This window comes from Chlorocebus sabaeus, chromosome 10 (assembly GCF_047675955.1).
Source record: "Chlorocebus sabaeus isolate Y175 chromosome 10, mChlSab1.0.hap1, whole genome shotgun sequence".
Taxonomy (NCBI): domain Eukaryota; kingdom Metazoa; phylum Chordata; class Mammalia; order Primates; family Cercopithecidae; genus Chlorocebus; species Chlorocebus sabaeus.
The window spans coordinates 109,700,295-109,844,473 of NC_132913.1; the positions used below are offsets into that span (position 1 = coordinate 109,700,295).

Here is a 144,179-nt window from a genome sequence, read left to right on the forward strand (position 1 = left end):
TTAGCCTTCCTCCAGCAGTGTCCTTGTACATTGCATCATCTCTCCTCAGCTTGGGCATGGATCCTTCCCTGAATTCCTTAGGATGATGGTTAAGGCTGTCCAAGGCTTTTTAAGGGGTTGGGGATAACTGAAAGGGACTGTGTTATAGTTCATTCAGGCTAATAAAACAGACTACCATAAACTGGGTGGCTTATGAACCACAGAAGTTTATTTATCACAGTTCTGGAGGCTGGGAAGTCTCAGATCAAGGCGCTGGCAGATTTAGTGTCTAAGGAGAGCCTGCTTCCTGTTTCATAGATGGCACCTTCTCACTGTGTCCTCAGATGGCAGAGAAGAAGCAGCAAACTCTCTTGGGACTCTTATTGACAAGGACACTAATCCCATTCATGAGGGCTTCACCTTCCCAACCTCATCTAATCCTAATTATCTTCCGAAGATCCCACCTTATAACACCATTACCCTGAGGATTAGGATTTCAGCATAAAAATTTGGGGGCAGGGTGGGGAGGGGACACAAACATTCAGACCATAGCAGACTGCAAAACAGAAAACCCAAGCCTAGGCATAAGCTGCAGACTCTCCCAGATCCTTCTCCGCCTTTCCCTACCTGGCTCTCTCTCTCTCTCTCTGCAGGGGATTGGTGGATGGAGCACAAGCTTGACTCCTGTGCCCTCTGGTTCTAACTGGGTTCAGTCCATGGGACCCCCAGCAGGAGTTGGAAGATGAGAAGAAAATTAGACCAGGACATTTGTCCCCTGGATCCCTCCCTTTGAGGTTTCCTCTGGATGTCTGCATTGTTCTTCAGAGGTCACTGTCAGAACCACTTGTTCTACACAGCTCTTTATTTCCAGGTTTCAGTAAGCGCACCCTCCCCACTCCATAGCTGCCCAACTATCCTCAGGTTTCTACATCATCCTTTGTGATTTCCCTCCACCACTTCATTTGTAAATAGTCTCTTATTAAAAATACTTCTCTAAATTTCCAATTCAAGTATAGCGGCTGTTTTCTGTTGGGAGCCTGACTCAGCCATGATTGCCTGAGAGGACAGCAGCTCTCCCAGACCCACATTCTTCTCCTGGGGCCCTCAGCCTGCCCCCTTTGTTTCTGGGGGTAGTTTCCTTCCCTTGAGTAGGCCTCTACTCTTCCAAGACAGAAAGCAGGAGTTGGTTTCCTACAACTAAGTATAATCTGCAAACATAAAACTCTACCTACAAATTGAGCTTTTGACATGCTTGTACAAAGCTACTTAGCTTCTCGTCATCTCTATGTGCATCTACGTGTAGTCTACCCTCCATCTCAGAGTCAGATGTTTGCTTTTCCTTTACACAACCAAGAGACCCACTAGTGTGCTTGCAAAGGGGAAAAGGGTAAAGTTTGCCCCAAAGAAGAATTTAAACTTGGAGCTCAAGTAGAAGAGAGAAAGCAACAGTTTTTCTCATTTTGACCCATCAAAGTTGAGCAAAGAGATCTTGGGGCCTGTCCTCAGCAAAGCATCCAGTTAGGTAAGAATGGATCATCCCAGTAAGCCTGGAACAATCTATAGAAGTATTGAGGAGCATCGTAGCTTCCCAGGCAAATGCCAGGGACAAGCATGGAGCAGATTCCAGACTTCCAACAAAGAGTCGTCCATCTATAAAAATGCAGCTGGGCCACTAAGAGTGAGCATTACCCTCCTACCAAACTTTGGGGGATCAGCTTAGGAAGAGGATAATGATAGTAGACATATGTTCCTTCACCCATGAGTTTCTTTCTTTCTCTTTCTTTCTTTCCTTCCTTCCTTTCTTTCTTTCTTTCTTTCTTTCTTTCTTTCTTTCTTTCTTTCTTTCTTTCTTTCTTTCTTTCTTTCTTTCTTTCTTTCTTTCCTTCCTTCCTTCCTTCCTTCCTTCCTTCCTTCCTTCCTTCCTTCCTTTCTTCCTTTCTTTTCTTTTTTTTCGAGATGGATTTTCACAGTGTCACCCAGGCTGGAGTGCAGTGGCATGATCTCGGCTCATTGCAACTTCTGCCTCCTGGGTTCAAGCAATTCTCGTGCCTCAGCCTCCCAAGTAGTTGGGATTACAGTGCCCACCACCACTGCCAGCCGATTTTTGTACTTTTTTAGTAGAAACGAGGTTTCACTATGTTGGCCAGGCTGGTCTTGAATTCCTTACCTCAAGTGATCTGCCTGCCTCAGCCTCCCAAAGTGCTGGGATTACAGGCTCACCTATGAGTTTCTTAACTGGCCCTTGAGATTGAGACTCTCTGAATCTGTTTTTAGGAAAGAAAGAATTGCCCCACTGTACCTCATCTCAGACCTTCTGGACCCTATCAACTAGGGTTTCCCAGAAGGCTCTGCCTGTGGACCCTTCTGACTAGAGAATCGGTGGGGGACAGCCCCTGTCTGATCTCCTGGCTCCTTTAATTTGATAATCTAACAGGTGGCATCATGTAAAAATGAACTGGCATGCCCTTTGCCACTGTATCTAACCAATAAATTTCCACTTATCCTTAGAGATTCAGCCCCAGGGTCACTTCCTCTGAAAAGTGCTCCAACGTCAGGCAGAGTCATACCCTCTCTTTGGTTCTTATACTAACTTTTGCTTACATGTTATTTGTGTTCCAACTCTTTCCTGAGTTATCCAGCTCATTCCTCTGCCCTGGGGTCTTTCAACAACAGAAACTGTGTTTTATTCACCATTATAGTCCCACTGTTCCTACTTGCACAATAGGAGCTTGGTTAGTATCCAATGCATTAAGCAATTAATTAGGAAATAACAATCACTGCCCATCTCCCTCAACTCTGCAAGCAGTGAAGAGTCGGGATTGGGGGGATTGTTTTTGAGACTCGGCAGCTCTATGTATGTTCAGCGGCATGGAATGGGGGATGCCAGACAAGCAGAATGGAAAGGCAATTAGGCTTTCAGCTCCGTGCTTTACACCCTCCCAAATGCCACAGGATCACATGAGCCTGGGGAATAAGATGTCGCCGCACCTCTTGGGGAAGAGCTCAAGCATTCCTCATTTTTGCATGGTGGGGCTTTGTAGGCCTCCAGCTGGGAAAATGATGGGATCATAACACAATATCAACCAACTTGGCATGACTCATCCTCCTAATTCCACCCGTCTTCCTCATGCACCATGGCCGGAACTCCTGCCTTTCTATATCTCACCGTCTGGCTTGAGAGCAGGTAGTCAGGTTTGTTGGGAGATAAGGCTAAGCTGTGTCCATACTTCCTGTCTCAGGTGGGCTGTGGTGAACAGCCCTGACCACCGCTTCAAGCCCCAGAAAACTTATCTAATCAGGTGTGGCCACGGTTGCAGTGCAGCCAGAGGACTCTCCCAGAGCTCCTGCTTTGTCAACATTCCTGGCATTTGTCTTCGTGGATTCTGAGTTCAGTGATCTGAATGTTCTCTCTTTTTCTCCTCTCTCTCTCTTTCTCTCTCTTTGTTTTTAATGTGCAGATTACTGAACAGCCAGGGCTAATAGCTACTTTTCTAAGCAATAAAGCAACTGGCTATTTCCCTTTTCTGTTCTAATCCTTCCAGTGGTGAATCCCACAAATCACCACCTTGTATCCTCTGCTACAGTCAAAATCATCAGAAACATGGTTTTTGAGTGACTTGTTAGGCCAGCTGCCTCTCACTCCTTTCCTAAGACTTCGTGCCAATCTAACCTTGGGGCAATCTGCGTACCTCTGGTCATACAATTATCTCCCTGCTCAGAAGATCATGTAGGGACAGTATAAGAAAATCGTTTTTCATCTATTTATTTATTCATTTATTCAACAGGCATGTTCTGAGTACCTGTAATGGGTCAGACATGGTGCTAGGCACGTGGGACGCCATGGTCAGCAATTTCAAAGCGGGGTCTATGGAAAAAGAAGAACTAGCTCATATCACTGGCATCTGGTGAGAAGTCCTGTATCCAGCTTTGTTTTCTTCCTTTTCTCTCATGTATCATCTACCACTGACTTAAAGCTCCATGAGTACTTATCTGAGGCTGAGGCTGGCCATGTGGAACTTTTTGCACAAATACTGCCAGTCGTCACTTACTGTGCCCACCATGTTTGACATCAGCTTTCCTTATCCGTGAATGACTTAACACCAAGACTTATTCCATCAGAATGGTTGAGGCTCAGGTAAATAGATTTCCTTCTTACAGATACTTTGGTTCTGGTCCTGTGTATTAATTTTAACTCTTAATTATGTAGTTTTCAGATAGATTCTTCCATGCCATATTCAGATAAAAGGCATTAATGAATCCATCTCCTTCTCCATTTAAGACTTCCTAAACTTATAGCCACGAGCCAGTGATCTTGTCTCTTACTCTGGCTCTATACACCAGCACCAATGCAGATCCCTTCTAACCTAGGATGTTTCTCAAGCATCCAAGTGTATATGAAAATACATTTCCAGACTGGGCTAAATCAAAGGCATAAAACAATATGCTTGCTTCTGTCATAGATGTGAAATGTATGATACCTATTCCTAGAAAAATTGCTGCCAAGGAATGGCTCAGCAGCTGACAATGTTACATCCACAATTTAATATTTGAGTTTTAGTTTTCAGCTTTTACTTTTAATTTTTCAAATGAAATTAAATAACTACATGGACAAGGGGGAATCCCCCACATAAAATCAGGTTCAAGTTCTGTTGAATGTCAAAAGGTCAAAGTTCTTAAGGCTACTTGTCCCAGCAAATGAGGGTAGGAACTCTGACTGAAAGAAATCAGATGGCATTTCCCCAGAGATTTATTAGATATTTTAAGAGTCTGGAGAAAAAAGATTTACAGGGACTTTCAACATGAGAAGTAATAGCAGAGAAATAGATTTCAAAGACATGCAGAAACAAGAAAAGGACACAAAGAAATATATCAAAATAAGATATAAGCCATTCATGGCAAGTTCTGATATCAGGAGACAGAAAGGAAAACCGATCATGTAAAATGAGTTTCTCTTGTGTAATCTGAATCCTGGCAGCATTGCTCTCACGTATTGGGAGTGAATGATTTTTAAAATGCCTGTTTGCAACTTGAGTTTGGCATGAAGATAGACTGATATAATTAAGTGGGTATTGCAAGCAGCATTTGGAGAGGCAAATAAAACAAACAGGTTCTGCCACATGGTTGCATAGAAGCCAAAGTCTTTTTTTTTTTTTTTTTTTTTTTTTTTTGCCATTTCTGGCTATATGTAATGTTGGCCCAGCTGCTTAACAGCTTTGGCCTCAGTGCATTTATCTATAAATTGGGGTTAATAATGCCCACCTTATGGGACATTGTGAGGATTAAACAAGACAACAAAAGTAAGTGTGCTGTAAAGATTATCTTTGTTTCCTCTTAAATTATTTTTGGAATAATTGTCAGAAGAAGAGCAACACATTTGATCAGAAAGATGACTGTGTGAACTAAAAAAGCCTAAAGCATTTTACAACTCTGGAAAGTGTTACCTACTGCATTTCAAGTTTTTGATATTGTTAAACTATGAACTCACATGTGTTCAATCAGCTGACCAGTGGAACTTTCCTGTGCTGTGGAATGTTCCACAGCAACGATTCCCAGTATGGCAGCTTCTGGCCCCATGTGGCTATTGCACACTTGAAATGTGGCTAGTGCAACTTAGGAACTAATTTTGTCATTTTATGCACTTTCGTTTGCTTTCAATTTAAATAGGGATACATGGCTAGTAGCTTCTAATTGGACAGCACCCTTTTGGATCTTCCTGACTGTAAGGTTTTCTCACACCAGTCTTGAGGAAGCAGAAGAGCATGAGTTTAAACACCTTGGGCAATGAGATTGCACTAGGTTCAAATCCTAGCTCTGCCACTGAGTGATTCATGTAAGTTCCTTAAGCCTCAGTTTTTTCATCTGTACAAAAGAAATGGTAATGACATCACTTGCTGCATGTGACATGTGGAGAGTAATAAATAAGTTAATACAAGTAAGAGCTTCAAAAGGTATTATGATTATTCCTTCTAAAATAACAGTCCTCACACTTTATTGAAATTGTGCATTTACTCCTCTGCCTTCTCCACTAGGCTACAAGCACTGCTATAACACAAGTGCCAATCACCATGCCTAGCACATTTGGACTCTCATTAAATACTTTCAGGAAGAAGGGAGGGAGGGAGAGAAGAAAGGATCAGGAGAGGAAGGGAAGGAGAAGGAAGAAAGGAAGAATGAATGAAGTAGGCAGTAATATCTTTCATATAGAATAAAGTAGGCTGCTAAAATAAAATAAATAAAATATGAGAGTTTTAATTACAAATTTCAGTGGAGATGACTTAGAGATGAAGATGGAGCCTGGTACTCCAGGGAAAACGTCTATCTAAGTGACAGTTAAGGGACTGGATAACTCTGAGAGAACCAAAGGAAGATGAAGGAAGCTAAACTGAAGGGTTTTTCTAGATGCTACGCTGATAAAAACATAAACTTCAATCCTTAAAAGTGTGTTCAACAAGCTTCTTCAAGAGAGTACAACTGTGGGTTGTGTAACCTTATTTGTCTACAGTATATTCTCATAGAAAGGTTCCACTAGAAGTGAAGTACATGTATATTGGGCTCCCCATTGCCAAGTTTTCATTTATACTACATTCACCAGTTCCCCCAAAAAAGCAGTAGTGGGCAAGTTTTCATAACTGTTTATTCATTATAAATAGTAAATATTTACTGCACTTTTTACATGAAAGACATTTTTACAACACATTGTTGTTGGTTGAGGCTGCAACACAAAGATAGTACTTCTCTTGTTCCATCACCCTCTAAGACCAATGCATGAACTAAACTCGGTACTATGTCTAGTCTCACTAACTCGCTACGTCATAGTTCTTAACTCTAAAAGGAATGTATTTGTGCCTACCTCATTCATGGTTCCAAGAATAGAAAGAAATAAATAACACTGTCTTCCACCTTCTTGTTCCTCTCAACAATTCAAAAAACAAATTTATTGACATTCTAAAATGTCACCACACAAACGTATGTAAACCTCAGTTCCTATAATCTTTTAATATTGGATATCAATGTATAATTTAAAAGTACATGAGAGCCATGTGAACATTTCTGTTCTTGCCCTGCCTTTCATAGAAAAGAGAAGAATGTAAACGTAATTGGTTTAAAAGCATAATTATCTGATCTGATCTCTAATCAAAGGAGCAACACGGGTGTTGGTTGTCCAGCAAATGGCAAACATCACTGCACTCTATAACTATGAATTATGGGCTGTGAAAATAAAAGCACCTGCAAAAATATAGTTCTGATTTTGTTTATATCGCCTTGGGCATTGCCAAAGCATCCATGAGGTACACAGTATTGCACACTGATAAGCAGATATGTGAATGCATGTCACTTTCTCTCCACCGTGCCCTTCCTCCAACCCAGGTGGGCTACCAAATAAATGTGAACTAGAAAAACATCACACACCTCTCCCCACACCGGAAAAGGAAACAAGTCCTTTTTCCTGGTAGCCCATATCCTGTTAGCAAGACGTATCCGGGACATTTATTGACAACTAGATTACAAATGAGGATACAGTAACAAATAATTTATTTAGGAGGTCCTTTACAGCTAGTCTAGCTTCCTAAAAAATGGTGGCATTTATTTTTACATCAATTTCCAGTGTGTAAGAGTCAAGGATTCCTCCATTCTTGCTTCATGAAGTGAGCAGTTTTAAAGTTGTACAAGTATCAGCATCGAACATCAACATGTTATACTTTAGAGTATTGAGTATTCTATTATATTTTAAAATAGCCTGCTTGCCCAAACCAGTCCAGGTAAATCTCAATACACATACACACACACACACACACACACGTGCACGCACACAAGCAAATGGAATGTTCTAGCTCCTCGATGATCAGCACTAAAGAACTGGGATATTTTGATATGTAACCATGTGAAACCATTGCCTTAAAATGTTGCATTTGTTCTTTATTGCTCCAGGTCTTCTTCTTCTCCACCACTTTTGTCAAACATGTTCAAAAAATTTGAAACCAACTATTGGAGGAAGAAAATCAATCGCTCTCCTTTGTCTCCTATTGGGACCTCCCCGCCCCAAACAAAAGGGTAATTTTTTTGTTTGTTTTCTGAGCAGATTCTTCATGTCTAGGCTGCGAAGACCAGAAACAGGGCCAGTTTTAGCTCCAAGTGGACAGTTCACTTATGCGATATCTGGCTTGAGATAATGAAAGGCACCTGTAAGGAAACACACGCAGCTTCTTAGGTCATGCTGGGACAATTCACAGTCAGGGGCAAGATCGGCTACAGGCTGACAATGTCATATTTAATACCGTGGTATCAAAGGCTTGAGACTAATATTTTTATTCCTGAGACAAGTTTGACACAACTCTGTGTCCCTGGGATTATCCCCCATATGATCCTGGAGCTGACCTCATTAAGAACATGTGTTTCTAATGTCAGGGATTATTTCATTTTGGCCAACCCTTGTGTTTTACCTAGTGGCAATCAGGTTTCACGTCTCAACAATTAATAATCGCAAGATGTTGTTGACATCGGTTAAGAAAATAATTACACAAGGAAGCCCTTGCTGGAACAGTCAGCTGGTTTTGCAAAAAAAAAAAAAAAAAAAAAAAAAAAAAAAAAAAATCGATACCGGCATGTGAGGCTTAATCATGCCTCTAATTGACCTTTCTTAAGCAAGAGTTGAGTTTATCTCCCTTCCAGGAGTAATTGCCCCCTAAAAAGTCCAAGGCTTACTTTGTCCATATTGCCCATATTGGTAGCCCGTGACAGGGTCCATACTGTAGCCTGTGGTGCTATAGGTGGGTGGACAGTAGGACTGAGATGTTGGCAGACTGTCCAAGCTCTTCATATGGTCTAATCTCTGACTGCAGCTGGCCGACACTGTGGTGGTAGGTTCCAGACCCCCGGTGAGAGGGGAGAGCGCGTAATCAGTCTGGGGCTGATGAGGTACCCCACCGTGGTTGGTCAGGAGTCCCATTACCTAAAAAAACAGCCAGATTGGGAAGAAGTTAAAATGCAGAGAGAACCAGATTGCAGCCTACAGCTGAAAGAAGAACTTGACGGTTCAGTTTTTATTTCTTTGGAAATCTGTTAAAGAGCTGTCCTGGAGACTAGGACCCCAATTCTAAGTGGCAGAGATATTACATCATGCCCGACGATAACATCTGACTGCAGTTTCAGAAGAAGGAAAGGGGGAGGGAGAAGAAGGGAGAAGAGGGGGAAAGGAAAAGAAGGAAGGAGAAGAGGAAAGCGAGAAATTACACCATGTCTCCAGTGATAAAATCAGACTAGAATTTCAAAGAAGAGGAAAAAAAGGATGAAAAGAGGGAGAAATTGTATCTGTTCATACAGAAAGATGTCTATTCATACATTATATCTGGAAGTTTCACATGTGGTTTTTAAACAGTCATTTGCTTATATTTTTAAAAGATAAATGAATCCAAATCAAGTTATTTTTCATGACTTTGAGATCTCTGTGCCTTTTTTTTTTTAAATAGTGTTCCCTCTCAAGAAAGCCCCTTTCCTTATCTTGGCCATCCTCTGGTAATTAGAAATATTTACTCCCCTCCTGATGGTCTAGGTACTTTACTTACCCCTTCCACTGTATATTCATTAGTTCAGTCACCTGCTTTGACTGGTGAGAGCTTTGAGAGGAGCAACCTACCCATCTTTATATCCCAGCACCTAAAGCAGTGAGTGCTTGACACATATTAAGTGCCAAATGAATGAAATGTAAATGATTCTCCAAGTAAAAGCCTCCATTACCTACTATTTTATTTCTTCTCTAAACCACCATTTCATATATATATAGTGTTAAAAGGAAAGACAAGCCTGAAATGCAAACATGCTCTTAAAAAGTTCAGTTTTGTAAATAACCTGGAGAGTAAGACAACTTGGGAAAAAAAAATATCCTGTGAAAGAACAACTTTCAGATCAACATGGTGAAACAAACTCAAGATCCCTGACCCTTACAGCACCTCGTGGTGAAAGTAAGTGGATAATTAATTTTGCAGCTGGAAAACTGCCACACGAGAGGGGAAGTGATTTTTCTAAACTGTGTACCCTTCTGTGGCAGGGTTCAAAAGCAATTGCAAAAGAAATCTAACACCAGGTAAAGAGCCCCCAAAGACACATCTACTTACAAAGTATTTAAATGCAGTATCCAACAATTCCACAAGATTTCCACAACAGTCCTGTCTTATTTTTGGAAGTCTGAAGCCTATAGAGATTAAAGTGTGCAACTAAGAGAAAGAGGAGAGGGCAGAAATGACAACCAAGCCCTTACTATAAGCCCTCATGCTCACTGCAAAATAGCTCTCATAATTCAGGCAATAGAACCCTGGATCTAGGAGTTCCAGCAAGGCAGGAATCTGAGAGGCAGGTCGGGCATGGGGCAGGTCTAGTTTTGCTTCCCAGAAAGCATCTCAAGTCAGATTCCAAAAACAAGGATCCCATAATTTCCTTTGGGAAGGGTTTGCGTAATCCTTACGATTAAGCCAAATCTTCTTGAACTATAGCTCTGAGCTGATCCATCTTCAGTTAGCCCCAACAGACAGAGAAAAAGAGATCCACCTTCTGTGGGTTACCAGTTATCCACTCTTCCTCTATTTGAACAGATCATTTGGATGGATGTCCCTGCCTTCCCCAGAAATCCTGTTTTTCATTTTGCTGTCTCTCTTTCATTTGAGTTATTGTCTATGCATGCACATGGGAAGGTGGGCCCGTGTGGGCAAAGCAACACAGCAATGCCCACATTTTGAAAGACATCCTAGGAATCTAAAATTTCTTGAGATATGTGGTAAAACGTCTTTTTTTTTACAATTTTAAAAAATGTTATATTCTTTAAAAAAAAAAAAACCATCATTTGTGGCAGAGCTTAGTTTTGTTTTAATGGGGATTTGGAGAAAGTGAAAGTCAAAAAATAAAGTAAGCATCAATAGGACTGACAATTCCAGGAAGATGGAAAATCACTAGAATGTGGGCTCTTTTAGGGCCCTACCCAGCATTGTTCATAGCAAGTTAATTTCTTCATTTCTCTATTTTAAAAAACTTGAACATAACTAAGAATGGATTTAAATTAGTTCCTGGATATGTTTTCCATCTACATGGGTTCTTTTTGCGTTTCTTTGAGCTTTACAGATGATTTCACAGGGTATACCTGGAAAATGCATGAATTTCAGTTGATACACTAATTTATTAATTATGAAATTTCAGCCCAAATTAGACATCTCTTTTAGAAGGAAAGATTCTTTAAGTTAGAGGTTGTTTGGTGCCGGTCACACTCCTTTCAAATCAGGAGTACATTTTTGTGTGCGATCCTGATGGGTGAGATTGGACATGAACATAAAAACATTTTAAAATGTGATTTTTTTAATGAAAGGGAATAAATCGCACAGGCCAAATATTTTACCAGGAATAAGTTGTGTTAAGGAAAATTCAAAAACTTAGAAAAAGCAATTTTGTAACTATATTAGTCCAGAGAAGAAAGATATCCAGTGGCACTAAATAAAAGGAAAATAAACTTTAAATTAATAGTGTCCTTCATGAAGATACTTACTTGAAATTCAGTCAATGGCATGTTGCTTTAAGGGAGAAATGGAATGCTCTATCTACAGTTATACTTGATGAGCTCAGAGCAGAATTTTATTCAAAACATGCACACTTTCCCATGAGCTATATGTACATTTTTGTGATAAACTTTTTAAAAAATCCCCTGCCATACATTTTTTGTTTGCAAAACTTTGAAGGCAGCAATAAGCAATTACAGGGGACAGGCGGACCCAAGAAGGCCCTAAAAGAGAAGAAACAAGTCCCTCCTATAAGCAAAAATCAGCTTATGATGTTGTACATGAAGCAGTTTTTGGCAGTCACTGCATTAGAAAATTCCTTAGGACAGGATTTAACTCTAAGACCTTGAAGTTTATCTATTGAAGGATGCAGAAGGTACCCTGTCTGCAGGACCATATTAGGGTAATAGAAAGATAGTTCCTCAACGATTCCAGGCCTGAGTAGCTTTAAGACATCCCGAAACATGACTCAAATAGGAAGGACACCTGCAGGGTCTTCCTGTGTGTCACTATCGTCACACACAGGAAACTAGTGAGGGCGTCTCCTTTAGCCACAGCACTCAGCACAGCAAACCAATACTTGCAGGGGCTGATGTGAGGGCACAGAGGGGACCAGAGACCAGTTATCTTTTGTTCCTTTGACTTCCCTGATAGAGCCCCTAAGACAGTCATTCACAAGTTCTTATTTGCACTGTGATGGTCACATATTATAATCATAATCTCAAGAATCTTATAAGGATGGGGAATACTGCACTAACATTTTCCTACATTTGGCCTGAAACTGAGATTAATGAATAACTATAATGTGATTTATTTCAATATTTCACAATGAGAAAACTTGAGAAATATACACCATTTTACAAACCTACTCTTTTACATTTTTTAAAATTATATGTTGGCAGGGGAAGTGAGGACATCAATAGAAAATGCATTACTCTCCCCTCACATAATGTAAAACCTCAAATCTCTGTAGAAGGTTCCGTTACACTTTCATGTATGTTTCTTTAAAAGCTACTTTGTGTTTCACAGGGTTCAAGGGAAGCTACGGAAATTTCTTTCTGTGCACAAACAAGTTGGTAAATGAACTTCTTAGAACTTATCCAATATGGTTATGGAATGCCTTCCAGTCACATTTTCTTTTTAAGAATAGTGTCAGAATTTCTTTTATGCATGCTTTTCCAACAAACTCCTTCGAATTTGTAATTCAAAGCCTAAAATAAAACCTTCATTTGTTGTAAAGTGGATTTTTTTGCCTTCCCCTTAAACCATTAGTAAGCTATTTCTACTACAGGGCTGGCATTTTGTACCTGATATTTTTGTTGTTGTTTTAATTTGGGGTATTAGAGAAGCTTGATTGCCTAGTTTTGACAAACAATTTCAAAGAAAAAGAAACAAATTCAAGGCTACTCAGTTCTGTCTCCTGAACACTGATCACACTCATTGAATGCCAGGTAAATCCAGGAGATGCAATGCCCAGAAAGAGTTTTTCTTTAACAAAGATCTCTGTTCTGTCTCGTTAGAACAGGAAGTAAGGAGAACTCTTTCTTTTTACTTTTAGTTGTGAAACATCTAAAAACAAAATCTATTAAGCAGATTTCTAAATTGTTACCTCCAAAATGTGTCCCACATACTGTTCCTAAACTGTTTTTTGAACAGCCTTTAAAAACAAATTCAAAGCTTCCGAATTTACGTCCACATTTCTTCTACCAGCTCCTCCATCTTTTGCATTATTGGAGAGACATTTTGTGAAGATCTCTTTAAACTCATTCTCAAGTTTCAGAATTCCAAATAGGTTGTTTATATCTTGATTGGAAGATTATATGGTTCAGGAAAAACTAAGTCTTTACAATTGCTCCATGCCATATTTCTCTTGAATTAATTTTCCTATTGTAAGATTAAATAAAAGAGATAAAAACTGTGGGCCAAATGAAGATTTACCTTTAAAACCATGTCTGGAAAATATTTGTCTTGGCACAAGCATTATGGTTTTCCCATCAGTTGAAAGTGCCTGAAGCTTATCAGAAATCTAAAATGATTTAGTAAATTATGGTGTACATCCAGGCGCTTCTTTTTTCTTTAGTAGGAATTCTTGGTTCACGTCTTTATTTTCTTTCTTGTTCTTAAGAAATCAGATGTTCTGATTTAACATTTAACATACACATTTAGTTTGTTTTTTTTTAAAAAAATGTTGTGAATTACAGCTTTGTACGACATAAAGAGTTTTTTCAGCCTTCTATCCTTTCCTCCAAAAATCTACTGACTATATTTTTTATTTAGATATAATTTATTTTCAGAACCAAACAAAAATGTTCAAATATTTATCCAAAAAAAAATTTTTTTACCAATATGGGTGTTACTGGAGTCATCTAATGGTTAAATTTCAGTAACTGTATCTTTGAGGTTAAAAACCTAAATTTAAAGAGCAGAGACTTTCCTGAAAATGTTGTCCTCAGATTCAAATGCCTTAGGAATTATCCTGCAGTTGATTAGCAACTAAATAATTAGATTTTGGGTCCTGTCTGTTTGAAAGCTGCAAGAGGGAAGTTGCCTGAAGGCAGAAGTTTCTCTTAAGGTATGTGTGGTGACCTTCTCACCCATCCTGAGAGTTAGGGAAAGGCCAAGACCGACCTTTACCTAACCAGATAGAAAACCTGTGCATGTAAAATGCCCAGCTAAGTATGTCTTTATCTGTTTTATTTTAATCCTTAGCCTACATTTTACAAGTAGCTGTGCTTAGTGCATGATGAAGAAGTATGAGTGCCAGACAAGTGTGCTTCATATGCAGCATACATTTCCAAGTTTTCATTGTAAAGAGTACAGTAAGTATTGTCTCAGTTAAACTCCAAGGGGTTATGTATGTTTCATCTCCAGCCCTGTGACCAATCACAGAAATAGCTTATTTTTTACCAATTATTTTGAATACGTATTGCTCAATAGAGCTAAAGTGCTAAATTTAGTAGCAATATTCTTTAGGGACTGATGACTAAAATACAAATCTAGACAGAGAATTAGCACAGAAATGAGTTGCATAACCATAGGTACTTGTTCTTAACAAGGCAGATGTTCTTCTAATTTAACATTTTATATGCACATTTAGTTGTTTTATAAAAAACCATTGTGGATTATGATTTTGTATGATATAAAGGATTTTTCAGCCTTCTAGTCTTCCCTCTAAAGTGTATATATGTATAACTTCTAGTTTACTTCCAGCCAGTGATGAATAACCATATCATATCCATCTATTATCAATAAAGCCCATTAAGGAAAAGCTCATTCCACCTAAATGAAAAAGCATGCCAGTTAATACCACTGGTATTTGACTATGTTAGACCCACCATGGGCATAATAAAATTCTCATATGTTTTAATTCATTTACGCATGCCTGCATTTAATATGCTTTGTGACCATGTCTACAATTAATATGATTTATGGGAAAAGAACATGTGCAATATCGGGGGAGTATAGCAAATATTTTTTTCTTCTATGAATGAAAAATATAACAAAACGGCTCAAGGAAAATTGTTGGCCCTTAGCATATTAAGAGGGACTGACAGAGCCCTGAGTAAACTTGGGGGAGTTAATGATATCCTCTTATCTGACCCTGACACATTTGCAACATGTAATTTACAGAAGCTCTGTCCAGGGAATCTTGACAACTGCTCCTGAGGATGTCAGGGCAATGTTCCATTCTAATGTAAAACAGATGTGGGTCAGATACCCTCATTCATCACTTAACACAGAGAGCCTCAAACTCTTTCTGGGAGGAATGACATTACCTGCTGTTAACGCTTCTCATTTCAGGAAATTTCTCACAACCACAGTAGCCCTCTAAAGCGTGTGTGCTCAAACCTATCACCGTTTCAAAATTCAGTCTGAGAACATGACTGTGGAAAATCAAACGTGTATCTTGGTTTCATTTCATGACTACTCTAGGATACTTTTGCTAAATATTAATTGACCCTTTGAGACTTGGGATTCTAAATATAGAAAGAGAAAAGCTCTATGTTTGGGCATCTCACAATACTTCAGTGATATGGCATTCAAAATTTTCTCTCTAATTGCCTGTAAACCAAACTTCCATGTAAGGAAATGCAGAGCTGATTCACCCTAATAACCATTCATAAATGCAAATCTTGCTGACCTTTAACTTCACAGTCCCATTTGAGACTCACAGATCACTTATAATAAACTAGAAACACTGCCTTTTAGCAAAAAGAGCTTCAACTCTGCCTATCCCAAGCAGAGGAATGTTGGTCTATATATACTGTATTCCCATTTCCCTAAAAGTTTTCCCTCCACCTACCACTCTAACAACATGTAAGGCAGACATTCTGATCTGCTAAAAGAAGAAAATGGTTGTCCAGCTCAACAAAGAAATGTCTTCTTTCTTCCAAACTATGTAGGATGTAAGCAAATATTTATGTGGCTGCCCAAAGTCAATAGCATAAGGTTCCATCTATGAAATGTCTGAAGACTACAGAAAAGAAACTTCCCTACGCTTCTCTTCATGTGAAGGAAAGTACATCCTTAAGATAAAGAAAAGAACTAACTGAAAATACCTGGTGATACTGATTTACCTGTGATACTGATGAGTAGATGTCAGGAAACGTATTTCTGTTAATCATGGGGAAATGGAGAACAGGCTTGCAAAAGTCTAAGCATGAGCATACTCTAGAAAACACTTTCTGGTCTGTTTCATAGGCTCTGTGGTAAGGCAGAATAAGCGTTCATTTAAAATTCATGGAATTTGGCCAGATGCGGTGGCTCATGCCTGTAATCTCAGCACTTCGGGAGGCTGAGGCCAGAGGATTGCTTGAGCCCGGGAGTTCAAGACCAACCTAGTCAATACAGCAAAACTCTATCTCTACAAAAAAAAAAAAAAAAAAAAAAATAGCTGGGTGTGGTGGCATGCACCTGTAGTCCCAGCTACTGGGGGGCTAAGGTAAGAGAATCACCTGAGCCCAGGAAGTCAAGGCTGCAATGAGCCATGTTTGCACCACTGTACTCCAGCCTGGGTGACAGAGTGACACTCTGTCTCAAAAAAATATTAAATTTAATCAAATTAATGAAATTTGTACCAACTCTACAAATGTGAGACAACATCTGAGAACACAGTCTTCCAAAAGCTAGAAACTACTACACCATTAAGCTAAAATTGTATTTACCTTAATTCTCTCCCATACCTAACTCCAGGGATGCTGAACCAATAATGCTGCTGTGTTCTCTTTTCTACCTTACGACTTATACTTATGGTCATAATCTGGGCAGTGGTTATGTCTCCTACTGCACAGGTAACTTGGTGTAGACTGGAAACATACAGAACCTACTTCGATCTACAGAAACTAATTCTGCTCCCGCAGATCCTAGCAAAATAAAATCTTTGTAATCTAGTGATTTTTAAAAATGCTCCCAAAATCACTTAGTTTGCCCCTTATGTTCCAAAACCCTTTTTTTTTTTTTTTTTTTTTTTTTTTTTTTTGAGACAGCGTCTCGCTCTGTCGCCCAGGCTGGAGTGCAGTGGTGCGATCTCGGCTCACTGCAAGCTCCGCCTCCTGGGTTCGCACCATTCTCCTGCCTCAGACTCCCGAGTGGCTGGGACTACAGGCGCCCGCCACCACGCCCAGCTAATTTTTTGTATTTTCAGTAGAGACGGGGTTTCACTGTGTTAGCCAGGATGGTCTCGATCTCCTGACCTCCTGATCCGCCCGCCTCCCAAAGTGCTGGCATTACAGGCATAAGCCACCGCGCCTGGCCGTTCCAAAACCTTCTGATGGTACCTGATGTTTTAGCGACCCTTATCCTTGGCTGATGAGAGAGAAGCATCACTGCATATCAGATTCCCCTGCCTTTGAGGCAAGTATCATGCTTCTAATTTACCCATTATCTATTGTTATAGAAGATGGACTGTATATTTTCAAAAATACATTCATGTCAATATTACATTTCAATAAGTCAAAACTAGAATACAAAAAGAAAAACAGCAAGACGACCCTCTCCCCTCCCTGCTCCTAGCCCCATGGAATGAAGGATGGTTGACTTTAGTTTTCATTATAGTGGGTTCTCATGTTATTGTAATCTGAATTTCTCAAATAAATTGATATTAGTACATTATATTTCTGGAGACTATCTTATCCAGCCACTTTAGAGTTACTGCATTCTGAGTGGACATCAATATGAATCCTTAGATCTTTGAAATGTCTAAGTGGAATATTTGAAAATATTCAAGTGGTAAGTTTACCAACATACCGCCTTTCCTTTGATGTCACTCAGTTTCCATGTTTGCTTTATTTTTCATTGACAAGCAAAAGGATATCTTCTGTCAGAGATTCACATAATTTTTTTTTCTGACTCTGTCACCCAGGCTGAGTGCAATGGTGCAATCATGGCTCACTGCAGTCTCACCCTCCCGGGCTTAAGCTGTCCTCTCACCTCAGCCTCCTGAGTAGTTGGGACTACAGGTGCAGGCCACCATTCCAAGCTAATTTTTGTATCTTTTGTAGAGAGGAGGTCTCACTATGTTGCCTAGGCTGGTCTCAAACTCCTAGACACAAGCGATCCCACCTTAGCCTGCCAAAGTCCTGAGATTACAGGTGTGAGCCACCACACTTGGCCATACGTGGTATTTTTAAGTCAACAATAATGAAGCCCTGTTGCAACAGCATTAGCTTTATCAAAAAGCATTTAATGTTCCTCAGCCTAAGTCTACAAGACAATTTTTTTTAGTATCGTCTAAGTTGAACAAGAAGGCACAGCAGAAGCTGAGACAGTTTAAACAGTTTATGTGAAAATGTGCAGCTAGTAAGCGACTGATAAGTTTGAACGCTATTGGGGCTGTCTTTAAATTAATGAGTTATACCTACACTGCAATCAATTCACTAGATAGGAATTCTTTCTTCTCCTTTACCTCCTTATTTGCCTCATCCTAAATATTATTAGGCAGTTTATAGTCTCTTCTTTAAAATTAGTCTCCCCCTACTCTAAGTTCTTACACAAACGGCTGACACTGTTTTAAGGTAGAAGGCACTATCAGACATTAATTAGAGAAAAACATTCACCCAGGGAAAAAATCAAGAAGCCATTTTAGAAACAAAGGAATCAAGAGTTGGGTCTCCACCTGGTTTTCCATCACTCAGTACATCCCAGGAGATGTTCCTCAAAACTTGATAGCTCAGTATTCCACAAAAGGGCGCCACAATCAGATTAGAATACACTGAATTAAACAAAGTTAAACATGTTTTCATACTGCAAGACTTGTCAGGGCCTTTAGTAGGCTAATGCGCACTCATACACTGAAAGGTAAAGGGATGTAATTTCTGAGTTTTACCAAATTTTACCTTCAGAATGCTTTTCTATCACACCACTGTTCTACAGAGCCTGCTTTGGGGAACAAGTCTTTATCATGATACTTGGTTTGGTTTCAGAGTGTTCAAATAGTATCATTCCTCTGGAAGCTTATAATCAAAGGCAGTGGGGGTATGGATACACTATAATAGAATAGAGTCTGATATGTGTTTTAACAAGGTGTAAATATAATAATGTGGCATCAATAGAGGCTGAAAAAGAAATTTTGCCTGGAAGAGTCATGGAACGGTTGACATTGAGCTAGAAGCACAGAGCGACACAAATAGAGGATCATCTCTACAGCAGGTATTTTGAAATCTCAGGACAGATGCAAGAGTTTGACAGATGCAAGAGTTTAATTAGATTTTTTTTTAATACAAGCTGCCCAAAATGAGACACTAGTATTTTCGTGAGAAAAAAAAAGAAGAGTTACTTCTTTAAGTAATGCTTGCTTCTTTCATTAGTTCAGTGCTAAAGGTTACCCGAACAGTCATCTTACAGTTAAGAAATATTCCCTTCAATGTAGACACACTACCCCATGATTCTGCAAAATGCACTCTCCTCAAATGTCTCCCAATTTGCCATCTGTTCCATTGATCAGCAGGGGCAATGCAATCGCTAATCTCAGAAACTCTAGTTTACTGAATTCGAGCTACATGTCAAGAGCAATTTTTAAATACTATACTATACATTGAAAAATATATAACTCTGATGAAACCCAGACTGTTTTACAGAGACAGATTCTTTGGAAAAACAAACACACACATACACACACAAATAGTATACAACTAATGACTGAATCAAGTCTTCTATGCCTGTAATACAAAGCACACATTCATCCCCTAATTGAATAAGTATGCAAGTATTCAGATTTCTGAAGATATTGCCATTTTGCAAATGCAATAATAAATTAAAAGCTTTACATTGCATTCCAACCACATATAAAAGGTTGATTCAGGCCATTGGCCCCACATAGTATCTAGCACGGCTGTGTATTGCCGACTACAAAGAGAAACTTTTTATCCTAGTTGCTTTGTTATAGACAAAGCAATAATGCTCATTTTTTTTTCTACTCAATAGCTAGAGGAATTCAAATGGGACTAAAAGAGAAAACACAAGGTTGTTGCATTCGATTTGCCCAATGTACAGGAGAACATGGCTGACAGAATTTCTATTTAAATCAGTTCGGCAGACACAAAAATAATTAATGCAGCAAGGAAGGTTTTCCTGTGGCTCATTTCAGTGACATGATGTAAGATTCAGTCACTGGTTGCTACATTCTCCCTTTCTTTAAAAAGGAGATGTGGGCCAAGTCGTCGTCTCTCTCACAATTCGCCAAATTTAACTAACTCAAGAGGCTATGACTGGAGCTGACATAAACCAGGGCTCTCCTCATACTCTTTAAGTGTAGCAGCCACAGCCTTAGAGAAAAACCAAAAGTACCAGGTCAATTACAGGCTGCATTGATTCAACAAATGGATTAACAGCCATGTTTTCATCCAGGAGCAGAACATCTCGAAAACCTGATATGGCAGAATGGAAACCTCCAAATGGCCAGTGGTTACTCTGGTGTAGCTGAAATGGGCTCGTTTATGATCATAAACATTCTTGAGCCTTCATAAACATGGAGGCTTCTGAAGTCCTGGCAATCAGCTCACAAACTGCTTTAGAAAAGAAACAGACAGAGGCTCAAGTCTTTGAGAGGCTGCCACTTTTGTAAAAAAAATATCTCTCTGCCCCCAGCTTTGTTTGACACCTAACAAATTTCTTACACCCAACAAATTTCTTTAATCAAAATCACTCCTTTTTCTTCTACAGATGAATTCCTGGAATGTGTAAAGGGAAGAAAGCCCCTCCATTGGGAAATAGGATGGTGGCAGGTTATCTGCTTGTCTGATTCTTCACAATGATAAAGGCAGGTCGAGGGCACAGAATTTGCAACCAGTGTGTGAAATGGACAAAATGAATGGCTTGTCAACAAGACTAGCATCAAGTAGCTTCTGGATGTGCACCCAAAAATGTCCCAAAAAAGTATCTATCTTGAAACAGAAGCTGGCTGTACCGCCAGGGTGAACCTTATTGCTTTGCGCTATATCAACAGCAAAAGAAAAAGGCAAGGAATTACCAAGCCACGGTGGGAAAGATTTTCACAGCAACAAATGAAACAGAGAAGTACCTACTGCAACTATTTTTAATGACTATATCCCATCCACATAACAGGTCCTTACCCCTTGGATGAGCAAACAACCATCATTTTGCCTTGGCCGCTAAAGAATTTGAGATCATTGTTAGCACTGTTGTCCCAAAAATGACAAGTGAAATCAAAAACAGTCTTGGGCTTTGAGTACACATATTAACACTTAAATGCTTCTTCCCAATAAGTTTCAGGATTAACAAATGTTTGTCAAAAGGAACTGTGCTGAGCAATTGAAATCTAATTTGAAATGGAACCGTGATAGTCTAATACATATATGCATGAAACGAAGAAGCTTCCTAATAGGCGTAGCCGACACCAAATATGCAATTTACATACATTACACACTAATAATCTCAATTTTAATATTATTCTTTAAAAGCAACTGGATGGGTGGTCGAGTTAAAGGTTTGCTTTTGTAATATGTGAATAAGAACAAAAAGTTGATCCTGGCATTTTATGCCATTAACCACAGTCGTCTTAGTGTAAAGAGCTATCTGCTCTTTCTGAGTCTATTTCAGAGATGGTATCTCATCACCATAAGTCTGTGATGATTCAGCCAGACTTACTAGATGAATGGTGGATAAACTGCAGATGAGATCTGCAGACCTCCTCTTTGTTCCTGAGTGGTGCTGAGTGGTGGGCAAACATTCAGGCATTTTCAAGCCCAGTACACAAATCTTTATGAGAATTTTTTCTTTCCTCAGTAGATTATCCATGAAATAGGACAGGTGTACTGGTTATTCAATTACATCTTAACCAAGACCTGAACAAAATTTGAAACGAGGACTCACAGCATAGTTCTTACCATGGGGATTTATTAATAACAGTTAAAGGTTCTCTAAAACAAAACTTTTTTGTAATTTAAGCCTATTTTCTTATTTTGTCATTGGTTTCACTCATAAACCAGAAACTAAAATCTGCCCATCTGCTCTAAACATAAAACATGTTCATAATAATCAAGATTTATACCAAATGTATTTGTAAGTATTGCTGAATTGAGAGGAACTCAAAATTTATGGGCTCTGAGGCTGCAAACAGAACTTCCTCTTTTTAGGGAGGAAAATGCTTAAAATGAATGTAGGAAAAGCTCAGAAAGCTTCTTGGATATCAAATGGCTTCATAGGGGAAAAAATGTCAGTGATATAAGAGTAAATGAATCAAAACCATATGGATCAAATTTTCCCTAAAATACACAGTTTGAAAAATTAAGGAGGAAAAGTGCTTGGCAAAAATGTGTTTTAGGTTTTACCAAACCCAAAACATTTGAAGAATCATTTGCAATGGTTGATGAACCCTAAATGCAGCCAAGTTGGCCCATTTTGTATACTACAAAACAATAGGAAAGCTTCCTAGAAACCGTGTAACCCACTGATACTGTATTTCACTCAGGAAATCTTTAGAAACTGTTACCGAAGAACTGTGGAGTTTGTAGAAGTGGGGTGGGGGTGAGGCATGAAATGATAAAAGTTTGTTAATTTAATTGGTCTTGTTTTGGGGGTTTGGCTATGTGTGTCTTGGGGGTGGGGGAGAAGTGAGGGTTGTATTTCTTGCAAAGAAAAGTTAATTAGAAGAACATGGGCCAAATGTTAATTAGCCTCACATCTTGAGCATATGGTAGTACTTCCTCAGCACTCTGTATTCCAAAGCAGCATTCCTTTTTTTTCCCACATGTGTAGGAAGGTGCTGGTAATGTACTCTCCGGGGATGCAGGGGAAATAAATGGTCTGTATTACCCCCTGTACTACATTGTCCTCACATCCACAGAACAGAAACTTTCAGAAGGATGGTACTACAGAAGAAAGCCTGTGTTGCAGTGAGTTAAACGCTTTCCTTCCCAGAGGGTATTTTGTCATTCATTATAAGCCCCATCTCCAAACAGGTTATGCAGTTCAAACAGCAATCCAGAGATGACAGAAAATTTTGAGGTCATTAGCCTGTCTCCACCCTCTCACGCATCACCGAGAATCTCGCCTCAAGTTCCCTGACACATCCAGCCTTCAATGGAATGAAAAACCAAGCCCACCATTTGTGAAGACATTTCACCCTGACTGCAAGAAAATTCAGTCACATATCAGTGGGGCAGCCCTTGGAAAATTTCTTAGGACATTATGCTTCCTCTGGTGGCGACCAGCCACTAAAATGTGTAATTTGTGTTCATAGAAGAACTACTAAGAACTGGACAAGACAGAGAGTTGGCTCTTACCCCTGCCACTAGCTCACTCCATCAATTAGGTGATTGTGTTGCCTTGGCCTCAGTTTTCCAATAAGTAAAATGAAAATATTCCCCAGATATTGTTGCTGATTCCCTCAGAACAAGAAAATCTTGCCAATGATTAAGTAATGCACAGACCCTTTCAGCAACTTGAGGAGGAATAACATCAGAGTTTCTAAAGGTTGCTATTGGTATTCTGAGATTTAGGCTGTTACAAATACAGATCAGTCCATTGTCAAGCTCTGACCATCTGGACAGGTGTGACCTCCCTGAGACACTGTTTCACGCCAGCCCCTCATGAAGCTGAGACCTTCTCTGAGGAACAGACTGAGGGCATCTATGATGCGCCATTTGGCAAATGGCTCTAATTCCCAGCCTTTGCTTGGGAGAACAGATACGTTAGAGATGCAAAACAAAAACCAGCTGTTGTATACATACATACACACACACACACACACACACACAGAGAGAGAGAGAGAGAGAAAGAGAGAGAGAGAGAGAGAAATGCTTTGGCTATCCTTATAGTGTCTATTAACTCCTTGATGAGAAACTAGAAAGCCCATTCTACAATGGTTCACACGAATTCTAGCTCACAATTTCTAACTGTGGATGGCAAACAATACATCAATGTCAATGGCTCTAGGGGAAAAGTTGAATAAAATGCAGAAATATTTTTAACATATCAAATAGCTCCACCAGAGAGATATACAGTGAGCTGACCACAGTGACTCAAAAAACTATATCCAATTCCGTGTAAATTGACAGGTGGCAAAAGGCCTATGATGACACGTAAATACAGAGAAAAGGCAAGATACAAAGTTGTATACACTACTTTCTACTTTCTCAATTATGTTTCTAAAGGAGGCATAAGAACCTAAAAAGGCTAGAAGGCAATATGCAAAGATATTCATGGTAGTTACCCTGGGGGATTCTTTTTTCTACTTTACAGACACTTTTTAAGCAATTTAAGCAATTTTTTTTATTTCTCTACAATGAACATCCAGTGCTTTTATTCTGGGGATAAGATAAAAGACCAATGGAAATTAAACTTAGCAAAAAAGAGCATAAATTAACCTGAACAGAAAAGTTTAAAAAACTAATCTCTACTAAATTATTTTATAATATGACTAAAACCCCCTGCATTTGTTTTTTCCTGAAACCTGTTTTCTCTTCATTCAGCTATGGGCTATAATAGACAAGATCCTAGACCAGGAACCAAAAATCCTAGATTCTAGTCTCAATTCCCTCCCTGTCAGTCCTTTGGCTGGCAGAAGGTGACAATCATTTTGGGCCTCAGTTGGTTTTTCTGCGTATTAGATAACCAGACAGAGGTAGAGGAAGTAGGAGAGTAAGTAACAAGGAAGAAGAGAAATGGTAATCATAATGCTATTAGTTATCATCAGTTAGCATAACATTGTCTGTGTTACATGATCCAATATATTAATAAGTACTCTATAATAAGCAGTGACTTATTAGAGGTCACCAGCCTTTCTCTAGTCTCTTCTTTAGTTAACAAGCAAACTAGGGTGCTAGACAAGAGCTCTTTGCTCCACATTTTTCTTTAAAATATTTTTAAGAAAGCCAGACAAGCACTTCTTGTTTAAATAGAGTCATCATAGAGAAGTGATACAGCCCAAAGTCTACAGAAATCTAAGTTCGAATCCAATTCTCCTACTCCATTGTTACATAAACATGTTTGGCAAGATACTGATTTACTCATTGTCCTTTGTTCTTTAACTTTGCCTGAGGAAATAAGGAAGAACTTCATATTATGTGTCTCTTTTCTAACTCAGTGGGGTTGCCACAAAAACTAAGAGAACATAAATTCCTAGTGGTGGTTTGAGGTGGAAATGTATGGCAGAAATGCAAAATACCTTGCATATTGCCATGTAATCAGGAATTAACATAATTATGTAAGATACAGTAAAGAAATACAGGAAAAAATGCCTATGAAATTTTCCATTGCTTAGTATTAGAATGATTTCGCTCTAACATCAACTCCAGAATCATAGCCAGGCTTCTTGAAGTCAAGGATTAATAGGTAGGAGATCACATTCTAGCAATTCTACTTATGTGATACTTGTATAATACAAAAGAATACACATCATAACATACAAGGTAATACACTTATACAAGAAACTACCAGTTTCACTTATAGAATACAGGTTCTTGTTGGTTTTATTGCTATTGAATAAAATAAGGTACTAAGAAATGCCAGTGGAATCTGGGATCTCACTTTTCAGAAGCAGCTAGGGCGGGAGTTTACTTTTATTAAAAGTTTCAACCAAATCATGTTCATAAAAAGCTTTTCTATGGCCCCCAAAACTACAAATGTTGAAAAAGTCGCAGAGATAAGTACTTTTGATGTTACTTCTAAGTTGTGGAAGAAGCTTATATGCTATGAATCTGGGTATTTTAAGGATGACTTTATGAAAATAAGTCCATTATTCTCATGCAGAAATCACATTCACAAATGCCAGCACTTGGAAATAAAATGTATTAAAGTCCTGTAGGAAGCACTTTCATTGTTTTCATGTTGTTATTTTTCAGCTGAGGTTTAAAGCCACTTCATAATTTTTTTTTTATCCCAGGATGTGCTATAGGAATCTATGAAACTTAATTACATTTACTGTTACAAAAAAGGATTTATGAACTTTTGCCTTTAGGCGGAAATGTTTATTTCATTGCCTTTGCTATCCATTCTTTTCAACTCCTCCGGCTTTGAACTTTTCAGCTGCTCACAGTTATCACCGTCGTGCAGAGCCCAGGAACTCCACTCCCAAGACACACACCACAAGTTGAAGAAAACGAAGAAGGCAAATATATACGAGTCGTTATTTTGGCCACCCTTTGTGCCATTAAAATCTCATTTTCTGCCTATTAGAATGCCCTCTTGGTGCTTAGGCAGCGGTGATAGTCAGTGATTAGTGTGTAATTGAGTATAATTGTCTTTTCACTTTTCATTTGTGTCATTCTGAGCTTCTCTCTGTTTTTCTAACCACCAAGAGGAAAAAGGGGGTTGAAAACAGATAAAGCTGTTCAAACTCTCTGAAGAGCTTCTCGATTGCAATTATAGATTGCAACCCCTTGTGACATTTCTCCAAATTTAGTGGGCAGCTATCCTCGCCACCTGGGCCAAGCACTCTCTAATAAAATCAAGGGATCTGTATTTAAACAACTGCTAATAATGTCAACCTCGGACAGATGCCACATGTAGGAAATTTAACCAACCCTCTCACATGCAATTATCAAGGCAATTTATTAATATGATCTCCCAAGAAAAGCTCATAGTCCAATGCAAATTAGAAAAACAATTACAACATTCAAATATTTATATAGTCCCAAAGAGCAGTAATTCCCCTAATTTGTGCATTTATAACTCATTTATTCCAGAGTTCGTAGTCATCAGCTGGGTCTCTCTCCACAGGACTCGTTTGCTTCCTCTCTGATTGTTTTGTCAAAGCTTTAGTGTTTTCTTACGAGGTGCTTTTGATCGAAACTTCATCAGCTGACCAAATACAATTTAAAACAAAAAACAAAACAAAAAGCCTGCCACTGTTTGCAAGTTTCTTAACCAAAGCCCAGAACTAGGATGGAGAAGACAAAACATAGCAAACACTTTCACAACTAAATACGAACACAAAGTCTCCAAGATTATATCAAAAATCACTTGAATTTTAAGTCTAAGCTACAACTTTTGATGAAGCCAGTAGGAAGGGTGGAGAGAAAGGAAACTAGAAAACTGAAATCATGTGGCTTGTATAAAGAATACATTATGGTTTAAATTTGGCAATTCATTACACCACTGCCTCAGGGAATTGAGTATTTGGTTCTGGTATACAGCAAATCGTCTGTCTAGAAACACGGGACTGACCTGAGGTGAGAGGCCATTGCCAATGGTGGGGTTCATGGGGTTGGAGGGCCCGGACGGAGGCACAAAGCTGTCTGTATAGCTGGAAAATCCATGCCTGGTGCTGGGGAGGCAGTAGGCAGAGCTGCTGTCTGGGTTGGAAGGAATCGTGCTTTGGTGTACAGTGCTTGGAGGAAGCGGTTGAGGTCTGTGAACGGTACTGCTGGGATCTGACACAGCTGAAATGAAAAAGACTGTCAACCATCATGTTTTCTTTTAGGCCAGCAGAGAAAGTTCCGTGCAAAAGTTCATCAGCCACCAGGCCATCAGGAGCATCTATTGATCAAATCAAATATTCACTTCAAATTGCATTTCTTAACATGCAGGTGTAGAATCATCCATAACAGATACAGTCACACCCATCTCTGCACATATTTGTAAGTAACATATATACTCTCATGGCAGGCTCACCCAGAATACAAATGTAGAAATCATATTAGCAATGCTAACAAGCATATTTTGGTAGTGAATGTTATTCATCAATATGAGAATTAACCGATGTAAGGACTGCAAGTCTCAAATTTCTTATCAAATATAAGAAATGTAAGGACTGCAAGTATCAAATTTCTTATCAAATATACTTTTAAAGCACCTAAATATTTGTGTAATAATATAGTTTCAAATGCCTGGAATGCTATTTCATAATCCAAAATAATTGGGTCTTACAATTTAACTTTATCCCATTCACCTACGTGTACTAACAAATAATGACTTTGTCAAAGCTTACCTTCCCTCTATTATTCCTACAGTTAGTAAGCATCATCGAATTCCAGTTAGTTGCAAACTGGAGTGAAATGTAGAGGTAAAATTTTAACAAAAGAAAAGCAAATCCCATGGTTATTTAGGAAGGTTGTTTTGTTTTAAAATGCTGCATTGGAATTCTATTACAGCACAGTTTATCTAGAGATATTCAGATACATCACAGAACAAACTATGTTCTGAAATGTGACAGGTACGTCCAGGACAACCCGATGTATTATAATTACAAACAACTTGGGTGTCAGCACTGCAGAAGGATTCACTTGTATAAAATAACCACCATAGAAATCGCCTGGAAGCTACTTTTTAATCTCCTTGACTCTTCCTCGATACCTTGTGGAATAGATGTGGGCTGGTAAGAGGTCTCCGACAGCTGGTACGTTGGCAGGGTCGGCATGGCAGTGGGAGGGAACCCCCCCGGAATGAGATGGTTGAAAGCCATCAGTTGATTGGCCCCAGCTTGCTTCCTCCATCTTGCGCGGCGGTTGCTAAACCAGACCTATGGATTTAATTTAAAAGTTAAGGATTTCACTGATGAAATAATAGTACATTCTTAATGAATTTTTCATGCTAAAACAGATTAAAGGCCCCTGATTGACAGGGAAATAGATGCAAGAGTTCTCCGCCTTCTGTGTTGTTTGGGCGAATTGTCAGGACTGAAAGATTTTAGCGTCAAAGGTCAGTAGAGTGGCTTCAGGGACCCTCCATGGTCTTGCAACAGCAGCCCCCATGAACCTTGTGAGGACTATGGGCAGGAATCACTGAGCAGGAGTAGGAACAACAGGAACTCCCCTCCCTTCCCTCAACACCAACCCACCTGCATGTGGAGAACCTTCTGGGGAGGATACGTGAGCCTCTGTGACCCTGCGTGGCACATGTCCTAAATATGGCCTTGCCTATTACACCAAGCCTTGTATTTATATTCTTATTAGTCTGTCTCTGTATTTCTCTGGTCACTATGGGTATAGCTTCTGGATGGTCATATAAATCGAACAGAGGATAGGTGGAGCCATTTTTTCATCTCTTCCAAAATATGAGACATTGCTCTGATCTCGGTGGAAATAAATGCCAAAGAGGTAAGTGTTTCAAAAAATGAAAGCCTTTTTTTTTTAATCTAAAATAATTCATTTGTGTCTTATTTCTTTCAACAACAGCTTTCAGCTCCTAGAATACGCTGTGTCAAGCCCTTCGCTAACCAGGTACATTCAGAAAAGCCAGATACAATATAATAAAATGCCCTCAAAGAATTCAAAGCCCAAGTATTTTGTATGAGTCAATGGAGAGAAAGGGCAATCATGACAGCAAGAAATGTAACTGAATATCTAAAATGTTGAGAAATTGTGATATAAGGCCTTTAATGGGTCCCGTGCTCCTGCCCAACTCTTACATGTGCAGAGTTTAAATGTAGAACTTGGGTTGATTTTTCCACGGACCACACATGATGTTTCCCTCAAAATGAGAGAGAATTTCTACCAACTAAAGATATTCTAATTCCTACATCAAAAGTTCATTGAAACTTTTTTTTTTTTTTTTTCTGAAACAGTCTCTTGCTCTGTCGCCCAGGCTGGAGTGCAATGGCAAGATCTCAGCTCACCCCAACCTCCACCTCCCGGGTTCAAGCGATTCTCTTGCCTCAGCCTCCTGAGTAGCTGTGATTACAGGTGCCCACCACCATGCCCAGCTAATTTTTGTATTTTTAGTAAAGACAGGGTTTCACCATGTTGGTCTTGAACTCCTGACCTCAGGTGATCCACCCACCTCAGCCTCCCAAAGTGTGGGGATTACAGGTGTGAGCCACCCATTGAAACTGAATATGGAGGAAAGCACTGTGCTTGGGGATGGAAGGATATAAAGGGAATAAAGTAGGATCTCTGCACTCTGGTAGTTTGCCGCCTTGTCCTCATGGGATTCCCAGAGCAGTCAAGGAGACCAAAATAATTGCTCACTAGAGGTAGAAACTCCATATTTGGAAGCACAGAGAATTAGGAAAACTCTAAAGTTGGAAGCAAAAAGTTTCAGTTTATTTTAAAGTTTGATTCTAATTTCGACGAGCGATCGCTCGAGATGGAAGTGACATCTCCTTCCTGTCGTACAGGGCAGGCAGATGCAGCTTGTTCCAGCAGGTCAGCTGGTCTAAGAGAAGATGAGAATTGATTTCCTTCCAGAGCAATGTTAACAATTTTGCAACTCAATTGTAATTTTTAAAGTCAGATCCATTTAAGAGGGAAGGAAAAGATTTTTCTGGAGCAGGAAAGCTCAATTTAGTAAATCCTTGGCTGAGGGATGTGCTCAAACTTTTGGTATTCACCCAAGCATTTGTCTGAAAAGAGTTTTGTCTTCTCTCGCCATTGTTGCAAGATACTGGTAAGGAAAGCTGTTTGAACTTCCTCAAAACATCAACATGTAATACTCCTTAAGTTTCCAACAGGAAAACGAGGTAAGTTAATATTTTCCCATGTTGATACATAATTGAATTAGAGTTTTACTTAACTTAATAAATTGCCACCTGGGGTAATAGAACCATGAGCAGCACTTAATTTCAGGTCTGCATCAATTGTGCTCACTGCAAGTCTGAGCGCCTATTACCATGACTCCCAAAGGCATCAGGATAAGAAAATCATGTTCAAGAAAATTCTGGGAACAAACTGTATTAGCTTGGGGAGGCTGAGGTTGGGAAATTAGGGTCATGTTCATGCCTGAGTGCACTGTACTATACCACACACTGTGGTTGCAGTTTATATTATAATACTTCAAGATTAAGGAGGTACTCCCGGCTCAGATGAGGTAGTCCTCTGCAACTGCCTAGCCCAGCAATGTACAGTGCATCTCCAGCTTTATATTGCTGGGAGGAGAACTGGACTTCCAAAAGTTTTGATGTAACTTCACTCGTGAAGATTTACTATGCTCAATTCCACCGGTGAAACCCTTTATGAAGAACTCAGAAAGGTATGCTTCGGTTGTCAGATTTGTTGCCAATCTCTGTGTGCCACCTGCCTTCTATAACCTTTAGATAAGCAAACCCAGGGGTAGTGAAGCCTGATCTCTCCATCAATCTCAAGTTACTATTGACTCAAGGTTCATTCTAACTCCACCATAACCCAATTTTTGAAAACAAAAATGTCTTTGCTCAAATAATAAAGAAGAAGCATCATGAGTTTCTACAAATACCTTCAAAAGACAGAATCCAAACAGAGTAGGAGTATAAGGGTTTTGGGGTTTGTTTTCATATTTTCTAAAATGATATAAATAGGTAACAAGGACATTGAGTAAACCCACCAGGAGTTGGATTAAAAAGTCCTTATATTTATACTACAATATCTATTATATCCACAATAAAAAATGAAGAGAAATAGTTGTGAAGCAAATTTTTACTGAAAAACAAACCTTCAACAAGAGGTTCAAGAGATTCCCAAAGGAAGGAATCCAAATGTTGTTTAAATTTAGGCAAAATAAATCCAGAGGGCTATTTCTGAGAGAACCAGGGCTTAGTGAGGACTGGCCTACCTGTCTCTGGCCATTTAACCCAATTTTTTATCATCTTACCATTGCCAGCCTTCTGCATTTTCTAGAACCAGCTGAATTTGTCAAAAGAAGCATTAAAGGAAAAATACACTAAAGTTGCAAATTAAGAACTGGTCTTTGCCTTCTTTATGCTTTGAAACTCAAAAAAGACAAATCTTCTATGTTTAGTAGACGAAAAAGAGTACCCTAGAAATGACCTTCACTTTCAATACCTGAACAAACCAAGTGTAGTGATCCTAGGAGGCTGTTATCGGTCCACATTTAACTGAAATTTTCTTGATACTCCTAAGTCTTAGATAACTCTTTCAATATTGAATCACTAATTCCTAGCAGACAATCAATGAATAATCTACGGAATGGCATGTGTGAGTGTATAACACTGAATAAGTTCATCTATAATATACATATTTATAACTCAGTGGTTATACTTTCTAGAAATTTCCCCTTGTTTTGAAAAGAACAGCAGTAGCAACAGAGGCAAACTGGCCTATGACTGATGTTCTAGGAGAGAACAGAAATTTTCCACACAATGTCTTTGCCAGTAGGGTGGAAAGAACAAGCTTTACAAAGTTGACTATACACGTTTAAATGAAATTCTATGATCTACAATTCAATGTAATTTTACTATCCCCATACAAGATTACCTGGCCTTCCACATCACACTTAGCATGTTAAGGAAGTGGGGGCAGGAGGCACAAATTGGTCAGTAACCTACTATACTATTAGGCACAGTTAATTGCCTATCATTGCATGTATAATATTACACCAAAAGTCTCCCTCAAAGCAAGTTGTTATTTCATTTGATAAACTGCAGCCTGGTTCATTTTTATCTGCCTCCTGTACTTCCCAACTTGGATATCTCTCTACTGAGCCATATTTCATGTCTTTGAAAAATGATCTTTAGATACATTTCTCTGGTAGTATAATGTCCAGTGATTTTTTGAAACAAAATTTAAATTGGTTGAAAGAGCCCCATAACATCATGATAAGTAGGAAAAAAAGATAGTAATTAGAAAAGAAATTTTCATAACTTTTTCTCTTCATGAGGAAGCAAACCAATTTGTTCAGACTCTCAACATTACAAGTTGTGGGGACGGGTGAGGATGGGGAAACTAGTACTTTCTACAGTAAAGATACAACAATATGCCTTATTCACATGTGTGCAATGTAGACCAGGCAAAAGTTGAATCTCAACTCCTCACTTATATTAATACTTCTGTGACCATGAACAATTTGCTTAATATCTGGGGGTCTCTGTTTTCCCATGTGCTAAATGAGGAATACAAAAACTACTTCACAAGATTGTTGTGACAATTAAAAATACAGTACAATCTTAGCATTCAAAAGAATACCAAGGAGATATTAAATGTTCAATAAATATTAGCTATTAAGTAAAAAGTCTCACACTGATACTTGTATCTGAGAAAACCAAGAATTAAAGCTCTGTTTTGCTTCCTTCACTCTGTGGTGTCCAGCCAAAGCCTTTTGTGTCTATGAGTAAACAGGAAAGTGCCCAGGGAACACCTCAAATAATTGAAAGCTGGTTTGACTTGAATGGAGGCTTAGGTCAAATTTGCTTCCAAGTTTCATGGATTGGTGCTAATTGTCCCATGGTGTCAGCCTAATTTTGCCCATCAATAAATTACTGGCTCACATTTTTGGTGGCGTTCTCAAAGGCAACTCAGCCTGTATTATTCAAGATGGATTATTTCAAATGCAATTTGAAAGAGAATTTGCAACAAGATTGTAAAACGTTTGGTTAAATACTAGACTCAGGATGTTGAATGCTGAAGTGCCAAGTACAGTACTTTCCAAGTAGAGAAATTCATGGCAAGCTGCTCATTTCCCTGGACCTTCTCCTTCACTCTCACCTCCTTTCTCTTTCTATACCAGGTTCTCCCAGCCTTCCTATCACTGCTGCTATCCAACTTTGGCCACCATTTGGAAAGCAGGTTGGAAACAGGATGGGCCAGATTGAACAGGAGGAACGCCATGCTCCCATGCATGTGAAAAGACCATGGACACACACAAAAGCACACTCAACTGCATCTTGATACATCCCAAAAGCAAACTCCTGCAGAGAGCTTCAGGATGAACATATGTTTGCTTCATTATGCAGCTTAGGATATTCTATACCTATCTGAACTTCTGAACTATACAGATCAGTTAGACTGCTTTAAATCACCATGGTGCTTTTTGGGGAATTCCAAATTACTGATGCTATAAGGATTCTGTCATATTCTCATTCCCTTTCTCATTCCCAAGGGTCCTGAGAAATCATGCATTTGGGTCATTCCCAAAATGCATGATTTCTCAGGACCCTTGGGAATCACCATTGTTATTTTTTGGGAATCCTAAATTACTGATGCTACAAGGGTCCTGAGAAATCGTGCGTTCTACTAGCTTTTAATTGGGGCATGGGGGAAAGGTATTTGAGCATATAATGAAAGCCAGAGGCCCCCTTTCTCTGGTTAACAGTTGTGTATACACATACACAAGCAAAGGAGCAAAATTTTGTGTACAAATCTCAAATATCCCAGATCTCCTGAAGTCCATCCATGATTATCCTGGTGGGGCATGAACCTAAGCTTAGATCATGGATCCAACTAACCCCATATATTTTAAAATTAAAAAAAATTAAAAACCTGAAGTCCAAAATGATTCCAGCAGGATTAAGTAACTTGCTCAACAAAACACATTTGTCAACTGGGAACCAAACCCATATCATCTGACTCCTAGTTAAATTCTATTTCCCCAGTAACTTTTTTTCTGTCTTCCATTGTCTTGGTGGTAAAAGAGGATGTTACTTGCCTACTTCGTGGGATGCTTCGATGGAATATTTACTAAAACTTTTGCACATCACAAATATCTGGGCCAGGTACAGTGGCTCACACCTGTAATCTCAGCACTTTGGGAGGCTGAAATAGGAGGATTGCTTGATTCCAGGAGTTTGAGATCAGCCTGGGCAACATGGTGAAACTTCATCTCTCCAATACAAAAATTATTTACAAAAAAAATACAAAAATTAGCCGGGTATGGTGGCACAAGCCTGTAGTCCCAGCTACCCAGGAGGCTGAGGCAGGAGGATCATCTGAGCCCAGGAGGCAGAGGTTGCGGTGAGCAGAGATCGCACCACTGTACTCCAGTGTGCTCCAGCTCAGGCAACAGAGTGAGACCCTGTCTCAAAAAAAAATTAATTAATATTTGCAAGTAATTCCTCCCCACAAAACTTTGATGTTTGTCATTACTTGCAGAATATTAATAACAGCTACCCTAATTACAGATGAATTAGGCAAAACATCTTTAAAAAAAAAAAACCCACCTTGTAGTGTTATTATTACTAGGCAAATAGTCATTAGTATACAACAATTCTCACATTGTGTACTCAGATTTGGTTATGATAAACTCAACACAGCTACAGCCTAAATGAATTTATATAAAACACTGACAAAAGCTAAAGTTATTATAGTGTTAGTCCCATCTCTATTTAGAAGAGTGTAGAAATATTTTTCCTCAGGGGGAAAAAAATGAAATGTAGACATGGTTTGGGGTCTGAGGGGTTTTGTGTTTGGTTTTCCCAGGTGCCCCAAATTAAACTAACTCCCACTTTCTGGCTATCACTCAAACTGAGTTGACTTGGCTACTGCTTTCCCAGATCCTCTAAAAACTAAAGGATTTTCTTCTGGCATTTTAATCAGTGATTAACTACTCCCTTCTTTTTCCTGCTGGGTTAAGTAAAAGACCCATATGCTGGGTGTTCTAGGGAATTTGTTAGGCTATAGATCACAGCCGTAGTGCAAGCCATGATGTGTCTCAAGGGAACTAAAGAAGCCATAAGGAATGTCAAGAGTCACCGGGTTAAAGCCACATTAAGACAGCTGTTACGTTAATGAAGGCCCTGCTTCGAAGAGGAGGTCACTATATGGAAAAGTATGAACTACTCTTTATTGGTTTGATCCCATGTCCTCTGAAAGTTAATGGGCCATTATTATTATTATCCTTTGACATTCATTGAGCCAGATGAGAATGCTGGGTGCTGTACAAGCTACATGGGTTTGAAATATATTCTGTCTCCATCCTTAGTTTTGACAAAGGCAGGAATGAAAGAGAGCAACACCGAACACTCCTCAGTTTTCCATCACACTCATTGTCTGATCTCTTTACAATAAATGTTTTGTTTTTTGGTTTTTTGTTTTTTTGGTTTTTTTACTCACATTGAGTTCAGAGCTGATACTTGGCCTATCTTAAAAACAGATCTAGTGCCAGTGGCTCACACCTATAATCTCAACACTTTGGGAAGTCGAGAAGGGAGGATCACTTGAGTCCAGGAGCTCGAGAGCAACCTGAGCAACATAGCAAGACCCCATTTCTACAAAAAAAAAGAAAAATAATTAGCCAGACATAGTGGCACACACTTGTAGACCCAGCTACTTTGGAAGCTGAGGCGGAAGAATCACTTGAGCTTGGAAGATCGAGGCTAAACAGTGAGCCATGATTAAGCCACTGTACTCCAGGCTGGGCAACAAAGTGAGACTCCGTCTCAAAAAAACAAAAAACAAAAAACCAGATCTAGTAGGTGGGCTTGGCCAGTTACAGAGGACAGGTACCAAATCCTGAAATATAGTGGCCACTTAAAAGACACATGATTGGACCTCACCTAACATTTGCAGGTAATCACAGAACTATAATAAAAGCAAAGTAGATTTGAAACATATTATTTACAACCTTGTTATCTATAATATTATACTATTATAATATGATTTAATTTGTCTGCCCATTTGATTGAGATACAGAGTTTTTCTCCCTACTGCACAGAAATGACCTCCATTAACCACAAATCATGTTATATTAATATGCATATTAATATCATTACATTGACATAGTAATATTAATGGTATGTTAATATAATATTTATATAGTAGTATGTTACATAATATTACTATATCAGTACTGTATTAAAATGTTTTTCTATTAAAATATTATAATTTAGTTAATAAAGGTTATTTCTGCACTGTGCGGTGGAGAGAAACACTGTTTCCCAATGATAATACGTTTCCTAACTTTAAAACATCACCCTGTGAACCTTGGTGTATCTACAACTCTTCCTTTCACTCACCTTCCTCCCCACTTCTAGATTACACAATCAGTTGCCCATTCTACCTCTGAATACCTTCACCACCATCTCTTCCTTGCCATTCCCACTGCCACTACCTATCTCATGCCATAGCCCCCACTCCCTGTCACAGCAAATGTGAGCTCACTAGCCTGAAACCCAAGACCTCCACAGGATGTCTTCAACCTAGCTACCAAACCCCATTTCTTCCACCACCCTACCACTCCTTACATTCTAATCCAACTAACTGTTCTCCCAATATGACTAGAGTGAAAATGAAAGGTCATCTTACGTGTAACCCACCACTTCTACCTCTCTGTGCCTCTGCTCATATAATTCCCTATTACTAATATACTCTCCTTATGCAACTGGTCCAGTGAATATCTATCTAGCCTGGAAAGTTCATCTGCCCTCTGGGCCCAGCACAATGGCTCATGACTATAATCCCAGCCCTTTGGGAAGCCAGGTCAAGTGGATCGCTCGAAACTGGGAGTTCAAGAACAGCCTGGGCAACGTGGCAAAATCCCATCTCTACAAAAAATTATCCAGGCATAGTGGCATGCACCTGAAGTCCCAACTATCTGGGAGGCTGAGGTGGGAGGATCACCTGAGCTCAGGAGGTGGAGGCTGCAGTGAGCTGTGATCGTACCACTATACTCCAACCTGGGCTACAGAATGAGACTCTGTCTCTAAAAAAAAAAATTAAATCTGCCTTCCTCATATACCTCTCTTCATTCCTTCAGGATCTCATCCCTTGAGTTCGTGTCCTTTGCAGGGACATTTATGAAGCTGGAAAAACCATCATTCTCAACAAACTAACACAGGAACAGAAAACCAAACACTGCATGTTCTCACTTATAAGTGGGAGTTGAACAATGAGAACACATGGACACAGGGAGGGGAAAATCACACACCAGGGCCTATTGGGGGTGGGGGGTTAGGGGAGGGATAGCATTAGGAGAAATATCTAATGTAGATGACAGGTTGATGGGTGTAACAAACAACCACGGCATGTGTTATACCTATGTAACAAACCTGCCTGTTCTGCACAAGTATCCCAGAACTTAAAGTATAATTTAAAAAAAAAAAGGGGGGGGCACGGTGGCTCATGCCTGTAATCTTAGCACTTTGGGAGGCCAAGGCGGCCAGATCACGAGGTCAGGAGTTCGAGACCAGCCTGACCAACATGGTGAAATCCCACCTCTACTAAAAATACAAAAACTAGCCGGGCCTGGTGGCATGCAACTGTAATTCCAGCTACTCAGGAGGCTGAGGCAGGAGAATCGCTTGAACTCAGAAGGCAGAGGTTGCAGTGAGCTGAGGTTGCACCACTGCACTCTAGCCTGCGTGATTGAGCGAGACTCCATCTAAAAAAAAGAAAAAACCTTATCCTTTCCTCTTCTCAACTCCCATTGCACTTTTTCTCTTTCTGCACTTATCACGACTGTGTTATTTTTAAATTATTTGTATGTTTACTTTTTTACCTTTCTTAGATTGCAGCTGTTTGAGAGACTTAATTGATCTTAGCATTCCTCAACTTTCCTAGCACTATGATGACTATGTGGAAGTTTGAAGAAAACAATCTCTCTGACTGAGCTCTGCAACCTGGAAGAGGCTACTTCTGTAACATTCTGTAATAGGAGAGTTAATTAGCTGCATCTATGAACATGTTGATCAATCTAGGGACCATGTCAACTGACTAGTTCACTGCTGAGTCCCCAGCCTGCAAGTTAAGAATCTGGAAACAACACACAATATTTGCAAACAAGGTAACTTAACTTCTAGGGTGGTGAGGAGTTCCACAATACCCTAAGATATCTGCCATCTTTCAAACCCTGTTTTACTAACTCCAGGGGAAAGTTCCTCATTAATGATGAAAACATTATTCTATACTCGATAGAAACATATTACATCTAAGTAGCCTTTCCGGAAGGTTCAGAGCGCCTCTAAGAGTTCAAAAGATAATTCAACATGTTCTTTAAGTAGCATAATTACTTGAAATTCTTCTTAATTATAAAATCCTTAAAGGAAGGAATTTCACGTTATGCACCTTTGCACATTTTCACAATTGAAAGGTCACAGAGATAAAGCGTATGGGATCCAATTATCTCTAGACTCACTTTGCAGCTATGCCACCTTGGGCAGTTACTTATATAGTCCAAGTCTCAGTTTCCTTATTTGTAAATGGAGAGTAGCAATCATAGAACCCACCTAGGATTTTAATAATGATTCAATGGGTTAATTCATGTGAAGCACTTAAAATAGTGCCTGGGACAGAGTAACCACTCAAAATTTATTTGCTCTTGCTTGTGTATCACCCCCAAAGTCCATAGAGTGTTGGTGTACAATAAGGATTCCTGAAATGTTGAGTAAGTCACGTGAAGTAGTGGACTTCTGTGTGTCATAAATGATACAGTTGTATTCCTTCAGTAATAATCATCAAAGTCTTAACAATATGCATCCCTAGTAAAGGGCCATTCCTAATATATTTTTGGCAGGGGTTGACATATGTTTTAGATGAGAAGATGCTTGTTTGTTTCCTGTCTGGACTAAAGTAGGACACAGAGGTTTGGGCAACAGTACCTGTACTCGGGCCTCGGTGAGCTTTGCCCTCTGGGCCAGTTCCTCCCTAGTATAAATGTCAGGGTAATGAGTTCTCTCAAAAGCACGCTCCAGTTCCTCCAGCTGTTCTGCTGTGAAGGTGGTTCGGCTTCTGCGCTGTTTCCTCTTTAGTGGTAAATCTGGTTCAGAGTCAATATCAGAGCCTTCATCTGATTGGGGTGCTGAGGCTAAAAGCACAGAAGAAAAAAACATCATAAAATGTGAATCAAAAAAATAAAACTGAGATTGAATCCAAGTTCTCTCTCCAACTGCAAGACCTCTTTACCGTGGTCCTTATACCAAAAGTAAAATAAATGTGGATCAAAAAATAAGTCTAACCAACCCATAATAATCTAAATCCTGGTCTACGGTGCATTCCCAATGTCTTCCATGGACACCAAGCACCCCCTGCCACTGCAGTCCTGCATAATTAAATAATATTTAATCTCTTCCCCTACTCTATCTTTCTGCCCCCTAGGCAGAAATAATTGCTCATTGCATCTGTCATTCTAGGCCAATTATGAGCTCTTAGAAAATAGGGACAGGCCTTACTCCATTTGTATGGTCCTATGCTTACTACTTAATGGGTGCTTCCTTCGTGTCTAATGAATGAATCACATTGAGTTTTGTTTCTGATAAATTTTCACCACCCTTTACACCAGGAAATCTGTTCAATGTGATTTTTAAAAATTTCCCAAACTTGACTTAGTACCTAAGAAACCAGTAACAGTAAACTATTCCCAGATTCCTATATGTTTATAGACTCCACTGCTCTTACAAAAAAAAAGTATATTTAAATCTAGTATCTTATTACCAGATATGGGGAAATGCTTTAAAGAAAATACACATACTAGGCCGGGCATGGTGGCTCAAGCCTGTAATCCCAGCACTCTGGGAGGCCGAGACGGGCGGATCACGAGGTCAGGAGATTGAGACCATCCTGGCTAACACGGTGAAACCCCGTCTCTACTAAAAAATACAAAAAACTAGCCGGGCGAGGTGGCGGGCACCTGTAGTCCCAGCCACTCGGGAGCCTGAGGCAGGAGAATGGTGTGAACCCGGGAGGCGGAGCTTGCAGTGAGCTGAGATCCGGCCACTGCACTCCAGCACGGGCGACAGAGCGAGACTCCGTCTCAAAAAAAAAAAAAAAAAAAAGAAAAGAAAAAAAAGAAAATACACATACTATGAAAATGTAAATCTCTAGAACTGACTTGAGAAGAAGCAGGCAAGCATTGTCTTGTGAACTGTCCCTAAACTAAAGTTTAGAGTCTGGGACTCTGCTGAATAGGCGGGCATCTGTCCAGGACAGCTGCTTTATTTAAGAAACCCAATGCAAAAAAAAAAGTATGATCCCTTTTGTAAAAAAAAAAAATATAACAAGTTTCAAGAAGGCAACAACAGATCATTAACCCAATCCCAGGGCCATTCTGAGTGTGTGGCCCTGAGCAACTGCATAAGACAAAAATGCCCCTGAAGCCTCTCTGTGGTGGTCTAACACACACAAAGCTTGTGTGTGTTTGCCTGTACTCATATGTGGAAGGGAACTTCAAAATTGAGTGGCCCCGTACATGGGCAAGAGAAGTAGGAACTGGGAAATTAGATAGAAATTACGTTAATGACACATTATGGTTAGTACTCCTGTAAGAACTGGGTCTGAATCTGTGGCTGCAACTACCAAAGCCTGGGCATGAGTGGTTCCATTTTTCAGGCCAGAATTTGATGAGGGCAGGGGTGGAGCAGGCATTTTCCCTGTTTCTGCTAAGAATGCATTAGGGATCCCACAGCAAAGTGAACCCTTACAGTAATAGAGTAACACCGGCTATAGAGGGTTCTGCAGTGTGAGAGAGAATGCATCAGACCGGGGCTCTGGGCAGGGACAGCAGCCCTCTCTCAAGATCCCAGATACTGGTGTAGTGGGCAAAGGTCTGTCAAAGGGTTATCAGGCCACAGACCCTGAGCCTAGAGGGGGAACCAGAGCAGTCTGGCTCTTGAACACATCCAAATGTACTCTGAAAATTCTCCCAAATAACTAAGGGATCCTGTAAAGAAGGGGCCAAGGTTACTGTCAGCAAATGCAACAGTAATCCAGAAAATTGTAGATTGTTAATGTCAATGTTACACTAACTCATTTGCACCATCAGGTTGATAGGACCTGGGGAAATGAAGGTGGTGCTAGAAGCAATGTGAAAATGTGTAAGTCCTATACTTCTAATTCTCTTTTATCTTAAATTCCAACTTAACTCTGCCCTACAGAAATCTAAAATTTCATTATATTTCAGTAGAAATTTTAAACTGCCCCAAATAGTATACATCCAAAATGAACCCATAAATATGATTTTCAGTTTTCTAACATTTTAATACTTCCATACTTTATTTACATCTAAACATTATGAAACTAAGAGGTAAAAGAGTAAATTAATAGTGTATGTGATAATTTTTTTAAATATACCTGAAAACAAATACATGTGCATAAAACAAGAGAAGTATTATATATAATGCATCTAATGCGTGTTAGGTATTACTTTTGATTTTTCAATTATCTAATTTAATATGAAATTGTTTCATTTAACATAAATCTTATGTTAGGATATTTTACTATTAAAGAAAGAAAACTAGACTTTCTCCAGCTATGGCAATATTTTAAAGGACTATTAACATGCTAAAAAATATGCCATGCATTGCATTATAAGCTCCAAAAGCTCCCAATGCAACTTATATTCGTGTATGATTGATAAATGTAAGCTAAACTAAATGAGCAATAATTTGTGCTGAGTCATAGAGCAGTGTTTCATAAGCTTTTGGAGCAGTAGGATCACCTGGAGGGCTTGGTAAAACATAGACTGGTGGCTCCCTGTCCATGGTTTCGATTCAGTAGATCTCAGGTGGGCTCCAAGAGTTTGCACATCTAACACATTCTCAGGTGATTGATGTTGATTCTACTGACCCCAGACAACACTGAGAAGCACCTCTATAGAATACTCTAGATTAATTCTTGCCACTCTCAAAATGTTCAACTCTATAAAATACATCTGCCACAATTAACTGAAAAAGACACTCCTACATATATATTTTTAAATTGTGAACAATATGCTCCCTAAAAAACAAATTATATATTCCCCTAAGAAAACAAATTTCCATAAAATATTTTCCTTCCGTGTTTCCAGTTTCTAACCTTTTTTTCCAAAGTGAATTCAGGTGAAACACTCAGTAGCATTTAAAGACTGACCAAAAGCTTCCTCTGCCCAAGAGAACCCTAAATCTTTGCTTGCACATTCTCTTACTATGATCCCATTAGGATAATAGTATGTGGAAATTTTCATGTTTCCTTTGGGAGTCTCTGGGGTTATTAAATTCTTTCAAGTAAATATGATGTGCCATGCACTGTCAGGTCAATTAATCAAAATCATCTCTGGTTTCTGAAGAAAAAGACTGGTTAGATTTACAAGCACCAGCGAGAATTAATCCTGAGGGTCAAGACCACGATGTTTCACCTTAACAATCAACATCCCCCAGAATATAAACTGGGTGAGCTCAAAGCCCTTCTCTGCCTTGTTCACTGCTGGAACCCTTAGAACACAGTAGGAGCTCAATAAGGACACCTTGAATGAATGCCAAGTGTGGGACAAATTTCAGATTTGCTCCAACACTGATTTATTTGCCACTGTTTTACATCTTTATTTTTAAAATGGAAATTCTTCTCTTAGGACATCTCCCAACATCTATTCAGATGGGCTTTGGAAGTCTGTGAGGCCTCAACAATCACTTTGAATGTTTAGCAGGTATTTGTATACCTGCATTGTTTGGAAGAATGATTACTAATTTTTTCAGAGGTTTGTGGGTTTTTTAAAAGATGAAAACTAGCATAGCTAGTAATGTAAAAGCCTCAGAATTTGGGGCAGTACAGCTGTCAAATGGGAATACAGGTATCCTAAGGTGAGTTCAGGGAGGACAGAAACTTCCAGTGGAGGAGAAGGGCAAAAACTCCCTTGATCCTGACTTTCAGTATAAATATAGGCCATGAAAGCAGGGCCTGGTGATTCTTTAAAATAAAAAAAAGTCTCAGAATTTAAGAGTTCAATAGGACAGCCGTTACCACCAAAAATAAAACTCTCTTTAACAAGCTTACAAATCACTACTCTTACTTCCAGACTGTTTATTCAAAAGCAATGGAAAGGTTGCCTCTAACTGGGAAAACCACCATATAGCATAATTTCAGAAGATGTTGAGGAAATGATTTGCCTGATTTTTCGGCTGGAAACTTAGAGAAACCAGATAATTTTTGGCAATATGAAGCCACAATCTTACAAGTTAATTCTAACTTTTCCCCATCTGTAAACCCCAAAGGGATGTGGGCTTTAAAATATGTAAAGTCAGCAACCCAAAATTAATCTGCCAGCTAGGAAAAACTAGCTATTTCTAAACATGGAAATACTACTATTTCTTATATCATTCAATAGAAATAAAATTTGTTTGTATAGTACTTGATTCATAATGATCACCTCAATTTGATTCATTTCATTTTTGTTTGTTTGTTTGTTTGTTTTAGAGACAGGGTCTTGCTGTATTGCCCAGGCTGGTCTTAAACTCCTGGGCTCTAGCAGTCTTCCCACCCCAGCCTCCCAAATAGCTGGGACTACAGACTCACACCACCTGGCAGAATCATCCAGTTTTTAGCAAGAACAAATCTAAAACTTAAATCCCATTTTAAGAGCACATAGGAGGCTCATTTTGTTGGATTTCATCTATTTTACATACTCAGTTTTACTTAGGCTACTAGAACCAATTGGATACTAGATACCAAGAATCTAATTCTAAATATCACATGGAAAGTAAAAACAAAGCTTTCTTTCAGGAAGCTTAATAGAAAGAAATCATATCTTTTTTCTGTGTGGAATATTTAATTCTATGATTTGGAAACCACAGATGTGTTAGCAGGACAGTTGTATAAATGGGTTAACAAATTGCCAGGATACAGCAATTAAATATAAAGTCTTTGGACTATTACTACTGTACAACTTTAATATTAAGGGAATATTTTAAATTACACTTAAGTTGCTCAATCGTATTTTACAGACGCCTTCACAAAGAAGATTTCCTTTATTATTAGAGATATTGTTCCCAAATTTGAAATTCCAGAATAGATGTCATAAGAAAATCCATATCAATACATCATGCACAGCATTCTAAATGGAAACTTCATTGCTTTAAATTGCCAAAAAAAAAAAAAAAATTGCAGATTTTATCCCAATCTATATTGTTATCAGATTTAGAAATTCTTGACTCTATTATTAAAACCCCTTTACAATCCATTATCTGGTTTATCCATTAGTTTAACTCAATGTCACCAATGACCCTAGAGCAATGCTTTCCAGGAAAATGAAGATTTCTCTCCCTTCCCCCTTAACTACACAACCACCCTAGGAATTAGGTACTTATCCCACTGTACAGAAAAAGGAAACTGAGACTCCAAGAGGTTGTTCAGGTCATACATATAAGGAAACTGGAATTTGACCCAGGTCTGTGGGACTTCAGAGGACATGCTTGCTGGCTTGCTTCTAGCTTGGAGTATCTTAAATGAGTGTTGAGTCTTTTATCACACACACACATACACACACACAATTCTTTTGTAGAGGAATAACAGAAATGAACGAAAACAGGAACTGAAATATCAGTCACTTAGCTAATCGCCACTATTGCTACCATTTATCCCAAATTTTCAAAAACTGCCTGAATAAAATGAAATCCACAGAACTACTAGAGTTGGATCAATATTATACACCAATCCAAATGGTTTTCCAGTGGATTCAATTCGACAAACATTTATTGAAATCTTTATATGCTTCCAAGGTATAGTTTTTAAACAACGATAAGAAATAAATCAACTTTGTCAAGATATTAAATGGATTTAAGAAATCAAAGTAGTTAATCTGACCATTTGCAGTCTCTACTAAGAACCATCACAGACCATTGATATCTAGGGTCAGTCTGGAACCTACTAATAATAAGAAGCAGGTGAATTGATTATTCATTTTATATCTTTATTAAAGCTTTATTTTAGTATTTTGTATTACAATGAATGTAACAAAAATATATCAAGAGCTAAAATGGTCTTCTGAAGCAAAAGTGCAGGAAGGAATAACTGGAAACATATCAGGATATTCTCAGGTTATTCAGCAGAAACTCTAGTGTGATCACTGGAAAGTATCACCTCTCACTGAAGTATTTCAACTCTGTGCTTTGTAAGAAAGTTCAATCTCAAGCTAATTTTAGATACGGGAGCCCAATTTTTAGTTATCCTAATGATCGCACATTAACTCCCAAGATTACACTTGGGAAAATGGACATTGTCAGTAAAAAGAAAGACAGGATCAAGCACAGAGCAACTGTCATACCACACAGGATTACAAACTCTTCCTTCAGAGACAAATCAAACTGGGAGGAGAAGGCAAAAGTATTACCACCAGCGGGCTAACCATGAAGTTTAATTAAAGAAGGAATTACAGAATTAGAGAGTATGTCTTTGTCCGTTAGCCCCTTGTGACCTCCTCTGTAGCCTCGGGAAATATTTCATCCTAGTTAACACTATTATACATGAAATCTTGCCTCAATTTTATAGGGATTTAGTCATGTGGAATTCTATAATTATTGGTGTTCAGACAAATATAATTCAGAGATGGGAGACAGGCAAAAAATGGAGAAACAACATAATTCACAAGCATGAATTTGGTACATTGTCTTTCTTCTCAGCAAGACGTTTCATTTGAATAATTAAAGAATCAAAACATGACAACCATTTAAACTCTATGTTTGCCCTAGATATAATACAATGGGATTTACAGACACCAGAGGAGGTGGGGGGATCTCTGGAGGCTGAACTTCCTAGTCATAGTTTATTTACTGTAAGATGGCCTCATACCAAACCCGATGGTCTTTTCGTCGGTTTTAATCTTTCTGAGCTAGACTTGTCAGCACTTTTACTCCCAGCTGTGTTTCACTGATAAAAGAACAAGATAAAAATAAGAATCCTGCCTGAGAGCTCCATGAAGCCTTTTTATACTGCAAGTCTGATCACTTAAGGGTATTTCACAAGTATATTCCAGAAGGTCTTTAACAGGTCAACTCGAAGTTTGATGCACCTACTTGGCTAATTGCAGAACGTCTCCTGTGCTTGTGAGTTTTGCCATTCAACGTGAAGGGTACAATGGGACAACGAACTGTTTTCTGATCTGAAGTAGCCCTTTTACGCTGAGAAAGATGTGAATGACCTCTCTCGTGTTTACTCGGGTGAAAGTCAGGAGGAGTGAAGCAAGACTGATATTCCCTTGCGGACCCAGAGTAAATGACAAATGACATTTTCCCTTTGTGATCTTTGGGATTTTTGTTGACTTATTTGGAGGCTTTTGTTGGATCCCAAGAAATGGCCTGTGGCTGAGGCCTATTCTACCGATTTCCACGCTCCATCTGTGGAATCCATCAGCAGGGCATTTACCCTCATTCAGGGTTCTGACACCTGCCTGGCAGGGCGCAGGAGACACAAAGAAAGCTGGAGTGGATGAGAAAGGGGAGGTTGGGGTGGTTTTTTTTTTTTTTTTTTTCAAAGAGGGAAGGAGGGGGGAGGTTGAAATGGATACACAGTAGGGGTTAATCCAAGCCAGTTGAGAGACTTCAGCACCTGGAAGCTTCTCTTCCACATTAATTCACAAGCTAAGAAGTAATAGGCGATGTCATTTTTAAAGTATTTTAAAATTGTATATATGTTGAGAAAAGAAAACAGATATGTAGCTGAGAAAAAAAAAACAGAGATTTAAAATAAAATTCTAACGTGCAGCTAGAACTATACATTGTGTAACTATCAAGCCATACATTGAACTTTCCGGAATTCTTAACCCAGAAGTAAGGTCCGAGTAATTGTTATTTTGATAAACAATTGTTAGTTGATAAACTAGGAGGGAGGGTTTATAACCTGTTCAATGGTCTATTCGGTGGTGGGGGTGAGGGGTAGGTAAAGGGGTCTTGTTTTGTTTTTAGTCCCTCTATGATTTCTCCCCGAAATGTGCCAGCAAAAGACTCTTTAGCAAGTGTGAAAAAAAAAAAAAATAGAATTTTTGGCAAGGATATGCTGGATTTTCTTGAGCAAAGGTTCTTTCAAGAACACTAAATCTAATTAAGACCCTCCAACCATTTACCTACTCTTGTTCCTGCCCAGCAGTCCCCCATTTTTTGGCCGGGGGAAAGTAACGCTATTCCCCTCCCTCCTGACCCAAGCCCTTCCCTCGGAAGCTGCCGTCTCACAGCACGAGGTCATTAGAAGGAAAATAAGCTCCTGCCAGGTTGGGGCTAATCAAAATAGCACAAATAAACCCTGACACTGAACAACTCCCTGAGTGCCTGCTGCCCTGGGAGGAGAGTACAGATTGGTTATGAATATGGCTGGCCACGGGGACAGTCCAGGAGGGCCTGGCCGTGTGCTCCGTTGCTCCGGAGTTATTTTTAATGCACAACATGCACCACTGGGTGTTTATTTAAGATAAGGGCTGACAAGCAGAGGCTGGCAGCATGGCAAGCTGCCTCTGAAGCACTGAACTGCGCATCCCCAAAGCCCCCCAGCATCCTAAGCTTCCCAGAATGTGAGGTTTCAGGTGTGTGCAGGATTTCTATCCACATTTCCTTGAGAAAACTTTCTCTGGATGGAGTTCTCTCTCAAGCCACCACCTGACCATTGGTCATCGAAAAGGCCTCCTTTTTAACAGCAGCAGCAAACAAAAAGCCTTATTTCTCCTTCATTCATTCATGCAGCCCTGCTAGTGATTATTTTTAGTAGCTGTATTCACTGGTGTGTTTATGTAAAACCATGCTTGGGTCTTTTTCAACCACTCGTACAAGCAACATTTTGCTTAAAAGAGCCACAGAATACCCACCAATCCGTATCTGTTTAAGCAACTCCTTTCAAAGGCTTAAAGTGAAGGAGGAATTCATTGTTGGCTTGAGAACCCTAACACTGACCCAAATTAGCCCGGTGGCTTCTTAACCCCCTTATTTTGAGGTATGTGTGTATCTGTGTGTAACAAGAATTCCTTTTACAACACGAACGAGATCTCCCTTTCCTACAGTCCCCTGCAAAAGACTTCTATTTGCAATTGTTTTTAATAGCTTTTTAAAATGCCATGGTCACCACGACCAAAGCATTTCAAAGAGAAAAAGAGAGGAAAGTCCACAAGAAAATGTGTCCTTATTCAATTAGGAAAACTGATTAGTTAACTAATTAATCAGCTAACAGCGTTCTAAGAATAGTCCCCCATGATAAGAACTTTCTCCCCACCCAAGAGCTTAAAAGTCAGCCATAATTAAAATTAAGAGCCACGACTGCTATCTATAGTAAGGCTCCATGTCTCTAAAAGCAGTAAGCTAAGTTCTAGTTTACTGGGATTGGATGGCAAGGAGCGCAGAAAGGTAATTTGCACACTGAAGGGGAACAGGAAAACAGTAGTTCTCGTGAAAGGAAAAGGGCCAAGTGACTTTTATTTACAATTGCCAAGAGAGAGGCCATTATTGACCATATGTGCCACAATTGCCCTCTTATCGCGGGCTGGCCATCACGTCCTTTGGGAGCTGTTAATGAACTGGGTAATTGAGCTGCTGACATGTGTTACCAAAACAAAACAATAGGAAGAAGAGACAAATGAACATTTTATTTGCCAATCAGAGTAGGTTCAGCTTTTCACGGAGCTGCCGCTAAGTAACTGACTGAATACATAAAACAGTGCGTTGAAAGCAAGCAGATGCAGGCACAATAATAGTTAACTGACAGCTTATGGCCCATCTGTGCTTAACATTTTGTTAAAGAAATTACTTGACTTGCTAAAGAGACAAATCATACAGCTGCCCCGAGTGCTGCATTATAAGAGATAAATCATTAGCTAAACTGTTTCATGCTTAAAATGACAATGCTTATTAACAGTTATGTTGGGACATTTTGTCAGCACAGCTTGACACAGTTATTACTTACTAGAAATGTGACAACTCGTAGATATTCAATGGAATTGAGTCAGAATGAAAGAACACTGCAAACAATTTGAAAGAACAATGGGCGTTTTTAATCTCTCACAATTAAGTATGCATTTCTAAGATGTTATAAATGAAAATAATTAACTCTATGAAATAGGACATAAGATCGTGTTCCCTGTAGTAATTATATACCTTTCTGCAATTTACATCTTACTTATTCAAAACTGCAGAATTTTAGAAATGCTCTCATTCTGGGTTGATTACCATGACAGAACAAAATCAGTGATCGAACAAAAAATAAGCAGATTAAAGTAATTGTTTCTAGCCATTTCATTTTTTCAACATACCTTCTTCCTTCGGAAAAAAAAATATTTCTTTAACAGGGAAAGAAAAACCATGTTGCAAGACTAGTTTTATGAGGGGATTTCACTTATGTTTTTGTTACTATAACCGAATTGGAACCACGTTTTTTGATACAAGTGTGTTTCATCCATTGAACAACTTACTTCTGAAGTCATAGCTATGTAAACTGGTTACCTAGAGGCAGAACACAGATCTCTCAAAGCCCTTCTTGTGATGGACTTTTTACCATTATGGACAAAATTAACTTAATAATAATAATTATGATATAAGAAAAGCAGCTACTTACTGACCTGCTAACAGCTTCCTCCACCCAATCCCTGCTCCCTGCGAAGTCCTTGCTGTGCATTTTCTTTCACCTTTAACAAAACCCTCTTTGGAGGGGTATTGTCATCCCCATCTTACAGATGGGCAAAATGAGGCAAAAAAGAGTGATGTTACCTACCTGATTCATGAGAATTCAGAGAGGCTACCCTAATATAAAATCGTATCAGCATTGTCATTTGAGGAATAGGATTGATGAGGGTTGAAAGAAAAACTGTGGCCAATATCTTCACTTCTTTCTTCCTGATCCACTGAGCTAGGACTCAGATATCACAACCCTGTAAATCAGTTGTGAAAACATAAGCATAAAAGGTAAGTAATACTTTCAGTGGTGGTTGGTGTAGGTGGAAATTATGTTCTATACAGTTACCAAGAAAGAACTCTGCTTATGAAATCCAAACTTTAGCTGTCTTTACAGAACTTTAAATGAGACCTGAGTGTTCAATAAGGCTCATGACATAATTGACCAAGACAAAGTACTTTGCCTTCACCCTTATTTTCCACTATCAAATATGTTTGCTATTGTGTGCATACATTCATTAAAAGTCAACAAATAAACTAAGATTCAATGTGTAAAGGAGAGAATAAGTTAGTTACATACAGAGCCTCTTGGAGCAGGTAGAAAACAAAATAATTCTCCTGTCACCCTTGTTAAGACAAAACTACCCAAAGATACACAAAACCTGAACAGCTTTATCCACAATGAAACTTTGCCAAGATTAGCATGACACGAGATGTTTGGAAAATAAAATAAAGGCAGATTTTAGAAGAAAGTTAAATACTACACTTTTTTTGTGCCAAAGCCTGTGCGAAGAGGTAAGAAGATAAATGAGTAGAGAATTGAAAATGCCAAGACAAAGAATTTACAAAATTGCAGAATCCTTGAAAGGAACCCTAAGCCAATCCCTTCATTATACAGATGAAGCCCAGAGAGAGCAAGTGAGGTTATCTCAAATGATACATCATGCAATAAACATTTATTAAATGCCTGAGATGTGGCTGATATTGTCCTTGGCACCAGGAATGCAAATATGAAAAATATATGGAGGCTAAACTCAAAAAGTAAAACTCCCATTCCAGTACTCTTTCCACTAAGGCAAAAGAAAGTGTCAGTATACATAGGAGTTAATCTAGTCATGCCCTGTGGCAACAGAAAGATTAAATGGCCTGTCAAAGCTGAAAAACCTAGATATGCTATTTACTAAAAAACAGAGCCATAGATTCTGTAATCTTTAGTATAAAGATCAAAATAATACATAAATGCTTTTAATGACACTTCCCATATGGCATTTCAAGATTGTTTCTTTGCTTCCCATCTTCTCTTGGGTTCTATAAAAAAGAAAAAGGGTAGCACAGGAAGCTTGTTTTGAAAATCCAAATCTTATCTGGGTCAATTACTGCTTGTTGGAAGATAGAAAGAGGCAATAACTGAACATAAGAGAAAACTCTTTTCCTGGAGGCAATGGAGAAGGGTGAGCTTAATCCTTGCTGGCAAAGGAATTAGCAGCAACATCAAGGTCATCATCAGAAATCATGCTTGGGATACCTACTGTGCAAGAAGTACTTCCCTAGCGGCTGTGAAGAGGGGATAATGAATGAGAAGAGAGTGTGATTCTTCCCCTTCATCATGCAAAAGTATAAGTGTCCTGTCTAGAAGGTGGTCATTCAGATTAGTGTCACATCCCACCAATGGACCTAGGGGAGGAATTGGCAAACCAGTCAAAATGACTAAATAGATGATGTAAATGATTTATCACCAGCCTTAGGTAGGGACAGCTGCTTTTTGAAATTTTTGTCTTCTTTTTGTGTCTAAGCAACAGTTGCCATTGAACTTACAAGACGTGATATCAAAGGTCTGGGCAAAGGAAGTTTCATGTCATGGTGACGTGTCCTACAGCTTAGGAGAGAGGCCAAACTACTTCAAATACCTAATTGGCCACTTCGTCTCTGATTTGGGACAAGCTTATTAACCCTCTGAATCAGTTTTCTCATCAGCAAAGTAGGATTTAAAACATCTGCTGCAAAGACCAGTTTTTAAGGAAAGGAGGTAGTTTGCAAAACATAATACAATTCCTGACACACAATTCATCCTCAGCAAATGTTACCCCCTCTGTACCTATTCCCCTTCTTGTTAACCAGTCCTACCAGGCATAAAGGAATAGCATGAGAAGAAAGTTAGCTACATCCTAAGACTGAGAGAGAAAAATCGCCACCAAAGCTTTGTAGGTATTTGTAGAAGTTCCCAAATGTGTACAATAAGCATGATCCAATCTCCATCAGCTTCCTCTTCAGAAGAACCTGCCCATAGTTGGACAGTATATTGTTCACCAAAAAGGAAAAAAAAAAAAAAAGATATTCAGCTCTTGCTCATTCCCAATTCCCTTAAATATCCAAAATGAAGATCAAAGTTACTCAACTTCACCTAGCCCAGGACCTGTATCTGTACTGTGGGATCAAAAATTAGGCCGAGTGTGGTGGTGTATGCCAGTAATCTCAGCACTTTGAGAGGCTGAGGTGGGCAGATCACTTGAGGCCACAGGTATGAAACCAGCCCGGCCAAAGTGGCAAAATCCTGTCTCTAATGAAAATACAAAAATTAGCCGGATATGATGGTGCACGCCTGTGATCCCAGCTATTCAGGAGGCTGAAGCACGAGAATCACTTGAACCCGGGAGGCAGAGGTTGCAATGAGCTGAGATCATGCCACTGCACTCCAGCCTGGACAACAGAATGAGACTGTCTCAAAAAAAAAAGAAAAAGAAAAGAAGTAGAATAAAATTAAGGTAGCTATGAAAGTAAATAAATTCAGTGCTCCCAAATACCTCCGGGCCTAAACAAGAAGGCTGAGCTTAACAAAAATCAGGCAACCAGCCTAAAAGAAATTAAGCATATGCCAACATTTAGTTTGATTTTCATGGGGAAAAACTGAGTATGTTTGCTTGGAGGCAAATTCTTGTCTTCTCTATCTCTATTGATATGGATCTGCATAGGCAAAATGCAGTAGAATTGTGAGCAATTCACCATCTGATCATTTTTATCAGTGTCCACAACCAGTGTGAACAGGTCAGGTACCCAACATCAGAAAAAACAAGAATGTCTTCAGTAGCAAGTTTCTGCACGAATTATTGGACAACTGCCTTTCCTTTCCACATTGCCTTTTCAGGGACAATCTTGCAGAACTGGAGGAAAATTAATTAGGAAGTGCTATGTGGGAGAGAGTAAAGGAGGGGAGGAGAGAAGAGAAAATCACCAAAGAGAATAAAAGAGGGGAGAAAGAAGAGAAGAGAGGTCAGGCACTGTGGCTCACGCCTGCAATCCCAGCACTTTGGGAGGCCAAGGCAAGTGGATCACCTGAGGTCAGGAGTTTGAGAACAGCCTAGCCAACATGGTGAAACCCTATCTTTACTAAAAATACAAAAAAAAAAAAAAAAAATTAGCTGGGCCTGGTGGTGCACACCCACTTTGATTACACCCATGGTGATGTAATCCCACTTACTCTGGAGGCTAAAGCAGGAGAATCACTTGAACTCTGGAGGCAGAGGTTGCAGTGAGCTGAGATCATGCCACTGCACTCCCGCCTGGGTGACAGAGCGAGACTCTGTCTCAAAGAGAGAGAGAGGATCAACTTTCCTTTCTAGCAAAGAAGGATAGACAATAAAGCAATCGGCAGTTTCAGAGTCAATGGGTTCATCACAACCACTTTTTTCCCCAAAAGTCTCCTCTGACAAGCCTTTCTGAGTTAGGAAAGCCTGCTCTGAGGGACTGAAGTTGAGGCTGAGGGTCTGACAATGTGTCCTAATCCCTGGCAGCTTTAAATAAATTAAAGCTTTTCCTGGGTAAAAACCAAAAGTAGTCCCACCCATTCTTCCCACCCACACCAGCCCGTGGTTTTAACTGGAAATCATCCCATCACTATGTCAAGACAGATGCCAACATTTAAAGAAACTACTGCCAATTCAGTTCAAACTCAAGCTCATTCTTCACCACCCAATTTACATGTTTGTTCCTAAGAAAAGTTTTTTGGGCAAAATATGTTTCTTATTTCATTGTACTTTTTTGTTTTCATACTATAAAAGTACATTACATTATAAAATAAAATTTGAGCAATGTCTAAAAATAAAAAATAATGCTAGTCCCAGAATCAAAAAGAATTACTATTGATTTTAAATTAGAAAATTAGATTATACAGATGGATGGGTAGATGGATGGATGGATGGATGGATGGATGGATCAATACATCAATAGACAGATATAGATAGACCAAACTCCTTTGCTATGTTTCTTGCCATTCTTTTTTTCTGTGTATATTATTAACAAGTTTTTAAAAACTTTCTTAATTACACATTAAAAACGTAAATAAAACTCTTTCCTCCAGCAAGTTTTCAAGTGAATTTATCTTTGTTATTTTAGCAATAACAAAAGTTGCTTGGTTAATAGTATTGTTTATATTTGAAAATTTAACTTTCTGAAAGTTGTTTTCTGAGATTATAAAGCACTGCTCCTTCTGATTTGTTCATATTTACCTGTGGATGCATTTGGATATGCAGATATGAAAATTTGCCAGTTTCTCTTTATGAGGACTGAGACAAATGCACATATATTCTCATTGTCTTTGTGTAACTCAGGTATCAAATTCATCCAAACAAGCATTGAACCCACTTAAATATCTCTCTTGCTATTCTCACAATAAGTTAGCCACAAGTTTAAGAAAGTTTGTCTACGCCTGGGTCATCAGAGGTTATTGTCCTTACAGACCATCCCCTGCAAGTCCGTGTCATTATTCCTATTCAGGCCTCAATGAAGTAGGAGGGGGCTCTTCAAATACTTCCTTCTTTCTGATAGAAGAAGCTAGAGCAAGGTGAGAGTGTGAATGGCTGAGTGTAAGCCTCTGCACAGAGAGGGTGGCAAGAGAAGAAAACCAGTGGAAGCACAGGAATGCAAATCCCAGGTAACTAACAACGTAACTAAATTGCAGGGAGAAAATTAGAAATAGATCACTTTTTAAAATTTTTTCCCTCTGTTGGTCAGAGATGTTCATGTTTTGTGCTAAATGTGCTGTTTAGCATAGAATTTTAAAACCTAGAAATCACTTTAAATATCAGCAGACAACTCTTTACTCTAGATTTTAAAAATTCAAGAAGCAAAAACTGAGTTTCAGAGGAATGAAATGATACCTTCATCATCAACTGGCTTGGGGGCAAATTAAATTTCAAACCTATATCTCCGAGTTCTAAATTCTGGCCGTTTTCACTTTATCACATGATCAACTCATTATTTTCTGTGGATCTGTAGGTGAATTTACTCCTATTTTCTGATGGTAGCTAGAGTCCTCCTACCACCAACAGACTCACTGAATCTGAAAATTAGTGGAATGAGGTGAACTCATAATTGGGCCCAGACAGGAAAAAAAAAAAATTTGTTTTAGTATCTTAACCATTCTATTTACATCTAACCATTATATAATGCTGTTTTCTGATTCTTGAATTCTCACTATATCTCATAATGTCTACTTTATTACGTCTTTATAACTACTATGTGAGTTGGATATTATCTTTGTTTTTAAAATGATATTGATAAAAGAATTTGCCCAAAGTCTCAGCAGGTCAATTAGATGTCAGGGATTCAAAGATAATCATCAGTCTTCCCTCTAAATATGCATAAAAATGTCCTCTGGATCATTTACTGTTTAGTATTATTCACAAATTTTCTTTCACTCAATAACATGTATATTCAAATACTGATTAAAAACCAATTTTATAAGAAATAATGATTAATAAATTTCAAAGTAAATTAGCTATAAAATACAGAAAACTAATAATTAATGTGAAATTGAACCTGTACACAAAAACCTGCTAGGAACTCACTTTATGGAATTTAAAGTGTTCATTAGAGTGGAACAAAACTACTTCCCAGAATCTCATGTGCTTGCCAAAATGGACCAACTGTTTGTCATAACTTGACTTTCTCACTGTCTGTGCTACCTTGAATACCTTTCTGCACATCGTCACACAGTGTCACATGAAGATCTCAAAGCCCAGTTGCACAAAGCATTCACTGAACCTTGCAGCCATCAATACCCCTCCCTTCTCTGTACTGCAAGAGCATTTTGTACTTAGCATACACACCGTGCCTTTCCTTGGTAATTGAACTATTGACTACAACTTGCAGGTCAACTCTTGTTGCAACCACACTTATTTCTCTGATTGACCACTTCCTTGAATTTGTATCCATCTAGCTGTGTGTCCCAGCAGTACTTTTCATTTTAAAGGGTCAAATAGTCAGAGGTCAGCAAAGCAACTAGTAAGTTCATATAGACAAATCTAAAAAATGTAAACATTGCCTTACTAAAAGCAGGTTTTGAGGGAGCTTGGTTCTTTGCTTGCCTGTTGAGTTGTTTTGTAAGCAAAAAATTAGAGGTCATTTTAAGAGAAATGTCTTTGTGTGTTAAAGTTTAGTGGTTATTTTGACTGCCACAATGCTAAAAAAAAAAAAAAATCTGAGGAAAGGAGGAAAAACTGGCTGATGGTATGACATGGCATTATTACAATACAAGGAAAGTGACTGAGGAGTATGTGATCAATTCTACTTCAGTCTTTCATAGGATTGCAGTTAATTTTGGAGACATTCACAGACAGTAGATAAGGAGGCTCTTTCTTGGTTTCAGCATTTACCAAACGAGAAAAACTGTGAAGGTGTTTAGTAAACTGTAACATTCGTGTAACATACATGTTTTCTTCAGCAGCAGCACCCCCACCAGACTGTTATTATTATAGTAGACAGTAAAGCACCAGTTAAACTTTATTAGCAAGAATTAAATTAAAGAGGCATTATACTAAGCCTTTCACTTGCTGCGAAAAATAAAAACATAAGGGTATGAAGTCATTTTCTCTGATGAACTAAATATACTTGCCCCTCTTTTTCTCAAATGTCCTGATTCTTTTCTTTGAATACAGGAAGACATCAACAATACCATTCCTCTCTCAGCTCAGTGACCATTTCCTTGAGTAAATCTTTCCTTTTCCCAGTTTCATCTTCAGTCTTATGCCTTAGGAAAGGTTTACTCTTCAACTTCCAGAGTCCTACATATTTGTCAACAAAGAGGTTTTTTACTTCTCCCCTTTCAAAAAAGGTTTAAGTAAGTCCTAGCCCAAAAGTGCAGTGTTAGAAGTAGATCCATGTTTTGCAGAGGTCTGAAGCTTTTCCGATTTGGGAAGATCCACTTTAAGAACACAAAACTAGCTTTCTTCTGCATATTCTACAAAATCACATGACCATGTGACACATTGTAAAGGCCTTCTGCAGAGATTCAGAAGACGCCCTTGCCCCCGGGGTCCTGCAGTTCTCTCCATTGCAAATTCACTCTGCCCATGAACCTCTGGTGAAGCCAGTCTTCAAGTGAAAGACACTTTCCTTCTATGTCTGCCCTTCCTGCTAATGACACAGTATAAAATATCCCTAAATAACAGTAATGACAGCCCTCCCCCGATCCCCAAATAGCAGGAATAATCAAGTCAATCAATACTCATGCTTATAAACTACCTAGAGTCTTTGATAGGGGAATAGGGTTTATTTCCCAATTCCACTTGAAATCAACCTACCTTGACTTATGAGTAAATGGAGACATATAGGTCATGGATAGTTCAGAGAACCTCATGATTAAAACTGTGGTTTTATTTTTTGCTTTATGTGCCACACTTAAAGAAATGTCTTGAGAACCTGGACTTTATCACAGGTAGGGGGATCTTATGAGCATGGTTGCACCCTTCCCATCACTCTGGTTCCTCCATGTGCATGTCTTTACACTCACTAAGCCTCAAAAGAATGCAGTTGAAATAGCTTGTGAAATTCTACTCTGAATATATCTTCTGTAGTGAATATGTATTACTTTTGTGCAATGGAAGTAGTTCCATTATTGGGAAGTAACCCCCAGAAAGCTTTGGTATTTTCATGAGAATTTTCAAACAACCTTGAGTCAATTCAGGAATTTAGCCAGCATGTATAATCTTTTTGTCCCTAAAAAATGATACTGCTAGCACCCTCTCAAACTTGAAAAAAATTATATACCACTAAAAATTCTATGCATGCCAATTTACTTTGTAACATCTTGCATAGGAAATACCTGCACCACAGAAACTTCGAAAAAGGTATTATGAAAAAGGGAACATGGGCCAGACATAGGCCAGACGTAATACCCTAGAAACTGAAGTAGAAGAATTGGGGCAATTAGAAATTTACAAGAAAAAAGAATGTTTTTGGTTAGATTGGTTGATTATTTCAAGGACAAGGGCATTAGAATTTCACTTACCTAAATACTATCTTATAGTTCTCCTTTATTTGCATCCGACGATGTGGCTTTATTCTCATCTGAGATTTCTTAAATTCTAAATATGACACAGGACCTCATACAGTTCTGCCCCAAATGATTCATTAGGAGCTAAATTTCTCTACATTTCTTCACACTTTCAAATAAATAAAACACAGATTTTCACTTATCTCAGCAGTTCCAACACATGATCATTTGAGGAAGATTTATTTAACACAGAAGTTTTGGGCTGACTGCCAAGGCTCCTGGATTATAAACAAAATTGAAAATGCACATTTGCATTTAAAGAACCACCTCCCCCAACACTTGCACTGTCCTCTAGTGGTAACCACTTTGTGGTTATAACCACCCTCAGGTGAAGGGGGAACACTGTCAATACCCACCACAATTTCACCGTGGCTTTCTGAGATTGCTTTGCTACATAACCAGAATTTACCAACAGAACTCTAAGAAGAATCATCACAAACACAAATGGAGTGCTAGGAGACAAAAGAATATCTCCAAATCAAAGATGTAACAGACTATACCAAAGGTCAGCCAAACGTGATTCACTGCCTGTTTTTACCTCTGAGCTAAGGATGGTTATTACATTACTTCATGGTTGAAAACAAGAAGAATAACACTGAAACATGAAAATTATATATAATGTTAGTGTTGATAAATTCTATTAGAACACAGCCATGCTCATCCATTCCTGTATTTTCTATGGCTGCATGCTACAACAGCAGAGCTGAGTAGTGGTAACAGAGGCCAGTGGCCCCAAAAAGCCAAAAATGTTCACTATATGGACCTTGACAGAAAATATTTGCCTAGTCTATATGATAGCCAACATTTTATAGGTGCTTACTATGCACCAGCTGCCATGCCAAGCATCTTTACTTGCTTTCCCTCATCCAATCTTCAAATCAACATTATTATTGTCCCCCGTTTTACAGATGGAATAAATGAGGCTCAGAGAGGTTATATACTAATAGCTAGTCTGTAGTGAGGATAGAATTAACTTTCAGTGTCTCTCATATAGAAGCTTGTGTTTATGAATTTTGTGCCAAACTTCATCCCCACATTCCGTTACCACCAAAGCCCATCATCAGTACCATCATCTAAGACTCAAAACTCCCATTAACCACAGCATAATGCAAGTCCCAATCCCTCTGCCATGTGGATGGAGGGACGCCATGCCCTATCTCCTGTTATTCTCCTATGTTCAGACATTAATGAATCCAGAGTTGTGTGGAATTTTTTTCTCATGAGGGCCCAGGTCTCTGTGATGTTACTCAACCTACAGGGCTGGTGTCCAACTTAATTTATGAATTAATTACACCCAAAAACTGAGCTATTGCTCAGTTCATAAAAAGGGTGAGAACCAAGAAACTCTTTTAACAGGACGGTAGTTTTCTAAGTGGTCTGGAGTCTTGGTGCTATGATTGGTTTAGCTTACTGATCCTTGCTTTTGACTTCAGACTCAGTGACCTCCAACATGAACCACCAACTACTCTCCCAGAAATGCTAGAACCAAAGTTGTCACCTCACTCCCCAATCTTATGCCCTGGTGCCCCATAGGCTACTTCCATTGCCTCTAACTAAATGGCCACCCCCAAAGCAGCAAGCTTACCTACTTAGTAAACAAGGAAACTAGAAGTAGCATGAAAGAAAGAACTGTTGTTCTATTCTGAGGATTCTATTCTCAACCCAGATGACCAGTTGGGTGAGCTGCCTAAATGGTATGGCTCTTAGATTCCCTGTCTGTGAAGGAGTGCTAACACTCCACAGGTAGCTCTGAGGGACAAATTTACAGGGGTATCAACAGACTTTGGAAAACATAGAGTGCTTGTAGAATGTAAAATACAGGTAAGTTATAGTGTTGAGGTATCAAATGCATATCCTGGTTTGACATTAGTTTGTTGACTTTCTCAAACTCTAAAGACATTTTAGGCATTTTAGCGTGTGACTTAGCATCCAAAACTTCATGCAAATTAAGATTCTGAATAAACCTAGGTGATGCACCAGAAAAACAACAATAAAACAAGTTGTCAAAGATACAGCCAGAGTCCAGAGAATAGGGCACAACCTACAACATACAGACATTTAGGCATACGTTTTCTTTCCCAAGAAAAAAATAAGTCAAAATTTTTAACAACCTCACTACAAAATTTCTCTCTTTTTCTTTTCTTTTAGAGATAGAAGAAAAGAGCCTGTTGCCCAGTCTGGTGTGCAGTGTCATGATCCTAGCTCACTGCAGCCTCAACCTTCTAGGCTCAAGTGATCCTCCCACCTCCGCCCCCTGAGTAGTTAAGTAGCTGGGACTACAGAAGCATGCCACCACATCCCGCTAACTTTTTTAAGAGATGGGGTTCTCATTATGTTGCCCAGGCTGTTCTCAAACTCCTGGGCACAAGCAATCCTTCTGCCTTGGCCTCCCAAAGTGCTGGGAATATAGACACGAGCCACCGCACCTGGCCTTCTTTTTTTCCTTCAAAATGTTTCTCTAAATTTACATTCATTTGTTCACCAAATACTTACTCAGTGCCCACAGTATTTCCAGTTCTCTGCAAAGCAGTGCACATAAAAAGCTGAGCAGAACAGAGCTCATAGTACAGCGAATATCGTTTTTTTTTTTTAATATGACATCCAATCTCTAGGAAATGTCAATTACAAATGCTTTTTAAACAGAAAGTTTCACTGTGAGTATTCAATCAGACATGTTAGATGGTTAACCAGATAATAGTTGGACTTCTAATCCCATTTTGTGTTCAGTTGATATGTTATTTGCCTGGGGAAAGGAGGGTAGCTGTCACAGTGTTTTTTCATCTTACATTTTGTCAGTCTTTCCTCACCTTACATGTAGATTGGTCTTGTTGTATGAAATATGCTCGTCTGTTCTGACATGCTTCCTCTTGCAATAAGCGTTGTCCAGTGCATCGGACATGTAATGTTACCCTAAGGGTCTGAAATTCAGAGTTTCTTAGATGACCAGGAAGACCTTCGGAAATTTGGGTTTCCCACAGTCACCAAGTATTATTTTATCAAAAAGGCATCTGGCAGACCCATCTCTGGATCTGCCCCTAAACTGATGTCTCCATCAATGTCATAATTACCTAGGATGCAGGAGAATATTGTGGCTAGCTAGGACTACCAGAAGATCCCTTAGAGAGAGTTAACGAGCAATGATTTCAATTGTTTAGTGTTTCTGATGATACTCTACAGTATAAGCATGTCAAAAACTCAGCATCAACATAGCATTTATCATAGACTCTCATATATTTAAGGTTCACTATTAAGCTTTACATTTTCTATTTTTTGTTTTTCTGAAACTTAGTCTTGCTCTATTGGCCAGGCTAAAGTGCAGTGGCACGATCTTGGCTCACTGCAACCTCTGCCTCCTGGGTTCAAGCAATTCTCCTACCTCAGCCTCCCAAGTAGCTGGTACTACAGGCACACACCACCATGCCTGGCTAATTTTTGTATTCTTAGAAGAGATGGGGTTTCACCATGTTGGCCAGGCTGGTCTTGAACTCCTGACCTCAAGTGATCCACCCACCTCGGTCTCCCAAAGTACTGGAATTACAGGCTTGAGCCACTGCACCTGGCAAGCTTTACATTTTCAACTCAGGGACTCGGCAGGGCAAGTTGCAGCATTAATACAAATTGATATTTTGTTTTGTTCAGGCCAGATTCATTTATAGATTTCACTGGGGGGAAGAGAATGTGCAGCCTTCAAAAACGTGAGTCATGGGATTTGATTTTGATACTGAATGAGGTCATTCCACTGTAGAAGCATGTGATAGAAAATGCCTGCCCTGCCTAAATATGGTGAAGGCTTCAAGGAGATCAACTGAGCAGTATAGAGACCTCTTAGCTGGAGAATCTCCACTAGGCGATCTCATGCAAATCATCTACCAGCACCTGCATCAGAATCACCTGAGCTCTTTGTTAAAAAGGAAGACCTGGGGGCCCCACCTCAGACTGCAACATCAAAATCACTTAAAGTGGTTCCAGAAATGTTCTTTTTAAACAAGGGCCTCAGAAATTAATTGTAATAATACTGACACCTATCTAGCATCTACCATGTCACCCCGTCAGTGTTCTTGGCGTTTTACATACAGGAACTCAGGTTCTCTTGCAGGCAGCTCAGATACCTTGATGTTAGGGAAGTACTGACCTACCTAGATTTTGAAGGAAGATGTACATAAAGTGAATTCCTTGATCTGTCATATTTAGCAGTGTGGCCATAGCACATGCTATTTCACATGTCTGTAAGAGAATAGTAATGACATGCCCAATTATACTTTTTTTTTTTTTTTTTTTTTTTTTTTGAGACAGAGACTTACTCTGTTACCCAGGCTGGAGTGCAGTGGTGCGATATTGGCCATTCTCCTGCCTCAGCCTCCCAAGTAGCTGGGACTACAGGCGCATACCACCTCGCCTGGCTAATTTTTTTTTTTTTTTTTTTTTTGTATTTGTAGTAGAGACGGGGTTTCACCGTGTGTTAGCCAGGACGGTCTCAATCCCCTGACCTCGTGATCCGCCCGCCTCGCCCTCCCAAGGTGCTGGGATTACAGGCGTGAGCAACCGCGCCTGGTCCTGATTATATTCTTTACTCGAAGTTGTTAGCACCTACCTTGAGGATGAGCTTTAGCTTGTACCAAACGCTGATCTTGAAACCTTGGAGTCATGGGCTCCTTTCTTCCTCTGCTATTTGGAATGCGCCAGAATCAATTACATTCCAAGGAGGCAAACTGGCCATCAGGCAGATCCTCGTAAGGGTTTTCAGAATTTGTAGGAAGACTTTCTCTGTTTACAAAAAAACCATTCTTCCCTCCAGCCAGCCCTGCAGACAGTGCTCATCATCCTTTGGATGATGCCTTGATAGGAGCAAGACGTCCTCGCATCCCAATAATGCCATCCCTGCCTCTCAGAGACCCCTGCCGTTCTTCCTTGATCCCTTGGGCTCACACTGAGGCAGGCACTTCCTGATCCTTCCCTCTCCCTCTCCACTCCCACTGAGACAATCCCTCAGGCACAAAGACCCCCTAACCTCCTTCAAGTCCTTCGGCCCCAGAGACTCGGAAACTGCTCTTTGATTTCTCTACTGCAAGGAATTAACTTTTCATTACCAGTAGTCTGGAAGTCTCGTTTTCTCATGAATGCAAAATTAAATACTGTATATGCAAAATTAAATGCTGTATATAACAGCACTTTTAAAACTAATACTCTTCTATTTTCTCTTCCTAAACATCATAAAGTGAATAATAATGCAGTATTTTTCATGTTATGCTTCAATGACACAATTTGTTTTAGAGAAAGTAACCTGACGTCATCTCAGAAAGCAATCATGGCACTTGAAGAACTCACTTTCCATTTTGAAATTCGACAGACTGGCCCAAGACTTATTCTACCTCTAAAAAGACAGATAGGGCCACCTACCACTAAACTCTAAACTTTGCTTTCATTCGTATCATTGAAATGAACCCTGCAATTGTGAGATAGTTTGTATAATAAAGCTAATTTGAGACAATAAATATAATCAATATGTAGGTAAAATCTGGGAAATAGTCACAGAATAGGCACACACAGGCACACCCCACCATGGGCTCTTTTATGGTAAGGGAAAATAGTAGTTGGGGACAAAGATAATTTTGACACAGATATATATTTTACAATGTCTATGCTTTGCTTAAATGTCTCCAGGTGCCTTGCTCTTAACAGGGACACAGTAAACATCAGCTGTATAAATGGCTCAGCATTTTTTTTTTTTTTTGACTTTCAGATAAGTTTTTGTTCCTTCACACTCACTTACTGTTGAAATTTACTATTAAGTTTTCATGCTATGACAATTCAAGATGTATGTTGTTTTCATGTGTTTTAACTCATAAAGCCAAATATAAAGGGCCAATTAATAATGTACTTGTATGTTTTAAGCATAGTACTATGCTAGAACAATTATTTTTCTATCTCAGCAGCTACAGAAAATTTCAAACTCCATAGCTAGTGAATGCTCAAAAAATAATTAATTATTACTGTTTTGCCATGCTAATTATTGAGACTTGTTCTCAGGGACTTTCACTGAGATAGTGTCTATTTTTCAGACGTTGTTTTAAACATATCCTTCCTTTTGTGTTGAAAAAGTCATCTAAATTGACTACCTGTCTCGATTCATCATTTCAAATGCCAGTAAGAATGCAAGCACCGGTCACTGTATGATATGTTCTCCCACAGAATTATGCTTAAAAAATAAAACAATAAAGAGTGATAAAGACTAGAGGGCCCTTCGCATCTGACAGCAGGGCAGAAGTCAGAAGTCGGGGCCTCCTGAGGCTCAAGGCAGCGCATGGCTGGGCAGGAAATGGGGCTGTTTTGTGCCTACCAGGGCCTCCCCATGGTCACCCCCATGCTGCTGACTGCTTTGGTCCTGGCTTAGGGAGTTCCCACACCACCTCTGTGAGAACATCCAGGCAGGGCACAGAGGAGCTTTGTAATAGGGATGGACGGCAAACCCTTCTGGGGAAAAGGGAAGGAAAAAAGAACAGCTCCAAGAAAGAGGAATATTCTATTCAAGAGACACCCTTCTATTCTAAAACTTAGTTTTCTAGAGTGCTTTCAAGTGCATGTATATTTTAAATTAAATCAAATTAAGATGAATCCTCCAACCCTAGTGGAAACAAGTAAAAACAAAAGCAAACCCAAAAAAGATGAATTCATATTACATCATCCTGCTTTTTCAGAGGGAACTATAGTGGTGAAAAAAACAATGTATTTGTGTGCCTCAAGGAAGCAGTCATGTTTTTAAGCCTCAATTATTTCATCTGGAAAGTGAGAATAATATTTACCTCATAGCATTGCTGTGAGGATTAAATTATGTAATGTGTATGAAACTTAATTATTATTACCCATTGTTAGATTATTATAAGTAAGAACAATTTTCTCTTTTCATTATTAAATAATACTTAGTAAATCTAATAGGGTAATTTGAAAAAACATCTGAATACACTACCACAAATTTATTTAAATATGGAGCTTATATTCACAGTCAGAATGATGACACCGTCACCACCACCACCATCCTGCCCCTGCCTTTTTGTTGACCTAGAGATAAACTTTGACCTGTTGTTTGATAATCACACTTTTTCTGAAGATGCCTTGTTCCTTTTAAGAACAACAGCTTGATCCCAGAGTCTGGAAACTGACATGCATCAATATGCTTCTCCCCTTCCTCTGCAGCTCCCCAGGAAGAACCTTTACGCTTGGAACTTGATTTCCCAATCTTGCGTACTGTTTGCAGTTACAGAATATATGGCATACAAGGAGGATTTTTAATCTGAGTTTTACTGTGTATGGATTATATTTTTCTAATGTTCTAATGGGTGGATCTGAAATTCAGTTCTTAACAACAACAAAAAGTCTCTTATTGGTGATGCTGAGACATCTTTTTTTCCTGAGTCTTGTTCTCTAGAGCCAAATCTGGGGTTGACTGTGTGGTGCTGATTTTGAACACTTTATACAAATCTCAAACCCTGAGGCATACTGTGGAGTGAGCTACTAAGCCAGCATCAACAAGAGGACTAGAATTAGGAAACTCCTTCTTTAAGATTATTTTTTTGAAAAAAAAATTTTTTTTCAAAAAAAAAATCTTAACATTTCAAGTTTCCTCAACTAAATTTATTCTGTATTTTGCTGCATCTGCAGCAGCTGAGATCTAGTTTCCAAGAGTGCTTTCCTGTGAAAGGGAAAACCTACTTTTACCACCTTGAAATGAACACATACCTCAAAATGAACGTGCACACACACACACACACACACACACGGAAGCAACTAACACAACTCATCCAACAGAACATCATTGTTTGAATAAGCCCATTCTCCACTTCCTGATACATTCTGAGATGGAAATTCTTAATTCCTGGAATCATATGACATTAAAGGCAGGAATCGCATTGCTTCTGCCTGTTTTATATCTAGATCAAAAGGTAAGGCCAAGAGATTGTACAAAACAAATAAGCACTCTGTAGGTAATATATGAAATATATCAAATAAAAAAAAGACTAGGCATGGCATTATACCAATCAACGTCTATTAAGAACATCAGAATAAAAGGGGTTTATAACTAAACAGAGAAGTGACATTGGGAAATAACACTGACTGTGTTTAAAGAAAGAAAAACGCAAGTATTCATATGTTTTCAACATTTCAAAGCCAGAGTTGATGCTACAAAACTTAGCATTCTTACCTTTTTTTCATCTTGTCTTAAAGGAAAAAAAAATTTAAACCCTAATAACTTTTGCCCCAGGATCAGAAATTCAGGACTTTGAAGTCATACTTTCTCTTTTCTAATAGATATAGATAGGAATTTGCTTTACCTAAAAGTAAAATGCCATTTCAGATTGGTGTGAGAATGAGGTTATCATCTTGATTCTGCTACTTACTAGCAGTTACTTACTAGTGAAGTTAGCTTCATTTAACTTTTCTGATCCTCCTTTTCTTTTCTTTTCTTTTCTTTTCTTTTCTTTTCTTTTCTTTCTTTCTTTCTTTTTTTTTTTTAAAGAGATAGGATGTCTCTCTGTCACCCAGGCTGGAGTGCAGCAGCACAATCATGGCTCACTGCATCCTCCAGCTCCTGGACTCAAGCAATCCTCCAGAGGAGCTGGGACTACAGGCACACACCACCGGGCTGGGATAATTTCTTAAAAAATAAAATTTGTAGAAATGAGGTCTAGCTTTGTTGCCCAGGCTAGCCTGGAACTCCTGGCCTCAGGCAATTCTCCTGCCTCAGTCTCCCAAAGTGCTGGGATTATAGGCATGAGCCACTATGCCTGGTCTGTTTATCTTTAAGATGGGGAACTTAATGCTCTTCTGTTGTACATCACAAGATTGAAGTGGCAAATTAAGACTACATGTGGGAAAAAAAAAAAAAAAACTATAGAAAAATAAGAATTGCTTGAGCCTGGGAGGTCAAGGCTACAGTGAGCCATGATCATGCCACTGCACTCAGCCTGGGCAACAGAGCAAGACCTTTCTCAAAAAGAAAACAATAGGAAAGGAAAATTTCTTAATGATCACTGCTGGATTATCAGAGTTTTGCTGTGCTATTTTTTTTTTTTTTTTTTTTTTTTTTTTGAGACAGAGTCTCTCTCTGTCGCCCAGGCTGGAGTGCCGTGACCGGATCTCAGCTCACTGCAAGCTCCGCCTCCCGGGTTCAAGCCATTCTCCTGCCTCAGCCTCCCGAGTAGCTGGGACTACAGGTGCCCGCCACCTCACCCGGCTAGTTTTTTTGTATTTTTTAGTAGAGGTGAGGTTTCACCGTGTTAGCCAGGATGGTCTCAATCTCCTGACCTCGTGATCCGCCCGTCTCGGACTCCCAAAGCGCTGGGATTACAGGCTTGAGCCACCGCGCCCGGCCTGCTGTGCTATTTTTCTATATGTTCTTTGAGAAATCAAACTCCCTTTCATTTACACATGTCTGTATTTCAATACCATAAGGTTATGGTTGAGGAATGAAAAGACTATTTCAAGCAACACAAGATTTTTTTTTTTTTTTTTTTTTGAGGTGAAGTCTCTCTCTGTTGCCCAGGTTGGAGTGCAGCGACATGATCTCAGCTCACCGCAACCTCCACCCTCCAGGTTCAAGCAATTCTCCTCCTCAGCTTCCTGAGTAGCTGGAATTACAGGTGTGAACCTCCATGCCCGGCTAAGTTTTGTGTTTTTAGTGGAGACGAGATTTTGCCATGTTGGACAGGCTGGTCTCGAACTCCTGACCTCAAGTGATCTGCCTCGGCCTCCCAAAGTGCTGGAATTATAGGCATAAGCCACTTCACCATGCCACAACACAAGATTTAAAAATAATGCTTTCCTTAGAACCATTGAATAATCACCTGGAGTCACTTAGACTTTTCACAAGTAGTTAAAATGGACTCAGGCTGTGGCCGGAAGCACTCAGCACCACATCCTTCAATGCAGTGAGTACAGCCTCAATAGAGAACTCTTAAAATTACTTTACTGATAAGTTTTGTCCTTAGATATTCATCTCAATATACAGTTTTTTCTAAGTAACCTGAAATGCAGACTTCATCTAACCCGAAGTTCCAAAATTATATCAGCAAACAACGATTTTGCCAGAGCTGGCATGCACCCAGTGGACTGCCAGGATATCCACAGCTACCAACTAATAACAGCCTCTCTCAAAAAGCCAAGAGTTTCACAGGCAGCCTCGGCCAAATTTGAGACTCACTTGTTGAATCCTTAATTATATTTAAGCTCATTTTCATAATGCTTACATTGACTTTTTAGTGTTAAATTTTAATCCTATTTGAAATGTTAGCAAATGGCTAGGAAAGAAAAATACTAAATACCTAGCACACATGTCAATTTGTATGGCACGTCACAACACAGTGTTCGAAGTTCACTGGAACTATGCAATGAAATTCTACATTAGGAGGAAAAGATACCAAGAAGATTGTAATATTTCTCTAATTGTCCTCTTCTGAGGCAGAACAGAGGGTGGGTTTCTGTCTTCACTCAAGCAGAAACAAACAACAACAAAAAGAAAAAGAAAAAGAAACACCAGCTTCTTACCTTTTACTTCCCTTCCCAAGTTCCTGATGTTGTAGTTTTTAATGCATGAGTCATAACAGTGGCCTGCAAACCTTATAATATTGCACATTTGCAAATGTTTTTGAGAAGACCCAAATGCTTACAACTATGTAAATTAAATCAATGATATAAAAGCCATGAGGAGATTGACCTTTTCTTTATGAATATACATTAAATGTTTCATGTATGCCTTCCTGTTCTCTGGAAATAATTTTGAGTGTTGCAAGACAAATTAGTAAAGCAGGTTAAACAAGCATGACAGGTAACCAATATCCCAATGGGTTCCCAAAGTAGAACTTTCCCAGCACCCCAAATAGTTTTTTTGTGCCCCTTTGGTCAGTTCATCTAAGAGGCAGTTACCGTTCTAATTTCTACCACAATCCATTGGTTTTGCATGTGTTGGAATGCCAGATAAGTAGAATCAGACAGTATATGTAGACTCATACGTTTGGCTTCTTTTGCTCAACATAACGTTTTTCAGATTCATGCATGCTGTTGCGTATGTAAGTAGTTCATTCTTATTTTATTACTGAACAGTACTCCAATATAGTGTATATAGCACAATTTATTTATTTATCCATTTTATCAATTTTTATTTTGGTGGACTTAGGGATTATTTCCTGTTTGGGCTATAACAAATAAAGCTACTATGACCATTCTTTTAAAAAACAACAGAACAAACAAACCAAAAAAATGCATGACAATTCAAATTTTTTCTGGTGTAGATATCATGACGTTACTCAACCCCTCTCACCATTTTACTAAAACTGAGCACTTGTATAGAGGAAAAATTTATAATAAAATGACATCCTCAGTTTGGCAGATAATTTTATTAATTGGGTATATAATAGAAATAGATTCATTTTTTCATCACCCTTTCATTTCCAAAACTCTTTAAAACCAATATAAAATACCTTTTGAAAGTAAATTGTTCTCAGAAGGTTGTTTTTTGTAGATACAGACAAATTAATTCACAAATTTATGTGGATAAACAGAGGACTAGAATAGCTAAAAACAATTTTAAAAAGAAGAATAAAGTTAGAGGAATCACATTTTTTGATTTTAAGAATTACTCTGAAGCCACAGTGATCAAGACATTGTGGTATAAGGAAAGACACAGATATATATATGGAACAGAACGGATAATTCAGAAACAACCACAAAAATATGGACAGCCAATTTTTGACAAAGTGCAAATGCAACTGAATGGAGAAAGGAACTCCTTTTCAACAAACAGTGTTGAAACAATTAGACATACAGATGCAAAAAATACATTAACAAACCTTACCCTAAACCTAACACCACCATATACAAAAATTAACCCAAAATGGGTCATAGAAATAAATGTACAATCTATATTTTCAGAATATTTTCAGGACCAAGGCTAGTCAAATAGTTTTTAGATGTGATGCTTTAAAGGACAACTGATAAAATTTAAAAATTGAAAAATTGGACTTCACCAAAATAAAATTTTGGTTCTGCAAAAGACACTGTTAAAAGAATGAAAAGACAATGTAGAGATTGAGAGGAAATATTTGCAAATCATATATCTGACAAAAGACCTGTATTGAGAATATAAGAAGAACTTTCAAAACTCAACAATGTGAAAACAAAATATTTAACAATTTTTAAAAATGAGCAAAAGAGTTGAATAGACACTTCACCAAAGAGGATATATGGTTGGCAAATAAGGACATGAAAAGTTGTCCAACATCATTAGCCATTAGAGATAAATGAATTAAAACCATTGTTAAATATCAGTAAGACTATATTATAATGGCAAAATAAAAAATATTGACAATACCAAGGGTTGGCACAGATGCAGAGCACCTGGGACTTTTGTGTATTGCTGATGGAATGCAGAAAGATAGAGCTACTCTGTAAAACAGTCTGGCAGTTTCTTATAAAGTTAACTATACAGTTAACATATCACCCAGAAATCACACTTCTAGGTATTTAGGGAAATGAAAACTTGTGTTCACACAAAACCTCTAGACAAATGTTTATGGCAATTCTATTCATAATGACCAAAACTAGGAAATAACCAAAACCCTCAACTGGTTGTTGTTCCTCAACAGGTGGATGGATAAACAAACTGTGACATACCCAATCAGTAGAATACTACTCAGCAATACAAAGGGATGAAATATTGACACATGCAATGACTCGGGTGAATCTCAAAGTAATTACACTGATTGAAAGAAGCCAGTCTCAAAATATCACACACTGTGTGATCCCACTTATAAGATATTCTTGAAGAACAAAACTACATTGATAGGGAACAGATCAGCAGCTTCCAGGGACTAAGAGCAGTAGAGAATACAGTTTCAAAGTGAGGTTTTTAGGGTGGTGGAACTGTGCTGTATCCTAGCAGTCATGATGATTGCATAAATTAGCATGTGTTATGACTCCAAAAAAAGATCAAATACATGTTTGTAGCAGCACTATTGATAACAGTCAAAAGGTGGAAGCCCAAATGTCCATCAGTACATGAATGGATCACCAAATTAGGATGTATAATACAATAGAATATCATTCAGCCATAAAAAGTAATGAAATACTGATGCATGCTACAATATATATGAACCTCTAAGACATAATGCTAAGTGAAAGAAGCCAGACACAAAGGATCGCATACTGTAGGGGTCTATTTTTGTGAAATAACCAGAATAGTTAAATCCATAGCGATAAAATGCAGATTGATGATTGCCAGGAGATGGATGGGGGATTGAGAAGCAATTGCTTAATGGGTCCCAGGTTTTCTTTTTGGGTGATTAAAATGTTTTAGAATTAGATAGATCTGGTGATTGCAATATGTTGTGAATATACCAAATGCCACTGAATTGTTACTTTAAAATAGTTAATTTTGTGTTATGCAAATTTCACCCCAACACAAAGTAATCCAAAAAAGTCTATTTCACCATGATAATATCAAAAAATAAATTTAAAATCATAAAAAGAAAGAAACTAGAAAAAATTAATAATAATTTGTAACTCCATTCTTAGATTACTTCCTTGAACAAAGCACAAAGGAAGAGTTAAGTTGTTAAATTCCAAAGGACTTCCCATTTCAGTGTATCAGGCTCTGTTCTTTCCCAAAATCCTCCTACAAAATGGTCACTCACAGCTTTTGCCTTTGAAGACTGAGGCATTCTGGTGACAGGACCTCTTGTCTTCAACTTCTTGCCATTCTCACATACACTATGTGACCATTCCATACCTTTGCCCATGCTGTTCACTCTGCTAGTAATACCATTTATTTTTTGCTTCTTCAGCTCATTAGTCATCCTCTAACACTCAGCTCTGGGATCTTCTCTTCAAGGAAGCATTTCCTGAACTCGGGAATGGCCAGACGACCATCCTCCACATTCCCACAGTGCCTTGGACTCTAAAAAGTACTTAAACACATGAGATTGTTGTGATCTGCTCATGTGACCATCTTCCCCTCCAGGCTATAGGTTCTGGAAAAGAGAGAATATATCTTATTAATCACTATTCTCTCCAGTATCTAGCATAGAGTAGGCATTCAAGAGTGGCTTGTTTGTGTGGATTTTGCTGTACATGTCTCATAAAAGGCTCTAAATTGGTTTCTGGGCAATGCCTAGTTTCTCCTGTTACCCTTACTTTAAAATAAATTATTATTCCCTAGGTTCTATGCTTTCCCAGTAGTTCTGTTAGCCTCTTGTGGATCCTTAAAACTTGGAGTAAGATTTTTCTTCTCGGCCAGGCCTGTAATCCCAGCACTTTGGGAGGCCAAGGCGGGTGGATTACGAGGTCAGGAGATCGAGACATCCTGGCTAACATGGTGAAACCCCACCTCTACTAAAAATACAAAATTAGCTGGGCATGGTGGTGGGCACCTGTAGTCCCAGCTACTCAGGAGGCTGAGGCAGGAGAATAGTGTGAACCGAGGAGGCAGAGCTTGCAGGGAGCCGAGATCATGCCACTGCACTCCAGAATGGGTGACAGAGCAAGACTCCATGAAAAAAAAAAGGAGAGAGAGAGAGAGAGGAAGGAAGGAAGAAAGGAAGGAAGAAAGGAAGGAAGGAAGGAAGGAAGGAAGGAAGGAAGGAAGGAAGGAAGGAAGGAAGGGAGGGAGGGAGGGAGGGAGGGAGGGAGGGAGGGAGGGAGGGAGGGAAAGATTGATTTTGATGTTTCCTCTAACCTTTTCAGGACACTGAGAGTTAGAATATTCAGCAAGTCAGACTTTTAACAATTCCAGAATACGATGATGACTTTGACTTCTTTAGTTTATGCATATACACACAGAATCTGACAGAACAGCTAGAATTCTTGTTCATACCTGTGGGTGAATCAAACTCTTAATCAACCAATCAACAAAATGACCAGACTCCTACATCCTGCCAGAATGTGGCCCAGGGATACCTGTAGAAGGGTTTGAAGGCAGGGCCAATCCAAGAGTGTGGGGACAGCCACTTGATCCAGGTTTTGCAGAGCTTGAAGCTTGTAAAATTTGGGAGACCTTCTTTTAAAAAGAACATAGATTTACAAGCGCAAAATCTGGCTCAAAAAGTGAATATTTGTTTAGAATGGGAAAGAAATCACAACAAATTACTGGAGCTTCCTTTTATATGTATCTCTCAAGGCAATTTACCAGGAATGCCTACACGGAAATACATCCTGATTGCATCCTGGCTTCCCCTCCTCACTTAAAACACGACGGCACTCAATAAACCCTCAGCACACTCAGGAATTCATATGTGCAAGAGTCCCAAAGTTTAGGCTCTGTTAGCTTCCTGGGAAAGCCCCCTCTGGGCCAGGCCCTACAAATGAGATTAACAAGAACAATACCTGATGCTTACTGAGGGGAACTTGGCATCCCTGTATCCTCTCATATAGTCTTTATCACAATTTTATAAGGTGAATACTTTTATGGGCCCCACTTTATAGAGCTCCCCGCTGCAGAGGCACTAGACCCACGCCCTGAGAGTAGCTCCCTCCTCAGTTCTTTCTTAATACCATTTGTCTTCCCAGAAGGCACAAGCCAGTCACATAGCATGGCAGTTAAAAGTGCCGGTTCTAGAGTTGCGCAAACCTGATTCTGAGCCCAGTTCTGCCCCTTAATAGCTGCTACACAATCTCTCTAAACGTCTGCTTCCTTAGCTTTACAATTAGTACATTATTATTTCTGCTTTGTGGCTGTCTGCCTGGCCCTTGAAGGGGGATGCCTGTCAGATCCAAGAAGAAATGTATGTCCAAAGGAGGTGGGAGAGAAAATTCTTTTCCTCTATGATTTCAGAGAGCCACTAAAACCATGAGATCCCAAAGATCATACAGACCCCAGGAATTCCTTGTGTACTTCTAGGAAGCAGCTTAGGAAATAACATAATCAGTTTGTTGCCTTTGCAACTTATGAAATCACGTGGCATTGAACCTGTATACGGCAGGCACTACAAGTGCAGTAATTGTAAGTCTGCTCTGTAAGTTAGATAGAGTCACTTCAATTCAAATTCACCAAAGCATAGGCAGAACAAGTGATCAATTTTATCTTGATAAATGTATTCAGATCCACTCTTACCCAGAGATTGCACATGATTCTAACTGATAGTTCAAGGAGGTGGGAGAAGTTAAAATGGGAGACCAAAAGTAACTCCAAGCGTTCTCTCTCACCACTGCTGCCCAGCCTTCACTCCTCGTAACACACATTTTTGAGTTGCATGGAAAAGGAGTAAGAAAAAAGAGACTAGAAGGGCAAAAGTTGATGGAAATGTGCAAGTCACCTAGGAGGTATGAGGGGGACTACAATTAAAAAGTACTCCATATGTCCCTTCGCACGTCACTGATTGTGAGCTTACAAGGTACATCAATATTTTCAGTATTATAAGACGATGGACATTTCCCAATCTTTCCAGATACATGACTTTTAGTCACCCTTTCAAAAGACACCAAAATAAGCTATGTATTTTTTTAAATAAAACACTTCTTCAAAATTATTGTGAAAAAAGAAATCTATTCTTTCTGTAAGTGGAAGAGAGTTACTGCTTACTATTAGTAAAAGTATCCTAGCTTATTCCATTACTTGAGTTTCCCCTTATTTTATAATTTACTTTATATTACATTTTTATTATTATTTGGGACATTTTGTGGTACTTTTTTCCTAAGACACCGAAAGAAATTGGCAATGCCACCAACTTGATTCCTGTTTAGTTAAGCAGCTACTGCTCTATTGACTGTCCGAGATAGTGACACCCCCTAACCCTTCAAACATTGTTCTGTTGTACCATTAAACGAGACAGAAGGCATAATTTATTGGTTGATCCTACTGAGTAGCTGAAGTTACTAATATGTTTTTTTAAAATCACATAATTTGTGATTCATAGTTTTATATACAACTTACCCTGGGTGTCTCCCAAATTGGAATTTTTTTAAGAAAAGGGAAGTTTTCGAGCACCGGTATATGGCTGTTTTGTTAAAATGCAGAGCAACTGAGTACTTAGTTCAATAATGGACTTTTTACAAAGGCCATAACTTTTATATTAATAGCTACATTCTGGAACAGTATGTCCAAAAGCTGCATAACAGATCCTTCAGATCTATTACTGTCCCTCTAAACAAAACCCATTATGCATAAATGCAACATCAAACAACAATCTGTAGCAGCCCATGTTGCAAATAATCTGAGCAGAGTCCTCAGGGGCCTCTTTAAAGGGTGGTCATGTTTTGCAATTACAGACACATATTCGACCTATCTGCAGACATTTATGTGCGTGCCTGGGTTCCTCCTCCCTTACCCATACACCCCTGGGGGAATCTGGAAATATTTTTTCAACCGGTTTGCTCACACTTTCAAAGAAGTGCTTGGCTTCTGTTGTTTTGTATTTTATCATGACTAATAAAAGTGGAATCCAAAAATACATCCTAACCACACTAATAGAAAGGGATCAAATATCCAATCAACCCCCCAGCCCTACCTACTATCTGCCCGCTCTCTAGGTAACATATGCAACTCGCTGTGGCTATGCGGTTACCACGGAGGGCTTTCCGGCTGTCTCTCCCCAAGGGTGTTTCAATAACCAGGCACAATGGGGAAAGCGAAGAGCTGAGTTTCCTACCTCACTCTGAATCTCCTCGTTTCCACGGGGGGCTGGGGGGCAGAGGGGAGTGTTCACCAAATCCTTCCTATTATTTGAGCACAGCTCTTGTAGGCTATTTTATTTTTTCTCAAAGAGAACTTTCCTAGATGAGTAAACGTGTTTGTCTTTAAGAGTTGTTCCAGGAGAGATCATGAATATTTCAGCCAGCTCCAGATGAAACGAGTTAAGCGATTCTCCAGCATGCTAATGTTTGAAAATGCCATATTTGTGCCATATTCGGACATTTTACTAGGAACTCGACTTCAAGGCAGCCTCCGAGCCCCCAGCTCCCTTCCACCCCCTCCTACTCCTTTATGTATATATGTTGCATAATTATGGAGCAGTGAGTATTTATCACCTTTTCTGGGCAGTAAGCAGAAAGAAATACAATACCATTACTTCCAGTTACTGCTTTTCCCAAGATAATTAGGTAACTCAGTGGAGGAGCCTTGGTAAGCCTAACGCTGTTCAAGTTAAGTGATTGACATGGCTCTGTCTGGCTGCTCTATTAACTGTTTCATTTTGTTGCTATTTGCAGTTTTCTTGGCTAATACTCCGAACAAATACAGACTGTTTCTTTAGCCCCTTTTTTCTCTTTGACCTTCTCCTGCCCATTTTCTTTGACTCACTTCAAACTGCCTTGAAAAGGCCTGTTGAATGTGCACAGTCCATCAGAGGCCCAGGTTCGTCCCTACCCTTGCCCCGAATGCCTTACTTCAAAGATGGCCCGCATTCTTTAATTGCCCTTTGAATTAATATCAAAGGGTCACAATGCGAGTGCCAAAAGAGAAAGGGGCTTTAATGAAGCAAAGAGCTGCCATTCATTTGCAGATAAGCACGTTTTTATGCCTGAACGGTCACCATGGCTAAAGGCTTCGTGAAGAGGAGGCTGGCCTGTGAGGACTTCTCCCTAAGTAGTGATTAGTGCAAACAAACAAGAGTAAACAAATAATAAAAAAAAAAAGAAGCCTACAAACAACGACAACATAAAATAAATAATAAGGCTAAATTCTCGAGCTGCACATTTCCCTCCCACCCTTCCATAAAGAAAAAAAAAAAAAAAGGCATACTTAATCAGCAAATCCCTTCACCATTTTTAAATACCATATTTCCACATTTAAATTCCAAGGGCAAAGTTCAACAATATGCCTGAGATAAAGTATTTTCAGTTTGAAATTGTGTGCCATGGGTAGCACAGAGGGAAAATGTGATGACTTTAAAATAGAGGGGAAAAAATACCACTTTCACAAAAAATGTCCTAGTGAGCTCAAGACAGAATTACTTTTGATATGAACATTTGTGCTTAAACACTTAACTTCTTTTAGTAGAGAGAATTTAGTTTGAGCCTAAAATAGTAAAATTGTATCTCTCTATCTACACATTTAGACAATATTTTTCCATTTCTTACAGAGAAATCACCATGCAGTGACCACTGTCTGCAGTGTCCCCTTGCAACACTGTAGCCATGGCTATAGAATGAGCAAACCAACAGCACCAGAGGTCAACATAAGGTAAAATACAGCGCAAATCATAAATGATTACAGAGTGAAATAGTAAGCCCTGTTTCCCCTCTTCATCATTCTCCTTGTAGAGAGGTTGATGATTAAAGAAGGATTTCAGTCCTGGTGAATTATCATCTTAGCTCGAGCTCTGACTAGCATCCTTGGTGCCCAGCTACAAACTGAACGATTGGCCTCCTGGTAGACATAACATTCGGACCATCGTCGGGGCTTCTCTCCCCTCACTGGATGCTTTGGTAAACAGAGTTTATGTTACCCTCAGTGACGTACAAGGGAGGTCCTTGTTCAGATGTTTCCACCAGTCTCCAAAAGTGAGTTGCCAATTTTACATGCGTGCACATAAAATTGTCACTGCTATGTTAAAAGAAAGAAAAAGAGAGAGCTTTGCCTTATCTTCGGGGAAATCAAAAGCATCTTCTCCTCACTGGCCTTATTTTCCATGAGCTTATCCATCTGGTTCAGAGTTGCCAAAATAGAGTGAAAAAGGGCAGCAAATAAATGTCAGAGAGTCAGCCAATCTGCATAAATCTCCAACTCCTTCCAGAGAAACTCCTTCCTGGCGTGCTGGGCCTTCCAATCTTGTGACATGAGCCAACAGGCATCAGAGCAATGTGAAAATCAAAAGACTTATTTTGTCCAAATCCAAACCCTTAAAAGCAGTTTCCCCCATACCAGTTTTTCACTAGATATGCAGCGGTGTGCTGCTTTGCAATAAAGCAATGTTATCCCAGCAACTAGGTCCCTTATGTCCTAGATGTAGAATTAGTTCTATGTATTTTAGACTGACCACAGGAAGATCCACTTAATCCTTGTTAAACTGTACTCTGAGACAGCAAGAAGGCAAATCAATCAGCTACCAAACCTTGTTGTTGAGTACAAAAGCGATCAGCAGATTCTAAGTAAATAATACTTTACATTCGCTGAGGACTTCTGATGTGTTCATGGTCACTCACACAACAATACTTTGAGGTAGTGGAGCAAATATTATCACCTACATTGAAAAGGTGAGAACAGCTCAGAACAGAGAGTGACTTTTCCATGATCACAACTATTCAGAGGGTGAACCAGGACAAAACCCAAAATCTCTTAACCCCAAAGCCTTTCATAAAGCCACGGTTATATCTGGTGCAAAACTAGACCTGGGCAGCCTGATGGCCTATGGATTCTTTACCAAAATCCGTTAAGTGGAATAAACTTCAAGACCTCTGCAAATCCAGCTTAACAAGACACAAGAAAAATGTTTGGAACACATATTGCAACGCTTCCTCAGGATACTATGGTCATGTAAATATAACTGTGACAAGTTCCATCCCAAACATAGCAATAATGGTGATGCTGATGATGATGGTGCTGGTGACAGTCACGATTATATCTTGCAATTGTCTAGGGCTCTGCACTTCCTAACGTATTTTTACACTCACTATTTGGTGTAACTATATAATTCTTTGAGTTAAGGGAAAAACCTTTTTTCCACTTTAAGTGTCAAGGAATAAGGCAATGTGCCTTGACGTCAAGGGAAGTAAAGCATTTTGAAGTTTTTAAACCTAAATAACCTAGTCATTGAAGCTACCTAAGTAATGGGTTTCTTATTTCCTATGTAATTCTCAATAAAGCTGAGGGGTATTTGATACCCAAGTGAAATTTACATTCCCAAGGGACAAATCATTCGTGACAGCTTCCTCCTCCTAGCTACCTTCCCATTGGCAATTTCAAAAAGATGCTTCTGAAATTAAGTCCCACATGAAAGAAGCCTTCTAAGACTTAACCTGCAAGCTGCAAAAATGCAACAAGAAAGGTGTGCCAACTTCACAAGGAGCTGTTTCATGAAAGAATTTTCCTGGACTTAAAATGAAAGCCTTGTCCGTCCAGATGCCTGCTGGACGTCTCTCCTGAAGGTTTCACTTTCTTCGCATCACCAAGTCATGACCACAGAGCTGACCGTGTTGCATGAAACTGTCCTACCAGACAACATTGACCTGGGATCTGATGAATGTTTAGTTCAGGAGACACTGCATAGTAGCCTCCACTGTTTATCCCAGTTAGGAATCAGAGGCACACTTAGAAGAAGCTCTCGTCTTCAACGGAAAAAAGAAAAAAAAGTGAAGCAAGCCATTCTGAAATTTGTAGAGTTACAAAAGCTGCATTAGCTTTAGTTCTTTAAAAATGTCATTATACCTCTTCTAATCTTGCTGCCGCTTCTCCCAAGCACCAGCATGTTTCCCAAGCATGGAGTAAGTGTTATGTCAACTAAAGAGGCTTAAAGGGGAAGAAAATGTGATCTAAACAAACCTCTAGGAGCAGACATCCTGCTGTAGGCTTCAGTGGGTAACATTTGTTATGAAGTAATAAGAATTTGCATAATTTTGGGGAAGACTTTGTTTTCAAAGTAATTCTCTTTTTCACCTGCTTAGGCCTTTACCGTGTATGGCTTTGGTTAAGTTTTGTTGATGGAGGCTCATGTTTAACCAACTGTTTTTAATTTACAAATTAAACTTGTCAGAAGTAGAAATCCTTCCCTTGGAACTCTTCCAATATGTCAAGAATTAATTCTAATGAAAACGGCATTGCCTAAATGCGGGATGGCCAGTCACTTATTTTATTTACACAAAGTCCTTCTCAGTTTCTTTGATAAAAGCAGCTAAATCTTTTTCCTCTTTCATGTTTTGTCAGCACTTGATTCCTTTTGTCCCTTGGCTATTTGCCTAGCTGTGGACAATAAGGCAGGAAGAATAGAAGCAGATTGTTGGAATGGCCCTCAATAAACCTAATTATGACATGTTGACTGCCCTCACCATGACACAGTCAGGGGACCCAGGCTTATTCAATTACCCTTGCCAGGTTTCTCTTTCAGACCTAAAGTTATCCTTTGACTGTTTGTATTTCTGAACAGTATTCATGTTCATTGTGAAAGAAAATCCCCTGGACTTTGAGGGGTTTTTAAGTTGATGCTGTTATTGTAGCTAATTTTTATTAACTGAATGATAACATGATAAAGAAATAGACTTTTGTTATGTAATAAGAACAAATCAGTGTGTGCTTAAAGTTACACCTTTCTTTCCTTTCTCTTCCAGCCAGCCTGGCAGGACATGTAACCTGAATTAATAAACAAAATCATTTCTTCAACCAGCATGTTCCTAACAACATGATACTGAATCTAGCAGTATGGAACAGGGTTGTGGCTTCATTGTGACTCTTCTTAACTAAAAAATATAACCAAATGATTTTCCGGGGGGTGTGTGTGTGCACACTCGTGTGTGTCCGTGTGTGTTTAAACACCAAGAAGGTTCTTTACTCTATTAACACCAGGAAACATAAGTTCATTGGTACCTTTATGCCAACAGCTGTTTCTTCTACTATTTAAGGTAGACAGGATGGGCAGTATTTAATTAAAACTCTGGCTGCTGGTTGGAAGGACCCTTTCCTCCTCAAACAGATTGTTCAGAGATCATGCCAGTGGTTCCTGCAAAGCCAATGTATAAAAGCTGTGTGTCAAGTGAACAAAAGAGTGGAAAAATGAAGGAATGCCAAAAATCAGCTCCTGATCCTTCCTAGCTTTTAAGTCAACTAGGTCTGAAAGAATTAATAGTCAATTGTATTTAAAGCTGCACAAAGCTTAGCAGGGACGATTGTTATTTAGTTGCAGCATTTTTGGATAATTTCCCTTTCTTTTTCTTTTCTTTTTTTTTTTCCTGTTGAGAAACTCATTGCTTCCTTTGGGTAATTTGACAGCTCTTGGAACTATAATCTAATAAAATTTCAACTAAAACATGGCAAATTAGGTGTTATAATTTTAAAAATTTGCTCCTCAGTTCACTGTCTTCATTAGAAAATGGCCATCATTTGAATAAAAGCAGGAATAAATTGTAAACTGTCTTGCAAGTAAGTTCGTTGTTTGGTACTTATTTGGTTCCTAGAAAAATTAGTTTTTTAATCCTAATGTGAGAAATTCACTTTACAAAGCCCTTGTGAAAGAAAATATAGAGAATCCTTAATGTGCTCTCTCCACTGTGCTCTGCTCCGCGCTCCCTCTCCCCCCAAATGCAACAATTTCATTTTCTCCAAATTCTCAAAGGATATTTTTAATCTCAAACATCCAAAATGAATTGTACAACAGTCTTTAAGCCCTGTTACACATGATTAATATAAGTAATTTTGACAAACTATATATTTATCTTCTTTCATAGAAATCATTCTATAGTTTCATTTTAGCATTTTTTTGATCTCAGGTTCCTTAATGAGTATAAAATTTATGTTTATATTAACATTACAATCCCTCTGACCAACTGTAAAAATAATCCTCTTCGTACTTTAAATTTTTTAAACTCTCTTGAAGAGAATGGAAAATAGTAAAGGTCTCAACACCATAGAGTTAGCGTTCTTTCTAAATGTTCAAATTATTTTAACCAGCAAGCATAATCATCTCTATAAAGGAAGCTTTTTAAGAAAAAGAAAAAAAGTCTGCTTTTGCTACTTTAAAGTGGAAATGTTATTAAAATATCCAAGATGTCTCAATATTTTAACTTGAAGCATATGTATTTTTGCATTCCCTAAAATGTTTTAATGTTTTTATATAGTTAAACAGAATAACAACTCTTCTTCGAATCTCAACTAGCACTTCCCTAAGAAAACATGAAAAAAAAATAAGTAGAGGAAATCAATACTCAGATGGAGTACTGCTCACCACCCCAAGCTTGGCAAAGCATCATGAATGCCTGCCATTTTAAAAGCGATACAGTTATCTTGCTATTCAAACTATATTAAACAAATTCATGCCGTATCTCTCACAAATTCAACTTCTTCAAACCCGCTAGGACCCAATTCATGTGGCAGAATCTGTCAGAGTTTTGTCTGTGGATACGGAAAAGGGAGTCAATAATTTGAATTGTTTTGATTTGTATGGAATTACTGAAGAAAAATTCTAATGTTAGCTAGAAGTGAAGTGGCTAAGATCATATTTCTTCTTTAATGTAAAGGTCAAGTAGTGACTTTCTCTCTTATTAAAGAAAAATTTTAATTTAGATTCAAAGTTCAAAATTGCAATATATTTGATCTGAGTACAGGATAATCACTAAGAAAAATAGAGACAAACTCTTTCATATGGTAAACAGCAGTGCTTATTATTCTGAATGTACAAAGGGGTATAGTTCCTCTTCCTAACATTCTCGTTTTATAATGTTTGGCTTCTATTTTAAAAGATTAGTAAATATTTTATGACAATATTTGCTTACATATGTTTCCACAAACCTATTTAAGATAACCTACAATAAAGTTTGAGCCATAGATATCAGGTACATACAAAAAATTATGCATGCAAATATTAGTTTGGATATTTTATATGCTCTAAAATTTTCTCGAACAAAAAAAAAAATCACCAAATTTTCAAAGTGCATTTTATGTTGTTAATTTTACCATTCAGTCTTTGTAATTAAAAAGTATAATATTTGAATGAATCATTGTCTACCTTCAGAATATATAGCTGAAAAGTCAATATGTTGTGTAGATGATTTTTGAAATAATTTTCCTCCACAAAAGTAAAATAGTAAAAAAATGGGAGAATGAAACTTAGTAAAATCTCCTCTTGATAGGCTATGACATTTTGCTTTGGATTGTTTTCAATATAACAAAAAAATATTTCTTACATTCTTTCCAAGTTTTTAAATGCTTCAATGTCCTTACAAAAACAGCAAAAGTTTTCAGATTTGAAATGCTCTCCTGTTTAATCTTTTCAAGTTTTCTCTGAAACTCTGTTTGGCATTGAAAATTTTGATTTATTCAAATAAGATTTTTAAATACGTGAGTGTATATGTGTGTGTTTTAGTTAAGAGCAGAAAAATCTTGTTTGCCCCAATCAGTTGGGACAACCGCTAAGTGTGAGCCATTAGGGCGTTCATTTAAGATATGACTTAGAATCATCTGAAATGAATGCACTATTGTCTGAGTCTCCTTCTCTTCAAGACCAGACAGCTTCTAACTTTGTGGTCAGTAACCAGAAATCCTGTGTGTCCCTCTCTGGACACAGGAAGAAATCGTCCAGGCACAGACGAAAGAGAGAGTGTCACCCTCCTGTGTAAGCAATTCTAACTTCCCGGCAGAATCATGTGCAACCCATTGAAAGGGAAGCTCTCGAAACAATACCCGGAGGCCTTTCCAGCCTCTTCTGGAAGCCACAGCTTTGAGAAGAGGTGCAAGAAAACACGCATCTCCCCGCGTGGATGGAGAAGAGCCGGTGCGTTCACCTGTAATACTGCACAGAAGTGCTTCTTCCCGGTAGGCTTCGTTTCCCACCTCCTTCCAGCACCTGAAGGCATCTTTCCCTGCCAAAGTCAAGGCAAGGTAGGAGTTGCTCGCCTTCTAAGATATCAAGGGTCCTGGTCCTCTCTATCCTTGCCCTGATTTCCCGGCTGCCTGCGGGCCCCACGGTTTCCTCGAGTGGCTGCCTGTACCTTCTACGAGTCGACTGAGAGGTGGACAGGGCCACAGCTGCCACAGCCTGCTAGAGCTGGGAGAGACCGTGGCCTTCACCTCGCCCAGAGCTTCCATTTGTCAGAGGAGGGGAGAATGAGGTCCAGAAAGGGAAAGCAACCTGGCTGCAGTAATAGTTTCAGAGACCTCCAAGAAACATCTAGAAACTGCCTAACACACCTTTACAGCTAAGGGAACTAAGCGTCCCTGCATCCTCCAATGAAGGGTTTTTCCCACCTGCCCCTATGCAGTGAGTGGATGTTTCTCATCTTCTCGTGAGGAGTCGGTCCAAGATCCCCCCAAAGAGTCTTCCTACAGAGACAGAGGATGCTATGTAGAGTAAGAACCATATGGGTAAATTGTTAGTCGAACTCAGACTTTGACTTCTTGAAGCAAGCAAGATAAGGCACAGGAAATGAGGAAGCACTCTGCATATTCTAAAGTGCAAGACGCAAGTTGGCACTGTTAGTATTTGGCTGTTACATGGTGTGCTGACTCACACTTTACACACAGAAGCGTACCATCTCTCCCCACCTCTGCTGAACAAGGACAAGGGTAGATGGTTTTGTGGGACCTGAAGCTTTCACAATTTAGGGGACTCCTCTTGAGAAATAAATACAATATATCTTAATTTTACAATATTTACAAAAATCTAATGACATAAAGATGTCGTTAGGGCTCCTCCCAGTGCCTGGAAGGGACCTACAAAGGTTCCTTAGCTCTGTGCTGAACCCACCTCTTACAGGAACCCCTCCTGGGAGACGTGGACTGTTTTTCTAGATGCTTATACTCCCTGTCATTACCTAATATTTATAAAACACAAATCAAGCCTGAGTGCCGGCTTTGGCCATCCAATAGGAACCCAAGATCATTTAAATCAAGTTTGTTCAACCTGTGGCTCGTGGGCCACATGCAGCCCTGGATGCTTTTGAACACAGCCCAAAACAAATTCATAAACTTCGTTAAAACATGAGTTTTGGCCCCGTGTGGTAGCTCACACCTGTAACCCCAGCACTTTGGGAGGCCGAAGTAGGCGGATCACGAGGTCAAGAGATCGAGACCAGCCTGGCGAACGTGGTGAAACCCTGTCTCTACCAAAAATACAACAATTAGCCGGGTATGGTGGCATGTGCCTGTAGTCCCAGCTACTCGGGAGGCTGAGGCAGGAGAATCACTTGAACCTGGGAGGCAGAGGTTGCAGTGAGCTGAGATCGTGCCACTACACTCCAGCCTGGCCTCAGAGTGAGACGCCATCTCAAAAAAAAAAAAAAAAATTGAGATTTTTGTGATTTATTTTTTTAGCTCATCAGCTATCTTGTTAGTGTTAGTGTATTTTGTGTGTGACCCAAGACAATTCTTCTTGTTCCAGTGTGGCCCAGGGAACCCAAAAGATTGGACACCCTGATGAAAATGGTCCATGAATACACTGGCAGTTTCTGAATCCCAGATATCGTTGGTGAACTCAATCCCAGTTGTTCCACTGAGACCCTTTTGGTTTATATGCTCCAAAGTGATTTGTTTCTGAGGATCTCAAGAGTCCCAAAACTGAGAGTCTAGGAGTGTCTAGAGATTTAAGTCTCTGGCCCCCCCTGGCCAGAAGCCTCCCCCACCCCCAGCCACAGCTAGTGGATCCATGACAGACATCCCTTGTACCCCACTCCTCTAGAGGAGGGGAGTCTCATTTCTTCAGACCTCTGACAAGTGTCCAGGAGCCACTAGGGATGTAAGAGCTCAGCCCAGACCTCTGCTCCTTGGGGAGGGCTGTGAGTTTTAAGGTGAGATGAGCTCCACAGTTCCTTCCCAGTCTATAGCTCTGGGCCAAAGAGACCCTTCCTGTCCTTCTGCTTTTTGCCAGGGAGCCCAAAGAACACAAGCCAAGGCCCTTCCCTGGCACTGAGGAAGTGAGGGAAATCCACCTGTGGTGGAGGGGTGTTCTTGGTCCAACCTGGCTCTGTCTCCTCCTGGACAGCTCAATGGGGAATTGTGCCCTAGCAGATCCTGCCTACCAGCACAGAACTCCCTCATAGCAGAGCTAATCCTGTCCTTTCTCAGTGAAGACAGGATCTGCTGAGGTGTGATTTTAGGGGCATCAGGAACCTATCTCCTGCCCCCACCAAACATGGACACCTGAGAATCTACCTTTAGGGATTAATTCCTTCATGCTAAGTTGTCAGCTCTTGGCATCCTTTAGAAAAGAGCAAATACTTTCCATTTAACCAATTAAAGGCTTACCCAGTTGAGTTTCTTTTGTTTGTTTGTTTGTTTTTGTTTGTTTGTTTGTTTTTGAGATGGAGTCTCATTCTGTTGCCCAGGCTGGAGTGCAGTGGCGTGATCTTGGCTCACTGCAACCTCTGCCTCCCAGGTTCAAACAATTCTCCTGCCTCAGCCTCCCAAGTAGCTGGGACTACAGGCACCTGCCACCACGCCTGGCTAATTTTTGTATTTTTAGTAGAAATGGGATTTCACCGTGTTGGCCAGGCTGGTCTCAACCTCCTGATCTCAAGTGATCCGACCTCCTCAGCCTCCCGAAGTGCTGGGATTACAGGTGTGAGCCACCGCACCCAGCCAACCAGTTGAGTTTCTATATGAATGAGGTAGAGCTGGGTGCAAGCCTGTGTGTGTGTGTGTGTGTGTGTGTGTGTGTGTGTGTGTGTGTGTTTTGTAGTTGTAGTGGTAGTAGTAGTAGCAGGAACATACAAAAGGCAGGGACAGGGATTCAGGAAAGGAAAGGGAAGAGCACCCAAGACTGACTTCATTCTTTTCATCTAAGGTCAGCCCACAGGGCCCTTTATGGAAGGAAAGTGGGGGAAAACATTTTCAAAGGCTTTGGGAGAGGAGGGTTAGGAGGTAGGGAAATTTTCAAGTATGCCTGCGAAAAGCCTAAACTTGTTCTGGTAACATCATTTCCTGTAAATTGTAGTTTGAGTGACAGTTCCTTTTATTGTTCCTAAAGTTTTTCCATAAGAATTTTCCAAGCACCAGAAATTTCCACGTGAAAGACAGTTATTGTCTTACCTAATGAATTTAATTTGGGTTTTCATGTTACAAAAAAATAGAAAGGATTCATTTCAGGGGAAAAATTATTAGTTTAAACCAGTAACATTAAATTATAGTAATTCAATAAAATGATGAAAGTTAGCCAACAAAGATTCAGAAAAAATTTGGCTCTCTGTGTCATTTGTATTTTATAATAAAGAAATGATTGGTCTCCTTATCTGACCAAGGTATATACTAGCACCCCATTAGGAATAGAGTCCAAGGTCGGGCATGGTGGCTCACACTTGTAATCCCAGTACTTTGGGAGGCTGAGGTGGGTGGATCACCTGAGGTCAGGAGTTCGAGACAAGCCTGGCTAACATGGTGAAACCCCGTCTCCACTAAAAATACAAAAATTAGCCAGACATGGTGGTGCGTGCCTGTAAATCCCAGCTATTCGGGAGGCTGAGACAGGAGAATTGCTTGAACGTGGGAGGTGGAGGTTGCAATGAGCTGAGATTGTGCTGTTGCACTGCAGCCAGGGTAAAAAGAGCAAAACTCTGTCAGGAAGGAAAGAAAGAGAGAAAGAGAAAGAGAGAGAGGAAGGAAGGAAGGAAGGAAGGAAGGAAGGAAGGAAGGAAGGAAGGAAGGAAGGAAGGAAGGAAAAGAGAAAGAGAAGGAGTGAGGGAGAGACAGGGAGGGGGAGGGGGAGGGGAGGGAGGGGGAGGGGAAGGGGGAAGGAGGGAGAGAAGGAAGGAAGGAAGGAAGGGAAGGGAAGGGAGGAAGGAAGGAAGGAAGGAAGGAAGGAAGGAAAGAGAGAGAGAAAGAGAAAAAGAGAAAGAGAGGGAGGGAAGGAGGAAGGGAGGAAGAGGGAGGGGAAGGGGAGGGGAGGGGGAGGGAGAGAGGAGAGGAGAGGAAGAAAGAGAAAGAAAGAGTCCTGTGCAATGGCTTAGCTTCAATTTTTCTAAAAAGGACAAATAATATAAGACAAAGGTATGCCAGGAAATGAGTGAGTACTTGCTTTGACCTCCACAAGAGTTGTATTTCCCTACTTTTTACTGACAACGCATTGAGACTCTTACAAAAGCAAGATGAGACGGTCATCCCACTTATCCTTTGGTTTTATGTTCAGGAATGCCCCAAGAAAGACCAGCTGATACTTTCCATAGACAAGGAGAAGACCCGGAGGAGCCAAGGCCCAAAAAGTTTACTGAGAAGCCCAGAAACTGAATCCAAAGTAGAACAGGCCTTGAGTTTCCATCCTGGCCTCCTACTTGGAGCCAATTCCCTATATAATGGGGACTTGCCCAGTACCCAGGCATTCCTCTAACCCCTGCACTCTTAAGCCTGGCTCTTTGTAGTTTCTGATATGATGCTAAATCCCTAGTCTTCCATTCGACTTCTGCTCTCAGACAAAAATTCAGCAAGTATTTGGAGCTTGGCAGGGCCAGTGACCACAAATGGACACTGGCTTCTAGTGAGAAACTGTAAAAGTTGCCTTTCTGTTGCCCTCTGATAAATGTGTGTCGTGTACACACGTGCCCCAGATGTGCCCTGTCTGCACAAAAGCCAAGCATATCTACTACCTGGAAAGTTTCCACACTGGATCAATTCCCAAATTATATTCTGCTCTGGCATACTGCTAGTCCACCGGGGACACCGCGAGGAGACCATTTATTTGCTCAACTTGAAATGGACTTTCAGCCTTCTTTTTTTTTTTTTTTTTTTTTTTTTTTGAGACGGAGTCTCGCTCTGTCACCCAGGCTGGAGGGCAGTGGCCGGATCTCAGCTCACTGCAAGCTCCGCCTCCCGGGTTCACGCCATTCTCCTGCCTCAGCCTCCCGAGTAGCTGGGACTACAGGCGCCCGCCACCTCGCCCAGCTAGTTTTTTTTTTTTTTGTATTTTTTAGTAGAGACGGGGTTTCACCATGTTAACCAGGATGGTCTCGATCTCCTGACCTCGTGATCCGCCCGTCTCGGGGTCTGAGAGGGTGTTTTAGACGACCCAGAACTTCCCAAAATGTAACCAACCGTTCCCATCTACTTGGGAATCGTGAAATGGAAAATTGAAACACTTTCCTCAGATGAATTAATGATCTACTTCCTATTTTTTAAAAACTTGCAAGTTTATAAATCAGAAGCAAAGGGCTGCTCTCCCCACAAAACACCTGCTCTCTGACATTAAGCCTGGAGGTTTAAGTTCCCTGGAGGATGGCTCTGCCTGCCACTTCCCTTCACCTGTATGGATAAAAGCAGTGTGATGATCTGTCAGTAACCTAAAGCTTGATCACTATGGGCCTAGAAGCAAATTATTTTACATGATCTAAATGTTTGTTGAGAACATCACAGCAACTTCATGAACAAATGAAAATTTTCCATGTTGATATTAATCCTCCGTAGACTTTCCTTCCTGTGTGGAGAGCTGCGTACTTTTACAGTAGTAATCAGATGCCACGAACTATCAGCCTGATTCAACCCAAATTATGCAGAGCAGGGAGTTTTTAAAAAGCTGCTTTTGATTTTTCTTAGCTCTTCGTAGACACTCTTAATGCAGGCCTGTTTCCATCCCCTAACTGACTCCTTTAGATTTCCATAGGCAAGTCAGAGAGAAAGCAAGAAGGAAATTGAGGGTACTTTGCTAGCCGTCTTCCATGTAAGCACAAGCAAAAGTTCTAGAATTAAGAAAACGCATTCTCCTGCCTTACCGGCAGACTATGTCCTGCACATTCTGAGCCTGGCCACAAGAACAGTCAAGAAAGAAGACGTGTTTTTGTTTTTTTGTAATTTTTTTAAAAACAAAATCAAGATTTTGATTTCCAGAAATATCCTTCACCCCTAACTTGTTCTCCTATTTCTGAAAGGCCCATTCCTAAGAAGAAATGACTGGAAACATTTGCTCTATAATATTCATTGGCATTCACAGCTCCAGTTTTCTCGGGAGGATTTTGAGGGGGTTGTTTTTCTCATATACTTGGAGCAGAGTCCTTTCTGGCACATTTCATGGACTGAAACGTCTAGCTTAGGTAGACCAGGTATTCAGCAGGGCAACAACGGAATTCCGTAACATCAGATTTAAGGGAAAATAGACTGAAATGATTTGGGGGAAGCAAGGTTTTCAGAAAAAACATAAAAAGTTTTTTGTGCAGAGATAGGCATGAATACATACTCTCTAAAAATTCACAAATTAAAAGTCAGCCATTCCCAAACTCAAGAAACCCCTAGAGCATCCGGCAGCACTTCTGACAATAAATACAAGACCATATTTTCTTATTCATAAACCACTCTCTTACTAGTTCAAAACTAATTTGGTGACCTTGGAGACAACTTTTCTTTTATAAGTAAACAATTATAAGTTGCCGTTAAGTCGTTATAAAACTACCCATAATTTTTCTGGCTTACAAAGAAAAATAAGAATACTTAACACAAAGAGACTACTTTTGATGTTGTCAAACTTAAATGAACAGCAAATAGGGGAAAAGAAGAATTTTTAAAAAAGAACCAATAAGTCAAAGAAAAAAGTTTTCCTTGTATTTAGAGAATGTTCCATTTGAAGAAGCAATAGAATATTGGAGGAATGTCCAGAGGGTAGTCACTGATAGCAGAACAACTCTAAGCAGTAATTTTGAAACCTATGTTCCTACTCACATATAGTGATAGGAGAAAACATATCATTTTGCTTGTGCAAGTGCCCAAAAGCAAATGCACTCCTGCACCATGCTTTCTAAGAACTTCCCCCACCATTTGTTCTCAATGCAGACCCCAAATTCCACCAAAGCTACCAGAATTACAAATGTCTTTCCTTTTGTCCTTACCAGGGAGGAATTATTTTACAAATAAACTCACACAGGTGCCAAATGGTGCTGTCAGATCGAAAACAATCTACATGTTGTTAAATAAGTCATCCTTTGCCAATATGATGGAGTACTATGCAGCTATACAAACAAGACATTATGCAGAATAATTCCTGAGATATATTCCAAAGTAGAAAAAAAATCAAGGTGCAGAAAAGTTTATACTGCAGGTAGACTACCATTTCTGCCAAAGGGGTAAGATAATATTTTTAAAAAGAGAGAGAAATGTAATTGTTTGGTTGGCATAGAGTGTCTGGAAAAATAGACAAGATACTGGTCACTAGCAGACAGAGGTGGGAGGAAAACTAGTCACCGGACATCCATTTATATCTTTTGAATTTTGTGCAAAGTGAACGTTTTACCCAGTCAAAAATAAATACGATAATTTTTTTTTTAATCTGACAAAGTATATGTTTCACTTGAGTGTTTGGGTCAACAAGAGTGCAATCCTCAGAATAAAAGAACATTTCCCTTTGGAGGCTGAGAGTTGGCCCCCATAATCCAGGAATCTCCTTGCATCTAAAAGCCTTCAGGGGGCCGGGACCATCCAGAAGGAAGGCCCCATGGCTCGCCAGCGAATTTTTATCAGTTCACTGGGGGCCCGGCTGGCCAAGGAGCTCGGCTGCCTGCTGCGAAGCCTAAGCCGCAACAGCTGCATAAACTGGCTGTGCCCCAGCCTGACCTATTTTGGAGACAGGTCAGACCAGTGCATGCGGGGATAAGAAAACAACCTTCCTTGCAGCCACTGGCTGCACTGCCAAGCTGCGCCAGAAGGAGAAACATGGGGGCAGGAGCTCTCCAGCTCCTAGGAGCCTTACTAGCCAGGCTACTTTCTTTTTCACTCTCACACTGCACCCCAAAAACACAGAAGCCTCCAACATTTTGGAACTAAATGGAGGAAAATGAAACAGAAAGGTCATTAAAATGTATCCTTCAGCTTGAAGAGTGCTACTTTGGAAGGTATCCTTAAAACTTCTGAGCTCCAGTTTTAAAGGAGAGGGAATTAAGAAGAATCATGCACAAAGAAAAAAGAATGCACACAACCTCACGTGCAGAGTCATAAAGACCTTTAAGAACAATGAAGCAGGCTGAAGAGGGGATATAATGAGAAACTGTGCAAAAACAATTCCACAAAATGAAACACTGTAACAGCATTTTAGGAATAAGAATGGATATATGAGACTCATTTTCAAAAAGCAACGTATTTGTCAATTCCTGCTCCGCTGAAAAAACTTGTGCCAAACACACAAAAAATGTTTGAGTTGTAGTTTCAAAAAAAGCCAAGTTAATCTAAAAGAGCAAAGTAACCTTTTAAACTGGGAGGAAAAGTAATTAAGAAGCATGTTTTGACATCTCAGCTAATGGTTTTAGAATTTTATTTTTTATACCCATTAAATTGAAGTTATTTACATTAAATAGTTGCTCATAAACTCAATTTTTTGACTTGGTGAAAGCGGACTTAGTGGTGTGGGTGTGTGTCTCTGTGTGTGTGTGTTTGTGTGTGTGTGTGTGTGTGTGTGTGTGTTTGGTCTTCATTGTTGTTTCTAAGCCCTGAATTAGGCTTTATCTGCCCTTGGGCAGAGCCCATCTGCTAGTTTGTAGGCTGGTCACTGTCTGCGTGTTCAGAGATTTTTTCCTCCAACCAAGACTTTTGAGTTTTACTGCTAGGTGTAATTTGCACATAATATGCACCGTCTCGTTTCATTCTCACAGAATCCTGGAAAGCTGGTATGCAGTTACCTATCTTAGAGATGTCAAAACTGAAGTTCAAGAGGTCACAACTAAAATGTGCTTGGTCTCAATTTTAGAGCAAAATTGGTGATGCAAGAACAGACCACTTTCACCTTGGGTACTGTGCTTTCACAATGCAACAAAGATCTGAAAAGGTACTTTGGAGTGTGTTTAAATCAAACAAGACAAAAAGCATTCAATTGCTTTAGCGAACCTCAGTTGGGAAACTGGCCAAGTGGGGATTCATAAAGAAGAAACCTATTGCTTTTCTTATAATAAAATGAATTGGACCAATTAATTTTCTTTAGTTCAGGTTAAGCTCAACCATGATGATTGAGACACACACATGCACACACGCTTTGGCCAAGATTTTCTTAATCATGATATTACATTTGAATATTGAAAGAATTTAAATATATGTTTGAAGACAGATTCTATGAATCTATAATCATTTAAAAATGAAATGCTTTTTGAAAGAAAGAGGTAGTATAAAGGAAACTAGGAAGTTAGTACTCAAAGGCAAGGGCCAATGAACTGGGTAAGAACCAAGAGCCTGTGAACTGGATAAGTTATGCCTACACCAGAGTTTGCCACAAAAAGGGTGGGGGAAGAAGAGGGATATATTTAAAAGTCACTTTCACTTTATGTGTATATATACATTTAGCATATCTGTGTACCTGTAAAAATCACAAAATGCAAATGCAGGCTTTCTATTAAAAATGCAAATGTGTATGTGACCATGTCAGCATTTACTATGAGAATACACAATAATTCCATGTTGCAACACAAATTTCATAGCAGTTAACTTTTCTTTCTTAATATTCTACCCTAACTTACTTATTATTTCCAACCATTAACACAAGACCAAATGCATTTAATTCTACCATTGTTTCCATAAATATGCCTACTATTCAATTATAAAAATTTTGAAAATCTACATTTAAGTCTTGATAAAACTATACTACTTGAATTATCCATATGATCCTATAAATGTTTAAGTGCTAAAAATCAGTGGTATTTCCTCTCTCTCAATCCTATGTTGTTCAACCAAGAAGTCTCCCATCCCTGTCACAAAGCATTTTGATCACCTATTTTTTTTTTCTGAAACAGAGTCTCGCTCTGTCATCCAGGCTGAAGTGCAGTAGCACGATCTCAGCTCACTGCAACCTCCATCTCCCAGGTTCAAGCAATTCTCCTGCCTCAGCCTCCAAAGTAGCTGGGGTTACAGACGTGTGCCATCACACCTGTCTAATTTTTATATTTTTAGTAGAGACGAGGTTTCATCATTTGGCCAGGCTGGTCTCAAACTCCCAACCTCAGGTGATCTACCTCCCTCAGCCTCCCAAAGTGCTGGGATTACAGGGGTGAGCCACCGCGCCCGGTGGCTTGATCAGCTATTTTTAAACAGAATATATTGGATTAGGTCCAAGATGCATGGGGAATTGGCTTCTAGAATTCAGAGTTGATATTCACATACTATTACAGATACAGTAAATATGGCCAAACAAAAGTATATAACAAAGTGTAGTCGAGGAATTACGCAATGAGTTTAAGGAGCCAAATATACAGCTAGTTTAATAGTTGCCTACCTTGAGTTTTAATCTATTTTGCTAGGGAAGGTAATTTATCAATCACCTTAGTAAGAGGTGGACATAAAAACTCAGACTACTTTGATCAACTTACTTTACCACAAAGTGGAGTTGCTTTGTTTTGTTTTGTTTCACTTAAAATCCTGCAGCAAAATGTAAAATGCTATGAACTTTGCTGTACGCAACGTGCAAGGCAAAATGCTTTCTCAAGACTTTCCTTTCTCCTAGAAGAAATGTGCATCAAATCAAATTGTTAACACTGTTGCCCTTTATTCAATACAATGTCATTTTCAAAGACAAGTGGCCACTTCAACAGCAGCAATTACCTGTTGGTGGTTTTTAAAAAGATTTATCAGGAAGGAAAGAAGGAAAAGAAGAAGATAAGCATTTATAACACCTATTATTCTTCAACTGTCCTCAATAACTGTATTTCATGATTTCCATATCTGCCTTTGACAATTGTGAACTTTCTAATTCTTCTCTCTTGAATCGGTGTTTTATAATGTTAAATAGGCATTTTGATAACTGTGCATATTCCAACTAAAAATTGGAAATATATGTATTCTGTTCATTTTGGAGCATAATTTCAGCTTAGATAATTTGAAGAAAGCTTTCCTAAAGGAGAGGTGCTCTGCTTCCAGCAAAAGCTCACAATGCTATTGGAGCTCAGTATTTCCCAACACTGTAGGGTAGAGCTAAAAGCTGAGTTGCATCTTGCTCTACCAAAGACCGGTGTGAATGGGACAAAAATATCTTTCCCAATAGGGCAGAGGATGGCTATTAGGGGATTAGTCTTCTCACTAACCTTTATTAGGAAGGAAAGAAATAAAATAGGTATTGAAGGTAAGAAATTATAACACCTATTATTCACCTATTATAGAATTATAATACCTATTGCTGCTTTGGTGTTTATCTTCCAGAAAGATGGCAACATCTGAATTTTCTCAGAAATGTCTGAAGTTCCTTTTCACAATTCCCCAACTAAAGGCAACCGGTTCTTGGGTCAGCAATTTTGAGTTGGTACTGAGGTGAGGCCCAACTTGGAGCTGGAAGCTGCTGTCCCTGGGGCAGTGTATGAATACACAGCCTAATACACAAAGATGAAAAGTTCTTGAACTCTGTATGTATATGAAATATACATTTGAAATATATGACAAAGAACTATTTAATGCTATATCTGGACCCAGGACATGGGAACCATAACAAATCTGAGCTAACTGTAACTTCTGGCTTAATCTATTTCAGGCAGTTGTTCTACACTGCAATGTTTGGTAGTAAATATTTTACATCAGAGAGCATTTAAGCACAGACAGATTATTAATTAATAGGAGGATTCTAATAGAAAATATTAGATAATACCCACCAAAATTCCGCTCTCTATGTCAAGATTCATCTTGCTCAAGAGCGAACAAGAGTAAAAAATAAAATAATAAAGCCTCATGCACAATTTTTTAGTAATGAAATGAGCACAAAGAAGGAGATTTGAAAACCTCACACACAGGCAGATCCATGATGCACAGTTGTATATCCAAAGCCTAAATCTGGCATGAATTGTACAACCTCAGTTAGTGCTATTTGTTGGAATTTGCAAATTAAGCGCAGAGATGGTATTTCTAAAAGATTCCTTTGCAGAAGTTTTGCTTTCATAATAAAAGAAAAACCTATGCAAATACACTGAGTTCTTAAACAAAAGTCTAATAGTTCATCTCAGAATCAACAGTTTAAAAAAGTCGTAAAGTGATTCAAGGAAATATTTCTCCTGGCATTCAACAACTGGAAGGCTGTGCTGTTACCTCAGTTTCTGATGACTTGAGAAAGTGCAATCCATAGGACAAACATATCTTCATTTTGTGCAACTAAATATAGTTTAGTGCCAGCATAATTCTTAGTGTAATAATTAAACTCTAACAATGCACATACCGTACACATAAACACATATCTATTCCCAAATTACAGAGGATTAGAAATATACATGAGAATCACCTAACCATCTATAAACACAGAAATTATGGAAACACGGGTAGAGAGATGTAGTCAATAAAACTCTCAGATTCCTGTATATTTAATTATTCCCCACCTAATTTTACATAAAAATCTGCTATGTTTTCATTAAATTCCAGCTTGGAAGACAACTTTAGGGAAACTTTTGTATTTAGAAATTTAGCAACAGGCAGGTAGTAGCTGCCGTGCTTTCTGCCACCCACCCCCCTACAAAATGAGAATCTATTTGATGATAAATTCACCATCATAGCCTCAGTTCTAAGTAAGAAATCACGTTAGGATAATTAAAAACACCCCATGAATCTTCTCTACAAACCTACAACATGTAACTGGTTTCAGTTCCTATTTCTTAAAGAGAATTTGGTCAATTCCTCCTTAGAGATTTCAGAGGAAAAGAAGGATTTTCCAGGACAGATAAATTGAAATGATCCCGCTTTGATCTCTGTGGTTAAGAACCTCGCACAATGGAAGATGACCACTGAGGGGCCGCGCTCCCGGCCTTTTAATGCGTAACAATGGTATCACAAACAGCTACTTAATCAATATTTGGCCAGAGCTGCTGAAAACTTCCTTTTCAGATTTTAATTCCCACTTGTAAAACAACCCCAGAGCAGCCAGTGAGATAAGACATTAAACTGACTGCTTAATTGCCTTTTAGTGTCTTGTTAGTTATATATGTACATTCTAAACTGTTCTTTAATCTTTATTTACCCTCATGGATAAGTTACCTGTCATACAGAATCCAATCGAATTTAAAACATGTCCTGTTCCAGCCCAAGCCAAACTCTATTTCTCAGCGTTTGTTTGTTGTTACTGTTGCAGCTTTTCATTTTCACTGGCCATCTACTTATGTACAACTTAAACATTTAGTCTCATAGTAGGAAGAATTTTTTGTTGTTGTTCTCAAAATATATGCATTCATGGACGCTGAAGCCGTTCGGATTTAGCGGCCACGCTCCTGTTCACGTGATCGATTTCTGTATATTCCACTCGCCTGAACCGCTGCGCGCTGACTGGTTCCGCCTCACCGCCCGGGTGGGTTTTACTGCTCAGCCCTGGGGACTTTTAAATGACCCTTCAGTAATTACTACGCAGTAGAAGCCCCTACGTCCTGGTTCCGGTGCTATCAACAATCAAATCAAACCCCAAAATAAACATACGATTTCAAGCATTAATTAGAAAATCTGCATGTTTTCAATAAGGCTAGAAGGTAAGCACACAGCAGTCAACCAAACCAAATAGGCGAAAAGAAAAAGCTAGGAGCTGAACTCTGGTGTTTCCTTTCAAGTCGTTGCAGCAGGAAAATTGTTACCGCGACATTCACAAATAGAACACGGCGTGGTGTTCTAATAGAATTCAAGTTCTGATACTTCCAACACTTTTTTAAATGGGTGGTATATCTTTGTTGAGTTTTGCAAGGACTTCAGAAAATATGAAGTTTCCTCTAAAGAATCGAAACGACGTTGAGGTCAAATTGGTGATCCTAACAAATGGACTTGGAGAGCGGGCTGGTCCGTCCACTTGAATAAAGGATCCGAGGCCATAAACCTATGATCCTACACCCAATGAGTTTAATCTATGGGACAGTTCGTCCCCCGCCTTCCCTTCCTCCCAACCTTGAACCAAAATGTCCCTTCCTGCTCAGTAACGGGAAAAGAAATGACCTTCGTTTTCCTTGATTTCAGCAGTCCCTTAATGATAAGAGTGCTCTTTTCATGATTTCACTGGAAATAAAATACTCCAAAGACCTTTAATGCTTTTCTACGTTTTAAACTGATTTATCTTCCCCTACCTCCCCCCAAAAAAGCTGAAGTCGTCCTCGTGAACCTTACAAAAGCTGACAAGCTTACAAATAAAATGGAAACTTGAGCAAAACTTTTGTCACTTTTACTTTCTCCAATTTTTTAAGAAAGCACTCTTTTTTGTAAACGTCAAATAGGAGGGGACAGATAGGAAAGGAATATAAGCCCCCAGCCGACCTATGCTTGAGATCTCTTAGCGGTATCTTTTAAATTGTTGCAAACCTCCCACGCTCACTTGTGATTTTAAAAGGGAGGAAAGTCTTATGAGAGTGTATCGCCAGTCCCCAATCAAAACAGCAATTTGGCAATCTGGCCTCTCTCCCCCTGCACTCCGGAGCTGCCACTTCAAAGCCACTACAACAAGTCAGTAATTGTAACGTTGCATCTAAATATTTAAGCGAGAGTCTTGCAGTCGCGTGTCCATTTACAGTCCTCAACTGTCCTCTAATTCCATTACTGCACAAAGCAAAAATGTTTCCCAAAACTCACAAACAGGAAAAGCGTCACCCTGCTGGAGGAGAAGAAGGAGGGGTGGAGGAGGAGGAGGAGATGATGAAGGGGCAGTTTCTATTGATTAGTCACCGCTTTTGTGTTAAGGGCTTTCTTTAAAATAAGAAAAAAATGGGGGGAGGTTGCAGAAATTTCACTAATGTGAGCCTCAGGCAAGGGAGAAAAAAAAAAAAGAGGAGAAGAAGGGGGGAGGCGGGCTGTGTCTAGATGAAAGTGAGAAGGACATAAAGGAGGCAATTGAGTCGGCTGCAGCCCGGCGAGCTAAGCTTCGAGCCGTCCAGAGAGTAGGGGAGGGGGCGGCGCGGCGCGGCGCTTTGGCGCAGAGCGCAGGAGTGGGGGCCCAGCCCATTGTGGCGGCGCCCGCGGGCCCGCTCGGCCGAGCCGGGGGAGGAACAGAGGCGCCCATTGAGCGGCCGCTGCGCAGGGCCGTGCCCACAGCCCCGAATGCCTCGGCCAGGACTTGGCTCCCCCGGCTGCCCCTGCTCCAGTCTCAGCGCGGGCCAGGGGCTAGGGGGATTGGTGATAGCGGGCGGGGGTAGTGTTCGTGAGCCGCCCAGCCCTCTCCTTTCTCCTGAGCTATGAAGCTGGAAGGATGGATGCAGCAAGGGTGCATCATGCTTAGTGCGCGCCCGTTAGGGAGCGCGGGCCTGAGCGCACTAGCTCGGCAAGCTACTCAGCTCTTGGATTGAGCGAGGGAAAAGGGAAAGTTGGAAAAATTAGAGGACCATCTGAGAGAAAGACACTGGAGAGAAGAATAAGGGTGATTCTGACCTCATTCAAGGTGGCTCAATCCTTTTGTCCCAGTGTCTGCCAAGCAGACCTCAGGCCAAAGATGTCCCTTGAAAAGCCAGGCTCAACAGCACCCACCAGACCCACTAACTGGAAACAGGCAAGAATACACCACACTGGTCAGGGGACCCCAAAGTCCCTCCTCCCTCAGATTTCTCCTCCCTCTCTGCCGGGGCGCTAGGAGCGCTTTATCAGCATTCATTCTATTTTACAAGCGGGCAGCCTGGGATTTTTGATGCCCAAACAACAGAAAGAAGTTTTTGAAGTTTCTAGACTTCAAACTACACCTCACTCTGTCCTTTCTCTGGGCCCCTCTTGCCCTCCAGGGCTCACCTAAAAAGGAGCTAGAGGTGCTGAAGAGACTGACACTGCATCTTCCTTGACAACCCCAAATTAAATTAGGCTTCAGTCTCCAAGGTGTGTGTGTGTGTGTGTGTGTGTGCGCGCGCGTGTGTGTGTTTCCAACAGCACAGCCCCCACTGAGGAGAATACTCTGATTTTAAAAATGGTAGCAATTGCCCTTGAATAGCAGCCGGCCCAGCTAGACAGCCCAAAAGACTAGAAACATTTTGTAGGTGAAATGGCCACTTTTTCCACGCTGGAGAGTCCATAAAACTTCCTGGCGCAGCAGCTATTGGGGCTCATTGAATAATTCATCCCTCATTGCAAGCCCATAATGTCTATTCTCAGCCTTTTGTGGTGCTGTTTTCTCTTCTTTTCTCCTTGAATTATAAAAAGGTTGCCTTCCTTTGTTCACATCAAGCTGCTCCGAGCTGGAGCTTTGTCTGGGCTGAGCTAAAGTGTGAGTTTCAATGGACTCTCCAGGCTTTGTCTCCCAAGTTCATCTCCAAGTGTAGATTGTGTAGAGAAGGCCTTCTTTGTAAAAGCTGGAAAAGTTGTACAAATGTTTGACCAGCTCATTTGGGACGTTTTGTCTCCTGGGCCTCAGTCGCCTGTACTGCGAGAGAGCAGCCAGCCTGCCACGGTGCCTCCAGCAACAAGTAGCAAAGCCGTGAGTCCCCAGCCTCTGTGACTGCTCTGGGCTCTTCTCCCCATTGCCCACAGGAACACATTTGGTTTGGGGTTGTCTGACTCCCTACCTTCCTCCCTTCTCAGCACCTCTATGCTGCAGCTAGGCCTGAGATAAAAGCCAAGGTAACTTCACAGAGACCAGGGCAGAAAAATGCACTCTCCAAAAAGAGGATTTAGGCTGAGTCCGTAGGAGGCCTCTGTCATAAAGCAAAAGAAGCATCTCCCTGCCCAACCTGCTGTAGTTGGACATGTCTTTGATTTCTTGTGTGCATCAGAGTATCTACATTTGTTTTGCCCTCAAATCAGCCATTTGGGTCTGTAACTTCCAAATCTAAATGTTCCTTCCAGGTTGTGTACAGATTTTGCATTGCTTTGTAAAGCAGCCGCTCAGGAGAGCCAGTGGCTGCCCCAGAGTTGGGCAATGAAGATAAAAGAAGTCCCACTTGGATGCCACTCTAGTAAGGGCTCAGACCCAGCTAGTCGCAGTCAGTGACGGCCCTGAGCCCACCTGGGAAGCCGCCTGTCCCTCTGGCAACTCCAAAACTGACTTTGCCCAGTGAACTCCAGGTCCCAAGTGAGGAAACTTCAGGCGCGAGTGGGGCCACTGGCCACTCTTGACCATGTGTGCTTTTGAAAAGGGGCAACCATCTCCAAGGCAAAGCCACTGAGACACAATCCCCCATCTCCCACTGCAATGAGCCCTTCCTGGTTCAACTCTGATGGCATTTCTTTTCTTTTCTTTTTTTCTTTTTGCGTGTGTACCCTTAAAGTTTGAGGATGACTTGCAGCGGGTGAAGGGGAAGCGAGCTGCACCTCTGTCTCCCATGAGGGAGATTTTTTTTTCTTACTGCTGACAGTGCACAGCCAAAATGGAATCAGGGGTCCGTATCCCTAGAAGACAGAGGGTGCCCGCACTCTAAGAACCCGGATCCCTTCCATTTGTAACCCAGAGCTTGGGTTCCTTTCAATTCCCAGACACACGCAGGTTAAACCCCGTCACATTTGAAAATTAATTTCAAACAAATCAAACCAGTCAACACACACACACATTTATAAGGCAGCCAATGTGGGGGCAACTTTTAGAAGGCCCTTGCCCAAAAGAGTTCTCTCTCTCTCTCTCCTTTACTGCGGGGAAACTCCGGAGACCAGGGCCTCTCCTGAGAGCATAAAAGCTACTTCAGCTTCTGAAGATTCAAGTACCCTCTATCCCCGGCCCTACAATTGCTCAGAGATGCCCAGTCTCATACCTTTAATGGTAAGAGAGTAACAGCTTCCCCTGCCCCCTCCAATAGAGCGCAATTCACAGTTCTAGAATCCCAGGGGCTGACAGTGGTAAGAAAGAAAGATTTACAAAACGGAAAAACTAAGCAGAATAGAAATGTTTGTTTTAATTCCTAGTGTCCCTCTGGTCTTCCACTTGCATGCCCTTACTCAGGCGCAGAGACACTGCGCATGAAGGGACCTTGATCCGAGCTGGGCTTGGCTGCCTTCAGATCGTCAACGTCAGAGAGCCGATGCCCGCCAAGGTCCCCAGCGAGTGCGCCGCCCAAGGCGCCACCTCTTACCTCGCTCGCTCAGGATGCCGTCGATGCTGTGTTTAGCCTTCTTCTCGCTTTCCTCTGCCTCCTTCCTCTCCAAGTCGGCCTCCTCCTCTTCACCTTTCCCGAATTTACTCCTCAGGATGCGGCTGATGGAACTCACTGGGGGCGGGAGGAGGAAGGAAGCAAGGGAGTGCACACAGCTGAGACAAGAGGGACTGTGCGGGAAGGAGGCCCACCCCCCCAATCCCCAGACAGGGCCCTAGAGCCGCTGCCCTGCACTGCTCTGGTGTCCCCTCCTGCATCCCTGGGCGTCCACATCCTTCTCCAGCCTTCTCATCCTGCCACTCAAACCCCCCTCCCTATTATCTGTATCTCGGTACTGAAAGACAGAGCCTGGGAAAACTGCGCCTCCAGGTTAGGGCCGGATGCCATCTTTGTCCCTCGATTCTGGGCAGGAAGCATTTCCCTTCTTGGACTCCAAAGACCGGGCTCTAGGTCTCCAATCTAAGAGAATTCTCCCACCAGCCCACTGGGTATCCTCCTTCCTCCCCACGTGAATGCATGGATCCTGCGGTTCGCCTTAAGGGAGGAAGAACCAAAGCTGACCTGTCCACCCCCCCGCACCCCCCCCGTAAATCAAGTTTCTTTTTTTCTTTTCTTCCTTTTTTTTTTTTTTTTTTAAGGCTATAAAGGGTTTAAATTTCAACTGTAGAATCGTTTCCTATTGTAAAAATCAAAAGAAAATGCACTCTCTCCCACTTATTTTTTCCAGATTCCAGTCTGGTAAACAAATCCATGTTCAGAAATATATGTTTCTTGCAGAGGGAAAAAGGGAGTTTCCTTTTAATTAAAAACAAACCCTCCTGTGCGCCCTCGCGCTGGCCCGGTGCTCGCCCCTCTTCTCCCCCCGCCTCCCCCAGGCTGCCGCGGCAGGGGGCTCCTGACCGTCCCTGAGACTCTCGGGGGCAATCGGGGCCGTTGTGAAAGCCTCCGCGGCCCTGCGCACACGGTAAAGTCCCTCCCGGCGCGGGCCCCATCTCCCTTCGGTTGGGGTTACCGAAACATTTGTTTCTCTTTAAAAGGGAACATCAATATTAATAAACGCTCTGCCTCCACCTCACGTTTCCTGCCCTGCCTCCTCGTCAGAAATCTTCTTTGGGGAGTCCTCAGCGGTGGTCTCGCCACCCTCCGCCCCCAGGACAAGCATTTCACCCCTCCCTCCATAAAGTGCCAAGAACGCCTGGTTGTTAAATATTTCAGGGTCTCGGGAGAGGCCACCTTCCAATAGCTGAGATCGATAATTGGGGTGATTACGTCTTGTTCTACCTGTCGGGTTAATAGCGACTGACTATCGCGCCTCGGGGAGACGTTAATGGGCCTAGTACCTGAGGGCACGGTGTTTCGATCGCAGACCGCGTCCTTAAGTAATTTGTCTCGGATTTCCCAGCTGAACATGCCCGGGTTCTCTCTTTTGTATTCCTCAATTTTCTTCTCCACGTCAGGCGTTGTCACCTGCTTTAAGAGAACAGGCGGGCAGGCGTTGGTACCCAGTACCCTTGGCCAGGTGGCGGCGGCCCCACCGCCTCTGGGCCTGTCGGGATGCTCCTCCCTGAATCCTCTGGGACAGTCCCCCTTTGTTAGCAAAAAAGACCCCAACTCTCCGAGGTACTTTAGAAAGAGACAGACAAGAACATATCCCATTCCGGAGCAGCCTGGGAAGCCTCTACCTCCCCGAGACAGGCCCCAGACAACCGGGATAAATTCAAAAGAATTATAACTTCTTGATGGGGGTGGGGTGGGGTTGTACTTTCTCATTCCTGGAAATAAGGCAACTCCTTACACAGAACCAACATGAAAACGAAACTAAAAAGCAATGCTTGAAAAAGAAGCTGAAAAATTAAGTTAAATCTTCCACTTGTGCTTTTTCCAAAGGGATATTTGTGCTAAAGTGAAGACTGAAATGTTAAGGTACGTATTTAGGTTTTTAAAACTTCGAGTCCATGACAAATATAAATAAGAGAGATTGACTCTTCTCTCCACCCCATATATATATATATGTATATATATGAAGAAGAAGGTTCCAAAGATTCTTAGGAAGGCTGTGAAAGGGTTTCAGTAGATGGGAAGGAAGAGGAGGGTGTTTGGAGGTCTTCAGTTTACCATAACCCTCTTGATTTTGCCCTGTGGCAACTGGAAGAAAAGACAGACCTTGTGTAATTCCCTCCCACTCAACCCTAGTTGGCGTGACTCTTTCTTTTTAAAAAGGAAACCAAAATAATTTGAGGATAGCACCAAACTGCTTATATTTTTTAATGGAGGCATTGGCTTATTACAAAGAAAACTAATCATCCTAGTTTTTGACTCATTGAAAACAATTTGCACTGGGGGAGACTGAGGGCGGGGTTTGGGAGACAAACCAGTAGAAAACCTGAAGAGGTTCCTTACATTCGTTTTGGAAAGGACAGTGCCATGGGTGGGAGCTGGGAAGACACTTAAGGAAGAAATCGGCAACAGGTGGGCACATACAGCTTGCCTGCTTTAAGTGTTTATCTATTGAAATAATTTGATGAGGATTGCAAGGCTTATGGGCTTTAAAAAACAAATGTGATTTTTCCTTTGCAAAAAGGAGAGAGCTTTCCGTAAGTGTTCATCAAGAAGTGTCTAGGGCGCGCGCACACATACACACACACACACACCCCTTTACACACCTTCACAAACTTCAAAAATAACTCATTGGAGAGCCCCAGATGCCAGCCATTCCCCCCTGCCCACTCTTCCCCAAAACAGGGGACCACAGTCTGGGAGCCAGGAGGGCAAGGCCCACCCTCTCACCTTGGGCTTGCTGCCGCCGATGGCACCAGGACGTATGGAGCCGGTCTCCTGGTACCTGCACAGGATCTTGGAGACGCAGCCATGGGACACGCGCAGCTGGCGCGAGATGACGCAGGGCCGGATGCCGTGGTGGGCCATCTCCACGATCTTGTGGCGGATGTGGTTGGGCAGCGGCCTGCCGTTGATAAAAACGCCGCCGAGCTGGTTGACGCGGCCCTGGCCGAGGGGAGTGGACACTGTGGGAAGGTGAAAAAGAGGGGCAAGGGAAAAGTCACTGGAGGAAAATAAAAAGCAAAGAACAGCAGCACGTAATTTCGCAGTCTTCTGGCCCATCCTCATGTTACAGCACCGACACTGAAACTGCTCGACATCGGACTCCCAGACCCAGACCTCCTTTCAATCACATTTGTTCAAATTATTCAGCGATATAGCGCGTGTAACCTTGTGTAAAGACAGCAAGTGGGGCAAAATAATTCTCCCCAGAGAAAGCATCTTCCCCTTTGGGCCCGGGAGGAGTGGCAACTTAGGAGACCCTGTAACTGATAGAGTGTCTAGCTTGCTCTAGAAACAGCCGCCTGGCGAAGAGAAGTTCACCCAGGCGCTGGCCTTGATGAACTCTGATCCCACCGATCCCTGTCCAATTGGGATCGCTCCCTTTCTAAGGGACTTGAGCGAGCTGATAGCCCTTGGGGTTTCTAGCCAAAAGTGCAGCAGCCAAGAGTCAAAGCGGGTCCAGAAAGGAGGCCCAAGCAGCAGTGCCTGTGTCACCTGTTACATCTTGGGACAGAGACCACAGCAGCGGCAGGACTGCTCCTGGGTCCCCTAGCCCCCATTCTTGCTCTGGGTGTTACATTCTACTCTAGGCTGGGTGTGAAGGGGGTGGGGGTGGGGGCGATGAGCATCTCTGCTGGAGCACCCTAACCTCGAAAACCACTGGAAACGGCTCAGGCTTGCAAGGCTTCCTGCCTCCTCGGGATTCCCAGAATCTTCAAGTGGACTGAAAGGCGATTCCTAAACAAGTTACAGAAAATTCTAGATGCTATTTGCACAAATAGAATTCTAATTTATTTAATTATTCTAAAAATTCCACTCACAATGGCGCGGCGTCAGCCACCACAATTTTGCAGGGCAAAAAAATGCTTCCTGAACTAACATATGTTTCACAAGTGTGGGCGCAGCCAGGACAATTTCGAGACAATTTCGAGTGGACAAATTGCGGAGAAGTTGCTTCTGCAGCTCAGAAGCTGATTCACCTCCTTCTCCACCGCGACATTTCCAAAACAACAGGGGTAGGTCGCCCCGGCCCGCTGCAGGCCTGGCCGCCCAGCTCCGTCAGGATTTGAAGAGAGCAGCGCGCTCCATTTGCAGAAAAGAAATCGAGTAGGTCCTCGCCCCCGACTGGTGCTTCTTGGGGTGTGGGGTGCCCGGGGAATGGGCTTACTGGAAGCACCAAAGGAGCCTGTGGAGCCTGCAGATGGGGTGAGGCAGCCGGTCCCAGGCCCCGGGATCCAGGCGGCGCCCTGAGGCCCTCCCTTACCTTCCAGAGGGAACCCGCTGCGCGGGTAGTTCTGCCCCGGGCCCGGCCGCATCATCCTGGGCACAGCGCCGGCCAGCGTGGTCATCCTGGGGGCAGCTTCGCTCGGAAATTATATCCAGGTGAAGGCGAAACGGAAAGGCGAGTGCGGCGCGAGTGACCCTCGGGAACTATCCGGAGCGTGGAGAGCCCCTCCCCAAAACGGCTGGAGAGAGAGGGAAGGACGCGGGGAGGGGGGCTGTCGGTTCCTAGTCCAGAGGCCGGAGCTGGAACCCGGGAAAGGGGAGGGCGGGGAGGCCCCGGAGTCCAGAATCCCGAGCCCAGGGCGGAAAAGTTTGGTGCGAGTCCGGACAAATGCTCCCGCGACTGGGGTCCCTGAAAAGGGGGCTCAGAGAGCCACGGCGAGCCGGGGAGTCAGGTGAGGCGGGAGCGCGGCCTGCCTGAGTCTCCTCCTGTGGTGACACCGAGTGCGGGGATCCGGGCTCGGAAGCATTTATTAGTTCTTTTACCCAAAGCTTGGTCAGGAGCCCTGAGCTGCGATTGGCCGATGGGGAGAGCGTCCCGGGTGGCGGAGACACGCGCTGATTGGGCGACAGCGGCCACTTTCTCTTCCAGTCTCTGGTGGTGCCGAGGCCTCCGCCGGCCCCGAGGGGGACCCGCGCTGCGCCCCTTGCCCAGGAGAGAAGGGTGGCCCGGTGGAAACTGAGAGAGACAGCCCTAGGGAAATGGCAGTAGCTGAGGGTGGAGAAGAGTCTCTGTCTCTCTGTCTCTGTCACTCTGAGTGTGTGTGTGTGTGTGTGTGTGTGTCTGATCTCTCTTTCCTTGACTTTCTATTTCTCTGTCTCTCTGTCTCTTTCTGTGTCTCTCTTTGTGTGTCTCGCTCTGCCTCTATTCCTCTTGTGATTTCCTGTGTCTCTCTGTGTCTCATTTTTTCTACCTGTAGGTCTCGCTGTCATTTCTCTTGGCTTACTGCCACTGGAGGGGGCACAATTCCAATAAGAAGGCATCTGGGGCCCCAGACATATTTAGCTTTCCTTCCTATGGTCAGTGCCCCTTGGCCTAGGCTTGTTAAGGGGTCCTCTCGATGGGGTTTCTCCTGGGAGTGAGTCCAGGGTGCGCTGATGTTCTTTTGTCTTCTCCGTCTGCAAGCTGGGCTAGTGTGAAGCACAGGCAGCCGTCGCTAGGCCCAAGCCCTCGTTAGTTGAAGGCTGGGGGTATGGGGGGAGGGTGCAGAAAAAAACCCGGCTCCTCTCCTTGATTTAAAAACCGCTCTGGCAAGCTGCAGCTCTAAATCTCCACATATAGATCCCCGATGCGTCGACAGAGATGTGTCTATATGTTAAAGTTTTGCCCGGCTGCAGCGTTTGTTCTCAGGAATTTATTATGGCATTCAGACTAAACTGCTGGAAAAATAAAAGGAACGAAGTCTTGGCTAGGAGCTGAAGTGTCCCCAGCAGGATATGACGCCAGGAGTGTTGTAAAGACTGTCTGTCCTTAGAGAAGGTACCATTGTGCATAGCCTTTTATTTATAACTTGGTAAGTGCCAGCGAACTCGCCTCCTTTACACCCCCGAGTGCCAGCCCCGCGCTCTGCACTGCGCTTTATTCGCTCGAGTCTATTCAGGGACTGTCACTCCGGGTCCGCGAGGTATTCAGGGCCTTAATCAATCAAAAGGATGAGAATCGGGCAGGTTTTTCCCTTTGAAATAAAGGAAACAATGACTTCTGGGCTTCAAGTTCCCCCTTTTCCTTTTACGATTTTTGAATTTTTCCTGCGCCAGGAGTTCTCCACTCCTCTCTCTCTGTCCCCCTCCCCCACCTCCTTTGACAGTTTTGACGTGAACTCGGGCCCCCACCGTACTTCGCCATTCCCTAATTAAGGCAAACTCAGAAGGCAAGATGGTGGGCGGGGGGGGGGGGCGAGGGGGTTGGGGTATAGCTGCTCAGCAGTCCACAAGTTGGTCCTTTAAAAACCCACCCACCATAGGGGAAAACAGACAAGCTTTCAGCCTGCCTGATACCGGAAGGCTTGGTTGACCCTCAGAGCCACGGGGACAGGTCTCAGGAGACTCCCAAAAATGTCTGGACCCATGAGGGAGGCATGCGCCTTGTTTAACTTGGTTTTACACATAATGGTTCCATTTTTTTCAAGGGGAAAATTGTCTTACTTTCTTTTTAAGGAGTTGGGGTCACCAAAGCCTGTGTCCTTATTTTGTAAGCCACTTCTCAGCGACAGGATTTTGAGAGTTAGACTTTTTCCAAGTTTTCTTCTTCCCAAAGGTTGAGCAGAGCCGACAGAGCACTTTCTGGGGTCAGCGGTAATTGTTGGGTGAAGGAGGTATCCGAAGTGTAATTTCAAGAAGGCAAATGCAGGCTCAACTCTCAGCTAAAATAAACTCTGGCACCCCGCGAGCAGTTAAAGAACATCTAGGACTGAGTCTCATTTGTTTTTGAGCCGGGGGCTTGGCCAAGCCCTCCCAGAGTCCACCCGTCTCTCTCCTGCCGGCAGTTTTCTCTCCTGAGAGCCGGCAGATGCTGGAGGGAGGCACTTGCTTCAAGCTTCTTTCTCCGGGTCCCTTAGACTGCAGAGTCCGCGAGACCGTTGAACGGAGGTACTGCCGGCTGAGCCGAGTCTTAAGTATCCATGGGGGCTGGTTCATTAACTAGCCACCACTTGCTATAAAATCGTACAAATGGAGGCCACGAGGATGTGACTCCGGAATCAGGAGGCGACTCATTTTCTCTCCTTTCCGGCCTCTTTCTCTTCTGCCAAGCGCTCTGAGGTTCATATGTACCCAGATGATCAGCTCGGCCCTTCTCCACCGGGCAGTGGCCAGAGGTGCCCGGAGACCCGGAGACGGGTGGATGCGCACCCTTAGGCTCTGGACAGCTGGGCCACATCCAAAGACTTCGGGAATCTAAATTTCTTGTGGCCTGTGTCCCAGAAGTCCGACCTGGGATGGTCAGGACAGTAATGTTGGCTGAGGCTGCCCGGCCTAGGGCGCCCGCACTCCGCCGAACTTAACCCGGCTCAGAGCCGGGGACTCCGCAGAACCGGGCGCAACAGGTCTCAGGAAAGTCGCGTGATTCCAGCCACTCTTTTTCTATCTCCGAGGCTTGAGCCTCCCGTTTCTTTCTTTCTGAAGTCTCTCCGGAGCCCAAGCCACCGCACCCCCAATCCCCGCAGCTTGGTGGGAGTCCAGGCCACTTCCCTATCCGGAGCCGGTGAGCCAAGGAGTCCTGGTGCCAAATTTGGCCACGGTACAGGTGCTAATTGGTAAAGGAATGCCCCAGCGGTAGGGCTTGGAAGGCGAGGGCCCGCGCCCTGCATCCTTGAACCCAGGTTTGGGAGGCAGTGGAGTTTCCCCGGGCTAACAAATTACCCAGAACGCATCAGGGGGACTCTTGGTGTTGTGAACGAGCCTAGCCTCCACTCGCGCTCTGTGCACGTTCGAAATGAAACACCGGAGCCTTGAAGACAGTACTTGGATAATTTGATCAAAAAAACAAAAAAACAAAAAACAGGGGGCGGGGGGAATAGCTTCTGTTGCCCCCTCTGCCCCTCTACCTCCAGTTTCAGAGACGCTGCAGGTGAAATTAACAGTGGGCTGCCTGTCCAGGCCTGGGTGGAGCTTGCCCTTGTCGGCTTGAAGGTTCTACCTTGCAGCCCGTTTGGATGCGTGGATCTACAGCCTAGTCGCGCTTGGGTGACTTCGGTCTGGGCTGCGAAGCACCCTTCAGCGCACAGCCTCCGCACCTGGGGACACTGGCACAAGGGTTTCATGGCCCATGAACTTCTCCGGGCCTCTGAGGGATGAGTTCATACTCAGTGAAACACAAGTCTTAAGAGGAAATTATGATCTATTCAAAATAATGTCCCTGACCTAGTAGGGAGCGGGACTGGCGTCTGCCACCCAGGCCTTTTTCGTCCTGTCTGAAGGGCCAAGCTCTAGCAGGCTGACACGGTCGAGCAGAGAAGCTCCTGGCCACCCACCCAGCCCCAGGCGTGACTCTCAGGATGCAGTAAAATTTGGGCAAACGCCGAGAAACCCTCAATCCCACAGAAAGGCTGCCGGGGGCTCACGGGGAGGATATCAAAACGCCAGGTTCCTGATCATGAGCTTCCGGTCCGGATGTGATGATACAGGATTGATGAATGCCCGGGTTAAACCCGTGGTCCTTCGCAGCCACTGCCTCAGTGACCGCCATAAGGCCCCCCGCAGTTATTTGTCAAAAGCATTGGCGCCGCTCTTCTCCCCATCGAAAAATCAGTCGGGATGAGTTCGGATTAAGGGACTGGATGAGGATGTGGACATTGCATTGAAACGTGGTGTAGGCCAGCCGAAGTGGGTTTGTTCCTGCAGCTGGGGGAGCCCCAGGGAACTTGTGAGCGGGTTTACAATAAAGAACATGTGGTTTGTGGGAAGAAAGGAAGGAAGACGAAAAATAGGAAAGGAAGAAGGAAAATAGGAAAGGAAAAAGAAAAGAGGGAAAGAAGAAAGAGGTTTTTTAAAGGCAGGGAGGGAGGGAGAGAATATATCTCATAGCGGTTGGTCTCCTAGTCCATTTGGGTCTGAGAAAATTATTTTTAGGCAAAACAAGGAAGACAAGATTCCAGAGCCCGATTCTCCGGGGGGGGGGGGAAGGTGTCTTTTAGAAAATTAGAGTAAGTCTGTCTAATCTTCCAAAAAATGTTCTACTCAATTAGATAAAAGTTCATGGTGGGGTGGGGGTGATGTTTAGAAGAGAAATTCGGTAACTGCTCTTTGGTATGTGTATTCGGGGACTGTGTGTATTCGGGCTGTGTGTATGTGTGTGAGTGAAAGAACCTGGCGTGTGTGAAAGGGGTAAGAGTTGAAGGGCCTTACTTAGCTGAGGGACCGTCTTATATTGGAGGCAGGCAGCCTGGGCCTTGGAAAGACCAGAAAGTCTGACCTCTGCAGAGTCAGGCGAAGGCTGTGAGTGAGGTCGGGGCGGGAACAGAGTTGGAAGAAGTGAATTAAAGAAATCTTGGGGTCCGTTGGTTTCCTTGATTCCTGGAGCAAAAAAGTAGGCGAGTGACCACTCCAGGAACTCTTGCCTCCGGGCGCCTGTACACAAAGAGCTGGGGCTGTGTGTCCTGCTCTTGGGGCAGGAGGGTACTGGGCGGAGGGAGCTAACAGGTCTTTATTTCCCTCAGATCCGGACTGGACTCCTTCCGACTCCAGGCGGCCCCAGCTCCTGAACCAGCGCAGTGAACCGCAGCCGCTTCTCAGCCTGGGTCTCTTGTACCCTCGGAGAAAATTTCTCCTTGAGATGGATTTCAGCAGTAGGGAAGAGGGACCAGTGACGCGAGGAGCAAGAAAATAGAAACATGGGAGACGAATGTTCAAACCCACATCTCGCTAAGCCTGGAAGCTCGCCACAGTGGGATCATGGGACCCGAGGGAAGAGGCTGAGAACCAGTCCAGCACCCGCGTTCCTCGGGTTTTAAAAGCACATCTGGGGCCAGAGACTGCATAGCCAACGAAACGGAGTAAACGCGACAGGTGGAGGAGGCAGAGTTGTCAGGGGCCAAGCCCCGCGCGATCTGGCCAGAGTCTTGGGGAGCGCGGACCTGGGACTGCAGAGAGGCGTTTTGAAGCGTGCTGCGCGCACCTGCCTCTCGGAGATACTCGACTCCACCCGGGCGTCTCCTGAGAGCCGGCAGTCCACAGACCCCGGGAGGGCTGCCCGCCCTAGGACACGTCCTCTCTCGACCCCTCACTCTTTCAAAACTGGGGAAGAGGCGGAGGGGATGAAAAAGAAGAAAGAGAGAGAGAAGGAAAGAGAAAGAAGGAAATAAATTTAAAAAAATTATTAAAGGGAGGGAAGAATGGAGGGAAGGCGTGGGCGAGGGAAGAGGGGAGAAACTCTCATCACCACAACCAAAGCAGGGTGCCTCAGCTTCCTGAATTTCTACATATGACTTTCATTAAGTTCCTTCCTAGACCTTAAACTTTTTCATCTCCCATCACCCAAGAAAACACCCGTTTCCTCTTTTAAATAAAGTTTCTTTTTCTGGAGATGAACCTTTAAACAAGTGGTAGGTTTGGGGGCGAGGGACAGGAGAATAATTTTGATCCAGAACCTTGGAGATTAGAGAACCAGGTGGAAAAATTCTAAAAAGATGAAACCTGACCATCTCCGACACAGAAACCCATCGAAAGGGGCCACGGAGACGCGTTGATTAGCTTGAAGGGAGCACGCGGCAGAAGGGCAGAACCCTCGCTAACCCGCCAACCTCCCACAGTCCTCTTGCAGAAAGCTGCCCGGCTCCCCGCCGTGGTCCTGCGCGCGCACCATCCTCGGGGTCTCGCTTCTTGGCCCCGGAAAACTCTGTGAGGGGCACCCCAGCCCCAACCTGGCCAAGAGTTAAGACAAGTAGCCCCAAGAGGAAGGAGCCTCAGAGAGCCTTTCTTCCTGTTCTTCTTCGTCTTCTTTTTTTCTGAACGAAATCTAATACTATCTGGCTGCAAAAATATATTGTCACCGGCTCTGAGCCTGAGAGATTAACATTTGGATATGTAGGAAATGTAATCTGCATGGCTAATTGATTCTCAGCGTATCAGTTTAAAGGATAAAGATCGATATCTACATGAGGGATATTGTATTAATAGGGGCATAAATAAAGGCCGAAGAGTCGTTACCAAAACCTTTGAAGCCACTTTTCTGCTCTCGGGCCCTCCACGCGGCCACTGGGTCTCTCCCACCTCCCTGCCCCCAGTTCCTTCTGGGCAGGGAGCACTTGCTTCCCCCTCCAACCCGGGACCAGGAGGAGTCTACGGTTAAAGCGAAAGTGTGTTTCACTGCGGCAACGCTAGGGAGAGGAGACTTTTTTTTTCCTGGGCTTCAGCAGGTGAACTGTAAAGCCCGAGAAAAGGTAGTATTTTAACAAACGCGCCACTCCCAGATATTTAGAAACACACATATACGGCCCATACAGGGACACAAACAGCCACACGTGTACACACACACACACACACACACACACACACACAATCACGCAGGGCGGGGAGGGTTCTCAGCGTTCCCTGAGCGCCCTTTGGCCTTAGAGACACGGAATAAATGCTTCTTTCCATCCCTCGGCCCCCTCCCACGGGGCAGCGATGTAAGCCCTGGCCTTGCCCAAGGATCGGCGATCTGGGCTTCTGGAGGTACCCTCTAGATGGAGAAGGATCAGGAAGCTCTGCGGGAAACGTACGGGGCTAGGGGGGCGGGGGTGCCCGCCAATGTCCGCAGAAGGCAAGGAGACCCACTCGAGGAGAGGTGAATGCAGACAGAGTTGAGTGGGGCCCTGAGCCCCAGGGATTGCGGCCCGGTAGACCTCGGGGCGAGGGGAACAGGATGGGGGTACACTTGATCCGGAACAAGGACGCTTCGGCCAGGCGGTTGCCAATTAGTCCCGGGTCCCAGCGGCCGCTTCACCACGGAGCCGGAGCCGCGAGGGAATTTTCCAAATGCAAATCAAACACCCTTAGAACCCCACTCCTTCATTAATTAAGAGGAACGTTTCCACAAAACCGGCATAATCTTTATTAATTACGCAGCCCTTAGCTCGCCGTTCGCATCAATCACGCCCAAAGCGAAAGTGCAGGGGGCGCCTAATCCCTTCCCAGAGCGCGTTTGGAGAAGCAGCAGCGTGGCGGGCGTTTCCACCGTGACTTCCACCTTTCTGGGCTCGCCTGGCACTGGCTGCTCACCCGGTGCGCAGGGAGGCCTTTCCAGAAACACGGGCTGGTTGCGCGCTAGCAGGACCGCTCTAGATCCCTGGACAGGCCGGGAAATGCCTCCCACTCACTATTTGGGCACGCGTTCAGAAACTCGCACAGGGACTCGCGAGGACACTTCATGGCCCATTTCCTCCGTCCCCTCACCCCCAGGCTCAGTGGGGACCACGCGGTTCTCAGTCCTCCTCTTCCCTAGGACCCTCTGAAAAGGAGCCTGGAGCGAAGTGACAGGGGGAGGCAGAAAACCTCCTGTTGCCCCAGGACGCCCCGAAAAACTACTCTGGGGGATGGGGCGGGGAAGACCTTAGAAGTCGTCCGGGCGACCAACTCCTCCCAGGTGACCAGGTTGCTGTACGACCAGCACACTGCTCAGGAGTGAGTTCTGGGGAGAAAGAGGGATCCTCCAATTATTGGCAGAGAGAACCGGGAAAGCTCGCAGCCTCCGGGTCGCAAGTGGGAAAGCTGGCTGGAGATTGGGGTTAGAGGGGGTGGGTGCAAACTCAGGTTATTTCCGGGCAGCCCCGCAGCAGTCTCGTCCTCTGAAGGCAGGGACCCTGGGCTTTCACGGGAGAACGCCTTGGGGCGGGGTTTCCTGTGTGACCACCTCTCTCAGCAAAGCAGGGTTTGGCCTCTTGGCCTGACCTTGCTCCCTAGTCCCACCCTATACTAGCAGGTCCTAACCTTTCTGCGCTTTGAGCCTGGACCGTCGTCCCTTCAAGAGATTCTGCTGGATAAAGAAAAATTATAAAAACTGCATCAAGCTTGGCGTCGGAGGTCTGGCCTTCAGCTGGTCCCCACCCTAAAGAACTGGCCTGCCCACCCTCGCGTCCTCGGGCGCCCTTGGCCCGAGGGCCTTTCGGAGCCTCCCCGGGAAGCAGAAAGTGTCACCGCACACTGAGCCTTTCCTTCGAGCGCGCTGCCGGGAGCTACTGAGCCCTAGCACGCAGCCTTGGGCACCCGGTGGCCTGCGAAGGAACCTGCCCCACTGCGCTGCTTGGGCCACACTAGCGGAGACGAGAGTGCGTGTGGCAGTGGCCCGCGAGCACCACCCGCCAGAGTTTAGCAGCGCCTGGAGCACCGCCCTCTTCCTTGCTGTTTCCTTCGTGCAAGAGCTGGGCACACTCCGGTGTCCGAATTCTCACATTCAATCATTCATTCTCCCTTTGAAAGTTCTCAGGCTCCTTTGATCACGGGTCATCTCCTGGACCTGAGGCACCTGCGAGCCTTGCGGGTCACCAGATTATTTGATTGTCCCCCTCTTCTCCCACTGAATCGTTGGCCCGGCTAGTCTTCCCACTTCTCCTGGAGTCAATCGCATTCTGGCAATCTTGGCCTTTCATTTATTCCACATATATTTATTGAGCTTCTACTATGTGCCTTTCCTAGTGCTGGCGCCACAGCAACGAAACAGACCAAAGTCTTTGCCCTGGCAGAGCTGATGGTCTAGAAATCAGCAATATATATATGCGCACCCTGCCAGGAGATTGGTTGTGAGACTGAGGCTCAGCTCAGGAGAAGTTTGAAGGACCAAGGGTGGGGTAGTGAGTGAACAGGTATGAAACCTGGGGTGCAGTTGATATTTCAGCAGGAGAGGTCTGGGAAGGCTGGAGGGAGCTGTAGCTCCCTGCAGAGAAGGGAGAGGAGGAAGGAGTGTTGGCTGAAGGAAAGGCAAGGATAAAGGAAAGTGATGACACCATGTAGTCCACAACAATTTAGTGAATGCCTACTGTGCTGTGGTAGGCTGAGGTCCTGTAAAACTCCTGGCAGGGCCTGGGCTTCCAAACCTGCAGATATGCTTCCCTCCAAAAGAGGTAGTGCTTGCCTTCTCTGGGGGCCCAGCATCTCTCTAGATGTTTCCCATTGTCTTCTTTGGAAAGATATTTCAAAATGGCTGTGGGAGGCTGGGTGACAGGAGGACTGAACCTTCTGATGGACTGACTGAGGCTCCCTTTAGCTCTGTCCCTGGAACCACCTCCAGGGTTAGGGTAGCTGTCACCGTTGACATGCCAGAGGTATGGGACTCCTCCCTTCCAGTGATCGTTGCTCAAAAATCCAAGATGGACCTGGGCCTCTTCGTCTAACTCCTGTCTGCTGAAAATTGCATTTTTATTTAGAAAATGGCAGCACACCTTCTTGGTGTCCACATCCCCACTTTACAGAACCTGTCACTCCCATTTCCCATACAGAAGGAAACTCCCTCCAAGGCAGGGGAGATGTTGGCAGAGCTAGGAGTGCTCTGCTCCACATCGTGGGGGCAAGTCTGTATTTTCCTCCTGGGTGATTCAGAAGAGCCACTACCACTTTGGCAGTGGGAGGGGTGTGGAAGACTCCTCTTTCCAGATAATCCAGAGGAGACCAATACCCTAAAGAGCCAGTCATCATTCCTTGGCTGGTATTTCTGTGAGATAAATGGAAAATAAACCAGCAGGAAGAATTCGGGAGGAAATACTTTCACAAAGTTTCATAAGTTATTACAAAGTCTTTGAACACATCTTTGAAAGCCTAAGAAGTTTGGGACCAAGGAATGCAATAGATGAAGTGGAGGAAACAGCTTGTGGCCCTGCGGTAAAGGCTTGAAAAGAGACCACACATTTTCTTTTCTTTTCTTTTCTTTTCTTTTCTTTTCTTTTCTTTTCTTTTCTTTTCTTTTCTTTTCTTTTCTTTCTTTCTTTCTTTCTTTCTTTCTTCCTTCCTTCCTTTCTTTCTTTCTTTCTTTCTTTCTCTTTCTTTCTTTCCTTCTTTCGTTCTTTCTTTCTTTCTCTTTCTTTCTTTCTCTTTTCTTTCTTTTGTTTTCTAGTTCTTCTCCTTCTTGTTTTTCTTCTACTACTTCTCCTTCCTCTCTCTCTCTCTCCCTCTTTCCTTCTCTCTTTCTCTCTTCCCACTGCCTTTCTTTCTTGAGATGGAGCCTCAAGGCTGCTCTTGAACTCTTGGTCTCAAGCCATTCTCCCACCTTGGACTCCCAAAGCCACTGTGAACACTACAGATTTCTCAGAGCAATATGCAGAAGTGCTTCACACTCAAAGAGAGCAGTTCTTATCACAAGAACCACTGATAAAGTAAAACCTACCAATAAATAACTTAGAGCTGCTCATCAGGGAAGTAAACAGAAACATGTACCGGTGGAAGAGGTGAGAAGGCCCATTGTTGAAAGGGAATCTTTGTGGCATCTCCAAATCTAATCTTCATATCTCCAAAGCAATCCATAGAGGTCCTCAGAAAGACCAGGCACCCCTGTCATAATGGGGACATGAGAATCATGCCTGTAACAGAAGGTAATTTCTGGTCTCTCAGTACAAGGTCACATGATGGGGGCTTTGCTCCACTCTTCTGCTTTGTGAAGTAGTTTGACTTTTAGAAGAGCGAACTGTGTGTGTTTCACTGGAGGAGAATGGCTCAGGAGGGCAGGAGCCGGACCACTGGACATTCAAAAGCAGGGTGGCAGGAAAAATCAGAGAAGCTTTCCAAGCTCAAAAAGCAGGAAAGTCCTAGGAATGGGTAATATTAGAGACAGAAAAAAGGAAAAACTCCTGGAAAAGGAGAGGATTGCTCTAAACTGAAAAGAACCATGGAGGAAGAGAGAGAAATAGAGGGAGGCATCAAATATCAGAATATAATTACTAAGATATATCTGGTAAAAGGAATCCTAACTGATGTTCTGCATGGAATCCAGGTGATATATTACACTAGGCAACAATGAATGATCATTTCCAATTTGAAGGGCACATTTGCATTGGGAGAACTGATCTGCATCCCCAATTCAGTCTTCCATAATATGGGAGATTCTTGTATATTTGGGGGCAGCAGAATATAGGTGGTTGAGATAGGGGAAAAGATATTAGAAAGGAAAATGCAATATCTATGATCCTATCATGGGCTAGACAAATTACATATGCCCTTACTTAGTACTGACTTAAGAAAAATCCTATTTAGTTTGCTCCCAAGGTTTTAAAATAAATCGAGTTTGGACTTTGCCTGCTCAAACCTTGCAAAAGTGCAGAAAGATTGGAGAAAAGGTGAAGATAAATAAAACAAATACTTGGAATAAACTTTTTTGAAGTAGAAGTCACTGAAGAGCCAGGATGGGGGGGATCAGGGAAGAGGATGCCGCTATGCCCTGCCTAGCATTACAAACTGCTCAGCAATCTTTCACCTGCCTCAGTCTCTGTTCTGGGAATTAGACGACACTCTTCTTGAGATTTCTTGGAGGACATGTTTGGTGTCTTGGGGCTGGCAACACGAGAGCTTGGAGGGCCTGCTGTTTCTTGGTCCTGCTGCCAGCGTTCCCCATCCAAATAATCTGAATAAGGTATCTCAGGAGAGCTAAGGAAATCCACATGTGGTGACAACAGTACTTGATAATGGTGAATCATAGCAGTATATGTTTATTGAGTGCTTAGTATATACTGGCATTGTTCTCAGTGTGTTACAAAGATTCATCTACTTACTGCTCAAATCAATTAGGTTAATCTAGTTAAAATGAAAAAAGGAGGTACACAGAGGTTAGTTAACTTGCCTAAGTTCACACAGCTAAGCCGCCGCTGTGTTAGGGTTTAAATCAGGACAAGGTTATGTTGCCAGTCCTGGTCCGTTAGAAGGTACTGGTTTTCAACTACTTTGATCAGCCTCGGAAAGCATGAGGTCTGGAAGCTACCTAAATACTTCATCTTTCTTTGTGTGTGTGTGTGTGTGTGTGTGTGTGTGTGTGTGACAGAGTCTCGCTCAGTCGCCCAGGCTGAAGTGCGGTGGCGCGATCTCGGCTCACTGCAAGCTCCGCCTCCCGGGTTCACGCCATTCTCCTGCCTCAGCCTCCCGAGTAGCTGGGACTACAGGCGCCGCCACCTCGCTCGGCTAATTTTTTGGTTTTTGTTTGTTTGTTTGTTTTGTTTTTGTTTTTTTAGTAGAGACGGGGTTTCACCGTGTTAACCAGGATGGTCTCGATCTCCTGATCTCGTGATCCGCCCACCTTGGCCTCCCAAAGTGCTGGGATAACAGGCGTGAGCCACCGCGCCCGGCCAATACTTCATCTTTCATTGTTTGCCTTGTTCTGTCAGTAAGTAAATGTCAACAAAAGTTACCTTTAATGCCTTCAGGAGACACCAAAGTAACTTATCTCGACTGAAAATAATTTAGAAATTTACTTCACCTCATTTCCCTTTTAAAATACATCCAATAATCCCACTTTAAAGTGCTTGCTTATATGATTGATTGATTGAGACGGGGTCTTGCTTTGTCACCTAGGCTGGAGTGCAGTGGCCAGATCACAGCTCACTGCAGCCTCCAACTCCTGGGCTCAAGCGATCCTCCCGCTTCAGCCTTCCAGGTAGCTTGGACTACAGGCATGTGCCACCATGCCCGGCTAATTTTTGTATTTTTTGTTAGAGACGGGGATCTCGCTGTATTGAGTAGGCTGGTCTGGAACTCCTGGCCTCAAACGACCGTCTGGCCTTGGCCTCCCAAAGTGTTGGGTTTACAGGTGTGAGCCACTGTGCCCTGCCTAAAGTGTTTCTTATTTTAAACAACTTTTTTTTTTTTTTTTCCTCCCGGGGAAAATTTATTAACCTAATTTCCATGCAGAAAACAACTTGAGACACTTCAGCCTCTTATTCCGTCTGGACAACGGCGGGCGAAAGGTGAAGATACACAGTAAGAATTCCAACCTCGCCTTCCTGTTACAGCCGATCTGCTCTGCATTTGGAATGAGGCGTCTTTGCCGGCGTTCTGAGTCCTTCCTACTCCGCGGCAAGCCCCGCAGCGATCCTCGCCTTCTTCCCGACCGCCAAGTCTGATTATGGAGACATCGTAGAAGGTCTGGGATAAGGACTGTGTCGTTGCGGAGGCCAGGTCTTGGGCTCCTGGGCGTGAGAACGCAGGTTCGGCCCCTGGGGAGAAATTTACAAACGCACCTCAAGACTCCTAAGGTGTTTCCAAGTCCCCCCTCCAACTTTCGTGTCCAGGTCACACTGTCCCGCCCTCGGGTAATGAGACGGCTTGTCAAGATGCTCTTTGCATCTTTGGAAGCCCAGGGGAAATAGGGGACTTTCGGCGGGGAGCAGGTTTTCGGGAGCCGTTCGGGGCTAAGACTCTCGAACCCCTGCTGCCAAAAGCGAAGGAGAAACCTGGGACTAAACGAAGGCGACCCCCCGCAGGGCGCAGGCACCGTACCCGGCGTCTGTTTTTTTCTTAATTTACTTTTTTGGGCACCTCTGCTATTTTTACAAATAAATGCGAACGCGCAGCTTTCGGGCGGGCTCTGGGAGCGGCCCATGGGCATCTAGAAATATTAAAAACGTCATCTGGGCCGGGCGCGGTGGCTCAAGCCTGTAATCCCAGCACTTTGGGAGGCCGAGACGGGCGGATCACAAGGTCAGGAGATTGAGACCATCCTGGCTAACACGGTGAAACCCCGTCTCTACTAAAAAATACAAAAAAATAGCCGGGCGAGGTGGCGGGCGCCTGTAGTCCCAGCTACTCGGGAGGCTGAGGCAGGAGAATGGCGTAAACCCGGGAGGCGGAGCTTGCAGTGAGCTGAGATCCGGCCACTGCACTCCAACCTGGGCGACAGAGCAAGACTCCGTCTCAAAAAAAAAAAACAAAAAAAAAAAAAAAAAAAAAAAACGTCATCTGGTTGTAAATAACCTACTCCCCAGCCCCTGAAATCCGGGACGTTACAGGTAAGGCTGAATACCAGGTTCGCCCAAAGGCAAACCAAACTCAGCAGGGATGCAGAGTGATGGGGTTGGCAAGATAGTGTGGCCGCTGGTTCCCTCCACGCGTGACAAATGGGCTCATGACAGCGTCCTTGTGCCTTCGATTTGTCCCTGAGCCCTTCTCTGCCTTTTCGATCTCAAACTCACCTGTAATGGAGCTGGGAACTGGGGCGAACGGGACAGCCTAAAGCGTCGTTGGCCCGACCGAGAGGGGCTCAGCGCCTGGCACCCCGGGGGGCCTTGGGTCCTTTCCAGCCGGAGAGGCTGCAGGGGGCAAGGAAGACCCCGCTAGTCCCAGGATGCGGGATTCTGCCCCTCCCACCCCCGGGGTCCCAGTGGCAGTGGCTGCCGCGGGCCGCGGTCGCAGAGTAAGCAGGGGCTCCAGTCCTCGGCCCGCGCGCCCTGCCCTTCGCCTGAGAGTCCTTGGGCTCAGCTGGGAGCCACCGCTGGCGTGCGCACCCACAAGGAGTGAAATGGAGGTAACCCCCGCCTCCCACTGACTGCCGGAAGCTCGGCCTCTGTGCACACCCAAGTATACCTGCACCTAAGAGAGTGGAATTAATTTACACGCTGAATGGCTACTATTAAAAAGGGTCTTTTTAACAGCTCTCCTGGCGAGTATTTTAAAAAACGACTCTGCGCTAGATCAGCTCGCCCGTCGGCACCTGTCAGCGACCAGCAGACAAGCTGAGATTCCCCTTTCAGCTGTCACTGGCGATGACACCCACATCTATCACTGGCGATGTTTTGTTCATTTAACCTCGAGACTTACCTGATTATCCACATAATCTGTCCTCAAATCCCCTCGTTGTCACTGCATTTTGATGACTCAGGGGACTCGGAAAGCACCTATTTTGTGGGGGATGGGGAAGCCCACAGAAAAGCCCCCTGATGGGAGAAGAAGCAACCGCCGCCCCGCCCACGTGAGAAGAGATCCCAGCAGCCAAACGCGGATGCAAGTATTTACTCAACCTTCCTTTGAACGCAAAGGTAACAACAGAAGTGTGTGTGTGTGAGGGGGGGGGGGGGAGAGAGAGAGAGAGAGAGAGAGAGAGAGAGAGAGAGAGAGAGAGAGAAGCAACGATTAAATAACCCTCCTTTGGTGATTCAAGATCACTTCCAAAATCCAAAATCCAAGCATTGCCTCAGGATCTCCCAATCGGTTTCTAAGACAGGGCACCTGGTGGTGTTTAGTTCATTAAAGTGAGATTAGGAAGACTTGCCTTTCAGTAACTACGGTAGATATAATGGCTCTCGAATTTGGCTGCACAATAGTCTCACTTGGGGTGCCTTTAAAAGAATACCGATGCATCTTCTTCTCCGCCGCCCCGACCTATTAAATATGTGTCTCCGGGGGCAGGAAAGGTGCTTCTGCAATTTTTTTTAAAGCTCTCCAGGTAATTCTAATGTGCTAATAGGGTTGAGAACCTCCATAAAGCTCACATGGTGGATAAATTTGCTATGTGTGAATTTAATAGGAAATGAGCTTCTAGGGACAAATCATTTGCCTTGCAGAGCTTGGCCCTCCATTTTTTCCAAGCCAAGACTAATTCTCACTGAAAGTTAATTCTTCCCCAAACTTTGCATCAGATAGAACTTGCTCTCTACCTCTCAAATTTGACTACAAAATATTTTTTAAGTCACACAGTAGGGACACAAATGTGTTATTTATATATGATGGAGAATACTGGTTTATGTGCTATGAGATAGCTGAGTGGACCATATATTACCACAGTTCTTGAAATCGTAGTTGTTGAAATAAAATTGTTCTATTCTTGTAGTAATTAAACATGCTCTCTTCTGTTTATTGTGCGGTATGTTTTGTAAGATTAAAAGCTAAAAGAACTTTTTGCATATTTTCTCCACTCTTTTCCTACTTCAATACTCCCCACTCAACCCCATGGAGATATGGTATTTCTAAACCAGAGATAATCCAATTTTACATGCAAAGACAACTTAAAAAAAAAAAAAAAGGAAGTGTTCACATTCTTCCTCAGCTCCTAGGAATATTCTTGGAAATTAGGCATTGAACATTCTTACTTCTCCAAGTATATTTTATAATCAGATATTATTGTGAATTCATCACAGAAACAAACTTGTTTTTCTTTGGCATATTTTAGTCTGCATAAGAATATAGAATACTTAGAATCAAAACTGATTGAAGGAAACAATGGTGATATATATTACAAAGCTTATCTTATATGGAAAATCAAAAGAGATCTCTAGCAGAGGATAAATTCAATTTCTTACACTTTCTTCATTCACATAACTTCAAACTAAGATCTGGCTGCAGTCATTTCTAACACTCATTTCAGAAATAGATACTACAGTAAATATTAGCTACTCAAACAAACTTGCACTATAACAAATACAATAAAAAACATATGATTTCAAAGGAAGAAGTGTAATGCACATTTAGCAAGCATGCAGTTCATTGTCCATAATGTGAATTTCATCATCTTTGTGAAATAGCAGAAATGTGAAATACAAATATTAGCTAACAGGAATTAAATGATTAAAGAGGGTGTGAGTTGAATCACAGAATAACTGGGGAATTAGTTAGTTATTAAGATCATAGTAACTGGGAAATTGCTTAGTTAAGACCATAAAATTAGCAATTCTATGAAGAACGATTTATTAAAATGGCAAAGATTGAATACTTAATAAAACAGGGAGTAACAAATAGTAAGATATTTAATAGATCTTGTTCTCATGTTGGAAATTCCACTGCAATGTGCTTTTTTCCCAGTTATGCAGGTGCTGCTAGCCTTGGAGGCAACAATGTAGACATGTTCACAAAGATACCTTAAAATGTCACACAACGCAGAACTGATAAAAAAATGGATGCCAAATGTCCTTTAGTTTCTCTAGCAGTTCCTATCACCGAATATAAAATGTAAGAGTTCCACTATTATAGTGCTAATTTTTCTCAAAACACAAAGTGCTTGACATAAGTATTTTTTTCACCTTTCAAAAATTCTTATGAAGTAAGGAAGGAAACTGTTTACCTAAGCCTCCCAGGATCTCAGGAGTTATGGACAATGTAAGTCTGGGAAACCAAGTCACCTAAGATTCATTCCAGAGTGTCCCTTCAGCAGACTAAACAGAACATTTATCAGTCACTCACTACGTGCCCAGAACTGGTTAAGGCTCTGTGGATCAAATGGATGACCAGATAGACAAAGTTCCTGTTCATGTCTTTACATTCTGGTTGCAGGAGAGTGATGAAAAATACAACTGATAAGTAAGACTACTGCAAACAGTATAACACATATTATACAAAGTAAATCTCATTAAGAAAGTAAAACTGGGATAGATATCCACTGGGAATAGAGTTGCCAAGGCAGACCTCTCTGGGGAGGTAATATTAGACACTTGGAGACCTAAATAAAAGCAAGGTCCATATAGGGCTTTAGTTTCCAAATAATTTTCATGAATTTATCCTCTTATGTGTACAAAACTTCACACCAACTCCATGAGGTAGGGGGCGCTGATACTCCCCACCCCTAATTTTATAGATGGGGAACCTGAGACTCAAAAGAGGTTAAATGATTTTTAATGGCCTTTCCGACTAAAGAGAGAACCAACGTTCAGGCTTACATCTCCTGGCTGCAGATGCTGACCCCAAATCCAATGTGCTTTTTAGATGTGTATGTTGTTCACTACATCATATTGTATTCAGAGGCTGAATGTTTAATTCACCACCTGCATCATGAGTTTCTGTCACCTGAAATGTAGATCCTATGAAAGCATGATGATAAGTCTAACCTGTAGCCCCAGAACTTAGGCAGAATGCAGCCCATGGGGACCAGGAATTTCCAATCAGGTAGTGTGACTCTACTGGTAGTTCTCACTCACAAGGTGAAGAGGTGTCCAGGATTAAATCAAGGTTTTCCTAGATGAAGAGATTTGCCACTGGAAGGGAGAAAAATACTCCATTTTCACCAGGAGCCCTCCTGGCAACTCACTTGTTATTTCAACAATTACTTCTTAAACTCCTGCTTTGTCTAAGGTGCTGGTGTGCAGGTCTTTCCGTGTGAATATAAATGATTAAATCCAATCTGCTGAATGGAGAGAGGGGAGACAGACCTGAATGCCAGACAACCACTAGAAACCAGACAGATATTTTCCATGACCATATCCTGCCACTCAGTTCCTGATAACACAATCAGAAATTAGCAATAAAGCATGGTAAGCCACAGAAAATATATCTCCATGTTTAGATACCGAGCTGCTAAGTGTGTCTCTTTGACTTAAAAGTATTCTAACTCAAATTTTAATTACATGAAATGTACGCATGCAATTCATAAGAGAAGCAAAATGTGGCTTTTGTTGCCATTGAGGTGATTCAAGAATGTATTCCTCAGTTACTAGGAATCTTTTAGGTTACATTATTGGCATACTTCTCTGGAACACAAATAAACTCTAAGAGGAAACTTGGTGCCCATAGTAACTTCAGACAGACTTCCAGGTTGCCTGTTTAGCACACATAAAAAACTCACGTGTGTGTACACATGTACACATTGTTACAGCCACAAAGCCAAGTTGTTACCAGTATTCATATATTTTATACATAATATATCTTTAAACAGATACCTAATACATACATATATACATGTGTAGCTGCACTTCTGTAACTCAATAGTTTTTAGTGCAAACAGAATCTTAGCAATGGAGGTAAATAAAGAATGAATAAAAGGTAAAAATGAGTATAGAAGTAAAACACAAGACATGGGGGTATAAATAAATTAAAACTAAGCTCTGAAAAGTGATTTTTAGTAATAGAAACCTAAAAACATTTCATACAAAGCAAGAACAAAGTCTAACAACAGAGTTTAGTTTTAGTAGAAGTTGTGGTAGTAAATATGTAAGTTACTTCTCTCTTTAGAATACAACAGATCTCACTGGGCCTTCCAGGGTCATTATTCCTAGAAATAATCCCACAAAATGCCCCTCTTAGCAAAGCACATTTCAATGTGTAAGTTATTTCTCTCTCAGCCCCATTTAAAAATGTGAAATTTGGATTTAGATGGGGACGTGTATTTAAGGAAGAGAAGTGCCACACAAATAACGGAGCAAGTTTACCATGAAATCAATGTCATAAAATAGATATTTCTATAAAGACCTCTTGTTTTTATTATTAAGACAATGCAGACATAAAACACTTCATACTGTAGTTTCTACATTGCAGTCAAACCACTTATCAATGGCCAATAAATTACTTCACTCTTATGATAGATACAAATGCTCGATTCAAGTTCAATTAATAGAATAGTGTCAGGAGATCATGCAGACAGCTTGCATAAATACTCGAGGAATAATAGCATACCTTCAGTAGCTTCTGTGATTTTTAAGCATGAAAACTTTGTCTTATTCCAAATTTCAAAAGATGGAATAAAGAATGTTTTCATATAAAGTACATTTGGAACAGTTTTCCTTCTTAAGAAAAAGGCATCTAACCCACTTGCAACATACACTGGTAATTCATCTTTGTAGTTACAAAATCAGATAGATATATATTCTTTTTCATCTCATGTCACTGTATGTGAACATTTCAGTAATTCCAACAATATCAAACAGCTAAATTCAAAATCATATAATACTTTCTAATAAATGTATACGATATATATCTTTGTAGTCAAAGGCAGAAAGACCTTCAGTTAGTTGATTTAATCTTTGGGCACTAGTTTATATTTTATCAGATAATTAAAAGTCATTAGTTATTTCACAGTATAAAATATTGAATCAATTACCAACAGGCCTTTATTTTCTGCTCCTAATTTCGAAATGTATTTGGACGCGAGGCATGGGACTAATGTCACCGCTTATCAAACAATTTTCTGGAAATCTTAATGCACAAAAATTTCCGGATTTATATATTCAAAAATAAATTATATCTTAAATGAAATTAAGAAAAAACGGCGAGGGAAAGGAGAAAATATAGTTTATATTCGGTGTGAACAGCTTTCAATATCTTCCAGGTGGGGGCAACAGTAAGTCACTTTTGAGAGAAGGGAGAACAGGCTCTTTAAGCTCCCTGAGTCCAGTTACAGAAGATGAAATGACTTCCTGGCAGTAACACCGTGAATAAAACAACCACAAGCTTCCAGGAGATGAGACTTCTGGGCTCTGCTCCAGACAACACCCGGCCTTGAGCAACAGGGCCCCCCGCCCTGGGCGCACCGCCACCTCCGCCGCTCGGAGTCTGCCCCGAGCGCGCACGCGCGCCGTGCACCTGCCCCATCGCGCCCAGCTGCTGCCCGCGGGTTCTTCCAGCAGCTCCCGGCACGCCCGCGCTGTGCCGGCGGGGAGAGTCCGTCACTCTCAGCGCTCAGGATCTCTCCCTTTCCAGGACCGCTACGAAGCAGGAAACCCTTTTCCTGTCACGTTTACCTCCCATTCATTCTTCCTCCGGCCAATTTAAGTCCATTCACAGCCGCCACAGATGCACGTGTGCGCGCGCGCAGCTGCACCTTTAAAGAAACGCTCAAGTCCTGGCCGCCAGAAAACCAACTTTCGGGCGGGGCGGCGGGGCTCCCCCACCCCTTGCCTCCTGTCTGAAGATCCTTGTGCTCTAGGGAGGGATGGCCGCACACTCTGACGAGGACGAAGGTGGTGCATAACGCGGAGGTCAGTTTTGCACAGTCCGGGCAAAAGAGACCTCCCACCAGCATCCCCCCCCGTTCAGTTTCCCTCTCTGGCCCAGCGCGAAGGGCGAGGGGCGACAGAAGCCCGAGGGACAGAAAACCGAGGCCCCTCAGTGGCCGAGTTGGGAGAGGGTGTGAGTCCGGGAGAGCCCGAGGGCCGCAGGGAGAGGGCACAGAAGGTCGAGCGCACAGAGCCAGAGGCCCCCTCTTCTCCTGCCGCGCGGAGCTGGAGGTGCAGACGCCAAGTCCGCGGCGCGGCCCGTCTATGTGTCGCTCCTCCGCGCGCCGCCCGCCGCCGCCCGTGCCCTCGGGCCGCCGCCGCCGCTGCCCCCGGTCGAGCCCGCGGCCGCACCCTCGGGCCGATACTTGAGCCAGCAGATGACCCAGGTGACAACGACTGAGAAGAGTGCCAGGATGCTGGCCACCGACAGGCAGATGGGCCCCACGGGCGAGGGTGAGGGCGACCCAGCGGCAGGTGCCTCGCCAGGGGGCGCCCCTCCTCCGGGGGGTCCCCCGCCGCCGTAGTGGTTGACGAAGATGAGGCCGGTGAAGAGCAGCACCACCATGGAGAGGAAGGAGAAGACCACGCACACGCAGCCGGCGGTGAGCGCCGCGCGCTTGCAGTTCTGGCAGCTGTCGTAGGAGCCTGGGGCGCGGAGGCCGGGGCGGGCGCGAGGCCCTGGGGCCGTGTCCTCGGCAGGCGGCGGCGGCTGCAGCGGGGCCGGGGAGGGCGGCGGTGGCGGTGCCGGAGTAGGCGGAGGGGCAGCAGCGGGCGCGGGCCGGCGCGCGGGCAGCGGCGGGAGGCGGTCTTGGGGCAGCGGGTCGTGCGCGGCGCGCAAAGCCAGCGGGAAGGCCTCGGCGAGCTTGGTGTTGTTGGGCAGGCCGTGCACGCGGCTGTCGGGCAGCGGCGTGCGGTGGCGGCACACCGGGCACGCGATGGCGCCGGGCGGGCAGAGCCAGGGCGGCGGGCGCGGCGGGCGCTCAGGCGCGGCGGCAGCGGCGGCGGCGGCGGCGGCGCGGAGCTGCAGCTGGCTCAGGCACTCCTGGCAGAAGGTGTGCAAGCACGCCAGCAGCTTGGGCGCGCGCCGGTCCGCATCGAAGTAGTTGTAGCAGATTTTGCACTCGTAGTCCTCGAGCGGAGCGAGGCCGGAGACCGTCTCCGCTGCGTCCCGGGCTCCTGCGTCTCCGCAGTCCGGGGCTCCCTCCGCGGCGACCCCAGCTCCCTCCCGGCTCCCGGGGCTGCTGCTCGGGCTCTGCTGGCTGCCGCCGCTGTCGCTCGCCGGCGCTGCCATGGCATGATCCGCCCCTCATCGGGGGCAAGGTGAGGTGCCTTCCTCCCCCTGCACCGCCGCCTGGGCTCCGGGCGGGGAGGAGTCGCTTCTGCCTCCCCCCTCTGACTGCTGTCGCCTGGCGGGGGAGGCACCGCTGGCTGGGCCAGGCGGGGGCGCAGCAGCGACCGCCTCCCCCTCTCGCTTCCCCGCCCCCTGCCCCCTGCGCGTGCACCGCGGTCCCTCCGCGTCCCTGGGCTCCTCTGCAGTCCCCCTCGGCCCCCTCAGCGCAGCTTTCCTGGCAGATTAGGATATCGGTTTTTGTTGGACTTGAAATTGGGAGTTGAGGGCGGCCTGGAGGCGCGCGGGAAGGAGATCTGGGGTGCTGCTGCTCTATAAAGATGTTGCCTTTCACCCCAGCAGCCCCCCTCCCCCTACGCGGGGTCGTGGCAGAAAACCGAGTCCTGAGTTTTCCTTCTTTTTCTTCCTCGACACCACTTCCCCACCAGTGTGGTTCTGTTTATCCTCCTCGCCCTGGGGCTGGGTCCCTGGCGAAGCCTCCTTTTCACCCACCCACCCCCAAGCCAGAGCTCACCAGTGATGTAATGCGGGACCCGCGCGGGGAGGGGAAGCAGCAGCCTGAACGGCCTGGCAGCGGCGGTTCCTTCTCTTCGTGAAAATCGTGATCTCATCTCTCAGGCCAAGGGCGGAAAAACAGCCATCACCAGGCCATTCACGCTTTGTGCTTTTGTTAGCAGAGCCCAGGCAGCCCTGCAGCCCACATCTAGGGTGCAAAGGGAGCGGCGGCGTTTTCCTTTTATCATTTAGAGGCAATTTTTGAGCTGAACAGTATTTTCTTTTCTCCCTCTCTCTCTCTCAGAAATATTGCTGAAATTTAAAGGAGGACTAAGACACAGATTCATAGCTGGCTCTTGCTGTTTTCCTGACGCTGACCACAGCGGATCGAGGTAGCTATTTCGTTGGTGCACAGGCGTTCACAGAGGCAGAGAGGGGAGAAAGTTGTTAAACAGGTTCACAGACTGTCAAAGTGCGGCTTAAACCGAGTTCCTGGGCTCACCTCACTGGCTTCGTCCACTTAAACTTTTAACAGACACATGTAGAGAGCTGAAACTCCAGGGGTAACATGGGACAGGTCTTCTTGATTTAATGAAAATAGAAGATCAGTTTCACCCGGTAGCAAGAACTAGGGCGTGTTTAAAAAGCACTGAGTAGGTGACAGGAGTGGTGGGCTCCAGGACCATCTGAGGTGTGGTGTTCAGATATTCCTAACCGGAAAGTCTGTGCCCTGATTTCTCCAGGTTGGGCCTCACTCTATGAGCAGGGAACCCACCTTCCCCCTCAACACAAGAAAAGATGGCTTTGGAATGGTCTGGATTCCCAGTTGGGAATGTTCCTACTTTTCTTTGCAGATTCTCTGCAGAAGGCAGCAAGATGCCCCCAGGGAATGTTTGTGAAAAGGATGATTGGATGGGAAGCAAACTGAAGAAAAAGAAGGAAAGAAAGAGAGAAATCAGTAAATCACCAATGTACAGACAAGAGATGGAGAAGACGACTTATAAATATAGTTTCTATGACATTTGAAAATAAATTTTTTACTCTAGGCTAATAGTGAATGTGATGTCTTCAGTTTGAAGGGCTTTAAGTGAAGCTCATTAAAACCCACTACTTTCCATTTCCTAGTTTTAAATTTCGTAATTATTACTTGGGATAATAATATTCTTTCAATTTTTTAAGCATTTCACTTTGTGGTGGGATGGTGATCAGAGAGGGCGGGTTGAGGGGACATCCTGAGAAGGCCTTAGTCTGGCCTTGGAATATTACAAAGTGACACTAACCTAACTGTAGGAAGTGGCTTTCTGTCCTCCTTCCCTCATTTAGTTGTATAACTGCGAAAAGTCTGAAAATGCGCATTTACGCACAGTGTTAAACTGGGTTCTTGTGCTTTAAAACTTGAGTAGCTGTGTACCGAGAAGAGACATAATGCTGGTATAGGACATATTTGAAACAGAGTATCTGGGAGAAGAGAAGCACATGAACAAGAGGGCTAGTGTGGCCTCCATGCCAAGTGACTAAAAAAAAGTTCCGAAGGTCTATGTGTTTGAATGTGGTGTGCATATGGGCAAAACATTTAAGATTTTGAAGCTTCACTTTTTTATGCATTCTCACCATTGAATGACAGACTTGAGGAACAGAATGTCGGATGACACCGGGGTTGCTTGAGCTCAGCATAATTGACATTTGGAGCTGGATAAGTCTTTGATGCAGGGCTGTTCTGGGCATTGTTCAATGCTTAGCAGCATCTCTGGCCTCTACACACTTGATGTCAGTAACACCTCTCCCCAGTTGTGGCAACCAAAAATGTCTCTGGTTGAGGACCGTGGAGCTACCACAAAGTCACAGGTTTGGTTAAAGTGAAACCAAAACCAGTAATATCTTACAGCTCCTAACTAGTGTAAGACAGCATTCTCAAAGAATTTAGTGACAACAGGCATTTCTTCTATAGCTCATGGTCATTTAGATGCCACTGAACTCTCTTTGAGAGGTGCAGTACAGTTTTTGTCGATAATACATCCTGTTGACGGAGTCATAAACAATTGCCAGAATTTAGTAAAAAATGCTAAAATTTACTGTCTGAGTTTGGATTGGTTTTTCAGAGGAGACTGAATCTTCAATTATTTTACATCCTAGAGTCAATCATTCATTTTTAGGACTCATAAAGATGCGATGTGGGGCTTCTGTAGGTACAGGGAGGAGGCATGACGTTGCTAAAGAGTGTGAGTGTGTGTGACACAGGCCATAGGCACCTGCCTTAATAGACTGTAAGGCCAGTGCCAGTGTCACCTGAAGGTTTAAGGAGTAAAGCCTGGTCATTCATGTAGGAATCAGAGTTCCATTTTAGAGGAAGATGTATTAAAAGGGATCAGAAACAAGGAACTCAGTGTAAGTTGAGCATCCCTAATTTGAAAATCTAAAATCCAAAGCTTTTTGAGCACCAACACGATGCCACAAGTGAAAAAGTCTACACCTGACCTCATGTGATGAATATATAAATCAATATTTTATAATATTAAAATATTATATAGGCCGGGTACAGTGGCACAATTCCATAATCCCAGCACTTTAGGAGGCTGAGGCGGGTGGATCACTTGAGGTCAGGAGTTCGAGACCAGCCTGGCCAGTGTGGTAAAATCCTGTATCTATGAAAAACTACAAAAATTAGCCGGGTGTGGTGATGGGCGCCTGTCATCCCAGCTGCTTGGGAAACTGAGGCAGGAAAATCCCTTGAACCCGGGAGGCAGAGGTTGCAGTGAGCTAAGATCACACCATTGCACTCCAGCCTGGGCAACAGAGAGAGATTCCGTCTCAAAAAATATATTATATATTTTATATTATATATTTTATATATTTATATATTATATAATATATAATGTATATTTGTATATTATATATTTATATATTATATAATTTTATATATAATATAATATAATATATATTATATATTATATAATTTTATATATAATATAATATAATATATATTATATATAATATAATATAATATAATATATATTATATATTATATAATTTTATATATAATATAATATAATATATATTATATATTATATAATTTTATATATAATATAATATAATATATATTATATATTATATAATTTTATATATAATATAATATAATATATATTATATATTATATATTTTATATATAATATAATATATTATATATTTATTATATATTTATTATAATATATTATATATACAATATATAATATAATATATTATATATTTATTATATATTTATTATAATATATTATATATACAATATATAATATATTTATTATATATTATTAAATATATAATGTATTTATTATATATTATTAAATATATAATATATTATATATTCATATATTTTTATATTTATATATTATATATTATATATAATATATTATATATTATATATTATATATTATATATTATATATTATATATTAAAAGCCCCATGTGGCATTTATATATTATATATTTATATATAATATATATTTATATATTATATATTTACATATTATATCTTTATACATTGTATCTCTATATATTATATATAATTATATATTTTTATATTACATAATATATTTATATATTTTATATTATATATACATTATATTAAATTTATATTAAAAGCCCCACATGGCATTTATAATTTATGTATATATAATATATTTATATATTATATATTTAAATATTATATAATATATTTTATATTATATAATATATTTGTATATTATATATTTATATTTATATATTATATATTTATATATCATATAATATATATTATATATTTGAATATTATATGATATATATATTTATATATCATATAATATATATTATATGATATATATATTTATATATCATATAATATATATTATATATTTATATATTATATGATATATTTATGTTATATATTTATATATAATATATTGTATATTAATATGTTATATATTTATATATAATATATTGTATTTTATATCTTGATATATATTATATATGTATGTTATGTATTATATCCTTATATATTATGTATTTTTATATTATATATTATATATTTATATATTATATATTACATCTTTATATATTATATATTTATATATTATATATTTATATATTATTGTATATTTATATATTATATATGCACATACACATATATACAGAGCGAGACTCTGTCTCAAAATATATATATCTATGTAGTGTGTATATATATACACACATGTCGTGTGTGTGTGTGTGTGTATATAGAGAGAGAGAGTATAAAATTACCTTTAGGCTATAGGTATAAGGTGTATACAAAACATAAATGAATTTCGTGTTTAGGGTCCCATCCCCTAGCTGTCTCATTATGTATATGGAAACATCCCAAAATCTGACATCTGAAACAGTTTTGATCCCAAGCATTTCAGATAAGGATATTCATCCTGAATTCATGTCAGTATTTGAACTGGCTTTGCAAGAATCCTGTTCATGCTTAAACATATTAGACATCCACTATTTGCTGAATTGTTTATTTTTGAATATTTGCATATAAATGGGAGACAACCATGATCTCAGGCAATCTCTTACATAGATTCCCTCTACTAACCACCTAAAGAGAGAGAATGCTTTAGTTTTGGGATTACTGTCTCACAAAGGACTTAGTGGGGAAAAAGCATTCACATAGAGTGTGAGTTGACAGTCCTGAGTCCACATCCTAGTTCTGCTGCTCATCATTTTTGTAGTATTAGACGTGCTATTTAGTTTCTCTGTGCTTTAGTTTCCCAAACTGTAAAATGAGGATAAGGGTGGTTACTGCATAAGTCTGTTGTGAAGATTGAATATGCTGTACCCATAACACACAAAGACTCCTGGACTGCTGTTAACACTCAGTATTAACTATGTCAGCGGGTCCTATACCTGATCTCAGTAATTCATATGAAGCACTGTGAGAGAGGCTCAGAAAGTTTATGTAATCAGCTCAAGATGACACAGCCAATAAGAGCAAAGTAGTCTCATGCATCTCTTCTGTTATTTCAGAGATAGAGACACAGGTAGTAGCTCAGTCAAGAAGACCAGGCAGACGCCTGTCCTATGAATTTAATCACACATTATTGATCTACTAGTTGCAATAAATAAAGCCCTGCATAAAGCACCAGGACAGAGTGAAATCTCACTATAGGTATTGGAGGAAAATATATATAGGCAGATCATGCCACTCAGAAGCAGGCACTAGATGATTCAATCAAAGCCACGACATTTTAAAATAGAAACAAGGTCAATTCAATCAACATTTATTGAGGTCCTATTCCAGAAGCCACTGGTGCTAGTGATAAAATACCTGGCCTCCTGGACCCAGTAATTTAATAGACGAGTCAAGAGGAGCCTGAGGAGGCAGGATGATTATATGTGATGTAGTAATATCCTGGAGGGAATCCTAGAGCAGAAAAAGAGCATTAGGGAAAAGTTAAGGAGATCTGATTAAAGCATGGACTTTAGTAAATAGCAGTGAATCAACAATCAGACTGTCATAATGTATGAAAATGGGTAAAGCTAGATGATGGGGATACAGAAGGTCATTATATTACTATCTTCCATGATATCTAAAAATGTTCATAACAGTCATCAATCTTAGAGACACACTCAAAATTGGGATCATCTGTACAAAAATAGCACAAATAATGCCTACATTTTTGAAGACCTCACTAAGCACATTAGTTTTGAGGGACTGGAGAAAATGATCTGGAATCTAGTTCTTTTGTTCACTTTTTTTCCTTTGGTCTTTTTTGTTCTCCGCCATCTTCAAGAAGTCTACAGCTGGGTGCAGTGTCTCACACCTGTAATCCCAGCACTTTGGGAGGTAGAGGCAGGAGGACCACTTGAAGACAAAAGTTCAAGACTAGCCTGGGCAACACAGAGAGACTGTCTCTACAAAGAACTAAAATACTAGCCAGGTGTGATGGCACATGCCTGTAGTCCTAGCTACTCAGGAGGCTGAGGCAGTAGGATCCCTTGAGCTATAGAGTTTGAGACTGCAGTGCACCACTGCACTCCAGCCTGGGCAGCCAAGAAGACAGAAAGAAAGGAAGAGAGAGAGAGAGAGAAAGAGAAAGAAAGAGAGAGAGAGAGAAGGAAGAGGAAAGGAAAGGAATGGAAGGAAGGAAGGAGAAAGAAAGAAAAGAAAGAAAGAAAGAAAGAAAGAAAGAAAGAAAGAAAGAAAGAAAGAAAGAAAGAAAGAAAGAAAGAAAGAAAGAAAGAAAGAAAGAAAGAAAGAAAGAAAGAAAGAAAGAAAGAAAGAAGAAAAAGAGAGAGAGAAAGAAAGAGAAAGAAAGAAAGGAAGGAAGGAAGGAAGGAGGAAAGGAAGGGAAGGGAAGGAGGGAGGGAGGGAGGAAGGAAGGAAGGAAGGAAGAAAGGCAGGAAGGAAAAAGAAATCAAGGAAGGCTAATGGTGGTGGTTCACACCTTTAATTTCAGCACTTTGGGAGGCAGAGGTGGGAGAATCACTTGAGGCCAGGAGTTCAAGACCAACCTAGGAAATATGGCCAGCTCCTATCTCTACAAAATATAATAATAGATAAAAATTAGCCAAGTGTGGTGGTGTGCACATCTGGTCCCAGCTACAAAGGGAAGCTGGAGAGGGAGGATCCCTTGGGTACAGGAGTTTAAGGCTACAGTGAGCCACAACTGTACCATTGTACCTAGCCTGTGTGACAGAGCAAGATTCTATCTCAAAACAAAAACAAAACAGAAAGAATTCAAGGAAGCGCTGAAGCGGGATGGGAGCCCAGATGTCCCCTTTCTGAAACAGGGAGGAAAATCAAGTTTGAGCTCACTGCCCAGCACGAGTCCTAGGAGTCCTTCTCTTCCTCTCTCCATTCTCCACAGGCACTGCTCAGGCCTCAGACCACTGCCCTTATCACTCAAGACATTGGTGATATCATTGCTCCGAGACTCAGACTGCATGGACCAAAGCAGATGAAGAAGAAATATGGGAGCTTATCAATGCTATATAATAAAATGAATAATGGGAAAATGGCAGAATGGAAAAATAGGAGCTTCTTCCACGGTGGATTTTGTAAGAATTACTAAATCCACTGTGGAAGAAATACCTGTTTAAATACCTGTTTCTAATCTATACATGGTCTCTGAAGCTTTTTGCTTTTCAGATCTTTGTTCAAAGTTTTAAAAGATGCAGGTCTAGGAAGCTGGGCCATCTCTTCACCTGGGAAAACGATTGCCCTACCTCAATCTCTGGAAGCCATTCATGAACTTATGCCTTCTATGGCAACCAGCTACAGGCTCAATTCTAAAGTAGCTTTTTCTCTTCTAATATTTGCTACACTTTGTCTGCCAAAGGCAAGATCAAATGGAAATGCATGCAATGCACTTTGTTTCTCAAAGGTCATTCTGCAGCCTGTGACTCTTTCAATCAAGTCTGCATTGTTGCCAGAAAAATGTTTCCCTCTTATAATTCTACCCTTTTATTCGATGCTATTAATATAAAAACACTTTATCAGGTCAAAAATGTGTGTTGAAGTTGCAAAAGCTTTTTCTCTTTGAGCTATGAATATTCTCTTTGAGAAATAAAAGTAAAATACAGCACTTTTAATATAAAGAAATATACCTTCTTGGATGCCACAAATAGGAGTAAATGAAGCTGCAATTGTATTGCATTCCTTACCTTTATTTGTCCTGGCACTTCTATCAAAGCAATGATTCTCAAAACTCAAAAGGCTGCCCTAGTGCTGTGAAATGCTGAAGGCACTCAAGTTCCCAACCTGACACCAGGGATTGTCTTGACCTTGAGGGAGAATAAAAGCCAAAGATGGTGTTAAGTCTAATCAAGTCTTTGACTGAAAGAAGAGGTATTGTAGGTTCCCACGGACTGTAGGAGGTGAGGAGATGGCCCAGCTTCTGAGACTCTAGTCTCTTTGATACTTCGCAAAGATCTAAGTAGTAAAAGTCATCACAGACTGTATGGCCAAGCCGTCCTTGAGGTGTATGATCACCAGTTGCAAAATTTGAAAGGAAACATCAAATGAAAACATTTCAGACTTGGTGTCAATTTCTCAGTCTTTAACACCCTTTATATGCGTATGTCATCTATTTATAATCTCTTAAGTATCCTGGCTCCAAGGGGAATTTATTAAAAGAACTCATTTGATTAGAACAAAAGTGAACAAAGGTACACAGAAAGAGAAGTACAGTTGAACAGCATGAGTTTGAATTGCATGGGTCCATTTATACATGGATTTTCTTCCTCCTTTGCCACACCTGAGACAGTAAGACCAACCCTTCTTCCTCCTCCTCCTCAGCCTACTCAACATGAAGATGACAAGGATGAAGACCTTTATGATGATTTACTTCCACTTAATCAATAGTAAATATATTTTCTCTTCCTCATGATTTTCTTAATAATATTCTTTTCTCTGGCTTGCTTTATTATAAGAATATAGTATATAAAACATATACAAAATATGTGTGAATCAAGTATTTATATTATCCATAAGGCTGCCGGTCAATGGTAGGCTTTTAGTAGTTAAGTTTTTGGGGACTCAATAGTTACATGCCGATTTTTGACTGAACAGGGGGCTGGTTCCCCTAACCTCTGAATTATTCAAGAGTTAACTGTAGACCAGGCACAGTGGCTCACGCCTGTAATCCCAGAACTTTGGGAGGCCAAAGTGAGTGGATCATTTCAGGCCAGGAGTTTGAGACCAGCCTGACCAACATGACGAAACCCCGTCTCTACTAAAAATACAAAACTTAGCCAGGTATGGTGGTGGGCGCCTGTAATCCCACCTACTTGGGAGGCTGAGGAAAGAGAATCGGTTGAACCTGGAAAGCGAAAGTTGCAGTGAGCCAAGATGGTGCCACTGCACTCCAGCCTAGGTGATGGAGTGAGACTCTGTCACAAAAAAAAAAAAAAAAAAAAGTCAATTGTTCTAGAAAGTCTAGTTATAAATGACCTTCATTCATCTTTGAATAGCTACCAGTCACTGTTTTATTTATGGTTGTCATGTGTGTATGTGTGTGTGTGTGTGTGTGTATGTAAAACACATAACATAAAATTGATCATTGTAACCATTTTTAAGTGTATAGTCCAGTAATGCTAAGTATATTCACATTGCTATGAAACAGATATCCAGAGCTTTTTATCTTTCAAATCAGAAACTCTATACCCACTAAAGAACAAATGCCTTTTCCCTGCTCCCCCCAGCCCCTGGTAAACATCATTTTACTTTCTGTTTCTATTAGGTTGGGGCAAAAGTAATTGCAGTTCTTGCCATTAAAAGTAAACTTCACCACTTAGATATCTCATATAAGTGGAATTATATGCTTTTTGTCTTTTCGTTACTGGCTTATTTTACTTAGCATAATCTCCTCAAGGCTTATTCATGTTGTAGCATATGTTAGCATTTCCTTCCTTTTTAAGGCAGAATGATATTCCATTGTATGTGTATATCATATTTTGTTTATCCATTCAGCCATCAGTGGACACTTTGGGTTGCTTCCACCTCTTGGCTATTGTGAATAACGCTGCTTTGAACATGGGAGTGCTGATATCTCTTTGACATACTGATTTCAGTTCTTTTGGACATATACCCAGAAGTGAGATTGCTGGATCATAGGGCAGTTCTATTTTTAATTTTTTTGAGAAAGTTTCATACTGTTTTCCATAGCAGTTGCATCATTTTACAATCCCACCAGTAGTATGTAAGTACTCCAATTTTTCCACATCCTTGCCAACACTTATTATTTTGTTTTTTTGGGTCTTTGTTGTTGTTGTTGTTGTTGATAGCCATGCTTATGGATCTCAGGTGAAATTTCATTGTGGTTTTGATTTGCATTTCTCTGATGATTAGTGATATTGAGCAACTTTTTTCGTATGCCTGTTAGCCATTTGTATATCATCTTTGGAGAAATGTCTATTCAATGCCTTGGCCCATTTTCTAATTAGGTTATTTAATTTTTTTGTTATTGAGTCATTGTAGAAATTCCTGACATATTCTGGATATTAACCCCCTACAAATATATGATTGGCAAATACTTTCTCCCATCCCATAGGCTGCCTTTTCATTATGTTGATTGTGTCCTTCGATGTGGAGAAGTTTTTAGGTTTGATGCAGTCCCATTTATCTATTTTGCTTTTATTGCCAGTGCTTTTGGTATTGTATCCAAGAAATCATTGCCAAGTCTAGTGTCATGAAGCTTCACCTCTATATTTTCTTCTACAAGTTTTATAATTTTATGTCTTACTTTTATGTCTTTAATTCATTTTGATTTAATTTTTGTATATGGTATAAAATAAAAGCCAAATTCATCCTTCTGCAAATGTATATCCAGTTTTCTCAGTAGCATTTATCTATTTCTCTGTTCTTTCCCCCTTGAGTGATCTTGGCATCCCAATCAAAGATCATTTGATTATACACATGGGTTTATTTCTGGGCTCTCTATTTTTTTTTTATTTTTATTTTTTTTTTTGAAAAGTCTCACTCTGTTGCCCAGGCTGGAGTGTGCTGGCACAATCTTGGCTCACTGCAACCTCCACCTCCTGGGTTCAAGTGATTCTCCTGCTTTAGCCTCCCGAGTAGCTAGGATTACAGGTGTGTGGCACCACACCCAGCTAATTTTTGTATTTTTAGTAGAGATTGGGGTTTCACCATGTTGACCAGGCTGCTCTGGAACTCCTGACCTAGGGTGATCTGCCTCTCTCAGCCTCCCAAAGTGCTGAGATTACAGGCGTGAGCCACTATGCCCAGCTTGGGCTCTCTATTCCTTTGGTCTATTTGTCTGTGTTTGTGACAGTGCTATATTGTTTTGATTTCTGTAGCTCTGTAATATGTTTTCAAATCAGGACGTGTGAGTGCTCCAACTTTGTTTTTCTTTTCTAGATTTGTTTTGGCTATTCAGGGCCCCTTGAGATTCCATATGAACTTTAGAATGAATTTTTCTACATTTGCAAAAAATGTACTAGAATTCTGATAGGGATTACATTGATAGTCACTGTTCTTTGATAAATTCAGTGAAGAATCTTAAAAACATAGTGAAAACTGCTGAGGCCACAGGAAAAATCTCGATAGCTAGAAGCTTGTATAATTTTTCTCTATCTCTTTGTAAAACAAAACTATTACAGCAGAAAATTATGCAAGTGAATATGTTTGTCTTAGTGCATCTTCTTTTCAGTCTATACACAGCTTAAATGACTCCTATTAGAAAAGAATGAGAGAACCAATTGATTCCTTTGAACATGGTAGTCTTAATAATAATAATAATAATAGTAATAATAATATTAATAATAGTTATTATCATAGTACTTTTTTTTGTTTTTTACGTTAAACAAAGCATTTAAATTCCATTGTCTTATTTCATTATAATCTAAAGCAGAATTTCCTAAAATTATGGTCTCTAAAATATTAGTTCCTCAAAAAAAAGGTTTTGTCATCAAATAATTTGGGAAGTATCCAAACTACATTCTATATTTTCTACTCAGAGAATGATTATTAAAGGCTCTGAGAAGTACTGTTACAAAGATGTAAATAAATCAGTTCGATGTGGTATAAACAAGTGTTTATCAAACTTTTACAGCCTCAAAACTTTTTTTTTAGTAAACCTGTATCTAAGGTATGACTAAAAGCCTTAAGAGAAGAGAATTTTAAAGAAACAGATTCAGATGCTGCATTAAAAATATTGAGATGTTTCAAAGTGGTGCAGGAGAGAAAGTGCATAAGACAAAGGAGCACATCTACCAACACAGGAATCAACTTCTCCCTTTATGCCTATAAAGGGCTAAAGCTGGGAGTGAGATTCGACATGCATGGAGAATCGGATGTGTTAACAATAAAGAAACAGGTAATTTCTTCCATATGCCATTTGCATCATCTATATGAAGCCATGTGCTATCCTACATGAAGCAGTACCCTTGCTGAAAAGAAACAAACAGATTCTAAGGATATATTCAGTCAAGATAGACTGCCTCTGTTAGATGGTATCTGCTTAGTTGACTCTTCACATGATGATGTTTTTGTAGCATTTCCCATAGAGGGGAATAAGAGACAAATCACCTTTCATCTAGCATGGTTAATCATAATTGGTTGTTTATATATTTTTCTCTCTGACCATGATACATCCTCCCTCTTAATTTCTTTTATATTTTAAAGAATGTCTTCTTCCAAAACATTATAAGAGTTCAAAAACCTTTAAACAATGTATTATTTATCTTTCTGGCCACACAGATTCCTTCAGAGTCATTACAATCCATCATCTGTGCATTTGCTGACTTAATAATAAGCAGATTTGGTTTTCAGGAGACTGAGGCAGCTGTAAAGGGCAGATCCATTAGGTTCTTTCCCATCCACTATCAGAGTGCGTGGGTGAGGTACTCACTTCAACCAGGTGCAAGCCTGTGGACCTAAAGCTTATACCATTTTGGAGGTCCTTTTTAAGAAAAATAATTAAAACTACTTGGTAAGAAGTTAAGTATTTATTTAGAATTACAAAATAAACCACTGCCACAACAAAACATTTAAAGTTGACAAATTCAGGAAAGATCTCAAAGACCAGAAAAAAAAATTTTTTTTAACTAATTAGCTGTCTGACATACTCCTCAATAAAATTATTTGTCTGCATACTATTTGATTGTCTATTCATGCCACAAGAATTTTGTCATACTTTCTGTGGGAGACTAGAAGAAGAAATCAGTCTTTCTTCTAGCATGGTGGATCAAACAACATATTTTTAAACAATTAACAGTATGGAAAGGTTCCTTTTGACTTCACAACTTGTTAGTATTGGTGCATACATTTTTAGGAATATTATTAATTTTAGAAACACTTCTCTCAAGTGAATTTCATATATGAGCTATAAAATTTCAAGGCATTTTAGGGATTTGCTTGTTGCAGGGAGTAATTTTAAGTACTCTGAATTGACAACACTCACTGACCAGCTTCTCTTTGGTGTCCCTAATATTGTGGCATATTATGAGGGTTATATGGGGCCCTTCACATTCCTTTTATAAAGTTAGATGCACAGATATAGGGAATGGTAAGATTAGGACTGAAAATTGTTTTTTGCACTGGGACAGCTAACCTCTACATGGAAGAATCTGTGAACTTCATAAATATTTCACTAAACCAAAACCAAAGATCAACTTCCTTAGACATGGTACAAAAATGCCCATGGCTTCTTCGATGCTACCTAACCTTAACAAGCGGAAGTTGAAGTGGAAAGTGGAAAGAAACAACGGTCTCAAAGATTTGCAATTAAAATATATTCCTGTGAATTTTATCAGAACATATGGACATAGGAACACTTCAAGTTCAAATGAAGGGCCTTGAAACTTAAGCTTCATTAGTTTCATGGTAAATCCACTTCTGGTTTAAACTCAAATTTTCTTCACCAGAGTTGCTATTGTTTCTTTTGAAAGAATGCACATTTGCATATTGAACTAAAGGGACAGAGTATGTTGAAACTATGCAAATACATGAAAGACAGGTACATGACTGTATCCCAGCTGGCCAGATTATTAATCTAATAAACCAAGGAGGGCCTTCAAGATGGCTGACCAGAGGCATCTGGAGCTGCCTTCTCCATGAAGAACCAAAATAGTGGCTACATAATTACACTTCAAATAGATCAGAGAGAGAGAGAGAGAATATGCTGGAATTTAACAGAGAAGTGACAGAAAACACGTAAGACAAGGAAGGAGGGGGAAGCGAGTAGGCCTCTCAGCAGGGACCTCTAGGAGCTTGGAGTAGTTCTTCAGTGTGGGAAAAGGGTGAATGAGAAACTCCAACAGGTCCACCTTCTTACCATGGACTCCTGAAATCCTAGCCCAGACCCTGAGTCATTCAACTCAAGCAGCCCCTGAGACTAACATAAGGAGCTGCCTGGAGACAATACCACAGTATTCCTTCTGAGAGGAAGCTCACCACAGGGCTATACAGCTCCTAAATCCTAAGCAGCTACAGGAAGGCACCATTTTGAGAACACAGCCCCTATCATACTGTATTCTGCTGGAGGGCCCAGTAGCCCCAGTATCTTCACATCCCTGGAGCCCCATTGACATTCTCCACCTTTATTCACCACCACAGCTGGCTTTGCTGCCAAGGCCAAAATGCAAGCCATTGGCAGCAACCCAGCTGCCTCCAGCAGCAGGGGCACTGTGCATTTAAAGGCATCCCAAAAAAAAGGCTACCTCACTTATAGCAGCCACCTGAGGCCAAAATATATGCTGCCCAGCCACCTTACTGTTGCCACTGAAAGCAACACTGCCCTCTCTAGCAGCAGGGTCACAGCACAGCTGCTGCTGCTCCTACCCAGGCATTCTGCCAGTGGCCTGGGGATCACTACATTCCTGCCTACCACAGCCAGCACCCACATGCACCACTAAGGGGGCCTGAAGATAGGTCCACCTGACCCAGTTCCATCCCCCTTGCCCTGTTGCCTGAGCATGATGTCTGGGTGCTTTGGGATTTCCCAACTTCATCTACCACTGTTGGCACCTAAGCACCCCTCTCAGGGGCCTGAGGAAAGGCCCACCAACCTGCCACTACCACCACAGCTGCCACCCACTTGTATGCCCCACCTGCAGGCCTAGGGACTAGCCTACCCTGCCCAACACAGTCAGCACCAACACCAGCACAGCCAGAGATTGTCCTGCCACTGCTACTGCCATCACCCATGCCATACTTGATGCCCAGGGGCCCAAGGACACTCCCATCCATGTGGCTCACTGCTGTGACTGCCGACCCCTAAGGAATCCTCCTGGTGGCCCAATAATCAGCTGACCTGAACCCACTAACACCAGTGCCAGTGTATACTACCATGGTGCCCAAGGACAGGGATGCTTGGACTGCTGCTGTCACCACTGGAATCTGAAGATTGGCTCACCTGACATGCCTGTTCACAGCAAAACTTTACCACAGCCCCCACTAATAACAGCCCCCAAGTCGCTAAAGAAATCATAGACACTATTGACACGGTTTATAGCCAAAGAAATCATATGGAGACCACACTACTGCTCAAACCTAGAATCAAACCTAGAATCAAAGCCTAAGTGTCCTAACCAACCAATATCATAGATATATCTTCAGAAAAAATTTCTCCCCTGTGAAAGCAAATTTTAAAAGTTGGAAGAAGTGACTATTATGCCAGCTGCACAGATGTCAATGTAAGGACACAAGAAACATGAAAAAACAAACAAAAACAAGGAAATATGACACC

General features: G+C 41.5%; 2 protein-coding genes and 1 long non-coding RNA gene across 5 annotated transcripts; 1 reads left to right on the plus strand and 2 right to left on the minus strand.

Moving 5' to 3' along the window:
- Positions 1 to 6,595: 6,595 nt before the first annotated feature.
- PAX3 (paired box 3) lies at positions 6,596 to 106,502 on the minus strand. 3 transcript variants are annotated; one of them, XM_038001467.2, is made up of 9 exons: positions 106,035 to 106,502; positions 104,498 to 104,733; positions 103,051 to 103,177; positions 101,690 to 101,824; positions 39,154 to 39,359; positions 28,269 to 28,434; positions 27,141 to 27,355; positions 8,683 to 8,929; positions 6,596 to 8,160 (listed from the first exon to the last, which is right to left on the minus strand). In XM_038001467.2, exons 1-9 carry the CDS (start codon positions 106,117 to 106,119, stop codon positions 8,126 to 8,128), a joined length of 1,452 nt encoding a protein of 483 aa, XP_037857395.1. In that variant the 5' UTR covers positions 106,120 to 106,502; the 3' UTR covers positions 6,596 to 8,125. The 3 variants fall into 3 exon arrangements, with proteins under 3 accessions (XP_037857395.1, XP_007964628.1, XP_037857397.1); XM_007966437.3 differs by having other exon boundaries at positions 103,051 to 103,180; XM_038001469.2 differs by lacking the exon at positions 8,683 to 8,929 and having other exon boundaries at positions 103,051 to 103,180.
- A 4,882-nt stretch (positions 106,503 to 111,384) lies between these two features.
- On the plus strand, positions 111,385 to 112,004 carry LOC103217935 (CCDC140 long non-coding RNA). Its single transcript, XR_005241229.2, has one exon. It is a non-coding gene; the product is annotated as a CCDC140 long non-coding RNA (long non-coding RNA).
- A 15,307-nt stretch (positions 112,005 to 127,311) lies between these two features.
- On the minus strand, positions 127,312 to 129,363 carry RNF228 (ring finger protein 228). The gene has a single exon (XM_073020281.1). It carries the CDS (start codon positions 128,423 to 128,425, stop codon positions 127,397 to 127,399), a length of 1,029 nt encoding a protein of 342 aa, XP_072876382.1. The 5' UTR covers positions 128,426 to 129,363; the 3' UTR covers positions 127,312 to 127,396.
- Positions 129,364 to 144,179: the final 14,816 nt, after the last annotated feature.

Coding starts and splice junctions, on each gene's coding strand:
- RNF228 (XM_073020281.1), bottom strand. CDS start 128,425: ATGGCAGCGCCGGCGAGCGACAGCGGCGGCAGCCAGCAGAGCCCGAGC.
- PAX3 (XM_007966437.3), bottom strand. CDS start 106,119: ATGACCACGCTGGCCGGCGCTGTGCCCAGGATGATGCGGCCGGGCCCG. Junction 39,360..101,689: donor CGGCATCCTGAGCGAGCGAG/GTAAGAGGTGGC, acceptor CTGTGCTTTTAG/CCTCAGCACCCCAATCAGAT. Junction 27,356..28,268: donor GCCCACATCTATTCCACAAG/GTATCGAGGAAG, acceptor TTTTCATTTCAG/CTGTGTCAGATCCCAGCAGT.